Source organism: Pteronotus mesoamericanus, unplaced genomic scaffold (assembly GCF_021234165.1).
Source record: "Pteronotus mesoamericanus isolate MK-2021 breed Mesoamerican mustached bat unplaced genomic scaffold, CSHL_Meso_final scaffold_507, whole genome shotgun sequence".
NCBI classification, from domain to species: domain Eukaryota; kingdom Metazoa; phylum Chordata; class Mammalia; order Chiroptera; family Mormoopidae; genus Pteronotus; species Pteronotus mesoamericanus.
This window is the reverse complement of record NW_026555319.1, coordinates 10,725,627-10,843,553: the sequence shown is the minus strand read 5'-3', so window position 1 is coordinate 10,843,553 and position 117,927 is coordinate 10,725,627. Positions and strand designations below refer to the sequence as shown.

The 117,927-nt window shown below is 43.7% G+C and overlaps 8 protein-coding genes, 1 non-coding gene and 1 pseudogene across 11 annotated transcripts; 5 read left to right on the top strand and 5 right to left on the bottom strand.

Annotated features, from left to right (window-relative positions):
* The first annotated feature begins 10,413 nt into the window (after positions 1 to 10,413).
* POP5 (POP5 homolog, ribonuclease P/MRP subunit) lies at positions 10,414 to 12,756 on the top strand. The gene is made up of 5 exons (XM_054594207.1): positions 10,414 to 10,468; positions 10,548 to 10,690; positions 11,725 to 11,874; positions 12,051 to 12,134; positions 12,237 to 12,756. Exons 1-5 carry the CDS (start codon positions 10,449 to 10,451, stop codon positions 12,350 to 12,352), a joined length of 513 nt encoding a protein of 170 aa, XP_054450182.1. The 5' UTR covers positions 10,414 to 10,448; the 3' UTR covers positions 12,353 to 12,756.
* RNF10 (ring finger protein 10) lies at positions 12,750 to 40,100 on the bottom strand. Its single transcript, XM_054594206.1, has 17 exons — positions 39,849 to 40,100; positions 31,110 to 31,306; positions 26,071 to 26,270; positions 25,084 to 25,174; positions 23,889 to 24,073; positions 23,674 to 23,810; positions 21,187 to 21,347; positions 19,934 to 20,059; positions 19,421 to 19,694; positions 19,072 to 19,205; positions 17,982 to 18,099; positions 17,641 to 17,742; positions 16,822 to 16,977; positions 14,938 to 15,038; positions 14,596 to 14,653; positions 14,345 to 14,503; positions 12,750 to 13,735 (listed from the first exon to the last, which is right to left on the bottom strand). The coding sequence occupies exons 1-17, from the start codon at positions 40,003 to 40,005 to the stop codon at positions 13,659 to 13,661; spliced, it is 2,433 nt and encodes an 810-aa protein (XP_054450181.1). The 5' UTR covers positions 40,006 to 40,100; the 3' UTR covers positions 12,750 to 13,658.
* Positions 40,074 to 42,026, top strand: LOC129087202 (40S ribosomal protein S7-like; annotated as a pseudogene).
* A 1,828-nt stretch (positions 42,027 to 43,854) lies between these two features.
* COQ5 (coenzyme Q5, methyltransferase) lies at positions 43,855 to 60,544 on the top strand. The gene is made up of 7 exons (XM_054593906.1): positions 43,855 to 44,078; positions 47,924 to 48,073; positions 50,808 to 51,029; positions 57,230 to 57,336; positions 58,929 to 59,017; positions 59,610 to 59,721; positions 59,804 to 60,544. The coding sequence occupies exons 1-7, from the start codon at positions 43,877 to 43,879 to the stop codon at positions 59,903 to 59,905; spliced, it is 984 nt and encodes a 327-aa protein (XP_054449881.1). The 5' UTR covers positions 43,855 to 43,876; the 3' UTR covers positions 59,906 to 60,544.
* A 1,650-nt stretch (positions 60,545 to 62,194) lies between these two features.
* DYNLL1 (dynein light chain LC8-type 1) lies at positions 62,195 to 81,694 on the bottom strand. 3 transcript variants are annotated; one of them, XM_054593943.1, is made up of 3 exons: positions 81,373 to 81,694; positions 64,175 to 64,312; positions 62,195 to 62,639 (listed from the first exon to the last, which is right to left on the bottom strand). In XM_054593943.1, exons 2-3 carry the CDS (start codon positions 64,304 to 64,306, stop codon positions 62,502 to 62,504), a joined length of 270 nt encoding a protein of 89 aa, XP_054449918.1. In that variant the 5' UTR covers positions 64,307 to 64,312; positions 81,373 to 81,694; the 3' UTR covers positions 62,195 to 62,501. The 3 variants fall into 3 exon arrangements, with proteins under 3 accessions (XP_054449918.1, XP_054449917.1, XP_054449916.1); XM_054593942.1 differs by lacking the exon at positions 81,373 to 81,694 and adding an exon at positions 64,455 to 64,645 and having other exon boundaries at positions 62,196 to 62,639; XM_054593941.1 differs by lacking the exon at positions 81,373 to 81,694 and adding an exon at positions 64,527 to 64,645 and having other exon boundaries at positions 62,200 to 62,639.
* A 147-nt stretch (positions 81,695 to 81,841) lies between these two features.
* Positions 81,842 to 89,069, top strand: SRSF9 (serine and arginine rich splicing factor 9). Its single transcript, XM_054594321.1, has 4 exons — positions 81,842 to 82,137; positions 84,724 to 84,884; positions 86,401 to 86,573; positions 88,274 to 89,069. The coding sequence occupies exons 1-4, from the start codon at positions 81,950 to 81,952 to the stop codon at positions 88,415 to 88,417; spliced, it is 666 nt and encodes a 221-aa protein (XP_054450296.1). The 5' UTR covers positions 81,842 to 81,949; the 3' UTR covers positions 88,418 to 89,069.
* A 140-nt stretch (positions 89,070 to 89,209) lies between these two features.
* On the bottom strand, positions 89,210 to 97,895 carry GATC (glutamyl-tRNA amidotransferase subunit C). The gene is made up of 4 exons (XM_054594322.1): positions 97,799 to 97,895; positions 97,513 to 97,685; positions 92,116 to 92,219; positions 89,210 to 90,543 (listed from the first exon to the last, which is right to left on the bottom strand). The coding sequence occupies exons 1-4, from the start codon at positions 97,877 to 97,879 to the stop codon at positions 90,491 to 90,493; spliced, it is 411 nt and encodes a 136-aa protein (XP_054450297.1). The 5' UTR covers positions 97,880 to 97,895; the 3' UTR covers positions 89,210 to 90,490.
* Positions 97,896 to 97,945: 50 nt separating this feature from the next.
* TRIAP1 (TP53 regulated inhibitor of apoptosis 1) lies at positions 97,946 to 99,717 on the top strand. Its single transcript, XM_054594323.1, has 2 exons — positions 97,946 to 98,118; positions 98,725 to 99,717. The coding sequence occupies exons 1-2, from the start codon at positions 97,972 to 97,974 to the stop codon at positions 98,806 to 98,808; spliced, it is 231 nt and encodes a 76-aa protein (XP_054450298.1). The 5' UTR covers positions 97,946 to 97,971; the 3' UTR covers positions 98,809 to 99,717.
* A 1,262-nt stretch (positions 99,718 to 100,979) lies between these two features.
* Positions 100,980 to 102,928, bottom strand: LOC129087477 (cytochrome c oxidase subunit 6A1, mitochondrial). The gene is made up of 3 exons (XM_054594416.1): positions 102,777 to 102,928; positions 102,488 to 102,630; positions 100,980 to 101,255 (listed from the first exon to the last, which is right to left on the bottom strand). Exons 1-3 carry the CDS (start codon positions 102,877 to 102,879, stop codon positions 101,172 to 101,174), a joined length of 330 nt encoding a protein of 109 aa, XP_054450391.1. The 5' UTR covers positions 102,880 to 102,928; the 3' UTR covers positions 100,980 to 101,171.
* Positions 102,929 to 116,351: 13,423 nt separating this feature from the next.
* On the bottom strand, positions 116,352 to 116,455 carry LOC129087537 (small nucleolar RNA U13). Its single transcript, XR_008530916.1, has one exon. It is a non-coding gene; the product is annotated as a small nucleolar RNA U13 (small nucleolar RNA).
* Positions 116,456 to 117,927: the final 1,472 nt, after the last annotated feature.

Here is a 117,927-nt window from a genome sequence, read left to right as displayed (position 1 = left end):
TGCAGCAGAGAAAACGGGCACACAGGGGTTAAGGAACTTGCCCAGTGCTCCCCAGCTAGGAAGCAGCAACACTGAGATTCAGACCCAGCCTGTGTGGCTCCATTGTGCTGGCTGGTGGGGAGAGCATTAAACAGGGCAATTTGTTCAGGGAAGAACACTCTAAAGAGGTGACATTTGAACTGAGACACATAAGACGCCAGCCAGTCATGGGAAGTCGGAGAAGCAGAAGGTTCCAGATGAAGGGAACATTGAGTACAAAGGCCCTGAAGCAGGTAGGAGCTTGACAGGCTGGAAGAAAAGCGAGGCCAGTTTTGACCAGAGCAGAGTGGCAGAAGGGGTCAGAGGAATGGAGCGCAGACGCGTGGAGGCAGAAAGGAGGCCCAGGAAATGCCCCCCAGACCCTCCCAGTGACTCCCCAGGCCTGAGTCCAGTCCCAGTCCAGGGAGGGGCTGGGGTGTTCCCCAACTTGGTCTAATCTTATAGGCCGGAGCTAGAATCCAGATTCCACCCCTGGGTGCTCTTGGGCAAGTAGCTTCATCCCTCTAAGCCTCAGTTTTCTCATCCGAAAAATGAGGATAGTAGTAATTCCTGTCTCACAGGCACTATGACTGTTAAGTATAACATGTTTAAGAGGGAGATTTCTGGGAGCTGGAAGAGTTCTACATCTTTACCTGGAAGGTGGTATACATAAAATCTAATAAACTATACATTTTAGATGTGTTCATTTTATTCTATGTATATTATAGCTCAGTTTTTAAAAAGCACAGTGCTGGCCCATGGTTAACACCACAAAAATATCCCCTACTATTAGCATTAGGTATTCCGTAACTATTTGTTTAATGAATGAAAGACTTAGCACCCTTCATATTTTATTTATTACTTATTTTACTCCCGATATTCCTGGTTCCTGGATGCTAAAGGAGCTGAAACTCAACATGTTCAGGATTGAGTTCTTCTTCCCTTCACCTAAGACCTACTCCTCCCCCAGGGCCCCCTATCTGCCCCGTAATGCCATCCAGAAATATGGAGGTCGCCCTGGCTGCCCTCCTCACCCCTTCCTTCCCCAGCCCCTCACAGTCAACCCATCACCAAGACTGTCTCCAAAGACGGCCCCCAACAGTTCTTCCGCTCCCTGAAAGGGCATGCTGACCTCCAGTCAAGACGTAGAGCTTAACCATATACATATAAAAAAAATGAAGCTGGGCCCGTACCTCACTCTATATACAAAAATTAACTCAGTGGATCGATGACCTAAAAGTAAGACTTAAAACCACAAAACAATTACAAGGAAACATAAGGGTAAATCTTGTGACCTTAGATTTGGCAATGGATCCTTTGATTTGACACTAAAAGCACATGCAACAAAAGGAAAAATAGATAAATGCGATCTCATGAAAAGTAAAAATTTGTGCATCCGTGACATTACCAAGAAAGTGAAAAGACAACCTGTACAATGAGAGGAAGCATTTGTGAATCATGCGGAGTGGGGCAAAAGCGCATTTGCAGTGGTGAGTCTGTGAAGCCCAGAGTTCATTGTTGTATTATCATTTATTAATTTCTGTATTATTTTCCATATGAAAAATGGTAAACTTCCTTTGGCCAAACCCTGTATATCTGATCTAGTATCCAGAATACATAAAAGGACTCTTATAATTTAACAACAGAAAGACAAACACCTCAACTAAATAATGGGCAAAGAAGATGTACAAATGGCCAAAAGGCACATAAACATATTTTCAGCATCACTGGTAGTTAAGCAAATACAAGTCAAACAATGAGATAGCACCTCATATCTACTAGGATGGCTTTAATTTTAAAAACCTGGAAAATAGTTAAGTGTTGACAAGGATGTAGAGAAACAGGAATCCTCGTACAATGCTGGTTGGGAATGTAAAATGGCATAGCCACTGTGGGAAATAGTTTGGTGACTCCTGAAAAAGTTAAACATGGGATTACCACGTGACCCAGCAAGTCCATTCCTAGGTATATGTACTCAAAAGAATTGAAAACAGGGATTCAAACACATACTTATTTACCAATGTTCACAGCAGCACTATTTATAATAGCCAAAGGGGGGAAACAACTCAAATGTCTATCAACAAATAAATGAATAAATGAACTGTTGTCTATGCACACAATGGAATATTATGCAACAATAAGAGGAAATTAAGAACTGAACCATGCTACAACTTGGATGAACCTTGAAAACATCATGCTAAGTGAAAGAAGACAGGTACAAAAGGTCACATAGCATATGAGTCCTTTTATACGAAATGGCCAGAACAGACAAATCTATAGAGACAAGAAGCAGGTTACCAGAAGCTGGGGAGAGAGGGAATGGGGAGGAATGGCATAATGGGTATGAAGTGTTCTTTTTTTTTTAATTTTTATTTATTGATTTGAGAGAGAGAGAGAGGAACATCGATTAGCTGTTCCTCCCATTCATGCGTTCACTGGTTGACTCTTGTATGTGCCCTGACCAGGGATCAAACCTGCAACTTTGGCGTATCTGGACAACTCTCTAACCAACTGAGCTACCCCACCAGGGCTGATATGGAGCATTCTTACAAGCTGATAAAATAGTTGAAAATAGGCCCTGACTGGTATTGCTTGGTGGGCTGGACATCATCCCGAAAGGTCACTGGTTCCATTCCAATTTGATTTCTGGTTTGATTTCCTGTCAGGACACATGTGGGCCAGGTCCCCCGTTGGGGGTGTGAGAGAGGCAACCCATTGATGTTTCTCTCACACGCCGGTGCCTTGCTCCCTTTCTCCCTCCCTTACTCGCTGTAAAAATAAATAAATAAATAAGTACAGTCTTAAAAATTTTTTTTAAAAAGTTAAAAATAGGAAGAGGTGTTGGTCACACAACATTGTGAATGCACCAACGTACATAGGATAATAGGTTCATCATCATCAAAGAGATGGCACTCATTCCCCCTCCCCTTGAATCGGGCTGGTCTTGGGACTGACTGGCTTTGACCATTAGGACGCCACAGAAGGGATGTTCTGGGACTTCTGAGTCCAGGCCTTATCATAAAGCCCGTCAGCTGCTGCTTCTGGAAGGAAGCCAGCTGCTATGCTATGAGAAGCCCCAGGCCCAGGGAAAGGTCCCATGGCGGTGAACTGAGGTCCCCCCAGCCGACAGCCTCAGCTAAGCTTCCAGCCAGCACCAGCACCAACTGCCAGGCATGTGGGGGAGGCCATTTTGGAAGCCATTCCAGCGCCCCTAGCTGACACCACATGGAACAGAACTGCCTTGGCACTTGACAGAAACATGAAAAATAAATTATTTTAAGCCACCGTTTTGGAGTGCTTTATTACGCATCAATACATGCTCAATTCTACCTCTAAAAACTTCACAGAAATGCCCATTTCTCTCTAGGACCCCAATCCAAGTTGCCCTTCTCCCTCCAGGCAACAGCCTACGGGGGTTTATCCTGCCCTAAGCCTTCTAGCGCCTGATCTCATTCTCTCGGCCCTCCAGACATTATCCAAGCCCCTTAGTGTGGGCACCAAGTCCCCGAGTGATCTGTCCCTCTCTGTCTCTGCAGCCCTAGTGCCGCTCATCCACACTTCTAGCTCCTACTACTCACAGTTCCTGGAACTCAGCACTTCCCCTGGGCACAAGCTATGCCTCCATGTCTTTCCTTCCACCTCTCTCTTCTCCCAGCTAACTCTCCGTTAGGCCTCAGCTCAGACATCACCACCTCCAGGAAGTCTTCCCTCACCTTCCAAGCTAAGTTAGGTACTTCCTCCTGGCATCCTCTTGCCCCCATGCTTTCCCTCATCACAGCAGCTGCCCCTGGATTGCTCTTGCCACTTTAGAAACCTGTCTCTCTCACCACACTGTGAGCAATTCGGGCAGGGATGAAGTCCTCTCTGTGTTCTCAGAGCCTAGCACAGGCCTAGCACATAGTAGATACTCAAAGAAACCCAGAGGAATGGAGGTGGGAATTCAGTAGTGTCGGCTGGGGGCCACGTCATCTCTAACGTGGGACTGGTGAGGGGGGCTGGGGTAATAAATGCCAAGGCTGGGAATGCGGAGGCCCCCTCCGTGTGCCTAACACTTCCTACCAACCCCTGGACTGTACCAACTGAATGACTTGTCCATTCTCCAGACACATGACAGTGTCATGCAGTGGTTTCTTGCGTGAGCTATGCAGGCAGGTGGCCAGGGTCTCAAGTCCTGGCTCTGCTACCTCCTAGCTGGGGGACCCTCTTGAACGTCACTCCCCTCATCTGTCACGCTAATGGCTCCTCCTAGGCTGCCATAAGGATTAAATGATATATTCAGATAAAAATGCATAGTATAGTAGCTGGCACAGGGTTGGCTCCCTAAAATGTCAACTGGTCTCTTCTTGTCACTCTGTGAACTACACTAGTCCAGGCCTAGAGCTGTGCCTGGCACGTGGCAGGGGTTCAGCCAATGCCTTGGCAACGAACGAGTGAGAAATCTGGTAAGAAACAATAATATTCATAATAGCACTCAACTATTGTATTAACTCATTCAAGTCTTCACAACTGACTAAAGGAGGTGGGTGCTATTATTGTGCCCATTTTGCAGGTAATGAAATTGACCTGAGAGCATGCAGATCATAAGCAGTAGAGGCTGGATTCGAGCCCAGGCAATCTGAGTCCTTTCTTCACCGCCCTATACTGCCTCTCAAAGCCCCGCAGCTTGCCTCTCCTGTTAGCCTGGCTTCTAACCAGCGTCATGATCTCAAGCACGGGAACCTCTCTCTGGGCCTCAGTTTCCCCAGCTGCCAAAAAGAGGATTATAGGAGCCAGTGTTGAAAGGCACTTCCGGTTGGTCTAAGAACCCAAACCATGGCTGCTATCTGGCCAGTGCCAGTGACCTGCCGTCCAGCCAGCCACAGCTAAGGCAGCACTTTCCAAGGGCTAGGCCATCACGGGTAAGTCACTGCATATTGACAGCTGCACTATCCCCCATCCTGGGGGGAGTCTGGCCTCTAGCTATTCCCAGCCCCCTCCTCAGGGCTCCTGAAGGAGCTGAGACGGCCACCCCCAGATGTCTATTCCTGTCCCTGGCCTAGCGCCGTGCTGGGGAAGCAACAGCTATTTTGAGCCCCTTCTCCCTTCAAGCATGAGCGGTGGGAAGGCGCTGGGTACATCCCGAACTGGGAGGCCGCCCATCGTGGCCTCACTCTGGATCTGGGCCACACCAGCCCTGTGGCTCTGCCCATTTTTCTGGTTCTGGTGACATGATCGGTTCTGATCACAACCACCACACTGAGATGACCCAAGAGAACTGAGTGCAAAGGACTTCTGCAGGAAGCCAGAGCACAGGGTAGCTGGGCTTTGCCCTTGGGGGAGAAAACTGGAACAGCCACAGCTAGACCCATCAGCTGGGAGAAGGACTTGTGCTGAGCCTGAAATTGGGGAAGACAAAGTTCAGGACAATGCTATAAAACATCTACCATTTCTTGACCACTCAGAGTGAGACAGGCCCTGTTCTAAGCATTTGGCGTGGAGCTAAGTCATTTCATTCTCACAGAGAATGTCTCACGGCTGACTGAGGTTCACTTAGAGGAAGTGACTTGCCCTAGGTCACACACCTGTAAGTAGCTATATCAGAACTTGAACTCAGGCAAACTGGCTCCAAAGTCCCTGCTTTAACCACTTTCCTCTGAACCTTCCAAGCCCAGGCGACTGACATAAACCAGGGGCATGTACACAGGCTTGAGAACCAGTCCCCTTTGCCATTTCTAGCCATGTGGCCTGGCCAGACCGCCTGGGTGAGCTCAGCTTCCCGGGGATAATGTTAGTACCCAAATCCAGGATAAAGGCAAGGATTACTAATAACATAGTTTGGGATCTAGAGCTCAGTAAGTCCTCTAAATTATGAAACTAACATATGCACATGGCAAAATAAAATAGTTCAGAAGTGGACACAGTAAAAATGAGTTCCCCCTTCTATTTCACACCTTTAACTCCTCTCACCAGAGGTAACCACCATGAATATCTTTTGCGCCAAGTTTTGGAAATCTTCCATGCACATAACGACAGAGAAGCTGGATAGGACACTGGTGAAGGACATGGCCTGCCTGGTCCGAATCCTGGCTCCTCGGCTTGCTAGCTGTGTGAGGCTGCCTTTTGCTATCACAGACGATCCTGCAAGACACATCCTGTTCACCTGTCATTTGGCACGAGTGTGAGAATCTCTGCAGGATAAATTCCTGGCAGAGAAATTGCTGGGTCAAACAGTAGTACCCTTGTAATTTCAATTAATTTTTGGATGAGCAAATTCTCACAGCAGGCAAGGGGAAGGGAAAGAAGTCCACATAGCAGTGAGGATGAGGGAGGAGAGAGATGCGACATTCTGACTCTGAGGTCCAGGGAGGGCCATGTCTGCTACAGCAACCTGGAGGATGTAGCAGCTCCCCAGGCCCCTGGCCAGGAGATGGAGGGTTTAATTTTATCCAGATTGTCCCCATAAAGGCTTTACAGGGAATTGGCTGATTGGATTAGAAGAGCAGGAGCCCTAATGAGCAGCGGCTGCTTAACAAAATGCTAAAGCAGACACGATTTTCCTTTGCCACCGTCCGCCACGGCAGCATCTGGGCTCTGATACGGACCCCCTAGATGCCGAAGACACCTCAGAATGGCACCCCGATTGGTTTGCCTTTTTGGAACATCCTTCTCGGTCCCAGACATCCCAGAAAATGGAGAGCATGGAGTTAAGAGCACAGGTTTTGGGGTGAGACAAGAGGTCTTTTGCAGACTGAAATTATGGTGTGACCTTGGGCAAGTCATGTCCCTCCCTGAGACTGGTCCTCATGGGGTGGATGTAAGGAATGAAAAAAGTCAAACACGTAAAGTGCTTAGTTCACTGCCTGGCACATAGTAAGAGCCTAATGAATGGTAGCCCGTTAGATAAAGATAAAGAATAAAGGCAGCTACTCTGGATGCCCCCTCCCCCAGAAGGCCTGAAACAAGGTGAACAGTTTGTACCTTCCCACCCGCCTCTTACCAGAGCATGTCAGTAGTTACCTCCACCACCTCTTAGGGAATGTTCCAGATTTCCTAGTCTGTAAAATGGGCTGTGTGATTTATGTTTTCAAGTAAGTATTAAAGGCCTTGCCAGAATTAATATTCGGTTTTGTGTCTGATCCAAAAGCACAAATTGAGCGTGGGAACCCTCAGATGGGAAGAAGCGGAAGCGCTCAAAGGCGGTTCCCTAAGCCCCCTCCCTCATCCCCTATTAATCTGATTTGGGACCTTCCTCTGAGAGTCCCAGGAATAACCAAAGCGAGAAGTACCCCATGGATCCAGGCAGTACCTGATGCGGTTAAGCGCACAGGCTCGGGGTCAGAGAGATCACTGTTAGCCTCTTCCTGCGTGAGTCTGTGCCTGTGCGAGTTCTCCCAGTTTCAGTCCCCTTACTCACCTGTAAAGTGCGGGTAATAATGGCTCTGGGGCCCGTCTGGGAGAGAACCGAGGGGACTGACGGCCCGCGCCCGCCCGGCGTCCCGGGGACGCGCACGGCTGGGGCACACACCGGTCACCGCCGAGCGGATGCCGCCGCGCGGCAGGAGGCCGCCGCCCTCCACGCCTCCGCGGGCAGATTCCCCCGCGGCCTCCCGCGCCGCGCTGCGGGGACCGGGGTGATTGCAAACAGCCGCCGGCCTCATTAGGAGACGTGTAATTAGCGTCTGGCGGAACCGGAGCCGGCACTGGCTAATTACCGCAGGGAGCCGGCTGCGCTGACGGCGCCGCCGACGCCGCCCGCCCCGGCCGCCGGGCCCGCGGGGCTACAGCCCGCGTCCTCATCCTCTTGGGGCCGGCAGGAGGCCCGGCCTGGTCAGAGGAGGGGCTCCAGGACCTCCCCAGTGAGCTGTCCTCCAGGGGCTGTGCCTGGGAGGAGGAGGAGATCATTCGTTCAAAACAGTTTAAAAAGGACTCAGGGACAGGGACAGCAGTGTGGTGATTGCAGGGTAAGGGGGGTAGTGGGGTATGTATACTATAAGATGGACAAATGGTAATGGAGAAAATGCGATAAAAATAAATTTTTTAAAAACATATTTTTTGCAAGCCCTATGCCAGAAAAATAAAAATAACAAAACAGAGTTTACTCACTGTGCCAGGCGTTTTGCCCACAATAACTCGTTTAAAGCTTACATCCACCCAGGAGGGCGGACCCATTACTTCCCTAGAGCACAGATGAGGAAACTGAGATCTACAGACATGAATTAACCTCCCCAACAGTATGTGGCTGTGCAGTTGCAAGACGGGATTCGAACCTACGTCTGTCCATTTTACACGAAGTGGACAAGCGAAACCCTGCACAAGGTGTCCGCCTGTGGATAAGAGCAAGGACCCTGGAGGCAAATGGCTTTGGATTGGAATTCTGCTCCTGCTTCTTACTAGATGTGTGAATTTGATCTGAACCCCAACTGCATCCCATAAAATGTTGGGATTAAGAGAGTTGAAGGCTAGGAAGTATTAAGGGCGTTATTTTAGCGACGGGAAGAAGGAACTCTGGGGCCGCCTTTCTCTACGCACTACGGGCCTCTGACGCCCCCTGCTGGCGAAAGCGGGACTCTGGTGAGACCTCCCTCCCTCCCTCCCTCCCTCCCTTTTTTTAAAAGATAATGAGGTGGTTCTTGAATGAGAAGAAAAAGCAGGCACTGTTTCATCAGCAAGGCCACAGTTCTTTTGCCTCCCCTCAGCCTCCTCTTTCTTCCTCATTATCCCTCCTTTAAGGTGGTGAAAAGTAAGAGATGGGAAAATTGAGGACGCATTGCAGATCTTGCAAGTAATCAGTTGTGAAACCTGCCTCCCTTTATGGACCTCACAGGGCCAGCCAGGTTCTTGACAGTTCCAATAATAGTCAGGGATAGGCATAACGACCTAGTCGCAAGAATGTGCATCCAAGTGTTGGGTATAACAAGAAAATCTGGAACTAATTTAAACGTCCATCATGAAAATATTGACCAGTTTAACAGTGGTACATCCAAAGGATACAATACTGTGTAGCTGAAAGATAACGTTGCTAAACATTTGAGATGAAAATATAGTCTAACAAGGAGAATGAATTTTACAGACATTGGGTTGAGTGAAAGGAGACAGACACACACCCAAAAACATACTGTCAGGTAGTCATCTAAAGTTCAAGAACAGGCCAAACTAATCTTTCACAACAGAACTCAGAATGGAGGCTACTTCTGGAAAGGATTTTGACTGGGAAGAGGGCATGGGACCCTTCTTGGTTGCTGGAAATGTTCTCTTAATCTGGGCAGTGGTTATACAAGTCTATACATAGGTAAAAATTCATTGAGTTGTATACCTATGTGCACTTTATGTATGTTATATCTCAATAAGACAGTTTTTCAAGCAGCAAAAAGGAGTACTAAACAGTATGATTCTGTTCTTAAAAAGAAAATAAAAGAAAAATATAACAACATAGGGGAGCAGTTCTCATCTCAAACTTTTTTCATCGATTCAGGGCCCCTTTATATTCAATTTATTGAGGATTCCAAAGAGCATTTGTTTTTGTGGGATGTATAAGTACTTATCATGGATCTTAGAACAGAAATATTTAAAAACACAATACACAATTGCATTAGCTGTTAGAGTGATAATACCAGCACAAGTTATGTACCCTCTGGAAAACTTTACTGTCCGATGTGAGAGAGTAAAAAAGGCAAATAACATCTTACTGTTCTCATGAAAGTAATTTTGACCTTAGTCTTGGAAAACCCAGTGGTCCCTGCATCTCACTTTGAGAACCGCTGGCAAACGAAGGAAATAATGGGGAAAATACACCATATGATAAATTATTCTCTCTCAGTGATAGGGTTATAACTTATTTTTATTTGCTTCTTTGTGCTTCTCAGTTTAAAAACTGGAAAATATAACGACCACAGATTGTTTTCGCAAATTAAAATACGAGACAACACACCCGCCTCCGTAAGATTGCTAAAAAGCCCAAATGATAACAACATATTTGGCTGTACAGAAAGAGGAAACCGAGCCCTAATCTGAAAGTAAGGGTTCGATTTCCTGGGTCAGTCTCTGGCCTGTAAATGCAAGAGTTCCATCGCCCAGGTTTAGGGAGAGAATATAAGTGCATATACAACTGTATTGCAATGTAATAGAAAGTAAACGTCCCGAGGGCCCCACGTGCAGCAGTTGCATCCTACACAGTATTCCAGACTCTGGCGTGGAGCAGACGTACCCATCAAAGCCTCAAACCGCTCCAACGCTGAGTCTAACACTGAATCAGCCACATCAGCTTGGAACTCGGCAGTACGCTTGCGCTCTGCAGGCGCAAACGGACGCGGGGCTTGATGGAGACTGACACTGGGCTCAGCCTCTCAACTTTGTGGCTCCGCCTTCCTATCCTGCATTCCCTCTGTGAGTGGCTGCAAGACTACAGAGGCTACCACAGTTTGTGCGTAGGGACGCCCGGGGCGGAAGTCGCCATGGTGCGGTTCAAGCACAGGTCAGCATCCCCTCAACGCCTTTCCTGTCCCCTGCCCGCGGCCCTGGCACTGCGCTTACCACCCTCTCGCCCGCCGCAGGTACCTACTCTGCGAAGTGGTGTCGGACGATCCCCGCTGCCGCCTGAGTCTGGATGACCGAATACTGGGCGGCCTCGTGCGGGACACGATTGCCCGCGTGCACGGGACCTTTGGCGCAGCCACCTGCTCCCTCGGCTTTGCAGGTGCGAGGGTGCTGGGGAGCCGCGCCGACGGGGCGGGGGAAAGGGAGAGGGGTGCCTTGCAGAGATTGGGGTCCAGAAGAGGGAGAAAGACAGGGCACAAGCATCCCAGGGAGCTGCCAAGCCTGATGCACCATGTACAAAGTTAGGCAAAGAGCTAAAAGCATAAGGCAATGGAACTTGGGGCAAGAATCCCCTGTACCTATTTGACGTGTATATATTGAGGATTGAGATTGAATTTAATAGGATGGTCAGACTCAAATGAATGTAGATGTGTATAGTTCCTATTAGGTTAGGTGACTGGTTTACATTGGTATCTCATGGGGGGGGGGGGGGGGGGGGGATCCTGAAAAGCCCTTAATAGGACCTGTGAAGTACAGAACAGTTGTAAAGGGGAACAGGGCCCTCTTGACAGCCACGCAAATCTAAATTGGCTCCTTTTTACCATACGCTCCACATGGAATCCTGGATTACATGCACATAGGCACAATTCTACATGTTACAATAATCTACAGAACCTAGCTGCAGAACCACCTTTCAGCCAAGGGTTTTCTTCTGAGGAAAATAGGTCTCTGCCTCCCCACCCCGTTTAACAAGTCAGTGAATTAGAACATTTAAAATTCTGAGTTCAGCCCTGGCTGGTGTGGCTCAGTGGGTTGAGTGCCGGCCTGAGAACTGAAAGGTCGCTGGTTCAATCCCCAGTCAGGGCACATGCCTGGGTTGCAGAACAGGTCCCCAGTACGGGCTTTGTCAGAGGCATCTAATCGATGTTTCTCTCCCTTCTTCTAAATAAATGTATCTAGAAGTCTGAGTTCGTTCATCAGCTCTGAGTGGTGTGCAAGGCCCTATATATCCTCCTTTCCCCCTTTCCTAAATGGTCTGTCCCAAGATATTTCTCCTTCAGGAATGTTTTTACTCGATGTGTCCCAAGTGCCACTGCCTTGAAGAGTCTCTGGCACATAGTAGGCTGTTACCGCTAAGATTTTTAACCTGCTTCTGAGAATCCAGTTTCCCAAAATTTTTTTCCCCTGCTGTAGTGCGATACCTCAATGCCTACACTGGAATAGTGCTACTTCGATGCCGAAAGGAATTCTACCAACTTGTGTGGTCTGCTCTTCCCTTCATCACATACTTGGAGAACAAAGGACACCGTTACCCGTGTTTTCTCAACACCTTACATGTGGGAGGTAGGGGTGCATGTGGTATGGTTGATTTTCAATAGGTAACAGGTTCAGAGTTGAGTCATGACAGGTGGGTGGGTCATCCTGTCCTACCAAGAACAAGACGCTTCCCCTGGCTCTGAAAGTCTTTGAGGCAGACACCTTTTACAAGCTGTTGACCATAAAGCTCTTTCATGTGCCAGGTACAATTAGAACATGTCAGAAGTTCCTGATTCAGTACAACAGGAGACAGCTGTTGATCTTGTTGCAGAACTGCACTGATGAAGGTGAGCGACACCAACCCAGTGTCCACTGAGCAGCGGCTGGCCTTCAGCTAAGAGGTCCCACCGTCAAAAACACCTTTCATCCCCTGCTCTGCTTTCCTCCAGGAGAGCGGGAAGCCATCCAGAAGTCTGTCACAAGAAGCTGTTTACTGGAGGAAGAGTCGGGTGAGGAGGAGCTTTCAGACGACGGTGGCGATGAGGTGGCTGAAGGGATGCAGTAAACCTCTGTAGGCTGCACGGTGCCCAGGCCTCAGGGCCCACTTGCTGGAGCAGGACATTCTGGGAGCAGCAGGATCTCCTACATTTCTAGGAGCTGCTTTCTCCAGCATAAAATGGACATCATTCAAAGTTCTAACACATTCGATACATGTTTAACTTTTGCTTCAGTGTGCCTCTCCTTCAGGCTGGAACACCCTCATCCCCAGAGTTCCTGACCCAGGATTTCTAAACTGCTTCCTTTTAAGAATGACAGGTTAAAGCCGACCTCACGAACCCTTTTCATTCAGACTTGACACTAGCAAAGACATTACTGCACAGCAGCGGAACTGCTCAAGCTCATAGTAGTTACTGTAACCTATTTTATAAGTATGTCTAGCAGACCTGAACTGAACTTTAATAAAACAGAAAGCTCACATTGCTTGTGCAGGTAATTTATTTCAACTGGTTGCCTTCATCCTAGTACACCTAAAGGTTACTTTATTAAGCAGCAAAAGAATTCACATCACTCAAATTGAGCTCAAACCAAGGCGTAAGACTAGACAATAGGGAGGCAGTGGCAACCCCACTGCTTCCCAGCGTGCCCTGCTCTGCCTCCAGGTGCGCTGAGCTCCTCTGTTCCCGCAACTCAGGGCGCTGTCACTTGAAACAAGTTTGATTTAAAGGTTGGCATGTCCCACGGCTTCCTTAGTGACAGTTACACCTTCCCTTGCCAAACAGCAGCCACGTGCACTAGACAAAACCCTCAATCACACATGCAAGTGCAACCCAGGTCTGGCCCCACAGCCTGGCCATGTCAGACGAAAAGCTGCAATTCAAGCAGGGTAGCCGAAATCCATTTTATTCCCATCCCTCTGTTTCCTTAAAAGAACTGAACAGATAGAAAAGATTCAACTATTTTTAGAAGACACACTGATAGGTGTGTGGAAACCATGATGCCCTGACACCTGATGTCAGAGCAAAGCAGCGCTGCTTAACGCTCTGGCTTGGGATGTTAAGGGACTCAAACTCATTAGGGGTTGTGAAAAATAATTACGCGTGGGCCAAAAAGACTAACCTGGCAACAAACTAATAACCTTGGCAGGAAGAGATCTCTTGTGAGTGTCAATACTTTATTTTGGTGTAAAGACGGGAAGCTGGAAAATACACTGTATTTAAAATCATCTTGGTTCCCCCTCACGTTGTGGAAACCCCCTCCCCCCCAACCCCAGAGCTAATCTGTTCAAACTCAAATACTTAAAAATTACAGCAGCAAAACAGAAGCACGGAAAAAAGAAAACCAAATGGAGAAGGTAGCCTTGGCCAGTAGTGTCACTTGGTGTGGACGACTGAGGTGCTGAACAGAAGCTTCTGTTTCTGTTTTTTTCTTTTCTTTCCTCCTTTCTCTTCTAAATGGAAACAAAAAGAGAGCTTAGCTCAGAATGCCATTCCCTTGTTCCCTGGCCAGTCTCCATCCCTGAGAATGAGAATGGCAGCTAAGAATGCAGGCCCTGGAACCAATACCTGTATCCAAACACCAGTCCTTGTACACATTCGGTGTTTGTCTTAGGGCAAGTCACAGACTCCATCTCCCTAGATCTGTCTCCTCATGTGTAACATGAGTTATACCCATTTGATAGGGCTAATGGAAGAATAAAATCAGCCTGGGCCAGGCACACCACAAATGTGTTATTCTTCTCTGATCACAAATACCACAGACTGGGAGCGGGCTTTGAGCCTAATTTCTGCATGTTTTACTCTCCTTTTACCAACTCAGGATTCCAAATCTACTCTCCACTACTGCGTCTCAGACGGCGGGGTGAGGCAGTAAGAGTTCCTCGGATTTTCACATCCAATGCCTCAAGGATTAGTCTGAGGTGGCAGTAAGTTCCTACGTGACATACCAAATGGAATGTTAAGTTGACACTAAAAATGTGGGCCTTAAGGCTCAGGGAAAAGTGCCTGACTAGTGGTGCCTGCCGCCAGATGCAGGTGGCACCCCAGTTCTTTGCCTTTACCAGAGAGGGCATCCGAAGTAGCTGGCGTGTCCAGTTTCATGAAGGCTGCTTCAATAGCTTGGCTGAAAGAATTTTGGAAACTGGGCACGGGAACGCGGTCCGAGTTATCACTCTCCCCATCGCTGTCCACAGTGGCAGGAAGGACTAAGCTGTTTTCATCTAAAAAATACCAGTGTTACAACTCCAGAGACTTATACTTTCTGCAAGGGGCCAAACACCCCCTGCCCCTTTACCAGGAGGGCCAGGCTTACCTTTCGTTGGAGCAGTTTTGGGCCACACATCTGCTTTTGCTTTTCCAACTCTCAGCATCTGCCGGGGTGGGAAAGGGGGGAAAAAGAAATCTAATGATTTGTTAAATAACGAGAACTCTGGTTCTCCCTCAACTGCTCTTGGCCTTCCCCCTCCTCAGTACATCTATGGTAATGTGAGACTAAATCCGTAAGCTTCCCTCTTAAAAGCTTTCCACGATTATTAGAATCAGTGAAATATTAGCCTGTAAGTCTCCCCTTCTCCAATAGAGGGACTTCCAGAAAGAACAAGAAGCAGTGTTCATATTCAATACCCTTGGGCTGTTTCACAGGCAAAGGATTTACCTGGGCAAAAGAAGGGAAGGGAGAATCTTCTTCCAGACTCCCAATGCAGAATGAAGGGCTGCCCTGACTGGCAGTGGGTGACACAGGTGTCAGCAGAAAGTCTGAAAGGGAACCAGAGACCTGATTATGTAAGTCAAGTTCCAAAGAGGTGCGAACCCTGAATCAGGTGTGGATAATTACCAATCTCACCTCAGAAAGCAAACCTTGATCCAATTTCAACTCTGCCTATTCTCAAAAAGCCAAGAACGTGGCCTAGTCATACCTGTGATCACTATATAGAGAAAAGTGTAGTGTTTACAGTAACACTAAAAGGTATGGCAGAATCTATTCCCACAGTAAGAAAAGCGCTTTCCACATCAGCTGGCTCTCAGGACCTAGGTTTGGACTGTTCTGAACTGGTTTGATATAGATGAGAAAGCTCGAAATAAAAGATAAAAAATTTAATCATGTCAGCCTTTATGCTCCAGCCAGCAGATGTCCATGACTTAGGAATATTCAGTTAGAATCTCTCTCTCACTCACTCTCACCGCCCCCCCCACCCGCCGCCCTCCCTGCCAAAAATCCAGAGTGAAGATGCAAGCTTTTCCTAGGGAATAGTCTTCCCCATCCTTTCTGACCTTAGTTCCCCACAGATCAGGTCCACCCACTGTCTCGGTCACTACCGGGAAGGAGAAGCCTCTTCACTCCCCCCCTAGCAGGCCCTTCCACAGCCAGCCAGGGCTGTTCATAGGACCACCCAACCGCTCCAGTGCAAACACACTAAGGCCCATACCTTCAGAAAAACTAGTATGTGAAAAGACAGTTTATGTATTGCAAGTAACACAGTTGATATTCTGCCGTATTTCTTTGTACAGCAGCTCTCTTTTTAGTTAGATACGCTTTTCAGAGCATCATGGCCGTGGAGCCCTCAAGGTCCGGGTTCTAGTCCCAGCCCCTGACATGAACCAAATCCCTGCCTTAGCCTCAGCCTCCTAATCTGACAGGCATGTGATCACAAGGGTAACCAAGAGTTTTAAATATTCTGATTTTGGACCTTTTGTTTAAAATACCTGAGACATAAATTTTAAGTATCACAATATCTGCCAGGTAGATGAAGAGCAGAAATTATAGTAACTCTTTCTCAAGTGTTTAATTTCATAACACTGTAATACTTTCTCTCTATATGAGAGAGAAGTATTTTTAAAAGACTAGCGGCCTCTGTGAATGACCTCCAACCGTGGTCTCACGCACTAGAGTAGAACACCATTCCAGTTTGGAACATAATCATCCCAGTATTTTTCTACACATTTAAATATACAAACCCATAACGAAATGCTTTATTTTGTGGTTTTTCTTTAAACCCACAAGTGGTATCATGCTTTGCTTTGTTCCGCAACTTCATTTTATCTTAAAAGATGGACCCATTAGTTCATGAAGAGAGCTATTTCCTTCTTCAATAGGTGTAAAGTATTTCAAAGTACAAATGCTACAATTTAGCCATTTACCTACCAGTAGTCTTTGTAGAATATTCCTTTTTTTTTACCCCACCTATTAAATAATTCTACAACAAGGAGACGCGTACAAACATGCTTAAGCATACAGGGGGAGTATCTCAAAGGCAGAAACTAGAAATAAAACAGTAGGGTCACAGGAGAAAAATCTGTGTATGTAACTACCCTATCATATGAGCTGCTTCGAGGTTTTTAGAGGCTCAGGCACAAAGTACTCAGTACAATGAATGGTAAAAGTGAATCAAACACCAAGAATCTGATGTACTTTAGAAATACACTATCCAAAGTAAAACTGGTCATCTAAAGACCTCACCATGCCGACCATGTCAGTGTTGGAAATTCACACAGTAGGACTTTGCTTTAAGGTCATCCTTTACATCCCAACTTTATTTACCTGTTTGGGAACCCGGACTTCTGCTAAGAGGAGAAACGGAGGAAGCCCCATGGCCCTCAGTGCTGGTGGGACCCAAAGCAGAATCAGGGGAGCAAGTATAGGAATTGAAGGCAGGAAACTGCTGTAGATTCTCCAGGGGAATGTGAACTTCTGGGTCTGCAAAGGAAAGATGAGAATGGTAGGCCCAAATACAGATTTCCTCAAATATTTTTCAACAGTTGAGGACAGTCAATATAACTCCTCCAGGGGAGTAGGATGTAGACAAGAAGCTTTAAAACACAAATTTATAACTGTCACCTTAGAGAATTAAAGGTGAGGTTAATGATCCATCCAGAGCGCACGCGGGACAATGATTCCCAGCATTGTTTTTTGGTTTGTGCTTAGAGATCCCCAATTCCCTCCCCCACCAGGTTTTTGCACCCGCTATGCCAAGGATGAATTTAATCTTACTCCTTACTATGTGCCATGCACTTTGACCCCAATTAAGTCTTTAAAGGAGGTACTCTCATGATTCATACTTAATTGAAGAAGCCCTGGCTAGGTAGCTCAGTTGGTTAGAATCATCCCGATATACCAAGGTCACAGATTTGATCCCCAGTCATAGCACAGACACAAATCAACCAATGAATGCATAAATAAGTGGAACAACAAATCAATGTTTCTCTCTCTCACCCTAAAATCAATTAATCAATAACTGAAAAGAACAAGTGGCAGAGCTAGGATAGGAACCCGAGCAGTCTGGCTCCTGGGCTCGGACACTGAGACTCTGTACAATGATGCACAGCTGTACTAGTCCAAGATGAGAGTTCTTGAACTTACACTTGCCCTGTTTCTTGTTCTCTTCCATCTCAATTCTGCGCTCTCGACGGCGCTCCTCCCGAGCCTTCTTCTGGCGCTGACGCTTCCTCTTCTCAATGTCATCTGTAGGTTGGTCAGGTTATGAGGAGGCTGGCCCAGGACAACCTGGCCATTTCCTCCTCCCAGCTGACTAGTAGCTAAGGCCACACATGTGGCCCCAGCTGGACTGGATGAACAGAAAAGCTATATGAAGAGATTCTGAGACTCATGATACTGCTCCTTAACTCCTCCCACCCTGGGTGTCTAGTCGCAAGGACCCATGTACTCCACTATAAAGAGAAGCAAAGTTGGGGCATTCTTACCTGAGAATATCTCTAGGGTTTCCTTAGAGACCACAGGAGGCTGCAGAGCCAGTTCACAGATGCTGAACTCGCATGTGAGTGGCAAGTGAGAAAGATATCTATGACGCTGTCGAACATCCTACAGTGGAAAGGGGACCAACACTCAAATAAGTCCAGGCATTACTCTGTGGGTAAAGATTCTTACCCCCCACGGCCAACAGTCTACACACACTCACAGACAGCAGCACGAGGGCTCAAAGATCAGTGTTCAAGTTACCACCATTTTGAAAAGCCAAATAGAAAGTGTCAATTAAGCTACAGTAAGGTAGACTCAGCAACCAAAAGCAGTTTTTTGGTTTGTGCTGCAAATGAATGAATTGAGCCTGGCAATAAATGATCTAAAGCTGATCAACTGTTTCTGATTTTCTGGGGTCCATGACTGAGGGGAGAAAGTAAGAAAAATGAAGTTATTTCTTGGCAAAAATCTGACAACCACTGACAGAATTAATGATAACTGGGTAGATACATAAAGCATATTTGCCTATTGCATGAAGGTTGGCCTAAAACAGTAAAAAAATGAAGCCCACAAATTTGTTTACTTTTTTCTTTTTTAGCAAGTTTGATGGATAGTTTAGTACTGAAAAAGTCTAGGCTTATAACAAATTTCAGATCAATACACGGATAACTCTCAAAGGGCAAAATTTCACATATATAAATCATCAGGCAATTAATTTACAGGTATCAAAACTTTAAAAAACGTCCCCTGAGGACTTTTTGTTTTCTTGAACATTTCTCCCAAGCAGTAAGGAGAAACAGAAACAAACTCATCTTCAATGAAAGTAGGAGACATCTATATTCTCAAACCACAGTAAATAACCTATGAAACACAGAGCAGTGGTGGCTGATGTAACAGAACCCTGGCATTGAACGTTTAAATGGTAGCACCACTTAACTTTTAAAAAGTTCACAGCCACATCATTGACAAAAATAAGACCTAAAAATACAAAAACTAAAGGCCTTGTAGGTTTGTGAACTTGGGTGGACCAGGCCCACCTCAAAGACACACGTTAATGCTGCTCCTTGACCCTGCACCTCCACAGGAAGGCCTCACCTCAGACATGGAGTAGCCAGCGATCTCCACCACCGTCGCTGAGATCTTCTCAGGGCTCTGCTCCAGGCTGCCGTACTCCCGCACGAGGCAGCGCACGTTCACAGGGTGCAGGAACATGTACTGCCCATCTTCCGCTGAGGACAAGTGGCTCTGTCACACAACAGCCTTGGCCAGTCCTCCAGACAGGGCCCTCCTTATGGCTAGGCCTGCCTTTCCCTCCCAGGCTGAAGGGCTCGAGAGACCGACGTGCCCAGGACCTAACGGCGACACCCCCTTCTGCTCAAAGGATCAGGTCCTCTCTCTGAGACATCTCTATGGCAACCTAGCCCTCCCCCTCAGGGACCCTCACCCTGGTAAAAGTAGTAACAAGGAGAGCTGCTCAGGCGTGTGAAGTCTGAACTGGTGATGGGTTCCTGTTGGCTTGACTCGGTACAAGTGGTCCCCTCTCCAAGATTGTCATTTGCTAACTTCGAGTCATCACAGGGCTCAGAAAACCCCTCAGGCTCCGGCTCAGACAGTGCTTCCTCTTCCTCCACCAGAGGGAGACCAGGAGGACAAGAGGAGCCCAGAGAAGAGACTTCGGCGGTTTCTTCATCAAAAGCAGACAGGTACTCTAGCACTCCCTGTTGGGACAAATTCTAGGTCAACAGGAAGTACACGTGGCCAAGGTAGGTATAGGAATCAAGCTCTCTGGATATTTATCTTAGTTGTCAAATTCACTGATTTAACACCTCTGGGGGAAAAACTGACAAGCAGAGAGGAAATACTCACAAAAAAATTCAGATCTCTCACAGTGCCTACCAGCTCATTACCAGCATTTGAGGAACAGCAGCCATTCAGTCTGGAACAGGGACACACTAACCTTCCTGGGTTGGAAAACAGACTCCTTCGACAAGGGAGCCATCAGCACCAGTTGTTCCAGAGTAGCCACAACACCAGCGACTGCCCCTCTGCTTTCAGCCAATCCTGACAGAGCTTCTTCCCGAGTCTAGACCACCAGAGAGAAGACAAGAGAAAGCTCAGTTTCCAGAAAGACACTTAAATATGAAGGAAAAGGGCTTTTAATGACCTCCCTCAACAGAAACAAAAGTTATACAGCAACAAGACCCAATGGGAAGAGTCTTAAGTATTGAAAATCCTCAATCTTTAAGGGAAATGGGAAGCAAAAAGCATCTGGTACTCAAATAGAACGGAAATCTGTCTAGAGTCTCTGACAATGACAACCCTACACAAAAGCTTCCTGAACAGAAATCTAAGAACACAGAACTAGTTTTTAGAAACTATGCTGAGACAGCACCCCACAGCAGAAGCAGGTGGGGTTTGGCCAACCTCCACCTCAACCCAGACAGCTCTACTTCTATATAGTTTGTCTTCTACCTGAAATGTATTGAAACAAATGCTCTGTACTGTATAAAGAAAATAAAAATTAAATGCACAGGACCCATCCAAGGAGGACTTAAAAGTCAGAGAGAGAGGAATTCAAGTACCAGACTCATCTCTTATGAGTTAGGTGTCTTACAAGGAAATTACCTAACACATGATTCTATTTTCTCATCTGGGAAAGGGGATGGTTATATTTAGCATACCAAGATATGAAGCTTAAGTGAGGTCAAGTTAAGTACAGTATCTACTGAACCAACCTCTTAGGGTGGAGCCCAACAACCAGTGATTCCGGTGCTTGTTAAAGCTTAAGAATCCCTGTTGTAGGGGATACAAGACATAACAAATTATTTGGGTAATTCTTGCTGCTCCAAAGTGCTCAGCAGATACTGCTAGGGCCTGCTGGACAGGGCGTAGTACTTTCTCCACAAGGTCCCTCAAATAAAACATCTCTAAAAATACATCCAAGTGTTTTTCTAGAAACAAAAAGCATAACTAAGAACACACCTAAGAACACACCTAACCTAAGAAACTCTAGTGTGAGGTTATAAAGTCATTTTGTCACGTTCCTTTCAGATCCAGAGTGCTTAAAATCCACTAGGTCGGACCTTCTCTGCCATCTCCAAAGCCCAGAGCAAATCAGCCTTTGTAGTCATTCTCTGCTCATTATCTTAAATACGGGGTGGAAGTGACTTACTCCTTCCATCCCGTCCCGTTTCCAGCACATCATCTCACCTTGAGCTCCTGGATGGCTGCCTCAATAAAGCAGGACTCGGGACTGTGCTTCTCCTCTGCCAGCTGCTGCTCTAGTGCTATCTTCTCTTCCTGAACTACTCGGTGCAGCACCTGCTCCTTAGAGGCCAGCAGCAACTTGGAGTACTGGCTGTGCTGTTCATCTGCCAAAGAGCCAGCAAGATCACAAAAATGCAATACTCAAAGCTCACAACTTTGTGGTCAAACAGAAACTTTTACACACAGCTTTTTTCCTAAAGTGAAGATGAAGTAATTCAGCATAATTTCCTGAAAATAATTTAACAATGACCTTAATAAGTTACAAACCTTATATTAAGGTTTATAAAAAGCTTGTATTAAGGTTTATAAAAAGTTGTAAGTGACCAGTCCAGTAGCAAAGAAATGGTTAACGACATGATGGTGTGTGTAGTCATTGAAGAGGATTTTGCAAACAGTACATGGGGGAAAAAAGCAGCCGGCAGATTAGGGCAAAACTTTTGGGGTATCTCCAAGTAAAAGTATCATGAATGATCTATTACCGTCCCTTCTTTTCCCTATACTTTCAACACATTTAAAAAAGTTTAGCCCTGGCTGGTGTGGTTCAGTGGGCGGAGTGCCAAGGACACTGGTTTGATTCACAGTCAGAGCACATGCCTGGGTTGCAGGCTGGGTCCCCGGTTAGGGATGTGCAAGAAGCAACCGATTGATGTTTCCCTCTCACATTGATGTTTCTTTCCTTCCCCTTTTTTCTCCTTCCCTTCCCCCTTCTCTTGAAATTAATACAATCTTTTTTTAAAAAAGCTTTAAAAATGTTTAAAACAATGTTATTTTTTGAGAAATGCCATTTGTTTTCCCCTTTCCATCCTAGTACCTGCCCAGAGAAAACCATTTACAAATTTGAGTATGTATCCTTCAAATCTTTCTATACCTGTATATACCCATGTTCATAAAAAATAAAGGTTTTTCCAAAAATCAACTATAAAGTTTTATCTACATTTATTCTCATTTGATGTCTTAAAATCTATCAAAATATTAACACAGAGTTTTATCACTTTTACTTTCTATATAGTGTTCCACAGTATTATATACTCTAATATGTAAGTTCTTTAAGTAACATTTAGTTTATTGCCAGTTTCATGGTTTGAAAAAAATCCTTATACACTCTTCTTGATACAAACTATTTCTTTATATTTAAGTATAAATGCTAGATTAAAGGTTGTGCATATTTTCAATATTACTCAATTCTACTCCCAAGGCTATTAATTTATAATCCCACCAACAACAAGGATACTGATTTCCCCATTCCTGCGTATACCTGGGTGTTCCAATGTCTTTTTTTTTTAATCCATCTAATAGAGATTTTGATCTGCATAATTCTTAGCAAAGATAAATCTCTGTAGATATTTGGAGGTTATCCCGGCATCCTTTTCTGGGAAAAGTTCTGTCACATGCTTAGTCCATTCTTCTATTAGTTTGTTAATCTATTTTATAGAACACCTGTATGTTGTGGACGTTAATCTTTACTTTTAAATGTGTGAGTTTTTCCCCTAGCTTATTTATTTATCAACTGTTGTCTCTAAGGAATTTTGTCAGATTACAAACCTATCAATCTTTTTTTAATTAACTTTATTCAGGTAACATTGGTTAATAACATTATATAAATTTCAGGCATACGTTATTAATCCAAAATCTATATGCTCTATTGTGTGCTCAGCACCTGAAGTCTAGTCTTCTCTCACTGTATATTTGACTCCTTTTATCCACTTTGCTCTCCCCTCATCCCTCAATCTTTTCTTTTACAGCATCTATGGTTACAATCTGGTTCAAAAATCCATCTATATCTGAGCATTTATATAAAGGTACTGTCCTATATTTTCTTTTAAAGGTTTAAAAGTTTTGGAAGTCTTTAACATTTACTTCTTCAATCCATCAGAAATTGACTTTTATGAACAGTAAGAGATAGGAAAATATATTTTTTCTTTTTCCCATAAGAGGAGTCCATTGTTTCAATAACATTTATTGAGAAATCTCTTTTGCTCAGAAATTGAAATGCCACTTTAATGCAATGTTCATTTCTCCAGAAAATACAATCCCTTTAACTTTCACCACCATAAGCACTTATCACACTCTATACCCTAAACCCCAACTGCCTGGCTACCCATCTGTCTCTTTTATTAGACTACTGAGTTTCTTGATGACAGGCGCCAAGACTGGCTGACCAGAATCCCCCAAGTCTGGGCACAGTGCCAGATGCTATTCACTAACCCCTTGTAAAATGAAAAATTAAAATATATGTAAGTGAACAAAACCTAAAACCAAGAGTTAAGCCACTCTCTGCAAATTCCACCCTAACCTACTAGAATCCTACAACTAATTTGGAAATGCTAGAAATTCCATGCCCAAAGGCTTAATTTCCAACAGTAGAAAGACATTCACCAGCCTTAATGGGTGTACCCAGGATTATCTGCCTCCAAAATTAACGGAACTCACCTCCTAGATGAATAGGATGGTCTACATTCATCCATTTGGATTTGGGCAAGGCCACCAACACCCCTTTCTCCCTCTTCATCAGCTGCATTGTAATGGTATCACCAACAACATACTGACGAGACTCTGTGGCAACAACACTGTAAAACGGGTATTTAGTTGTAGCAGGACAAGGAGCTAGCGACTGATGTCTAATCTAGTCAGCATCTCCATCTCACCTCTTGAGATCCTTCTTATGCACAGAACTGTAACAGATGGGACATTTACTCCAGGTCTTCTCACTCAGTGAAAGATAGTGCAGAATGCATGCCCAGCAGAAGATGTGTCCACAACGGGTTATCTTGGCTGCAGTAGGTGGATATAGGCATATTGGGCAAGATGGCACTTCATGGCTACAAATACGCTGAAACAAAATGCCACAAGTTACATTACTTTCAGAATTGACTAGGGATTGCCAAAGTTAAAGCCTCTCTTCTCCTATCCCCATACCTCTCTGCTTAACACACCTTCAAAGAATTGTTCAACAATACAAGTTTTATGTACGACAGCACTTGAAGCAAATCATTAAGGAAACAATGGCTTCATATAATAAAACTACGTAACAGGTATTTTGAGGGTTCTACTGCAAAGGGAAAAAAATGACAGAAATCAATATATGATCTCATTTACAAAAAAAGGTTTATATGTAAACATACATACATAAAGGCATAAAAAGTGTCTAGAAGTAATATACCAGTGATTTCCAACAGAGGAGTCAATGAGACTCACTTTATCTGGCTCTCTATTCATTTAAACCAATACACATAAAATTAAGTTTCATAGGCTTTATGTCGCTCTCAGGTGATTTTATGAATTTGCACAGACATGGGAGTCCAGGCTTCAGGGTCTATTATTTTGAAAGGAACTTTATATCATATAACCTAGGAGTGGCGAGGGGATACCCAGACCTCATGACTTCAATAGGAAACAAATACAGTAGTGGCCTGGAAAGAAGTACAGTTATGTGGCTGGCTTATGAGCCACAAGGCTGAGGCCTGGTTTGATAATGATTACTACAAATGGTTACCAATGAAGCAATGTCCTGTAATGAGTCCACCCTGGGTCAGGAGGGTAACCAGAACCCGGCATGCGTTCCCCTGGTTACTCCTTCCCAGGAGGAAGAAGGTGGTAGACAGGACTGCTTTTATACCTTCAGCTCAGACCCTCCAACTCCGCAGTCCTGCAAGTCAGTGCCAATTAGCACAAAATGAACCCCAAAAGAAACCAGGACTGATCTCTGGGGAATGTCTACAGTAAGGACACGCAGAAAAGGGTGTCTGCAGGGAACCCAGCCACCAGCTGCCGTGTCACCACAGTCCCTTTCCGGAGTTCTCTCTTCCAATAATAGGTTAGAAGCTTAGCTGAGGCACTCACCACTTGTTCCACAAAGTCCCAACTGACTAAGGTATCAGGATCGGCGAAATGAACTGTGTAGTCTTGGTCTTCAGACACCACAAACTGACAGCTAGAAATAGAGAGGAAGACAAGGAAAAGGCCGACTGTCAGAATCAACCAACAGGCCCTCAGCAGAAATTCATCTCTTCACGTAGAAATCAAACGCAGGCCATCATCAGCCATGGTTTGTGAAGCATTGAGACCTGGTTCTGGAGGGAATCCAAAGACTCAGCAGGCAGGAGTCTAAATCCATGAATTCTGTTTAAGCCCAGCCAAGCTGCCTACAGGCCTCCCTTGAACTAAAATTAACCCAGACTGTGGTTCCATCAACCAGCAGGAAGCCGTATTTGCTCCCTCACCCCCAGAAATCCCAGAACATAGCTCATCAAGGCAGTAGAAAAGGCTGTCCTTACTCAATCATTTGAGTACCTGTTTATATAAAATACTAAATGGTTACTTCGGTCTATGTCCAAGGTTAAATCTTGCATTATAACTAACACCATGAAAAAAGAAAAAGGGAATCAGTATTTGAGTAAATGCATGCCAAGCACTCCAGCTTGTTATTCAATTTTTTCTTAAGTAATCTTTCCTCCTGTATAGAGAAGCTGAATCTCAACGTGGTTAGGTAAATTACCGAAGAACAAAGGTCAAAACAAGATTCAAATTTGGGTCCAATTCCAAAGTAAACACTTTTACCACCCCATCATGACACTAAGGCATTACTTAATTTTAGTACTTATTTATTTATTTAAGCATTATATTCTTTTAAGCTCCAAGAACATTCACTTGGAAAATGGGTTTTCAACACTAGCCAGAAGAAAAAGAAAAAAACAGGAGGAAAAAGGAAAAAGAACTCTGGATCAACTCCCTTTCTGCCCTTCCCACAGTAGTTTAAAAGAAGTTTCTTCTCAGCACAACTGCCCAGAGGCTCAATTTCACTTTCCTCCTAGGAGTAGCCATACTCACTTGGCCTGTAGAAAGAGTTCCTTGTTGAAAGGCTTATGTCCCCACTTGTTCCTTTTCCCCCAGCTGCCATGTCCACTGCCTTCAAAGTGACCCGCTTGGCCACGGGGTTCGAAAGTGAAATTCAGCAAGTGGTTCAGGTTGATCTTCTTTGGACCAGAGAACTGGGCAGGGCTAAACTCTGCCCGCTGAGCCTCTGCTACCTACAGAGAATGAAAATGAATCAAAGTATTTCGATTAGGATGAAACTTACTGATTTACATCAGAAACCAGCACAACCCCTCCTTCTGTAAGTCATAGAATGATTGAAATAAAACATAGGTTTGAAGTACACGATCTTTCTAGGAGGTGCCAATACAAAGGTCAACCCAAGGCCCTGGCTGGTGTGGCTCAGTGGACTGAGTGCCAGCCTGCAAACCAAAGGGTCACTGGTTCGATTCCCAGTCAGGGCATATGCCTGGGTTGCATGCTGGGTCCCCAGCAGGGGGCGCGCAAAATGCAACCACACACTGATATTTGTTTCTCTCCCTCCTTTCCCCTCTCTCTAAAAATAAATCTTTACACACATACACATACACACATGCGCGCGCGCAAGAAAAACACTACCCAAGATCTAAATGGAAGTGGAGCAGGGAAAAACATACAATTACTTAAGCTTGTTTAGTCTGCCCTGCTAAGTGGCAATTAACTGTTAAATGGCAAAATAAACCCCTCTAACTATCTTGAAACACAAAGATTTACTTACTGGATTTAACTTTCAACAGTCCCATAGGACTCTACACCTTCACTCTTGTTAGCTACTTGTTCTCTGGTTTGTTTCTGGCAAAAGCCAGTCTATGGAACTACACCCCAGAGGCAGCTTGCAGGCAGCTGCTACCTGCAGTAGGTCTCAGGATCCTGACAGAGAACTCCTCTCTAAGACACACTGCTCTTCATTGTTCATTAAAACTGACAGAATTAGAACGTGTAGGCAGACTAGCTCTGTGTCCAGAAAGAAATCCAATCAGCAGACTCAGAAATAGTTTAGAATGGGGCAAGACACAACATGAGAAAATTCTGCACACAAAGAAGAAATATTTGGGGGCTTTTTCGGTCCTCTTAATAATCCCAAATCAAAGTGGTACAGAATACAGGTACCTATACAAGTCAGCTAGTGCATTTTCTAATTCCACTTTCCTATTTGATGTCATAAGCACTTTACCATGTTACTAAATATTAGTATACAGTCACTTTAACTGGCTGTATGTTTACATTACATGGGAATACTAGAAGGCCATAGTGTTAAGACACAGATTGTGCATACCTTTTCTACCATGTAACACAGTAATGCTGCAATAAACACACTTTTGGATAGATCTTTGTGCACAAATATTTGGGCACTTACAGTTATTTCTTTTGAATGTCTAGTAGGAACTACTGGGTCAAAGAAAAAGCAAATTAAAGGCTTCTGCTGCTTAATCAAATTCAGAGATTAGTAGGCAGCATTTGTACACGTGATAAAGAATCTAAAGGGTATAAAAAAGGCAAAGATACCTACTATACCAGGGGCATTCTATGCATATATTCTATGTATATAGAGTCATAGTATATGACCTTTATGATTAAATACATACCACACAGTTAGGGAATTTCCTTTTATTTTAACAACAGATCTTAGGGGACAACACCCCTGCACTGTTTACACAACTCACCTAGGAAGCCCAAGACTTCCATCATCCCTTACCTCTCATCCCTTAAGATTCTCATTTCCATATGGTTCTGCTAACACCTCGCCACGTTTTCCACTCACAATGCCCAAACCTTATGTAACAGTTTTGTGCTCACTCAACAAAATTCTCCAGGTTCTCAACCTCCTATCTTCACCTTGTTATCGTAACGTAGCTGGCCCATCGCCACTCTCCCTGATTATCCTTCCAACATGCTACTTCTCTGTTCTTTGACCTCCCTTCCTCCGATCAGCTTGCCCTCAACCCTCCCATGGGCGTACCGCCTAGGGATGTGCTATTCAACAGCAGCCACTACCAGCCAGATGCAACTGCTGAGTACTTCAAATGTGACCAGTGCCACACTGAAACAGCATTTTAGTTATACTGGGTTAAACATATTAAAATTAGAAGTTTCTTTACGTTTGTAATGTGGCAACTAGAAAATTTTAAGTTATACATGTGACTTGCATTTCTATCAGACAGCACTGTTCTATAGTCTAAACCATGCTGGCAACAACTATGCCCTCTTCCACTGTCTTAGATTGGACACCCTACATCCAACTAGCAACTCATTCCTTTTTCAGCCTGTTCCCTTTAGTCCTGATTCCAACAATTCTTCACCGGGATCTTCAAGCCAGTGGTGCAATCCCCCAAACTTTCTTTCCTCATTTGTCTTAGACCCTATGATCCAGTGCTTCCTTCCCATCAGTTGCACTCACCCAGCAAAAACCTTCCCCCGATTAACCCAACTCTCCACCTATTCCACACTTGCACAGGAGCAGTTAAACACGGCTAATGAACACACTAGCCCTGGCCAGGTAGCTCAGTTGGTTGGAGCGCTGTCCCAATACACCAAGGATGTGGGTTCGAGCCCCAGTCAGGGCACATACAAGAATCAACCAATGAGCGCATAAATAAGTAGAACAAACAAATCGATGTTTCTCTCTGTCTCACTAAAATAAATAAATTTTAAAAATGTTAAAAGATTTTATTCTTTTATTCTTAGAGAGAGGGGAAGGAAGGGAGAGAAATGTCAATGTGAGACAGAAACATCGAGCAGCTGCCTCTCACACATGCCCCAACTGGGGACTGAGGCTGCACCCAGGCATGTGCCCTGATCAGGAATCAAACTGGTTACCTTTCGATTTGTGGGCCAATGCCCAACCAACTGAGCTACACCGGTCAGGGAACTAAATAAAAACTTTTATATCACATTCCCTCTTACCAGAACAATCCCATTAGCAGAGATATGCTATAATTTCTCCAACCTTAAAATCTGTCTTGACCTCACATTCCCCTCAAGCTACTGCCTCACCTCACTGCTCCCCTTTAAAGCAAAGCCATTAGAAAGTATTGTCTGAACTTGCCATTTCTTCTTCCCATCCTCCCATTCTCCCTAAATCAATGCCCATCAAGTTTTTATCTTCACCACACCACCAAAGCAGCTCAAGGCCAAAAACCTACCTTCACATTTTCAAATCTAATGGTTAGCATTCAGTCCTAATCTTACTCAGCCTATCAACATTCCAGAACAAAACTGATCACTTTCTCCAAATGGCTTTCAGTTCTCTTCCTCCCTTTTTGCTGGTTACTTACCATTCTGACTCAGGGATCAGTCCTAGAATCCACTTTTTTTTTCTTTTTGCAACATTCACTTCCATCATGACTTCCCTTAGTTCCAAAGCTGCAATCACCCACTGCACGTGGACAGCCCTCTAGCCTGGGCCTCCTCCCTCAACTCCAGGCTGTTAAGGACCTCTCTCTGCTTGGAGATCCAACAGGGATCTCAATGCAAACACATTTCCAAGATGAAGTGCTTTATCTCAACCCCTGCCTCCCAAAACCCTGTACTCCTCTTGAAATCTTCCCCATTTCAGCAAGAGTTACTTGAATTGGGGTCTTGCCCAATTAAAACATTAGCCATTCCTTTCCCTGTTCAGACCCCAAATCTAATATATTAAAAAATCTGATCACCTCTCACCACCATCGATCTGTTTCTAAGCTTCCACTGCTCTCACCGGGAATATCTTAATAGTTCCTAACTAGTGTCCCTGCTACCACTCTCCCCTTTAAAATGCCAAGTCATATGAAGGAAGAAACAAACAAACAAAGAAGAAGAACAAAAACTCCAAGTCAGATTACCTTACTTCTCATCTTAAACCCCACAAAAGCTTCCCATCTCTCTGAACAAAAGCCAAAGTCCTCAAGGGCCCATGTGATCTGACCTCTTTCCCGTTATTTGGCTTCATTTCCTTCTTCTCTTCTCTTCCATGGTAGCTTCTTCCTTTACCTCAAACACACACACACACACCCCCACCCCCACACCCCCACCTCTGTTCCCTGGCACTTGTTATTCCTTCTGGCTAAGACAGTCTTCCTCAGAATATGGCTTCATTTCCTTCTTTTCTCTTCCATGGTAGCTTCTTCCTTTAAAACACACACACACCCCACTCCCACCCCCCTCCCTGGCACTTGTTATTCCTTCTGGCTAAGACACTCTTCCTCAGAATATGCAGTGCTCCCCGGCTTCATTCAGCACTCTAATCAAAATTCACCTCCTCAGCGAAGCTCTCCTCAGCCACCTTCTAAAACTGTATTCTTTTTTACTCTCCATTCCTTTACCTCAGTCTTTTTTTTTTTTAAATTCAATAAGCACTTACAATCAGGTTTATTATACAATGGTTTACTTAATGTCGCCCCAAACTATTACAATACAAGCTCCTGACAATGTTGTACGTGGTGCACAGCAGGCAAAGAGTAAATTTCAGGTGAATGAATGAATTCTTCCCTGAGTGCATCCATTAACCATTAATCAGTCCTATTCTACAATGGTTACATAGTATGGAAGATTTAAACAGCAGGATAACTTATTTAACCAGTGCCTCAGTGATGGCATTGAGGCTGTTTACTAAATTTTACAACTGCAAACAATGCCCTTCAGAAGGTTATCTAAGAAATTCCTAAAATAAGAGAACCTATGATTAAAAATACGGCATTTTACACTTCGCTAGATGCTACAGGGCAAATGTCATTAATTGTCATTTTATTACCTAAATATTCCAAGCAGAACCTGTAATTCAAGAGCGATAATAAAAGGAGTATACAAATTAAGGTACCCCAAATTTGCTGTTATTCCTCACAATTCATGATTTTATCTTCTTCAAGGAAATTTTCAAACCTAGTTAATCTTCAACTACTCAAGGCTGCTTTGGTTATTTACAATTCCACCTTTTGCTCCCTGCCCCTGCCACCAACTACTCATAAACTGGGAGTGGGGGGGGGGGGTACCAGACCTCATGCTTATGCTCTAGAAAGAACGTTTCTGAAATCCCATACCTCATCTCGTCTTCCACCATTAAAAGAAGAGCTAAAGAGTTTGCTGCTGCCGCCGCCCCTTTGAGGAGGCATCTTATTAAAAGTTTTGCTTTTCTGTGAATTGGAGCGACGGGACTGGTTGCTAAAATTTTCATTTTTGGGGCAGGAAGGTTCACGTTTGCGATTATAACGCTTGGATCCACTTGAGTTCTTTCCATCTGAAAGCAAGAAACACAAAAGAATTAGTTGAGAAATTATATATATATATATACTCGGTCAATTGTTCTCCACCTGCCAACAAAATTGTGTAAAGAAAGGGTAGATGGCAGCTGCTCTGTTTATGGAGTAGCCACTCTGTTTCACTGCTTCACGAATAAACTCTTTTTTAACTTTACTACTTAAACTCTAAAAATAGGTGGGGGGGAGGTGGTAAATGGACCCTTCCACAACATCCAAGAATGCTGGGTTTGGGCCAGAACATTATTAGTGTTTTGTGCAAAACCTCGCATAGTAAGGTGGTATTTTTGTTTTGTTCTGTTTCTTAATGATGAAACCAAAACAGCCCCTCCCTCAGGATGAATGCTATATAGATCAAACCATAGAATCACAGCTCACATTTTTCTGTTTTACAGAGCTTAATCACTGCTCTTGTAAAAGTCCATTCAGACATTCTGATAGAAAAAGAAATATCTGATGTATATGAGGAAAAAGTACTTTATCTAGAGGCAAGAGAAAAGACTTTTTTTCCTTAAATGAGTACAACATTGCTAGATTCTGTACTGCAATAGCTTGGCCTCAGCCCTTCACCCTAGCAGATATATTCGAGAAGCATAAAAGCAAAACAATACATACGTTATGTTCTAGAAGTCAAACTGAGAAGTTGGAGGTCAAACTGAGAAGCTATTAAATTGACAAAAGAAGGTGAGCTGTAAGAGCATATTAGACAGCAGGAGTTACACCTTTTTAAAAAATATTTCTAGCTCTTCTCCAACTGCAAAAATGTATATTCAGCTTTGAAATACAGAATGATTTTCCTTTGCCAGTACTCACAGAATACCAACCTATAAACAGTGTTTAATTTCCTTTTACTCTCCATTTAATCCACATGCCACATATCTTCCACACAATTACAAGTATAGAAGACATACTGTCTTCTACCTATTACTCCATGAACATTTTCATGCATCCATAGTCTTCCAAAGTATGATTAATGGCTGCACTATTGTCTACCATCTACCATGTACTTATAGAATAATGCAATCAATCCTCTATTGCTGCATATTTACGTCCTTTAAATTTTTTGCTAGTTTAATATAGCATTGGGAGCCTCTTTATACAGAGGTCTATGTGTATGATTATGTCAAATTCTCAAAGTGGAACGAGCACATCAAGTATAATCATTAAAGGCTTTTACACATCCACAAGCTGCTTTTTAGAACCATTATACCAATTAACATGTTCCTTTTTTTAAGATTTTATTTATTTATTTTTAGAGAGGGAAAGGGAGGGAGAAAGAGGGGAGAAATATCAGTGTGTGGTTGACTCTTGCATGCCCCCTACTGGGGACCTGACCCACAACCCAGGCTTGTACCCAGGCCACCCTTTGGTTCACAGTCCAGCACTCAAGCCACTGAGCCACACCTGCCAGAGCGCAATTTACTTACATTCTAGTGACACTGTAAGAATGTCTAATTCAATACATTCTTGATAATACTGAGTTAAATAAATTTTAAGTTGAATCGTGAAAATAACTTGTTTTAAATTTGAATTTCTCTGATGACTAGCAACAAACACTTTTTCAGTCTGTTGACCATTTGTATTTTTTGTAAAGAATTTGTTTGTATTCTTTTCCCCATCTTTTTCTACTGGGGAACGGAAGTGCAGAGGTTATTTTGTCCCAAACTGATCAAAAGAACCCTCGCCAGACATATTTAACATGTGCCAAAGTTTACCAGCTTTAAAGAAGGCAAAATAAAACCTATCTGGAGAATCATTCACAAGTAAATAACTAACAGTGAATGAGGTCTCCAAATTAGTCTTTAGCCAAAAAAAGACTAATTTATTAACATTCTTGTCCTTTTGCTTACTCCATGTTGTCCTACTTCAAAATGAGAATCTGACCAAATCAAGTGTGCACACTAATTAATTTAATGGCTTTTAAGCAAAAACTTAGAGAAAGTGGAAGCTCAGGGACCAATGAAGAAATGAAGAAATCCATTATGCTTACCCTCAAACTTGAAGGGAATGGTGGTTTACAAAGTCAAGAGGATTCCGCGTGAGCCTCAGAAATATAAAAAATTCTCCCTCGAAATATACAGCTTAATTTTGTTTAATATTAAAAATATGTAATTAATAGAAACAAATCTGGAAAGGCAACAGAGCAGGCTGTTAATGACAATTACCTTTGGGAAATGGAACTACCCACTTTTACCAGTTCATATGAATCACTCAGATGAGCTTTTAAGGGATTCCTGTACTTAGGCCTTGCCCTCTAAGATTCTGACTTCAGTATACAGAGTTATTGCTCTGTATACTTATTATTTGGGTAATTAAAAACTGTTAAGGTCCTAGAAAAATTATTTCTAGACAAGTAGGATGACCAATTTACTTTACAGCAGACTAAGTAAATACAGGCTGAAACATATCTTCAAAGGAAAGGAAATGTGAGCTGATAAACCACACTCCAAATTTTGACAGCAATCACCTCACACTCAGTTTGTCAACAACACGGAATAAATGAAGAGTATGCCATCCTCTTCCAAACTAACCAAACTGCAACCTCAGAGACTAGAAGTCATGTGCGATGGCAGCAATGCAAACAGAAAACGGTGGTCACTGAAACACTGCCAGGCAAGGTTCACTCCTACCAGTGACCTTAAAATACCAGTTAGGGAAAGTGACCAGCATTTAATCTGAAGTTACAATTTATGAAACAGACTTTTACCAACTTGTTCAGTTAGCAACAGTTATGGCATCAGTGGTAACAATTAGAAAGTGATGCTTCAAATCTCATACAAATTTTGCCTTGCCCTCAATCCATAAATTTGTTTACTGTAAGATTTCAAGTACACAGAATATTCAGAGGGACACAGAGCCCCAGCTTGCTCTACCATGAGAACAAATAAGGTCTCATGAAGAGAAGAGGAATACACAGAAAACACGTATTCCCCAAGACTGTTTCACATGATCTGCATTTGACTCTGGTGCTTTTAAGACAAGCACCTAGTAGTTTGCACAGATTTATGTAAAGCCAGACTCTATACTTTGAGGGCTCAAGAATGTAAGCTGGAACTCTGCCGGAGGGTTGTTTTCATCTTAGTCACTTATTACCACACTGGCAAGGAAACAGTTTCATAATGCTTACAGGACTGCTCTCTGGTGAATAGAGAAGTGCTATTTCTAAATCAGATTGGACCACATATGGATTTATGATTTTAGTTACGAAAAACTCCCTAATCTTGTCTTCCACTTACCTAAAGGTATGAAGTCAGACATCTAAAGTTGAGAGGTTGGCCCTGGCTGGTGAGGCTAAGGGGACTGAGCGCTGGCCTGTGAACCAAAATGTCATCGGTTTGATTCCCAGTCAGGCCACATGCCTGGGTTGAAGAGCAGGTCCCCAGTTGGGGGTGTGCAAGAGGCAACTGATCAACATCTCTTGCAAAGATGTTTCTCTCCCTCTCTGTCTCCCTCCATTCCCTGCTCTCTAAAAATAAATACATAAAATATTTTTTTAAAAATGAAATAGGTTGGACCCTGGTCAGGGAGCTCAGCTTGTTAGAGCACCGTCCCAATATGCCAACATTGCAGGTTCAATCCCCAATCAGGGCACATAGAAGAATCAACTAATGAACGCATAAAAAAGTGGAACAAAGCAATGTTTCTCTCTCTCTCTGAAATCAACTAATTTTTAAAAATTTTTATTATTAAAAAATAAAGTGAGAAATTGGCTCTTATCTCTACACCCAGGCAACAGGCAACTAAAAACTGAAGATACAGTCAGGCCTGAGACCCAGAGATAAAATTCATAGTACTGTTTTTGAAGTGTTTTATAGACAACCTGCCAGGATACACATGTGAATAACTTAGGGGTAAAATCTGTTCTTCTTTCTCTTACAGGAGACAACAATGAGATGATTTAAATTTTGGAAAGTAAAAAAGTCAAGTTCCAGAGTGAAGCATATTCTCATTGAAAATTTTAAATTTCAAAGTGGTACTTTCTAAATCCTGGCTGTACAACAGAATCACCTGCAGAGACTTTTAAAGCTATGGACATCAGGGCCCAAGGGCCCAACACAGACCGAAAGAATCACTAGGGAAGGGCCCCATATACCCCCATTTTTGAAAAAGGTCTCAGTAAATTGTAATGCACGGCCAGAGCTGAGAACAACAAACTGCCAAGAACTACTATCGAGACATACTCTGAAAGGCACAAAACCACTAGTTAGTTAAATGGCTCAAATCCAAAACTCAGGATCCCAGAATCAACAAAAGACTTGAGAATTTAATCCAGTGTCTCAGTTATTCCACATTTTCCTAACAGGACAGTCTCTACCAAATAACAGTAAACATATCTCTGTCTCTTCCCTCCATTACCAAATTAAAGGCCATAAATTTTTCTGTTAAATAATTTGGCATCGTCAGTACTTCTAGCTCTAGTGCTGACAGGTGGCATAGCCTAAAGGTCAGAAGATCACAGCCCGGAAGTTTGTGCTGCTGATTCATGCTGTAATCACAAGCAAGTTGCTTACCCATCACCCAGAGTGGTTGACAAGCACATCCGGAGGGGCAATACATGGCCTTATTACAGAATGAACTGACAACAAATTGAATCCAGCTGAAATTAGTAATTCTGAATGAAAGGAAGAGAGAGGTGATAACAGGAATGATATATGTGCCAGTAAGTTACCTGCTTGCTAAGTGAATCTATACAAAGTACATTTATAAATATTGTCTAGAACTTAAGAATTCACTTTGACAAATCACTTTAACCCCTCTAGGCTTTGGTTTTCTTGCCTGTAAAAGAGGGCTAATCCCCTACCCTCCCTCCTAGCAAGGTCGTGAAGATTAAGAGAAAACTTCTGTGAAATGCCTACCACAGTACTTGGCACACAGTTGCCATTATTATTTGGAGGTCTATTATTAATAAATCTGAATAATTCCTGCCAAGAGCACCCACTAGATTTCCAACAAAGCCATATAAACCAAGGACTCCAGCCAACAGGCCAGGAAATTCTTATAACTTTAGCTAAGTGGTCTTTATTGACAGCTTCAGAACACCTCAATTTCAAAGCCATCAAAGCCTCTGGGTCCATGTACAGCTCAGAGGCACTGTTCAAGATCACCACTTGCCGCCTGGCTTCCGGTGCCGGAGTAAGAGGAGGACTGTCAGGACAGTGCTTCACATCACCAACCTCAAAATAACTACTTCATAATACCTGACCTTCCCCTAACCTCCATGGCAGTACCATTCTCACCCAGGGGGATGGAGCAAGAGCCTGGTTCCCGTCCAGGGTCCATTGTTTGCACGTAAACTGCCTAGCCTCTCGCGTCTTTTTACTTTCTTTGCTGTTTCTAAATGACTATTCCCAAACCTCTGGGATTCCTGGGATATTCAAAGTTAAACATTCTTAGAATTGCATCTTAACTTCATCAAAACCATGCTGTTGGAATATATCCAAGAAAATGAATGTTATGTAAAACGTCTGAAGCGATTAGACCTGGCTGGTGTGGCTCAGTGGACTGAGCACCATGTGAACCAAAAGGTCTCTGGTTCCCTAGTCGGGGCCATGCCTAGTTTTCACACCAGGTCCCCAGTTGGGGGCGTGTGAGAGGAGGCTGATGGATGTTGAAGTTTCTCTCCCTCTCCTTCTCCCTTCCTCCCCCTTTCTCTAAAAGTAAATAAAATCTTTAAAAAAAAATAAAAAAATAAAAACGTTTGAAGCAATTAGCCAACACAAAGAAACTGTGGCATGCCACTCTGACCAGAAAGACCAAATAAATCCCAGTAGCCAAATTTACCTATTTCCTGTGCGCATGAAAGGCAAACAAGCTGGCCACAGGAACAAAGGCTCAAGTATATTAATTATGTAACTAGGAAGCAAATGACCATTTATGACACACATGGTTTAAGGAATAGAAACCAAAGGTTCTTTCTTCACATGACATAGGGTAAGGAGAGAAGAAAAGAAAATTAAATATTAAAAAATTGAAAAACTCCCCCCCCAAAAAAAGCCCCCCCAAAACTCTTGTTCTTGTTACTTTGACAAAAGGCAAGTTATGTCCTTTCAACTTATCCTTCCTGTTCTTCACCACAGTACCCTGAAACTCAAGAGGTCCCTTCAACAATTTCCAGCAGAATCAAGTACATCAAAAGTTGAGCCGCCTTTGAGAAACCATTTTACGGAGTTACGCAGGATTTGAGTCCGCCCTTCTGTGGCAGTCACTGGAGAAGAGGTCCTGAACGCTCTCTGCTGCGGGACCATGGCCTAGCCTAGTGTTCTGAAGGCAGCATATGCTGCCTTTCAAGTCAACCGTAAAAAGCTAGCCAATATCCAGAGTTTCCTAAGCCATTTTTAATCTCTTCCTACTCTACCTTTGAATTTGTTCCCAAATGCAAGCAGTGGATCGTGACTGAAGAACTCCGTATTTAGCTACAAACCTTCCTTTCTGCTATGGGAAAATACACAGCAGTAGTCAGAAAAGTAGGCACTGGCAATGGCAGCTGTGGCCAAGCTTTCTAACAAATACATCAAACAAAAACTAAGGGTACCAGAGGGCAGGCCCACTTGTGTATTTCACATGACCGAGGAAAAAGTCCTCTCCTAAGGTTTTATTTTCTTCCTCAGAAGTTTTCAATCAAGGTGAGCAAGTATTTTAAGAATGCTTCAGAGTATTTAATTGTTAAAAAAAAAGAATTTTTTTTTACCAGAATTTTTTTTTACCAAAAACACAGAAATCCCTTTAGTCAAAACAAACCAAACAATTAGTATTTATTCTATAAAAGTCTGTTGGAAATGTTAACACTGACAAGTTTTTGCTTGGTCACATTACAACAGAATTCGACATCATCCTGTGGGGTAATCAAAGTTAGTTCCACTAATCACATATTCAAAGTCAGGAATAATGAGTAAAATGCCTTCAGTACCTTAGTTTTGATGTTGTTTTACTGTTTGGATTATTGCAAACTTTCACCTACTGCCTCACTAAAGAATAAACTTTAAAGCATTCATTGCAGCTAATTCATAAATTTATGTTAATAGCTTAAAGAAGACCCCCAGAAAAATTAGTTGAGAATTCAGATAGCCGGAGAATCACAATCTTTAACTTTATATCTGGGAATAGTGTGCAAAAGTGAAGTTACCTACACTGAGACATATTCAGACTACTCTAAACCAGTTCCAACACTGGCCAGGACTGGCTTCCTTCTGTCTCTACGGGAATCTGTGATAAAACTGTACAAGTGCACAAGTCTACGTAACACTCCCTGTGGCCCGAGAGTCCACTAATCCCCACCTACATATTTAAAGCATTCATTTATCGTCTTGACAACTGGTCTCCACTTGAGATCCATAAGCAGTCTCTGAAAGTCCTCAGCACCCTCGGTGAACAAGTTTGCTATTCAGCAGGTAAAATCTAAACTCAAGTCAGCCTTAACAGTTTTTTAATCTTAAAAAGTTTCAAATAACTGGCCTCCAAATGTTCCCCTCTCTGACACATTTTCCCATTCCCACTGAGAACATTTTCCTACCACTGCTAATACTAGAATCACAATACAAAAAGAGCAGAAATTACAACCCAGACCTGCCAACTCCCAAACTCCTGGCCTCTCAACTTTTTCCTTGTTTAGATGAAAATTCCACCTGTTGGACAAGTTACTGACTGGAGTATACATAACAGAGGTAAAAGCCTAGCCCACAACGGGGCACATGGTAAGCCCTCAATAAATGGTAACTATTATCACCATCATGGTCATAATTTAACATTGAGTGGCCTGACAACAGAAATGACAAAATCTTTCCTGTAAAAGGACACAACTGGAGCCTACCACAGGGAAACAGGCCAGAGCGTATTCGGTGCCTAACAGTTGTCAGTACTCTCCTAAGCCCTCAGTTCTTTTTTGTCTTCTAAGTTAATTTATTTATTTAATTCTCATTACCTCCATCTTTACAGGTAAGGAAATTCAGACACTTACTCAGGTCTGACAAACCTAAAAAGACTGAATCCAGAGCCTGTGCTCTTAAACACTACTCCACACTGAACAAAGCTTTTCAAGGGCGAGTCCTCTTCAACAGAGATGGCTCTGGGGCCAGATTATTAAATATAAGATTTGAGTTTGAAAAGTCTTTGGGCCCCACCCTCCCCTGTTTAAACCTGAACACCATCCAATGCTAATTCAACATTAGAGGGTAGAACAACTTTGTTTTTAGGCGCGTAGACGGATGAGTCAGACAACTAGGTATTAAGGCCTGTTGTGAGACACATACTAGCTGGGCGACCTTAGCTTTCTGAACCTCAGTTGCCTCACCTGCAAAATGGGAAGAATAACATCTACTTCACAAGCTGTTTTGAGTATTAGTGCAGTAATTCACGTAAACCACACAGTTCAAGGCTCACTGAGTTAATCATAAGTAATGGGAACCATGGAAAAGGGGGAAAAAATAGGAACCCTCCTAGAGAGCGGAGCTCGTCCCCGGGTGTGACCCAGCAGACAGGAGAGCGAGGATCCGCCCCGCGCCCACCGCCAGAGGAGTCCGCCCTTACCGCTCTTGGGTTTAGACTCGCCGGCCGGCCCCGCCGAGGCGGAGCGTGGCGGCTGTTGCCCTTTGCTGCTGCCCGAAGAGGCGGAGGAGCTGCTGGAGCCGCTGTTCTTGTCCATGTCGGAGGCGGTGGCGGCGGCGTTGGGGGAGCTCTGCGGCATCAACTGGGGCCTCGGCGGCGGCGGCGGCGGCGGTCGGAGCGGAGCGGGCGCGGCAGGGACCCAGGCTCATGGCGTTCGGGAGCGGCGGGGGTCGGCGGCGGCAGCGGTTCTCGGCCTTCATGGCGACATTTTTCCTTGTTTCCTTACTCGGCTTCTCAAATTGGGAAGAGAAGCGGCGGGCGGGGCGGTCGAGCCCGCTGGCGGCAGTGACCGAGACGGAGGAGGAGGCCGGGGCTCGGAGGTCCGGGCCGGGCCTGGCGGGGCGGAGGCTGCGGGGAACAGGGAGGCGAGGGTGGGTGCGCGAGCCCCGCCGGCCGGCCGGACGAACACGCTCTCCCGCCGCGGGGCAGGGGAGAGGGCTGGCTGTCTTGGTGCCGGGGACGGGTGCCTCCGACACAGCGACCGACACTCGCCTCTGGGCCGAGGCCGAGAAGCTCCTGGAATGGCGACGAGTCGCCAAACAGCATCTCTAAGAACCCGGATGGACTATATATATGGTGGAGATGTGGGAGTGACGCACTCTGGGAAGTGTGGTTTTCGGCCTTCATCCGGGTCTAGGAATTTTTTTTTTTTCCTCCCCTCGGTGTGTGAGAGCGTACAGCATGATGGGACTTGTAGTCCGGGTCTTAGTAATAGCATGCTAATAATGTATGTATAACGGTAAATACTACTCCTAATTACCTATCAAAACATTGGAATACCTGTGGAATTCCTTTATTGATTCGTTGTTTAATGTATAATTCTTATATTAGAATTAATCATTTATTCATGGCTCTTATTCTATCACCTAATAACTTTAATAGCAACAATGGCAAAATCTTACATTTAATATCACTTCACAGCACTTCCTCATACAATACTTCATTTCATTGTTAGTAAGTCATTTATTAGTATAAATCACTTAATATTTCAGTTCATTAACAGTAGTCATCATTCAGTGCTTATTATTAGCAGGCACTATGCTGTGCAGTTTATAAGTTTATAACACACTTAATCCTCACAATAACTCAAATTTAAAGGCGAGTAAATGGTCTTTAAAAGCCTAGATCATTTACCCACAGTCACACAGCTAATAAGTGATGTTCTCAACTACCTACGAGATAAGCAACTCCCCATTTTACAAATACGGACACAAAGAAAATCACGTACATATTTTTGAAATTGCATTACATCCATCCTTACTTTGTAAAATTATAAATGACGCCCTTCAACAATAGCAGTTTGAGATTCAAAGAATCACATACACACAGTGGTAAAGAGACCAACGAATAATTCTTCTCAGACTAACCTTACTTGGACACCTGTTATATATATACAGGTCCTGTATTGAGCACAAGGAATACCAAACTACGTTAAAATCGAGGCTTTTAATACACTCCTAGTTTCCTTAGCTAAGCAAATTACAGCGGCTAGGCTGGCACTCACCAAGGAGAAAGCTAAAAATTGTGAAGCCCAATGGGGAGAAGCCAGACAAGTTGCAATCTAGCATCTCTCAGGCTCTTCTTGGGCTGGAAGTGAACTCGGAACTCAAGGCCCAGTTAAGGGAGCTGAATATAACAGCTGCCAAGGAAACTGAAGTTGGTGGTGGTCGGAAAACTTTTATAATCTTTGTTTCCATTACTCAATTAAAATCTTTCCAGAACATCCAAGTCCATGGGGGGAAAAATACAACAAAGATTAAATCAAAAACAAAATAAAATGAGATAAATTGCAAAAGAAAAAGAAAAAAAATCCAAGTCCGGCTAGTACATGAATTAGGAAAAAAAAGTTAAGTGGAAAGCATGTCTTTATTGCTCAAGAGTTACCTAAGTCAACTCTAAAAAGCCTACAAAAATAAGCAAAAACATCCCAGGAGCTGCAAGAGAATCGTGGTGAAACTGGATGGTGGCCAGCTCATAAAAGTTCGTTTGGCTAAAGCGCTGCAGAACACTAGAGAACAAAAGGTTGAAACGTTTTCTGGAGTCTATAAGAAGCATAGGAATAAGGATATTAATTATGAATTCCCAGAGTTCCAGTTGTAAACAAAAATGACTAAATACTGTATCATTCACAAGAAGAAAAGGAAAAAAAAAAACCACAATGAAAGATTGTGATAAAGGCTATAATAAAGTTAAGACAAAATGCTAACCAGAGCAGAAACTCCAAGAAGGACAAACAGTTGGGAGGGGTAAAAGAGGACTTCCCAGAGGTGGTGTCATTTGAGCTGAGCATAGAAGGATGAGTGGAATTTCAGCAAGTATGAACAATTAAATAGACAAAATCTTAGAATTCCCATAATTGGGCCCTTTTTGGCTCTTTATTAATCATCACATGTTATACAAAACATTAATATGTATATATAAACCAATCAGTTTCTTAAAATTAACAGTTTTAACTGAGACGAAGGAAATTAGATACTAATCTTAAATTTTTAAATTTCTTTAAAATGCCCTCCACCAGTCCTTACCTTGATTCACCATTTCCAGTTTTTCCCCCCAACAGATCATACTGAAATGAGAGAATAGCCACTGGAAATTTAATTTTATATTTAGAAGGAACAGCCTCCAATCCTGAGGTCCATTCTCATGTTTGACTAGATTTGGAAGATATACTAAGATTCCTTGATGAATTTTTTTTTAAGATTTATTTATTTTTAGAGATGGGAAAGGAGAGAGAAAGAGAGGGAGAGAAACATCAATGTGTGGTTACCTCTCCCAGGCATGCCCCCTATTGGGGACCTGGCCTGCAACCCAAGCATGTGGCCTAGACTGGAAGTGGAAAGGAGAGCCGTCACACCCCAGCCAGGTCCTTGATGAATTTTTATTTCCTTTAACAAAGATGTGAGAACTCTGATTACATGAATGAATCATTGGTTCTATCACTCGTAAAAATAAAAGACAGTAAAGGAGAAATCCCAGTGCAGTTTTTCCAAAAGAAAGTGGTAGGTGTCCGTCCATCTGCCAGGCTACATTAAACCAGAAAGAAAATTTTCATTTTCAAAATAGTTTCTAAGGGTCCTTGGCGCTTTCTCCTTGTGAAATATTTACAGAAAACATACATTTAAAAAAAGAATCAAAGAAGAAACACACAGAAATCCAAGCAAAACTCACCACCTCCATCCTCTTTTGCTCAAGATGGTCTACAATACATTACCCTTTCCATAAAAAAAATTAAAAAAGTGAAAATCTGGGTTTGAAGTAAAACACCCATGCTATGCTACTTGGAACTAGAAATGCAGCTGAGTGACAGCAGGAGAGGAAATGTGAGTGGCAATGTATTCTGACTTTCTAAGATGCCAGAGCTTGCTTTCTCATTTCTTTCCGATGTTTACTATGCAGAGCCGTCTAGCATGATTTTTAAGAACGGTCTGCGAATTCCTCACATCAAAATCACCCGAAAAGTTTGGTCAAATAAAGATTCCCAGAACCCCTATCAGATTTACTGATTCAAAAACTCTAGTATTTGGAGCCTGGTAATCTGCATTTTAAAGATCAAACCACGTTATTCTTATGCACACCCAAGTTTGCAAGAATTAACCTGTAATCTTAGCCTCTTACCACACTTTACCCCAGTCCCCCGACCTTCACCAGAAAACAAGTTATTTGGTTATCTTTCAAGTTGGTACTGGTACTGGTACTGGTACTGGTACTACTACTGTTTAGCAAGGTTTAGAGACATGGCTGCGGAGAGGTGACTGGAGGCTCTCTCTAAGGTCCACTCACTGCTGGTGAATTCTATGTTCAATTTCGGAAGACTCCGGATTCCAGAGATCAAGCACAGATCCCTATCAGGTTTCAGGACGCGTTCGGCTACTGTCTCCGGCCGGCCGCCGTCGGCCGTCTAGTGATGCAACCGTGACGTACTGTCTGGCTCCTGTTTCTCGACTGTCAAGATGGCGGCCCCCAGGAGTTGCGCTCTATGGGGCAACTGCAGCCGTGGGTGGTCGCGGATGATGCGGGGCTGCCGGCTCCCTGGGCTTCGTAGCTCCTGGCCCGGGGGCACGCTGGGTGCGCGGCTCTTGTCCCACGAGAAGCAGGCAACGGAAACTCACTTCGGGTTTGAGACTGTGTCGGAGGAGGAGAAGGGGGGCAAAGGTGAAAGGGGCGAGAGGGCGGATAGTGGGATCTGACCGTCTGCTATCTAGTTTCTTCTGTCCAGCTAAGGGTTCACTTAACGTCCTGTTAGGTCAGCTCCGGTGCTGTAGCTTGTGCATTCCTGACATCCAAGGAGTACCCTCCAGCCTGACCCTGTGAGTGTAGAGCTCAGATGCCTTCTCTATTAAGCAAAGCAATTATCACTAAATCCCATCAATTTAGCGTTTATAATGTGCCAGGCGCCGGGCAGACATTTCCAATTTTCGTTTCAACTTCTTGATGATGGGTATTGTTTTCCCCAAGTTCCAAATTGAAACTTGAAGGTTAAGCAAGAACTTGTCCAATTTAACATAGTAAGTGGTGGAATCAGTAAACTAATATTCGAATCCAGTTTGGTCTGAATTATAGAGACCACGTTCTTGACCTCTTGCTAGAGGGATAGGTCTTCTTTATTTTATTATTTTTTTTAATTGAGTTGGGAGAGAAAGAAACATCAATTTGTTGTTCCACTTGTGGATTCATTGGTTGATTCTTTTATATGCCCTGACCTGGGGTGAATGCAAACCTGGTATCTGGCAAGGATGTTCAAATCAACTGAGCTACAAGACCAGGGCAGGAGAGGTCATTTTTTTCATAGAAAGGAAAAAGGCCAGTATCTTCTCTGTACCTCGGTTTCCAAATTTGCCAAGTAGGATTAATAGTAACCTTTTTCTTTGAGTTCTTGTGAGGATTAGATTTACTTCATACATTAAAATTAAAATATTTTTTAAAAATAAATAAAGTATTTTGAACCATGCCTGACACTTCATAATTGTTCAAGAAATATTAGATATTATCAAGCAGTTTCTTTGAGTCCAGCATTGTGCAGGCATGGGAAGGAAAAAGAACAGTTTTAAAACTCCAAATGTACCATTTATAATGAGGAAAGTATTATTTCCATTTTACAGATAACGGCTCTGAGATGTTCCTTCACTTAGCCTATGGTCACCCAGGAAATAAGAAAAAGAGTCTACAATGGAATTTCCCACCCTCTTAAAGATTACTACAGTGTATTACCTCTCATCTCAACCTTACTAATTGTGTAACTCTACTGTAACTCTTTGAATATTGAATTAAATTAACATTGATTTCACTGTGCATCCCTAGAAAGCTAGAACAGTGGCTCATTCATGTCTATATTTCAGCACCTGATGCACGTTAGGAGTTTTATAATTGCCTGTAGAGTCACATAAGTGGAGCCAAGTAAAACAATGGTAAATATTTACTGAGAGCCTAAAACCTTTTAAAATACTTTACAATGATTCTTATAAATACAACCCAATGAAATAGGAACTATTAGCCTGGTTTTATAGATGAATAAACTGTGGAAACAGAGATATTAAGTCACTTTCCCAGGATTCGCTAGGAAGCTATAAAGCTGGCATTTGAATCAGGTGGTTTGCTTCCAAAATATCAATAATGCCCAACCTCTATATTTTGCTTTACAGTATATAAACTTCGCACACCATGACAAGCAGGGGGATGAGTTACCCACTGAGCTAAATACAGCTTCCAGATTTAAGACCCAAGATTGAAGTGCAGGCAAAATCTTTCCTTTACACAGTGATGCAGGATGGTAAAAGTAAGCATGCAGGCTGAAATCCTGCACAATGATCTTAATAACATGAAAAATGTTAATAATTCCATGACCTTTAAAAGTATGGAACATCAAAAACTCTGAATGTCAGTTATAAATGTACAGGGAAATAAAAAAATAGTAAAGGTAATACTTCTTTAGCACACTAATTATAAATTAGGCTTAATTTTATATATTTTTTAAGATTTTAATTTGATTAATTAGAATTTTTAAATTCAAGTTTAAATTTTTAAATTAAAGTTCTAATTAAAAATTAGAAGCATTGAGAATTAAGTTGTTTCATTCCCCTGTAAAAAATTTACTAAGAGTAGTTTGAACAGTGTTTGCAACTTTCTCATCATATAATTTAAAATAGGGAGTGAGCATCTTCTCTATGCCTTGGCAAATTGCCATACTCTTTTCTACGTTTTCATTTTCTAACATTTTATGCTTTCATATTCATTGTCTTGCTATATCTCCAAGTATTCCTTCAATGTGAAATTTTTGCTGGCATGTTTTCATCTGGGACATCTTCAACACTTTCATCACAACCACATCCTCATTTACGTCCATAAGTTCACGTTACAAAGTTCTGGCTGCGTATCTAGTCCCTCAGGTGGCGGCAGTATCAGCATTCCCACAGTCAGCAGTTTCTCCTATAACTCCATTGACATTCTATTTAAATTTCACTTCCACATTATCACTCTTCATTTCTTTGCTGCACTCTCATTTTTATTGGCCAGTTTCCTCTTAATTATCCAGTTTTGTAAAATGCCACATGTTTACAAAAGAAGTAAGGAGGTTACACAACTATGCTTTGCTGTCTGTGAGTGAACTGAATAACTCGCGTATAGTGACCTACCATTTACAAACTGAAAGCTGTGACATGACTGGTTATTGATCAGGATGCATGTCTGTAATGTGTCGACCGAAGAACCACTAGTGAAGTTTGTACTTTATGCAATTATTATATGATGGAATATAATATACAATGGGATATAACATCCTATTGTATTTGAATGATGTTTTGGGGGGGACTAGTGTTAACTAAGCCACAGTATCTGAAATTCATGCATATTGGAACCATGCAAAGCTAAGGTCAGTGGGTTGACCTTAAGGTCAGTGCTTATACTCAGTGGGTTGAGCCTTAGTGCCCCTCAATTCCCCAAAAGATGTTCAAAAGAAAAAAGCAACCTGGAGATACCAGGATTGAGAATAGGCATTCAAGATCAAGTTAAAGGGGAGATAACCAGGATTGAGAATAGGCATTCAAGATCAAGTTAAAGGGGAGCAGAGGGCAGTACTGTTTTGGGTCTATCCAGCACATTTCGTCTGAGCAACTCAAAGCATCTCCCCTTCACTACACATTTCAGCCTTAATGGCAGGGAGGTAGGGGTCTGGCACTGATTTCTCATGGGCAGAGAAGCTGAGGTGCAAAGAACTTAGATATAGGCTTTGCCTTAAAGTTTCTTGGACAGTAAATTCACTCTCTTGCTAGCCCAGATGCCACATTCTGCCTTGATCCTATGATGACTCATGAGGACCCTCTACAATGTAACTTGACCCTGATTCACATCCAGCCAGCCATCTGCCCACCAAATTGTACCTGAGGTTTCTCTCAGTGATACAGGCAGAGATGAGCTGAGGCCTCCCCATCCATTGGTCAGCTATCTTTCTAAAGGATTTTACTGTCTTGTATTATAATAACCATTGGAAAAAATTCCACCACCACCACCCCATCCTCTAAGAAACAAACCTATTTAATACCAGGTTTGTTCATGGCACGATTACAAAGTGATGACTCTAAGCCCTAGCCTGGTAGCAATGTTGGTTAGAGCGTCATCCCAATACGGGGAGGTTGTGGGTTTGATCCCAGTTGAGGGCACATAGAAGAAGCAATCGATGAATGCATAAATAAGTGGAACAACAAATCAATGTTTCTTTTTCTTTCTCACCCCCTTACTTTTCCTCTAAAATCTATCTTTTAAAAAAAGAAATGGTCGTAAAGATAACTAAGTAGAAAAGAGGTTCATTTCTTATATGAAGTAATATAAACGTTTTTTAAAAGAGGCAATATGAAGGTATAGATCTGGGCATTAAGTATTATGGCTTGAGTTTACCATAGAGTGACAGGCAACTTCATGGGTGGGGGGAAGCTTCCTTCCCTTTCACTTAGGAATTTTCCAAGTTAATCTTGTCAGTAACACAATTGTGTCCTGTTTCATGTCAGTCTATCAGGTGTTTGAAAGTGTGGCCAAGAAGTACGATGTGATGAATGATATGATGAGTCTTGGTATTCACCGTATTTGGAAGGATTTGCTGCTCTGGAGAATGCACCCATTTCCTGGGACCCAGCTACTCGATGTTGCTGGAGGCACAGGTAATGACCGTGTTAGTCTCCAGGTACCACTGAGCACCTTTTACAGAAGCTAGTTAGTGTCCCTTGTTGCAATGAGCTACCTCACCTACCATTAGTTTGAAGATGGTAGTTGAAAATCAGTACACTTCTAAGAAAGGTTTACTCTTCTCTTTTAACTGAATGTTAATCAAAAGCATAGAATATCAGCTTTGTGCCTGTCACTTTTCTAAAATGCACAGGATTACAAAGTAAAAAGACCAGTGTTTACTCCAGTGACACTTCATCATCTAAATGGTTTTTACCTTTTGTTTAACCTTTGGCCCATTTTCTTTCTGTGGGGGATGCCTCCTTTGTTACTTGGCTCACACTAGACATTTGGGGGAAAAAATATCATGCACTTCTAAAATGCATCTTGGGGGTATTATTACGTGGTTAATATACATGTTAAATTACATTAGAATAATGTATAAGTACTGCAATAATGTGATTATCTATACCACCAAAATAATGTATAATAAATTACAATAGAATAATCTCCATGTTTGGAATGAATGTGTGGTTTTGTTGGTATGGTCCTCTCCCCAAATGCATTGTTAGAAGGCAGTGGAAAATCCTGCTCAGTGGAGGGCAGTTCAACAGAATCTTATCAAAATCTAAAATGCTTATAGTCTAAAAAAAAGAACCCAAGAGAATTGTCCTGCCTGGTGGGGCTCAGTTGGTTGGGCATCATCCCATAAAGCAGAAGGTCACCGGTTCGATTCACGGTCAGGGCACCTGTCTGGGTTGCAGGGTCACGCTCTCGTCAGGGCACGTACAAGAGGCAATCTGTCAATGTAGTTTCTCTTTCACGTTGATGTTTTTCTCTGTCTCTTTCTCCCTCCCCCCGTCTCTAAAAAATTAAAATTAAAATCGAAAAAAAACAACTTGCACAAAGATAAAGCTACTGAAGGGGTTCAGTCACAGCTGCCTGTATCTCCAGTGTACCATAACCAGCAGTATTACTTCATGCTGATAACTACCCACTTAGAAAATGTAATTAAGAGATAATCTCATATATTTAAAAAGACATTTTAAAAATATATAACTATAAATATGCTCACTGCATATTTATAACCAATTTATCCCTCAATAAAAAAATGGCTTTAAATTAAGACATATCCATTCTATGAAATATTATGTAGCTATTTAAGAGAATGAGCAGGAGGAAAACCTATAAATACTGAGGGAAAATCTCAAAGACATTAAATGGGGAAAAAAGAAAGCAGTCATATAGCAATGTAAAACATGATCCCCATTTATATTTTTAAGTTGTTTCATGTGAGTACATATAAGTGTACTGAAATACATAAAAAGGTGGCTGGGGGGATACCAAAGTGGGTAGAGAGACTGGAAAAACTTAAGGATGCATTTGTTTTTGTTTTCAAGATTTTATTCATTTATTTTTAGAGAGACAGGAAGGGAGGGAGAAAGAGAGGGAGAGAAACATTGATGTGTGAGAGATACATCAACCAGTTGCCTCTCACGCCTCCCCCAAACCGGGAACTTGGCCTATAACCCAGGCCTGTGCCCTGACTGGGAATCATATCAGTGACTGCCGGGTTCACAGGCGGGCACTGAATCCAATGAACCGCACCAGCCAGGGCAAGGATGCATTTCTTGCAGACAGTGTAAGAAAAACAAAGACAAGGAAACGGCATTATAAAAAAGGAAATGTGATCCTGGAAAGTACTGACTTGGTGTGAACAGTATTTACCTGGTCACAATAATGTAAACACTTTCATTTTCACCTCTTAGACTCAAACTATCAACAAAGTGCAGAAAACATCCTTAGCTATAAAACAAATAAAATGTTATCAGTCTTGACAGAGTAAAAGTACGTAAGATGGAAGGTTTTAGGGAGTCAAGAGATACCATCTGTAGTTGAGGGGATAAGAAATAAAATATTAGCTAGTTTATTACTCTGGGTTACAAAGGTATCTATGAAAAGTGATATAACTATATTGAGAAGATAGAGGCAAGAAGAGATGGGGGCAGGATGTCATTTTAAATTTGGTAAGTAAAGAAATAGCTGCAACCTGTAGAAGAATGAGCCAAAAGAGTTGGGCAAGATGGTCTCTGGGGAACTGAACTGGGAGAGAGAAATGATGGGACAGAGAATTATTGCTTTTAACTATACCCGTATGTTACTTTCATAAAAATTTTTAGAAAAAGAGTAGAAGGCTACACACTAAGCCCTTTTTTTTTTTTGAGGTTTTTATTTATTGTTTAGAGAGAGGAAGGGAGGGAGACAGAGAGGGAGAGAAATATCAGTGCGTGGTTGCCTCTCGTGCACCCCCTCCTGGGGATGTGGCCCACAACCCAGGCATGTGTCCTTGACTGGGAATTGAACCAGCAACCCTTTGGTTCTCAGGTTGGCACTCAATCCACTGAGCCACACCAGCCAGGGCTACACACTAAGCTCTTAATACTTATTATGTATGGAAAAGGTGTGGACAGAGAATGCGACTTTCATGTTTTATTCTATATATTGAGATATTGAGTCTTTTATAGTAAGAATATGTCCATGCATTGTTTTTACAATTTTTTAAAAAGTTTTTTAAAGAATCCTAGAAGTTAAAAAATAGCAGTTACCATGGAGATAAGTGCAAATTTCATTTTCGTACACTCGTCAACTTCTATTCCTTTGTCGCCCCTTTTGGACTTAGGAAATGCTGAGGTTTTGTTTATGTTTCCATCTGTCCTTCTCTTGGCACAGGTGACATTGCATTCCGGTTCCTTAATTATATTCAGGCACAGCATCAGGGAAAGCAGAAGAGGCAGTTAAAGGCCCAGCAAAATTTATCCTGGGAAGAAATCGCCCAACAGTACCAGAATGAAGAGGATTCCTTGGGCGGCTCCCGCGTTGTGGTCTGTGACATCAACAAGGAGATGCTGAAGGTTGGAAAGCAGAAAGCCCGTGCTCAAGGATACAAAACTGGCAAGTCCTACAGAAAGTAGACACAGAGAAATGTTTGTATGTTTACCAAATAAGAGGGAATATGGAGAATGTTGAAGTGCTTTATTGTCCCTCTTTTAAAAACTTAGATAGGAGTTAAAGGTAATTCGTGAGGATGAATCTGCTTTGTATGGTAGTATACATCATTTCAGCCACCCAAGAAATTAGATTATCAGCCCTATCTGAAGGTGATATGACCAAAGCCCCAAAGAGATTACATATCTTACTAAAGTAACATGATTTAAATGGCAGATCTCAAATTGGAGCTGAATCTTCAGATCTCAGCTCCTGGATCCTAAGACAGAAGTTCGTTCTGCTTTCATTTTCCAGCAACTCCCCAGTGACCCCAGATGACCTATTCTTGAGCACCTCCATTCTCCTGTCAGTACTAGGATGGTTTGACTGATGCGGAAGCTGAGCGGCTGTGCTCCCTTAAGGAAGGGATGTGCCCGTCAGCCACACGAGTGTAGTTAGCTGACAGCCTCCAGCTCTTACTTAGCACTGGCAGGTTCTGCCTCGGCTTTCCAGCCACGCTCCTGTGGCAGCGCCCCGCTGACGGCTGAGCACCAGCGAGCTGCCAGGGCCTGGGCAGTTCCCAAGAGGGATTCTGGGGCAGTCTTCGTTCCAGAGCCCCCTGCCCGGTAGGCCGAAGCTTTCTCAGATCTGCTCCAAGGTGACGTGTGTCCCCACTCAGTCTTGCTTCCTCCTCGTTTTATCTTTCCCAGGTGCCCCCCAACCCCAAAACAAAACAACCCTTTGCGTTCCATCTCAGCATCAGTTTCTTAGAAGGGCCAACTGATACGGTTGAAGAAACATCCGTAAACAGAACAGCAGGTCCTGGAATGATGTTTTTTGTTAACGTCATTTTGTTAAAGTGTTGATAAGGAAAAAAAGTTTTCTGATCCCTGGCCAGGACCACTGTCTGTGTGGAATTGGCATGTTTGGCCCCCGTCTGCGTGGGTTTTCTTCGGTTACTTCAGTTTCCTCCCACAGCCCAAAGCTGTGCATGTGAGGTGGATTGGCCTGTATAAATTGTCCCAGTGTGAGTGAGGGAGGGTGGGTGTGAGTGTGTCCTCTGATGGAACGGTGTCCCGTTCAGGACCTGTCTCACTTTTCAACCTGAGCTGTCAGGAGAGGCTCCGCCCACCTGCAACCCTGAACTGGAATAATCAGGTCGGAAAGTCATTATCTGATTTGTTTCTATCAATCTTTCTTAACTGTATCAATAGCTCCCATTTATTTCAATGCTTAATATTAGAAGGGTTTTGAGTCTTACTTTAGAACTTGGGTGATGTTTCTGTGACCAGAAAAATGCTGTAGGAACTTAACTCTTATTTATGGCAATGAGCCTGTGGTCAAATTGGTGTGTTACCCGTCGTTTCACTTAAAGTTGTAGTTTCCAAGAACCTAGCAACGATGTTAAGTGAGCAGTTACTGGACTCCCAAAGCGCAGTATGCTCGACAGCAGGCAGGAGAGCGACTGCGTATCTCCCAGGAAACCACTGCAACCACAAAGTGGACAATTTGTGGCCTGTCTTGAAGATGCACATTTTGGAAGGATTTATCTCAGTTGGTTCAGAAAAGAAAAAATAAGACATACATTTTACATTTGGCTGTTTGTTTTAATATTTAAAAAAAAAAATTTTTATTGACTGATCTGAGAGAGAGGGAGGAAGGAAGAGAGAAACATCAATTTGCTGTTCCACTTATTGATGCCTTCACTAGTTGCTTATACGTGTCCTGACCAGAGACTGAGCCTTGGTGTATCGGGATGATGCTCTAACCAGTTGAGCTACCCAGCCAGGGCTTGATATTTACTTATTCATTTATTTATTTTTATGTATTGAGTCTGGGGAGAGAGAGGAAGAGGGAGATAGACATTGATCTGTTGCCCCACTTATTTAGGCATTCCTTAGTTGATTCTTGAATGTGCCCTACCTGGGGATGGAACCTGAAGCCTTGGCATATGCTCAGACCAACTTAGCTACCTCGCCAGGACCTGTTTGTTTTAATATTTTGAAGCACTACCTCCCCTGCCCCCTTCTTTTTCAAGTAGAGGCAATGATCCCGGCAGCCGCACCATGTTTCCCCAGCTTCTCAGAGCCGCTCTCCGCGCGCTCCCATGCTGCCCAGGCACTGCAGGCAGCCATTATGAGAGGCAGTGGCGTGCAACAAAGGAAACAAAGTCCCACGGGTCAGCATCAGCGCTTCTCGCCTTCCCTCCCCCACCAGGAGTGCCTATGGCTATTCCTGCTCAACTCTTTCTCTTCCTCCTCCTGCTTGGAGAACAGCTGCTTACACCAAGGGCAGCCCACTTGGCCCCCAAGATGAAGGGCTCTTTTGTTAACCATCAACACTGACCAGAAGGCAGACAGTCACTAGTGTTTTTAGACAAAGGCACTATGTTTCCTTACTCCTACTGAAAAACGTGTTTCCTTCTCTCTGGTACTCAGACATTAAGAATGGCAACAAAGACAGAAATGATAAGTAATGTTTCATTTCTGGAATCATCTCTTCCACAGCATAGCTTGCGCCCCAGGCTCTCCTAACTGCAAAGACAAATCCACCTGCAGAGGAATCATTAAATGTCAGATAGTACAGTTGTCTCTATCTTTCCTACTTGCTTTATCAATCTTCAATAATAATGCCTTTGCCAAAAAAAAAATACCATGCAAAAATTGTTGAAGCTATATAGTAGGATCCTAGAAATTATTTAATAAATGTAAAGTTAATGAGTAAAGACATTTTTATGTGTAGCACTGTTATATGTGTGTGTGTTTTACATTTAGGTATAGCACTTTCTTCCCAAATGTAAGCTGTGAAGTCAGCAGCCTTAGATTATTTGATGGGTTCTAAAAGTGATATGTTTGAGGGAAATTTTAGATTTCTAAATATAAAGTTTTGGAAAAATTACTAATAAAGTAAATGTTACCCATAATTCTAACATCTAGAGATACTTTTCAATATTTTAACAGACTTCTCTCCTTTTTTCTAATCATTTCCTTTTTGTAAAATTGAGAACACCATGTATATACAATTTAGTATTCTGCCTTAATTCATCATTATAATATGAGATTTTTCCATATCATTAAAATTCCCTTAAAATCATTATTTTTACGAAATTTTCCCAGATGGATGTTTCATGAATCATATGACCAGTTTACATAACCAATAACCAATTGATCTTTCATATCTTTCATTTTTTTCTAATGTTTTTGAGTATAGCACAGCATTGCGACATCCTTATTTGTACATTTTTGCATGCATTCATTAGTATTTTGGTTTTGGAGTGTTTTTTTTTTTACTGACTATATAACCTTGGACAAGGGTTTAAACTCTCTACATCTCAATCTTTGAAATGGAGAAAATAATAATCACCTCATAGTAGACAGTACTATAGAATAGCTCTTAGAAACATAGGCTCTGACCTGGCTGGTGTGGCTCAGTGGATTAAGTGCTGGCCTGCAAAACAAAGGGTTTCAGGTTCAAGTCCCAGTCAGGGCACGTGCCTGGGTTGCAGGCCAGGTCCCCAGTCGGGGGTGCTTGAGAGGCAATCACACAATGATGTTTCTCTCCCTCTCTCCCTCACTTCTCCTCTCTCTAAAAATAAATAAATAAAATCTTTAAAAAAAAAAAAGAAACATAGGCTCTGAGATAAAACTACCTGAATTCTTAACCATCTGTGTGACAGACAAGCTACTTTAACCTTTTTGATACTAAACTTTGCTCGCCTGGAACATCAGGATGATAGTAACAGCTATCTCATGGAGTTGGTATGAGGATATGAGAAAATAACATATGTACACTAGTCCCCTCTTATCCATGGAGGACATGTACCAAGACCCTTAGTGAATGTCTGAAATCTCATGTAGTACCGAACTCTATACATACGTACTATGTGTTTTCCTATATATACATGCCTATGATAAAGTTTAATTGACAAAGTAGGCACAATAAGAGATTAACAACAATAACTAATAATAAAATAGAACAATTATAATAATATACTATAATAAAAGTTTTGTGAAGGTGGTCTCTCAAATTTTCTTACTGTTCTACACTCACCCTTCTTGTGATGTGAGATGATACAAGGCAAACCGATTCCTGAATGTGTGTAACCACCTCTCGCTTGCAGTAAATGGTTCAGTGTCATTCATTTCAAGAGATCCCTTGCTAGGCGCAGTGTTTTCTGGTGCAACAGGTTGCCATCAGTCAGAATATGTTTTCTATTCATATCATCCACCCTACAAACGTAATGCCTTTTCCATCTTAACTAAGAACGTATCATACATGGGGACTGTAATGTTTGCAGTTTGAGGTGCAACAATGAAACTAGAATTTCTTTTTGAAAAAAAAAAGATTTTACTTATTTATTTTTATTATTTTTTTAATTTAAAATTAACTTATTTTTTCAACTTATTTATTTTTAGAGGGGGGGGAGAGAGAGAGAAAGAGAAACATCAACTTGTTGCCTCTTGCACGCCCCCAAGTGGCAACCTGCTCCACAACCCAGGCATGTGTCCTCACTGGGAATCGAACCTGTGACCTTTTTGGTTCTTAGGTCAACACTCAATCCACTGAGCCACACCAGCCAGGGCAAGTTTCTTTTCCTCCTTCACAATCTCACCAATAGAAGGTTCATTTTTACCATAGATCGTAGCCACGTCAGCAGAAAACTTTTTTTCCTTTCCTTATTAAGTGGACAACTTTTACCGTCTCACTTAAAAGAAGCACTTTACAGCTTCTCTTTAGCATGTCCAAATTGCAGTCTTCTCCACTCTAGCACTCTGAGATCATTATTAAGTAAAACAAGGCTTACTTGAACACGAGTGTGACAGTCATCCCAGTAACTGAGTGACTAATGGGGGAGTAGCATGCACAGCGTGGAGATCCTGGACAAAGGGGTGATTCACACCGCGGGCAGGACAGAGCAGGACAGCGGGGGACACAGCAAGATTTCCTCACGTTCCTCAGAACAAGCAATTTAAAATGTGTGAATTGTTTATTTCTGGAATTTTTCATTTAATGTTGTTGGACTACAGTTGACTATGTGCAACTGAAACCACAGAAAGTGGAACCTCGGACAAGGGGACACTACTGTAAAGTGATAACAGAGACCCTGCCATCAGGGGTCCAGTAAGCAGTAGCTATGACGTCATCAGTGTCCTCCTCCTAAAAATCAAAACAGCTGGGTCTAAGGGTATGCTTATTTTTAAAGGTCTTGTTAAATACTGCTGGTTTGCTTTCCAGAAAGGTTATTTTCATTTGCCTTCCTCTACAGAGCTTTCCTTCTATGTCATATATTATGTATCATGCACTGCAAATTGAATAATGTTAAAGCTGAGTCAGGATCCTTAGAGGATATAGCCACTCCAATAAGGGGTTCTCTTAGGTTTTTTCTGAATATGTGATCAGACTTGCGGTCTAGACACTTTGATTCTTTATGACTCCATTAGAACCAATATAACAGTGCTAAATTCTGTACTTAGAATACTTCTGATGACCGTCTGAAGTAGGTACTATTGTTAACTGCATTTTACAAATGAGGAAACTGAGGCAGAGTAGTGTTTTCAAGACTATACAGCTAATAAATGGTAAAGCTGGAATTAGAACCCAGGCAGCCTAACCCCAGGATCTGGGCACCTAACCACAGAACAATACAAAACACTTAGTTGAGTAGAAACTGCTTGAAGGTAGGCATAAGTAGGTAAGCATCAGGTAAGCATCTCAGAGTTGTGGGAAAAAGGACTTCCCCCAAACTTCAAGGACACTAGCCTCAAGTTCTCAGGACTGGGGGCCACCCATGAAGACAGTGGCCAGGAATCCGAGGGAGAAAGCGGGTAGATGTTTTCTGACACGACTTCTGATACCAAGTGTGTAACGTTTGCCTGTCACCAAACAATTCTCCAATTCTCCCACACCAACTACGTGTCTGGGAGTTCAGTTCAATTCTGTCAGGTAACTACCCAAAGTTAGCATCAGCTTCCACAGGTTTTAGGGCTCAGCTCTCCAAGACTGCCCCCAATTTAGGAGCCAGCTGCAAATGGGTGCCGAGGCTGTCCAGCTTCTGCCTGGCTAACTACAAATTTGGGAGTTCTCACGCCCCCCTCAGGTTTGGCAATTCGCTGGGTGCAGAAGAGACAGCTACCCAGGCTGAGATGAAAACTGCTATTCTCTTCTAGGACTTTCTTGGGTATTGGGAGATGCTGAAGAACTACCCTTTGATGATGACAAGTTTGATGTTTACACCATTGCCTTTGGGATCCGGAACGTCACACACATCGATCGGGTACGAATGGCTGCATCTCAGGATATTAGTTCTCCCGGAGTGGCTCCACAGTGAATGAAGATGGAGAGATTTTTTTCTGGGTTCGGCTCTTGAGTGGAGTGACTGTTTCAGAGTCAGGGGCCTCAATCCTTTAAGTTGCCAGTATTCCTAGACACAAAATTGGTAAGAACCAAAACCATAGAACAGATTCCTATAGAGGCCTTAGTTGCCTGGGTTGGTATTTAAATCTTTGAGACTGTCAGTCTTGCTCTGATATTCCATCAGTTTCCCCTCATCTGACCCTGTGAGTTTGCAGAAGCTCAGAGGAATTTCTGAGGCTGACACAGAAAAAGGCACTCAAACATTATTTTGGCAAAAGGTAGCTGGTAGATTTATGGTTCCTCTACAGAGAGAAGGGAATGTTTGGTTCTTAATCTGTTGCAACTCTTCTTTATTACTACTTTAACATTCCATCCATAGCTTTTGAAGACAATGTGCAAGGTACCAGTTTCATTTTTGTGATATGGGATCCAGTTACCTGATTCTTCTGCTCTGGTTGGCACATCCTTTACAATGGCCTTTAGCCTGGTTTCTGTGATCTGTCCTGTGACTGTAGCCACAGTTTATTATTTCTTTACTTTTTTAAAGGTTTTATTTTTCTTTATTCTTAGAAAGAGGGGAAGGGAGGGGAAAAGAAAGGAGAGAAACATTGATCTGTTGCCTCTCGTATGCCCCCAGCAGGCGACCTGGCCCACAACTGACGCTTGTGCCCTGACCAGGAATTGAACCGGTGACCTTTTGGTTTACAGGATGATGCCCAACCTACTGAGCCCACCAGTCAGGGATTTTATATAATTAAAAAGAAGTAGAATAGATTCAAAGTTCAGAAGGTACAAATGGGTATATAAGTGAAAGTCTTCCTCCCACCCTTGCATCCCAACTATTCAGTACTTCCTCTCCCTTCAATCACCAATTTCTTGTGTATCTTTGCAAAGATGTTTTGTGCATATTAAATGTATTTATTTTTTCCCTCTTTTTAATACAAATATTAACATGTGAAATGTTTTTCCTATTGCTTTTTCTCCTCAAAAATATATCTTGGAGATTTTCCCATGTCAGTACATAAATAACACTGACTCTTCCTTTTTTCAATAGCTGCATAGATTCCCTTTGTACAGCTGTTCCATAATTTAACCAGTCTCTCATTAATGGCTAAGATGCTTCTAATCTTGTGCTGTTCAAATAGCGCCGCATGTCATTTCCATAGCCGAAGCATTTCTGTAAGATATATTCCTTAATGTAAAATTACTTGATCAAAGAGGATATCCATTGTGATTTTGATAATTCAAAATTTGCCCTCATGGGGGTTGTACCAACCGGAGTACGTTTAGATTACTCCAAGTAACCTTCTCTTCATGAGCAGCAGAAGGCCTATAAAATTAAGGATGTCGTAGGGTTATTTCTGCTGTTACAGCTTCCCAACTGAGAATAAATAAGGGGCGTGTGGGAAATGGTAACATTTATAATGCCCACAGAAGCTAAAGCTGCCTTCGCCTCATGGACTTGAATGAGGCTGCTGAGGAACGTGTTCTTTTGTCCCCTTTCTCGCTCAGGCACTCCAGGAAGCCCACCGGGTCCTGCAACCAGGAGGACGGTTTCTCTGTCTGGAGTTTAGCCAAGTCAACAATCCCCTTGTGTCCAGGTCTGCATTGTTTACAGGGATTGATTCTCATCGTTCAGCCAAGGATTCCCATTCCAAAATGGATAGAAAGTAGCCAGTAAGCAATAAGCATACACCTCATAGTTCATGCCCAGACTCCCTGAGGGATAGTGCCACCTCGGAGGTCCACCACTCCTGAAGAACGACGTCTAGGCCAGGAGAGCCTCAAGCCAGCAACCAGAGGCTTGAGTCTGTCCACAGATTTTGTTTGACTCCTGGCATTTTAAGAAGTTGACTTAGATGTCCATATTTAAAAATCAGAAGTCTACATAAAAATCTAGATTTCCGGCTTCACTTGAGAAATCAGATACTAGGGCAACCCCGGGTAAGCCGAATTCCTACATGGCCATAGTCAGAGCGGAGTGACTGCCCCTTCTCCGCTGTTACAGTGCTTCCCAACTGTGCCTGTCACCACATCCTCACCACTCCCTACTGATCTTGCACCTGGCTCACCTCACTTATTTTAGGTTCTTGCTTGACCCCTACAGGCATTAGAGTTTATGACCCCCAGGCTTAGACCTTCCTTCTTATCAAGGGGCATGTTCTAACCTTAATCTTTGACCTTTTTGTTTAGGCTTTACGATCTCTATAGCTTCCAGGTCATTCCAGTCCTGGGAGAGGTTATTGCAGGAGACTGGAAGTCCTACCAATACCTCGTGGAGAGTATTCGACGGTTCCCATGTCAGGTACAAAACTTCTGTAGCTTACAACAAAGGCCCTAAAGGTGAAATCCTGGGGATCCTTGCTGTATCTCCCTTTGTGTTTTAGGAGGAGTTCAAGGAGATGATAGAAGATGCAGGTTTTCAGAAGGTGACTTACGAAAGTCTAACATCAGGCATTGTGGCCATTCATTCTGGCTTCAAACTATAACTCCTTTGGCATCCTGGAGTGTGAATCACTCACATCCTGCCAGACGCCTGCAACTGAAAGATAGTCAGGCGGGTGAGACCAGCAGCAGAATGTCTCCTCCTAATATGTGCCTTGGACTCTTTTCTGATATGACCAAGCTCAAAGTGGAAGAAACAAATTCCTGTCACTTTATTTCAGCTTTCATTAGGAACTGCTTCAGGTCTTCTCCCTGAGGTATTGGGTATTTTTTGCTCAATTCCTGTGATTTTTTTTCTCAGCTCTGCAGTGTGTGGTTTGGGTAAAACCAGCACTAAAGCGGTTTTGAAGCATGTTTGTAGTTTCTCTGCTGGTGCTGACTTCCAGAGGGAAAATGAATTATTTCAATCTAATGATTTGAACCAGAAAACGTCCTAACTGTACCTGAGTCAACCTCTCATTCTAGGACTGGTTGGAGGCCAAAAGCCAAGGCTGAACAGAGGGCTAACGATCCTTAGAATTATGTACTGAACCACTAAATGAGTTTACAATTTGTATGGTCTTTGTGGGGTTTTTTTGAGGGAAATATACTTGTCATTCATTCAGAGCCAGTGTTGTGCCCTCCATGCCTGTCATGAAAAAAACAATTCAACAACTCCTCGAAAGAATAAATGTACCAGCAAACTCCTGCGTTAATGTTTTATACAGAGAGCTTGTCATAATACATCTGAAGACAGACTTTTACAGCAAAAAAGTTTGAAAACTATTTAGTCTAACCCCCCCTCCCGTCTTCAAGGTTCTTACATCCTTAATACAGTAATTGGTGTTAAAATCAGGCATGTTTCGAATGTGGATAGAGCTTAGAGTTTTTGTGGGGCTTGCTAAGTAAGAAATTGCAGAAACCAACCTGTGAGTTGGTTGGCAGTTTAATTGGTTAGCTCAGCACAGGGCTATTTGAAAAGGCTTCCGATACGCGGCCTCTAGTCCCAGCACAGTAGGGGTCATTTATGTACCTTCACTCTTAACATCTTGCTCTGTTGCCAGAAAGCGTTCAGATACAGCAAGCTATATGCAACTATCATAAAGACAGCAACTAGCATTTAATAAGATGCTAAACGTTAGAAAAATTGTAGCTTACCTTTTTTTCCCCAGGTAGCTGGAACCTATGGGCCTTTGACATTAACAAGGAGCAGGCACTAGACGGAACTTCATAAACCTTCAACCCAGTTCTATCTCCACAGCAATGTGGTTTCCTCATATTTGACTCAAAAAATAAGTTAAAAGCTACTTCCTAGCAGTAGATATGGGCTTAATCTAAGTCAGAACCCCCAACGTCCAGCTGCTTGTATTTATATGAACAGATTGAAAATGTTCCCAGTCCTAAAATAGCTCAACTTCACTAGGACTTCACCATGTTCCACTAAAGAAAAACAATCTCCCAATGCTGCTGTTAGGATGGAGTCATCACCTATCAATTCAAACCTATCATCCCTTCCTATGTAACAATGATCTGGCTGCTCAGGAATCCTAATTTTATCTCACAGGTCCAACAGCTAAAACAAAAATCCTTACTTCACATGAATACTGAGCATAGGGAAACTAGAAAGCCGGGCCCTTGCTTCCCAAGATGGTTGTGGATTGTTTCAGCCTCTGGAGTATTTCCTTTCTACCTAGAAGAAAAGTCTGCCATATTTGCTTTTCTTAAAAGATGTGTATCTTCCTAAAATTGATAGCAGGAAACCTTTAATGAAGACTACTTATCCAGCTTTAATATTTGTTAATTGGGTTTCTGGCTACAGCTAAAGCACAGCACAGCAGGCTTACACATTTTAAATTCCTGCATAGACTTTGTAAGAATCACATGGAGGGCTGCTGCTCATTCTTCCTTTTAAAACCACCTTTAATCTTTGCAGTATCCTTTTAGGGCCTGGCAAGGGAATGGGGATAGCCCAGAGACCAAATTTCTCATTAGCCCAACTTAGCATATTTCCATTTTACAGCAAAAGAAAGCTTACCTAAAGGAGTTCTGCGACACATTCATCACCACAACCACTTGATCTAAGGCCCAGAACATTCTATAGCAACATCTTTTAATGACCACTTAATTAAGGACAGTATCAGGTTAGGTGTAAGACTTAATCCAAGTTTCTCTGACACGCACTTCTCAGTATTCTTCTACAAGACATGACAGTTGCAGATGAGTTGACAATGATGAGTTAAAGTACTGAATAGGTTGGTGTACCATATTCCCACAGAAACTTACTTCAAGGACTCACCCCCCACTAACCTAAATGGCTATGGGCCACCTTCAACAACCTTAGATTAGTTGAACAAATTGTAACACAAAGTTCTCCAACAGATTTATTTTGGGGGGAAAAGGAATGGATTTTGAGGAGGAAAAACATGGAGCAGAGAGGTATGGAATAGAAAATAAATACAAATGTAAGCTGTTTTGCTAATTGTTTTATAACCACAACAAATGAGTACAGAGAATGCCCTGTACAAACACAATAATGGTTCAAGATTTCAAGATCAAGGTGTTCCTTTAGGCAAGGCTGAAGATTTCAGTCTCTGGTATTTGGAATTTAGGCTGCAATCCTTATTTTTGGATGGATCACTGGGGATGTGGTACAGTCCACTTCTAACCAGATTTGAACAGAAGAATGGCCACTTGGCCCAGGTAGAAGTAGATGAAGTGTTTGGTTTCATGTGTCACGTAACTACCGAAATTCCTCCCCACGATGCAGTGCCAGGTGGGGTTGTACTTCTTGTCAAACTCCTAAGGGGGGGAGGGGAGAGAAAAAGCACAGTAGAATTTTAGTGGTAAACCAGAGGTCAGAGTTTGCCTCCTGGATAGGCAGAGCCTGCAGGGGCAAAAAAGAGGAACGTTAGCATCTGCAAATTCTTAGAACGAAAGAATGCTCCCCAGCTCCAAGTCGCCTACATAGTGCATTAATGCAAACATACTTGCAGTCTGAGCTAAGCTGGGAACGGGCTGGGATGTAGAAGGCACAAAGGGCAGCCTCAAAGACAGGGCACTTTTGTTATCGTGGTAATACCACCTTCATAACTTCTGTAATATTCACTGATAGCCGGAGACATCAACAGATCCAGTTTATCATGTAATCTCGTGTGTAAACAGAACTAAACAATCCTACTGCATGCCATGCACCCCCAAATCCTAGAAAAGGGTAAATATTTAGCCCACAATACCCCATTATAACTCATTCCTTAACTGCACGCCAGTATCCCTTATAACAAAAGACTTCCAAAAGAACGAAGTCTCAGTTAGCATCTAAACCACTGTGGATCAAAATTTTAATTTAAGGAGACAAGACACTTGGCACTCCACTGCTCCTATAAAAAGAATGCTGGGAGTAGAATCTGACAACCACCTGGTCACATTTTGTCCTTAATTATAATTTCAATAGCCCTCCTTTTGACATGTATCTTGAGGCCGATATACTGCAGGAACACTTTTCCTCTGTTTTCCCCACTCCAAGAGATTGAGGACTAACTAGAATGCCCGTGCTCATTTTCTCACTAGGTTACCATAGACAGGGGCCACAGCTAATCCCTATCTATAAAATTATTAGAATGTGGCTTGGCTCCTCATATTGTATGCAGCATGAACATCTTTCAGATCAAAGAGAACATTCTTACAAGCTATAGGAATGCACTGCTGCGTTTGTCAAAAAAAAAAAAAGATTTATTTCATCTCAAGTCTTTCATCTTCCCATTCTCGACTGCAACCCTCTCACGACTGAGGCTGCCAGCTTCCTTCCCTTCCAGAAAGCACAGCAGGAGCAGGTGGCAGTTCTGACAGCTGTCTACATACTGTCATTTACCAAGCCCTCACCCTAGTCCCCCAACTACCACTACCACCTACTTTCTCTCAACTGGCGGCTAAACTCCCCACTGGAAGGCTGGCAAGATCCCCCTCCGGCCTGGCTGGAAACACCCACGCGCTCCTCCCTCCCGAACACCCAGATGGATCTTCGGCGCAGGAATCGTGCAGAAGGGGGAACCGCTGCTCCCCGATCGTGGAAACCGTTGCTAGGTGGCGCTTTCCCTGTCAGAACTGGGTAATAAATAAAAAAAACTTGGGGCGCCGAGATTCTGGTCTTCCCAAGAGGAGCGGAAAATTCACTTGCGTTCTTTCTGGAAACCTCTACGCCCGAGCTGCCCCGCGTGCCCTCAAGGATCTCTGCCAGGCGCTCCAGGGATGCACAATCCCGGGAAAGAAACTAAGTTGTGACTCGCCACCGGCTGAGCGCCATCAGCCCCAGCCCCCGACTAGCGCCCCGTCCTCACCTTCTTAATATGGGCCGCAATATCCTTCTCTATGTTATATTTCTCCAACGCCTGAGTAGCACATTCCACGGAGTCCTGTTGCATCTCCTCCGACATATCGGCATTTTTGATCACTGCCTTTCGGTCGCACATGGTTACCTGCGGAACGAGGGCAAGACAAGGGGTGAGGAGTTAGGGTGCAGAATGCGCCTGCAAAACGGCAGCTACCCCCCGCCCGTTCCACGCCATCCCGGGATGACGCCCCCCACACCACTTCTCAGGGAGCGCGGTCCACACGCACCCAACCGCGGGAGAAGTCCGGAGGGGGACAAAATAAGGTAGCGAAGCCTCCCCGGAGCCCCAAGACTCTCACAGTGGAGCAGGTGCTGGCCAACTGCAACGGTCTCCTGGGGGAGGGGCTGACGAAGCTCACACCCAGCGGGAGAAGCCGTCGCTACCGAAACCGTGGCGCAACTAAGGAGCACCACAGCAGACACCGCCGCCTAGTGCCTAGGCTCCGCCCTGCTCCCGAAGGCCCCGCCCCCACTCGACATTCCTATTGGCTTGATGCAACCCCTATGGCTCTCCTATTGGTCTATGGTCTCAATGGTTCCCGCAGGATCTTTCTCCTGCATTTTGTTGCAGACCACAATGCACTGCTAGTGGCGTCGGTTGCCCCGGCAATGGGCCGCACGCGGTGAGGCCCACACACCCCGAAGGTGGAGCTGAGGCGCGCTATTGAGAACAACCGAGCGTCTAGAGGGGTGCGAGGGAAGCTTCTGCGCAATCCAGAAGTGATTCCAAATTTACGGACCTTGTCCCAAGGTTTGTTCTCGAACGCTGGTTAGTCAGGTCCACCCAGGTCGGAAGGATTTACGGATTCTGACTGAGGTGGCCAGTCCCTTCAGTGAAACGGTAGCTCTGAAGTAGGGTCAGCTACCTGGGTAAATAGACGAGTGCAGTCGAGGAAGATGGAACCTGAGGGTTTGATTTAATGCTTGAATTTTTTTTCTTTTCTTTTTTTTTTTTAGCAAGGGACCTCACATTTACTTTTCGGTTTGTGTCCCGCAAATTATGGAGCCTGTCCTCCTTAGAAATATTGGGGAGAGACTCCTTAGGAAGAGGAGAGGGTTTCCTTATGAATTAAGGAATTTATTCCACCCACACTCCGCCCCTCCCCCCGCCCCGCCGCATGAATGGGGTCTTCCTGTTGGGCAATGCAGGCCTCGTTTAAGGGTGGGGGAGCACTCTGGGTGGATTTGGGTGTGTGCGCCCTGGGTGGGGCATCTTGCCCTGATGAGGCAGTCTTTCCTGTGTGGGAGTTTCTTGATTGAGGATTTATCTTTAAGGCTGAGGTGCTCTAATGATTATAAAGGCATCCGCCAGAGATATTTCCTCTGGCTTAGAGAGGCTAACCTAACCACTAAGTGGTTAAAAAAGCAAGGTCTTGGGAGGTTAGGGAGCAGGGTCAGTTCTGGATTTAAATCCCTGCACTCTCATTTACTAGCTGTTTAAATTTCAGTTTCCTTCATCTGTAAAGGGGGACAAATATAAAGAGAAAACACTTCATAGGCATGTTGGGAGTATAAAATAAAGTAATGCCTTTGAAGTTCTCAGCACAACGTGTGGTAAATAGTAAGTGCTCAGCGAATCGTATCAGAAACTATCAGTTTATGGAACTGTCCCAAGAGTCACAGCAAGGCTTTGAACCAACCCTTAAATGTCTATGTGTTTTTGAACTTCCATAGACAAGCCATCAGGTTAATTATGTAACCAGAGCTTTCTGTTTACACTTCCGCATTTTTCTTCTTGACCATCTGCTCTCATGAACCCAGAGCCCCTTTACCGTTTGACCAGACAGAGGTGCACAACTCCAAAGAGAAAGAAGTGGGAATAATGAGCACCTCAGGTACAACATATATATATATATCAATTAAATTATTAAGAGGCTTTCCCCAGCTCCGTGTTTCCAATACTCAGATTATTGGTTTGAAGAGTTAAAATAGTTCTATACAGAATCACTCCTGAGGAAGAAGTTGGGAGTGAAGCTGGGTTAGTGCTTCTACATTACTTGGGCATGTGACTCTGAGCTATGGAATCTAATGACACCAGAACCCGGAATCCCTCTTGGGGGCCTTTACTTTCCATACACATACACGCACACACGCATATCATAGGCAGAGTAAAGTGGATGAGGTAATAAGAACAGCAGCTGCTTATTGAGTGGTTGCTTACCACCAAGTGTTTGCACTCTGTTATTCCTCGCAACAGCTGTGCCTTGGACCCCTTTCCTCCTCTCTCCCTCCTGGCATAGCTGTCTGCTTGCCATGAGGTGCTGTGAGGGTGGCGCACCTGCACCCAGATTGGGTACCATCCCCACCTTCAATATCTTGCCTTACACATCTCTTCCATTTGGCTGTTAGTGAGTTGTATCCTTTGTAATAAATCTGTGATAGTAAGTAGAATACTGTCCTGTGAGTCATTCTAGAGAACTATCGAACCTGAGGAAGCAGTTATGGGAACCCCCAAATTTGTAGTCAGCTGGATGAAGTGAGGGTAGCTGAGGACCCCATTTGCATCAGAAGTGTGGACAGTCTTGCGGGACTGAACCCTTAGCCTGTGGGGTCTGCGCTAACTCTGGGAGTCAGTATCAGAACTGAGTTGAATTGTTGGACACCGAGCTGATGTTGGAGAATTGGTTGAAAGATATGTGCTTGGTGGTAGGGAAAAAAAACAACACAGTATCAGAAGAGGTGTCAGAAAAAACCCACATAGGTGAAGGGACCTGCCCTTGATTACTCAGTGAGTTATGGAGCCAGCTCTATGAGATCCTGGTCTGACTCCAAACTTGTGCTCTTCCCATCACACCGGACAGGTTGGCTTATCTTTTGGTGCTGGGGATTTCATGCTTTCTGGGAGGGAATGGAGCATGGCCTGTTTGCCACTTGGCATATGTTGTTTGCTGAATGAATGCTAAATAAATGAATTGTTAGAGCACCAAAATGCCTGCACTTAGAGCTGCATGAAAGCTATCTCTGGTGTAGTTTTGATAGGCAGTAGGGAGGATTCAGCTCATCACAGGCACTAGAGGGATTCCAGAGGAAGGGGAGGAAGTGGAGACTCAACAGAATTCTTGGTTGATCAGAACCATTCCATCAGATTTAGAGAGCCTCTGAATAGGTCATTTCCAGAGTCCTTTGGAGGTTCACATGAGATCCAGGATGAGTCCACCAAGTAGAAACCACCAGAGAATTTTCTAAATCATTCTCATGACTTTTGCCATACCTGCACCCTACCTCTACTATTATTTATTCAATGTTTTTCTTTAATTAAAGTCACTTTACTTTTAAAAATAAGTGTAGTTTTAAACGCAAATTTCTATCATCACCATAAATGGAAAACCAGTCTCATTTGTCATAAACAGAAGGTAACTATAAAATATAAATATTAGAATATGAAACATTTTGTTCTCATGTTGCTAAATTGATCTTGGACACCACTAGTGACATGTGTCCCACATTTGGGAAATGCTGCCCTATAGGAGGGTTCTTAAAGGGGGTCCACAGATGGATTTCAGAAGTTTCACAACCCCCTGGAATTATGTGCAAAGTGTATCTACAGGCATTTTCCCAGGGTGAGGATCTATAGCTTCCACCAGATGCACTAAGGGATTCAAAACCCAAGAAGGATAAAGACTAATTGACCTAGAATAAACCAAACTCCTGGAATGAATGTAAGATTCCCTCACCAGGTCCAACTGAATTGGCCCAACTGGGATTCCATAGCATCACATATCTGGGCAACTCACTCTGTTCCACTCCTAGCTACTAAATTTTCTAGAAAACCCTTCTGAGCCTGAAAACATGCATCTTCTATTCAAAGTTAGAGGGAGGCAAAATTTCTGAGAGCATGGGCTTTGGAATGAGACAGATCTTGGAAAAGCCTAAGTTATTAACTCTCAGAGGGGCAGGTTCCTGATTTTTCAATGGAGATAATGCTTTCATTATGGGCTGGTAGCCAGGATTATATTAAATAGGGTATCTAAAGACCCAGCAAATGTCCAAAAAAAAAAAAAAATGGTAGTTCTTGCTACTATGTATTGCACTTTACTATGTGCCAGGCTTTGGGGGACACATTATCTCATTGATGTCTCACAACTCCATGAGGAAAATGAGGCTCAGAGATGTGAAGTTCCTTGCCTAAAGTCACACTGCTAGGAAATAATAGAGCTGGGATTTTAACTCTGGTCAGACTCTACAGTCCCACGCTGTAGATGGAAACCAAGCTGTCCTTCCTCCCAAAGAGAGCCATTTTGTGTGTCCCTGGGAACTCTAAATATCCTGGCCCCTGGCAGGGGCTCCCTAAATATATGTTGGGTAGATGGATGGATGGATGGTTAGGAAGAAACTGGGTATTTCAAAATAATTCAGCACTGTTTCCTCCCAAACTTGACCCTGAGTTGGTCCTTGACTGTGTTGAGCTTCCCTGGACAAATTACCATTGTACTTTAGCCAACATATTTTCCCAAGGCCTTAAGAAAGCCCTTTGGGGCTGTCAATAAGCAGGGTGAGGCATTCCTTGCAGGACTTGGGTCTGTACCCTCCCGCAAACAGGCTAGGAAGCATCACAGCCTGCTCCACCTCAACCCCGCCACCAGCTCAGGATCGCACTGTTCCCAGCCCTGGCCAGTGATCACTTTTCAAGATTTTCTGGGACCTCAAGTCCTTTCTTGGACCAGGAGTCTGTCACCAACCCAGGAGCTCCAACCCTCCCTCACCTGGAAGGAAGTGAGATGGGACCTGGCAGCCCCCAGAGTTGACTCAAAGGCCCCTGCACGGAAAGGAGGGGCTCCATGGGAGAGTGCTCCTAGGTCTGAACAGAGGCATCCTCCCTAGGGAGAAGGACTGGCACGAGCCTGGGGCTGGCAGGAGAACTGAGCTTACGAGCCAAGTACTGTGCTGCAGTGCAGGGGCAGTGAGGTCAGGCAGGCAGGGACAATTCGGGGAAGAAAATCTCCCTTCTGGCCAATAGCCAAGCCTCATCTTCATACACAGATACCTTTGGAGGCTCAGTGCTCAGCCTCCTATCCATGGAGGTAATAAATCCAGGCACATCCAGAGAGGCCTAGTAGATTCCCCTCAGTGGGCAGACCAATCCAGAGCAGAGGCTAAAAGTACAGACTTTCAGGCCAGGCAGACCAGGGTCTACATCTTGACTGTACCCTACTAAGGCATGTGACCCTTTGGTAAGCGAGCCCAACTCCCTGAGCCTTGGCTTCCTCATTTGTACAATGGATATTGTTAATAGTCCTTGTTTCTCAGGAGCAATTTGGTGATTGAGCTGGTGCATGCAAAGTATGTGGTGCAGAACTTAGAACATGGCAAAATTCAATGATGCTAGAATGTTACCCTAAACCAGGATTTTTCAACCTTGGCACTAACATTTTGAACCTGAAAGTTTACTGTTGTGGGGGTTGTCCCGTGCATTGGAGGACGTTTAACAACATCCCTGGCCTCTATCCACCAGATGCCAATTGTACCTCATGCCCAGTTGTCAACTAAAAACATCTTCAGACAATGCCAAGTGTCCCCTAGAGGGTGAAATCACCCCTAGTTGAGAACCACTGCCCCAGCTAACCTGGACTGAGTCCAAATGTCATAGTTCCCAAACTCACAGCCCCATGTAAAGAGCACAAGGCAGGAAGGTCTACTTACAAAGGAAGGGATGGGAGATCCAACAATTACAGAACATGCTCCTTGCCCACCCTCTCCCCCTGCATCCCCATCCCTCCCAGCTTGGACCAAGAGGCAGGACCTGAGTCAGCTCTAGGAGCCAATGAGCCTCTTCTGACTCACTAGGTTACCTCTGTGTCACCCTTTAATTATAATGAAAAGTGGCCCCAAGTTAAATCTCAATTATTCTAGGGCCCTAGACAAAGAGACGGGTAGTTAGTATCTGACTTCTGGCATCTCCATTCCTATTCACTGACTAGGAAAAACCTGACTCTCTTGAAATTAAGGTTTTGTTCATGATTGCTGAGAGATTTTTCTGAGAGAACTGTTCTGGGTGCTGAGGATTGTGATATTGTGATTTATAATAATAAATATATATTTGGGCTTCACTCTACTTCTTGGATCATAGCTCCCCAAATCCTTGGAATTTCCTGGGCAACAAGAGCAATGGGAGCATCTTTTATCATAATATTTGGTCTCTTGTCCTCAGTTCCTGGAATCCCTTCCAAGTTAAAGGTGAAACGGGTGTCTTGCTATTTATAACAAGCTCCTTCCCACCATGACGGGGTCTGTGTTAATAAGGCGATTTTGGAAAGCATCTAAGGATGGGAGCTAGTCTCCAGGAAGGGGAGAGGGGCTGGAGACTGAGTTCAGTCACCAACGACCAACATTTTAATCAATTGTGCCTATGTAGTGAAGCCTCCGCAAAAACCCAAAGGACGGGTTCAGAGAGCTTCTGAGTTAGCGAACACGTACAGGGGCTGGGAAAATGGCATGCGTGGTGCGGCATGGGAGCTCTGCACCCTGTCCCCACCCCTTGTCCTGTGCGTCTCTTCCCTCTGGCTGTTCCTGAGTTATAGCCTTTTATAATAAACCAGTAATCTAGTAAGTAACATGTTTTGCTAAGTTCTGTGAGCTGCTCTAGCAAATTAGTCAAGCCCGAGGAAGGGGTCATGGGAACCTCTGCATTTGGAGCCAGTCAGTCAGAAGTCCAGGTAACAACATGGGCTTGTGACTGGAGTCTGAAGCAGGGTGGGAGGGTAGTCTTATAGGGCTGGACCCTTAACTTAAGTAATCTGATGCTATCTCTGGGTGTCAGAATTGAGCCGAAATTGCAGGACACCCAACTAGTGTCTGGAGAACGGTTTGTTGGTGTGAGAGAAACCCTGCCCCTCTTCACACATAGTAACTGGTGACTGGAACTCTAGTAGGGATGCACAAGAAGAACATAGTAGGCAAAGTCCCTTCTTCATGGGACGTATATTTTATTGGGAGAATAAAGATAACAAGCAAAAATGTCAAACCCTGATAATTACAATGGGTAAAAATAGAGTAAGAGACCAAGGGTGACAGGCAAGGGGTCTTATTTCAAATAGAGTTTTCTGGGAAGACCTCTCTGAAAAGGTGCCATTTGAGTCCAGATCTGATGTCCTGGCTAATGAGTAGAGGACAGAGTATAGGGAAGCAGGGGAGCAGAGAGGCCAGGTAGAGTCTATTGCAACCATCCAGACAAAAGGTGATGGAGGCTTGAACCAGGCAGAGGTAGGATGAGAGAGGTGGTTGGATTCTGGATAAATTCTGAAGGTGAAGCTGACAGATTTGCTGAATAATTTAACACAAGGTAGGCCCTGGCCAGGTAGCTCAGTTTGTTAGAGCATTGTCCCAAAACGCCAAGCTTGTGGGTTCAATCCCCTGTCAGGGCACATACAAGAGTCAACTAATGAATGCATAAATAAATGGAACAACAAATCAATGTTTCTCTCCCTCTCTCCTTTCCTCTCTCTCTCTCTCTCTCTCTCTCTCTCTCTCTCTCAAATAAATAAGTAAAAATTTAAAAATTTTAATACAAGGTATGAGGGAAAAGAGGAGTCAAACATGACTCCAAGATTTGCAGCCGGAACAATGAGAAGAATAGACTGGGTTAGAGAATGCTGACCAAAACAGAAACATAAAGTTGTTTTGGCCATGTTAAGTTTGAGATGCCTCTTAGGCATTTCAAGTGGAGGTGTCATATATGCAGTTGGAAATACGAGTTCTGAGACAAGGTCTAGGCTAGAGCTATAACCTGGGGAGTCATCAGCTTATAAATGACATTTAAAGCCATGGAACGGGATGAGATCACTACCAAGGGAGGAGTATGTACAGATGGAAGAGGTAATGCTTATTCAGCTGCAACATTCTCTGAATTTTTACCATGGGCCAGTGTCTCAGCTAGGCACTATGTCCAGAGATGTATTTACATCCTTTGGCACCTATTCAAGAGACACTCCATTACTTATTTAATTTTTCCTGCCTAAGTGCCTTGGCCACTTAGAGAATAAACATTGGGAGTTCCTGCCCCGCTTCTCACTCATTTATTCATTTTTCAACAGATATTGAACACCTACTTGGTAGGAGGCTCAATGTAGGCACTAGGAACAGGAAGGGAATAAGTCAGATATGGCTCCTGTCCTAATGGAGTTTACATTTTGCTTGTGGAAGAGATGGGCATTGAACAAGATGCACATGATGGAGTGATTACAGTTGTGACAAATACTATGACAGAGAAGGTAGGCTGGTATGAGAGCTGTTAATGGGGCTCTGCCCTAGCCTGGAAGGCAGGGAGGCTTTTCTGGGAAGTCACATTTAAGCAGCAATCTAATGGAACAGGAACCTACACCAAGAAGAACTGTATGGAGCTTCTTAGATGAAAGGAATACCGTGCTCAAAGGCATGAAGGCTAGAACAAGGTTGATAACTGAAGAAAGGCCAACTTGGCCGCAGAGAAGTGATGCGGGGAACTGGGAGAGATGAGCCTGGAGGTGTGGGCAGCAACCAGACCCTTGGGGACTTGTGAACAGGTTAAGACACATGGATTCCATCCTGAGGCCACCACTGGCCCTGAAAGACTATAGGTGGGGACTCACAGGATCAAAAGGTCACTGAGGAGAGTGGACCAGAGGGGCCAGTGCGGCAACTGGGACAACATATGAATTTTAGGAAATACATAAACATGCAGTCTATCTGAACCCCCAAATTTGTAGTGAGCCAAAGTGTGGGTAGACTAAGAACCTCATTTGCAGCCAGTGTCTGAAGTGATGGTAAGTCCTTTGGGCCTAAGCGCTTAACCTGCGGGGGTATGCACAAACTCTGGGCAGTGTCAGAATCAAATCGTTGGACACTGAGTTGGTTTTGGAAAACTGATGTAGAAAAACAACACATTTGCTGTCAGAGGTGATGTCAAAAAAGACACCACAGGAAGTCACTGAATATTAAGCACACTGCTAGATATATAGACTTCAATAAATATAAAAATTATAAGCCACAAATAGAAAAAAAATATGTGAATAAATGGAAAGTGATGCCAAGCTTCTGAATGGGAAGACCAAATATAGCAAGAATTAAAAAAATTTTTCCCATGTAAATTTATAAATTTAACACCATTTCAGTTACAATACCAACAAGATGCCATTATAGAACTTAATGAAAAGGTTCTAGAATGTGCTCAGACAAATCAACCAGCAAAAATACAGAGGGGATGAAAGGCGCACTAGGGGGTAACTGGGTCCTACAGAGTTACCAACTAAGAGGAAAGTTCTATACTTGTGTCACACAGGTCTTGGTACCAGTGCACACCAGCTCCTCACTGAATCAGGGGTCTGAAGGCCAAGGAGGGTGTGGCCAGGCAAGACTGGAGAGGCAGAGGGGAGAAAGCAACTTTCCAAGGAGAGGTAGCCCCTGCAAGGAGCTAGTACAGGCTTCAGACAAAGCACATCCCAGCGAAGCTGGCAGAGGAATAATAGGTAAGGAGAGGCTGGTCAAGGCAAATTATGAAGGGCCGATAAAGGGGTGGAGATGGGGTTCTTTCCAGGGGGCCAGCAACTTTGTCTCCTCCACTGCTTTGTCCCTAGCACCAAGCACAATGTACACAGTAGGCGTTCCAGAGATAGCCTGGAGATCTTTCCATGCCTGCAAATGCATGGACTTGGCCTTTTTAACATCTGCATGGTATTCAGAACTGCACGTTTTCCCATGTAACAAGCTCCCTCCAGATAGACCTTGAGGCCCTTTCCAGGTTTTGGGGGAATCGTAGTTATTATTAATAAACAACCTAGCATTTTGAACTCGGCGTCCCCTGCGGCCCATCTTCCTCAGGCCTGGGAGGGATTGTTGGATTTTTGCTTAGTCCTCTTCTGCTTTCCTTCTGGCTTCCAAACAAGCACCCTTTTGCTATTCACAGCTCCCCTAGGAAACTGTGAGACTGTACTCCCCTCAGGCTTTCCCCTCCCCCCAGCCTGAGCATCTCACCTCCTTCACAATCATACTATTCAGGGATGTACAATAAATATTTGTATGGTAAAGGAAGCTCACAGATTTCCATTGAGCAGCTGAAATACTTAGCACTTACATATATAATCTAACACAGCCAGGCTCTGATTGACACGAGGGCACCTCACCCTAAGTCACTTGGGGCTGCAGAGTGAGAAGGAACACCCTCACTCCTATCCCATGTCCTACCTGTGCTGAGCTATTGAGCTTCCCTAAAGCATAAGCTTTTTTTCTGTCCTCCCAGCGTTTTTGGACATGCTTTTCCTTCTATCTGGAATGCTTTTCTTTTCCTCTCATCATTTACCTAGCTAACACCAGCTGATTTTTCAGATCTCGGCTTAGAAGCCACTCCTTCTGGGAATTCTTCCATGAACACTCCACCCCAGTCTTGGTTAAGAGATTCAGGAGCACCCTGTATTTCTCACAGCACATATCTCACTTTGTTGTAATTGTCTTTTGAGCTGTCTGGGAAAGGCGTGAGGGCAGAATTTGGGTCTTGTTCACTGCTGTATCTCTGGCACTGAGCCAGACATTCTGTAGCTCAGTAAAAGTTGAATGAATGAACAAATGTTGAGTGGACAAGGAGGCAGGATGCCACCAAAGTCCCAGATGTCAGGTAAGAAACTCTGGGCTCTCAGGGCTGGGGTCGAAGCATTCAGTGAGGGAGAATAAACCTAGGCTCCTGCAGGCCCCATCAAGGAGTGTGCCATAGCTATAGACAGATTGGCAGCCGACGAGAAGGACATATTAACAAAAGAAACTGGTCGCCAGCTGCCTAGCTGCAGGAAATGTTTGTCAATGTGACATTCACTGAAGCCCTGCCCATGTGCTGTCCAAAGGGGAGAAGCAGCCTCAGCCAGACAGAAGGAACTTCAGTTGCTGAGCATGTGTTAGCACTGGGGGATGTGTGGCTTACAAGCTTCCTGGCCCTCGGTTCGTTTCTTATTTAACTTTTTAAAAATCTCCAGATATTTCCCATATTTGGGTGTGTGTGTGTTTTTTGGGTTTTTTTTTTTTTTTCAGTTTAAGGAATGTTTACTTTTAAAGTGCCATTGCCAAATTATATTAACACGGTTCATTAAAAATCTGCTTAGTAAAAAATTGGTTTGAGTCCAGAAACATTAGGATTCTATTAAATCAAGGCATCCTCTTTCATAAAACATTATTAGCGCTGTCATTAATCTTTCTGCATCCCTTCAAGCCTTTGCTTGTGTTTCTGGTTTACCCTGCTGTAAAGTTTCCAAGGTATGTGATCGAGTGGAAAATGTTTAGGGAAAAGATCTGGGTTGAGGGTAAGGCATTTGGAGCTTAGAATATAAAACTTGGTGGACCTTAAGGAGCCCACTTTGTCCTTTTCTATCTCAGTTCTCCTTTTCTGGAGCTAGAGTAACTCTTTAAGTACTAGTCAATAAAATCAATAGTGTTTTTTAAGTACCTACTATGTGCCAACACAAAAGGACTCTAAAGAGAAGTGACTGGCCCCAGTGGGGAGTGCAGGGGTGTGGTTCACGCACCTTTGAGAATGATGAACTGCACTGTCCAAATGGGAGCCATTAGCCATATTTGTATATTTACATTAAAATTAAGTGATTACAAATAGTTCCATTTCTCAGTTGCAGAAGCCACATTTTGAGTGTTTTAATAGCTACATGCAGCAAAGGACCCTCATAGAACCCAGATATAGAATGTTTCCGTCATTATCCAAAGTTCTGTTGGTAACGCTGCATGGATATTCTCCCAGAATAAAGACTTTCCTGCTCACATGCACATTTTGGATCTAACTTCACAACTTGTACAACTTTGCAGGGTTGAGGTGGGGGCTGGCTGTTGAGGCAGTGGTTCACTAACCCTTGAAACCCATGAATCCAAGAAAAGGAAGCCCTGATATGACAAGCTATATTCCATCAGAATATAGCAAGTTGGCAAAAATCAAGCAACAGAGCTGCTACAAACTCAGGATGCTAACTGCTTTACATGAATAAAAGTAGGCCCTTGGGTTACTACTTGTCTAGCCACATTAAAAACAAAACAAAACATAGTTCAATATCCAAAAATAATTTATAAAATAGTGTTGAAGATTTTCTGCAGTCTCTTAAGAAAACACCAAAGGGGAATAATATTCACAACACACTGCAACTCTTCTTGCATTATCTTTTCCATCTTCTCATCTTCCCACACATGGCATTTGCCTCCTTAAAGTCTCCACACCCCCATTCCAAAGTCTCCCCAAATCCTCTAGCTCTGCTCTGCTCCCCATCCTCCCCTGCACAACAAATTCTTTATTATGTAGCTCTCCAGAAGATGTTTTATTTTTGCCCATCACACAGATATAGTGGCAAAGGACAGAGAGAAAGCTCCCAAGGTGCTGTGCCCAGGAACACATTCCACAGCGACCCAGCCCACGGCTCTCCCTGCCAGCCTGGACTAGTTTCTCCGAGATGACTCATTTTCCCACTGATGGTCCACTCCCATCACTTCCTCTTCTGCCCACTGCTCCCAATGGCCAGGGTCACGACTGAGACTGGCAGAGAAGAAATCCTTTTGCTGGAATGCCAGAGGGGACTCGATGTCATAGGGAAAGGGAGAAAACCAGATGGGCAGGTTCAGAGAATGTTTTATCTCCACTGTTAATTGTTCTATTTTTTTTCTTGGGCACCGCCCAACTCCCTTCCAGGGAGTAAATAGCTTGCTGTGGGAAATACATTAACTCTTAACAGTTTGCCAAGGTCAAAGGCTTCTTTTCATTCTGAAGATGAGCCCATTGATGCCACTCTTATCATCTTATTAGGAATGATTAATTTTACTGAACTCTCTTAAATTTTAAATGAAAGCTTATCTCTGCAGGAAGGAGAGTCCCATCCCATTTCTCTGACTCCAATGCCCATCCACCATCATTAGGTCATGCACCTGGAATTCTGTCTCCAGCACATAAAGCCTAGAGTCATCGCATTTCTTATCCTTCCTTCTCATGTCCTCCACACATACCTGAACTTATCATCATCCATCCCCTGCAGATCATTTCCATCTGCGTTGTTCCTAATCTCAGAATGCTATCACGGCCTAACCAGGCCCCGATGCCAGGAACCCAGGAACCAACCTGGATTTTTGCTCCTTCCTCTGCTTCCACGTCCAATGTATGTCCAAGTCCTATGACTGCATCTTCTTGGGATATCTAATCTCATTAGTATCTCTATCTCTTATCACCTTGCATCAGGTCACTGGCACCTCTTGCTTGGGTGATTGCAGTGGTCTCCTAGCTAGAGTATCCCAGCACCCACTCCCATGCTATTTTCTTGTGTAACCTGCTAGTCCATGGGCCATCTGGGGCTATTCCTGTTCTTACCTATACTCACCTTTGGGCTAATCTGAACACACTGTCTATCTTCTGAGAACAATACTTCAACTCCAAAATCATTCATGGATAATGTAGTTAAAAAAAAAAGATTTTATTTATTTATTTTTAGAGAGAGACAGAGAGGGAGAGAAACATGGATATGCAAGGGAAACATCAGTTGGCGGCCTCTCGCACACTGCCAACTGGGGACCTGGCCCACAACTCAGGCATGTGCCCTGACTGGGACTCAAACTGGCAACCTTTAGGTTCGCAGGCTAGCACTCAACCCACTGAGCCACACCAGCCAGGGCTATTAGTGGGCAATGTGGTTTTAACAAAGCAATCTATGAAGTCACAGGAGGGGCTTTACACTGCAATTAAACAGAAATACTTCCTACACTGACCTCTTAATCATCTCTCCTCTTTCCCTAAGTTCCCTCCTAATGGCAGCTACTGCCACATGTCTCACCTCACTTCTCCTTTCTTCTACTGTCCTATAGGCTGCCCTCTAGTAAAATTAGCTCTCAGTCTCCTCCCCAACTCCCATATCGCCTCTATGGAGTTCTCATCCCAACACAATTCCTTAAAATTCTTCAGTGGTTACTCACTGCCCTCAGTAGGAGCCTAAACTCCATAAAATGGCCTACTAGGCCTTGAAGCCCCAGCCTCAGTTCCTTCTCCCCGCTTAAACTTGCCCTAGCCATATTGTAGGGCAGTGGGAATTGTCCCTGGTCTGCTGTGCTCTCTTCTATCTGGTCAATCATCACGCAGTTCTTTTTGCCTGAAAAGCCCTTCCCTTCTTCCCTATGGTTAATTCCACTGGCCTTTCAGGGCTCAACCTGAACATGTACTTCTGGAGGCCTTTCTTATAACCTCTAAGACTGCATTACAGGGTCTCACAGCAGCGGACCCAACTGTGCTCCGAATGACTGAATAGCAACTTGAATACATGTACACCATTGGCCTCATATAGGGCCTGAATTATAACATGCACTTGATGATGCTGAATAACTAGATGAGCAAAAGCTCAAAAGGGCATCCCTGCCTAGGGTCTGTGGCCTTAGCAGAGAATGCGCTCCTTGGGCATGAAGCAATAATTTTGGCCTCACTTGTGTTCTAACCTGCAAAAGTTAGTACCCGAGCTCATAGAAACAAAATCCACCTTTGTGGTTCCATGGATGATTATAAATGCCTCCTAGCAATTGAGCTGTGTTCCTTCTAATCAGGAAGGCTATACTTGCCACATCCCCATATCTGGGCACATGTTCTAGATTAGGTATGCAAGACTGTGTACAATACAAGCTAAATCATTACTATTCACAGGCAGTCTTCCACCTAGAGTCCTATTAGGTCACTTAGCCAATTCCATTTATCTCTCTCCCTGGGAAGAGTACCCAATTGTCTCCAATAGGTTTTTTTTTTTTTCCTTTTTTTCTTTCCTGGCAACAATCATGTAGGAGTGGTAGAACTCAGAAGGTACTGTTAATACACGACCAAATAAGGAGGCCTGTCGACATTAGGATTCCTTTAAGCTCCTATAAGGCTGTGTACTTAGAATCAAGATCACATTTGCCCTGGGCTCTTTCCTGCTTGTCTTCTAAAGGCCAGCGAATAACAACTAGGAGCTTTAGAAGCTTTATACAATCCAGAATACAACAGATAGTCCTGATTGTTTTATTTTAGAAATAATTTATTGTTTTATTTCAATTAAAAAAGTAGTACCTGCCAATTACAGACAATTTGATAAATGCAGAAAAGCATAAATAACAATATAAATATTTCCATCAAGAGATATCTCTACAAACATTTGGAATATTATCTTCCATGTTTTGTTATAAGCAATGACTACAGAGAGAGCGAGAGATAGTATTGTATAAAGTGGATAATTCATACATTTTATTCCTTTTGTTTTTTCAAAATACAAAAATGAAACATAGTCAAAACAACAATCTTCAACTTTACAGAAATGTATGACATCTAAAGTGAAATTTCCCACAATTGCATTCTTTAGGGACAACTGGTGTCAACCAGTTTACTAGATTCCTTCTGAACATATACTTCTGTGCATGTGTGTGCATAAAACACTTCTAATTCACTTTAACTAAATTAGCGTGACCTTAATATCTTTCAAAACACCATTTAATAATTGTGTAACATTCATTATCATTGCATTGAACCACTCCCTCATTATCAGGAGTTTTACTTTTTTTTAATTTCACAGAATGCAATTGTAGGGGCCCAGGGCAGGCTGCCCCAAAATATCTCAAAATGTTAACTATTTTAAAATAAAGTTACTTGATAAGCAGCCAGTGTATGGAGGGTACATTGACCCTTCCTTGTTGCCTTGAATACAGGAATAAATCTCCCCTGTAAAGGTATCCTCCTTGCTGTAGGGGCGGCTAAGACAAATACTATATCTCTAGAGTTTAGGAATCCACGGCCCAAAATTGCATAAACAAACCTTGTTATTCCTTTACTAATTTACTACCCAAGCCCAAATTTTGTTTAGATTCCTCAGTAATAAGCATAAAACCTAAGTGTCCTTGTCCTGTCATTTCTTCACAAATTTACTGTTTCATTGTGTAGAAAGTACAAAAGCTGGCTGGTTCATCGTTCCGGATGCATCATTATTTATGACCTCCCACGTGCACATATTAAACTGGTTTTTCTCCTGTTAATCTGGTCTTATGTCAATTTTATTACTGGTCTGGTCATTAGAACTCAAGAAGCGGTAGAGGAAGTCTCCCTCTTCTGGACACAATGAACATAAATAATTTATTGTGAGGATTTCTTATTTCCTTATGATAAAATCCTGCAAGTGGAATTACTGGATTAAGAGGTATATGTATATTATCAGGGCCTGATGTATGCCATTCAACTTACCTTCCAAAAAGGTTACACACTCAGTAGTTATGTGTGGGTATCTAATTTTTTGTTTGTTTTGATTTAAAAAGACTAAAAGGTGGTATACTAAAGTCAACTACCTTCAGAATATTTGGTTTTATTCCCTTCCTATTGCTAGCATTAACAGAGTTTCTTTTAATCATTTAAACTTTTTTTATTTATTGATTTTAGAGAGTGGGAGAGAGACATTGATTTGTTGTCCCACTTATTTATGTTATTCATTGGATGAGTGGTGTATGTGCCCTGACCGGGAATCAAACCTGCAACCTTGGTGTATCTGGAGACTGCTTTAATCAATTTAACTAGCTACCTGGCCAAGCTAACAGAGTTTATTTTTAACAAGTTTTATACCTCCCCACAAAATTTTATTATGAAAATTTTCAAACACACAAAGAATGGTTCTGTGAACACACTGATTACTCCTACTGGTCTAGATTGTATAGTTAACATTCTGCTTTATTTCCTTTCTTGTATCTACCCTAGAGATTTCATTTTTAATATGACAAATCTTTTTAGATCAAGATTCTTCTGATGCAAGGCTTCACTTCTGTAACGTCCCCAGATTCAATGCCCTGTACTATGGGATGTAAATGCAAAAAGTGCCGAGGTAGGAGTCTACCTGAGCCCCTGAAGGACTCAGCAGAGAGGCTGTGAGCCAGGCTCTGCGTTCTAATCCTGACCCCCCACTGTAAGACCTCAGTTTCTCATGAACTGAGACTAATTCCCCCAATTCTCGGTAAGGACTAAAAGCACAAGACGTAAGAAGCACTCTGTAATGAGAGTCGCCAAAGTTATGATTCTTTCATTCCCTATCTCCAATGAGCTTCAAGTCCAAGCTACAGAGTCCTTCTCAGCCCTCTTACATCCATCTTTGTCCATCTTACACCCTCAGTTCTAAGCAATTGTAAAATGGGGACAGGATGGTGCAGAGGGCTACTGACCTGAGGCTGAGGGCCGCTGTGACCCCGCCGAGCCCAGCCGTCCGCGACGTTTTCTGCTGCAGCCAGTTGAGCCAGCGGCCTGACTCCCTCCTTCCGAGGCCCCGCACGCTGAGTGACAGCTCGCGAGGCGCACTCTGGGCGCTTACCCGCATCACCTGAGTGAGTGCTCACAAACGTCTGTGAGGTAGGCGGCGCGACAGAGTCAGAAAACTGACGCCTAGGGAGCTTGAGTCACTTGCCCAACTCCACGCAACTGGTGACCGAATTGCCTTCGGAAATCAAACCCAATGAGCTGGACTCCACGACCTCCCTTTTGGTGACCAGGGATCCGCTAGAACCTAAACGGACCGAAGGCCCGCGCGCATGCGCAATCCTCGCGGCCGCGTCCCCTTTAAGAGAATTCCTTCTGCCTCCTCCGACCCTTTCGCTTCCGCTCCGCGTTCCCAGAATGCTGTGCGGCTGAGCGCCTGCGAGCCCGCGGGGACGCTGCGGGGGAACCCCGGCTGAGGAGGCGGCGGCAGCGGCGGCAGCGGCGGCGACGTGGGCTGCGGCGGGCCCGCGGCGTCGGGCGGTGCGGATGTCGGGCTGGGCGGACGAGCGCGGCGGCGAGGGCGACGGGCGCATCTACGTGGGGAACCTTCCTACAGACGTGCGCGAGAAGGACTTGGAGGACCTGTTCTACAAGTACGGCCGTATCCGCGAGATCGAGCTCAAGAACCGGCACGGCCTCGTGCCCTTTGCCTTCGTGCGTTTCGAGGACCCCCGGTGAGGCCCCGCTCCACCCACCCTCCCGCCAGCCCTGAGCCGCCGCCTTCCCTCCTCCCGCTACCCCTCCCCCTCCGGGCGCTCCCCTCCCCTCCCCCTCCGCGCAGACCCCTCACGGCGCCCCCGGGTGGAGGCTGTGGCCTCCTCTCACTGTAGGCTCCGGGCCGTCCCTTGCGCCGTCGTCACTTCCTCTATTATTATTATTGTTGTTATTTTTGGTTTACTTAAAAAAACAAAAGCTCGGCCTTCGGAGGGCCCAAACCCGCCTCAGCCGACCTCAGGGATGGTACAAGGGATCATTCTCTTCCTCACGGCTGGAGAGGCACCCTGAGGGGGAAGCGGCCCAGGGCTCGGAGACCTTGGCCCTTGAACCAGCCGGAGAGGACTCGGTGAAGAGCGGGAGTCTCCAGTCGCGTCCCCTCCCGCTCACCCTCCGCCGCCCTCCCCCCGCCCCGCTGGAACTCAACATCTAGGGGGACACAGACTGCGGGGCTGTAATGCCTTTGGACGTTGTAAAAGGGGTCTCTGTGGTGGAACACATCTCGGTCTGCGCGCGCCCCGCCCCACAGGGCCAGGGCCTCTTTCTTCTAAAAGCGTCGGGGATTTGGAAAAACTCCTGAAACAGGCTGGGGGGGAGTCCTCTGAGTTCACTCCTCTCCTATAATGAGGGAGGCACTGCTAAATGCTAAGCGACACAAGGACTTGGAAGTTCTCTGCCCCTAAACCGGCCCAAAGGGGTCTTTGTAATTTTGCAAACATTGTCGGACCGGCCCGGAAAAGACTTAGGAACTTTCAAAACTGCGGTTGGTGGTTCTTAGAAGCCACCCCGCTGTGCGGGTTCCCCAGCCTCGGGGTGAGTTGGAGCCCATTCTCTGTTTTCCGGCAGGGCCTCGGGACGCTGACCCAGCCAGTGCCCTGCGGGCTTCGCTGTCTTTTCTCCCTGGTGTGGTGCTGCGGGGCCGAGGGAGCGTTGGAGGCTGGGGAGGCCGGCAGTACCCTGAGGCGTTGGTTGCCATTTGCCTCAAAAAAATGGAACTGGGCATTTTCTCATCTACACTGGAGAAGGTTGCGCCTCTGTTGTAGTAACACTTCCGGTGTGGCTTTTGAGCAGTCCCTGTGTGTCTCTTACATAAATATATAAATAAGACGTACCGTGCTACGTCTTATTTAGCATTGTCAGCCTTTGAGGGTAGGTATTGTTAGTCACGGTTTACAGATGAGGAAACTGAGGACTTAGAGTTGGTAAAAGGGATCAGGAGTGAAAGTAGGATTTGAACCCCTTATTCTGCCTTTTTAACAGACAACCTTATTTACATTGTTATCTCCTACCTCATTTTTCTTTTTTTTTTAAGATTTTATTTATATATTTTTATAAACGGGGGAAGGGAGGGAGAAAGAGAGGGAGAGAAACACTGATACGTGAGAGAAACCGATTGGTTGCTTTTTTTAGGCTCCTAACTGGGGACCTGGCCTCCAACCCGCGGTGCCCTGACTGGGAATTGAAAGGGCCACCCTTCGGTTCACAGGTGCTCAGTCCACTGAGTCACACCAGCCAGGGCCCTCATTTTTTTTAATAATAGAAAAGCTATCATTTGATATCACTAGATTCCAAGTTTCAAGCGAAGCACTGCACACACAGTATGTTATTTAATCCTAATAGTAACCCTGTGAGAATGACATTAGTTACACTGAGAGAGAGGAAAACTTGACTGACTTATCCAGAGACAGCTGCCAGTGAAGAGCAGAAGAATGATTTGAACTGAAGTCAATTTTTATTCAAAGTTTGCTTTAAAGCTCTGCCTCTCTCACTGCCTTATAAATATAGCCAGGGTTCCACTGGATGTGGTCCTCCTTGCTTTCAATCCTGTGACTAAAATCTTGATAAATGAATGTGCCTATGACAACTGAATGATGCTTTCATTAAAATATCTTCAGCTCTGCTTGTCCATCCAACTCATTCTTTCTCCCATCCAGTACTGGAGAATCAACTGGCATTTTTATGTCTCCTAGAGCCCTAGGAAAGACTAAAAGAAATTTTATCTTTTTTTGGTGAAATTTTACCCAGATAGTGGTTTTGACAACTTCTCCAAATCATGCTGAAAACATTCTTGAGAGAGTTTTATAGTCCCACAAAATAAGTTGCATTTGTGTTTTGAGCCTCCTTACATGAGTTTTTCTTTCTAGAGACATGATGGTACTTAGGCCTTCTCGAAGAATATTAAAGGACTGATGTGTGGTATGCATTTTGAGAAACTGTCCACCAAAGTTAGAGAAGCACTGTTTGTTTGTTTGTTTGTTTTTTGTAAAACCAGTCATCTGTTAATTTATTCCTTTTTGTTTCTGAATTAGCCCTCCTATAAGTAATCTGTTAACTCATTATCATTTCATACCTAGAAAACTCTGTATGTGACAGCTGTAAAGTTTAATTACAATATCATGTAAGGTCTTCAGACCAGAGCAGTATTGCATCAAGGTTCTGTTTATTTTTCTCAGTCTAGGTTTTCCTTTGATACTGGTTACTCATGCCCTTCACTGGGAAGTCATTCAGCCTCCTGAGCAGACCTGATGCCATACTTTTCTTTGCAGAGATGCTGAGGATGCCATTTATGGAAGGAATGGTTACGATTATGGCCAGTGTCGACTTCGTGTGGAGTTCCCCAGGACTTATGGGGGTCGTGGTGGGTGGCCCCGTGGTGGAAGGAATGGGCCTCCTACAAGAAGATCTGATTTCCGAGTTCTTGTTTCAGGTATGTTCCTTTGAAAAACCGAATGAGATGATGAATGTAAAATACTTAGTACAGTCTGGCCTTCAAGAAATATTAGCTGTTATTCTTCAAAGCATAGCTTACATGGGGCTTTCTTTTCCATAGCCTGTGCACACTGACAGTCTAAAGCTCTGCCCTGTCTTGCCAATGAGGCAGGCATCTTGCAAATGAAATTGCACTGGTAGGTAGTGCAACCTTGTTGTAACAAACTTGTTTCTTATAAAGGAGTTTTCTAGTGTTGAAAATGAAAACAATGGCAAAATCCCTGAGCTGGAATTCTAAAGATGTTTTCTTTTGGAATGTTCCATGGTATTGGACTTGACAGAAAAGACATTCTAGGAGCTAGATTTAAACAACTTAACCAACCTTGGATCCTGAAAAAGGCCAGCTTTTGTGCTTTTGGGCATGTAAAAAAAGGAAAAAAAAAACAAGTTGGCAGCCTAGGGATGGTATTACAAAGTATAGAACCAAATGTCTAGTGTTGATCAGTGATGAAATGATAAGCCCTGAGGTTTATGCATCTTCTGAAATATTAACATACTGGTAAAGCCCCAGGGGCTTTTGTACGTCCAGGGGTGTTTTAGGGTCCTGGTAGAGAGAAATGTCTTAAGGAGCCTGGCACCTACTTAGATATATCACAGTCACAGCGGACTCCCATTGATGCTTCAGAGTGATACTGCCAAGATCTGCTTATCTTTGTGTCCTTTTGTAATTTTTTTAACTCCAGAACTCTAGTCACTCCTTCAGGGTGTCATATATATTTTTTCCTCTCTCCATGCTGCTCTGAAATCCTGCTTAGAAAACTATTAGGAAATGGCTGCAGTCCTGAGCTGTGAACGGTAAACACAGCCTTTGAGAGCAGGAGCACATTTCCCTTTCATGACATCAGGTAGAATTGTATTACTCCTGATTAGTTTTAGCATCTGAGTCTTACCTTTTCGCCCACTGTATTGGAAAATAATGGTGATCTTTCAAGAGGTACATTGTCTAGTTTGTCAGTTAATCAAGCCTACAAAAAAGCTAACAAACTTTAGATTTTTATTGTGTTGTTACCTTCTGCTACACTTTGGTTATTTCATTGGATGGCTTCAAATTCCCATGTTTTGGGAATCTAGGCAAGAAATCAGTGGTACTGATAAATTTCATGTGGTAAAAAGAACCCAAAGTCTGGAGAGTTAGGTATGTATTATGAAGGACAAAGAAAGAGAGGCTGTGAATTCTTAAGAGATGCTAAACATGTAATGAGATGGACTTGCTGTGTTGGAAAGGCTTGTTCTGGAAGATTGGCTTAGGACCAGTTTTCTTAAGGTGGTTTACTACACATACTTCAGTGCTCTTCTCTAGTTTCGTGTTCCTTGTCAAGATTCGTGATTTGGGGGCCCTCAGGATTTTAAAGTAGTGATTGATGGAGAAGGGACCCCAGGTATTGCTGGCTCTAAACAGGGCAGTTAACATGGCTGAAGGATGTGGCCTCTTCTCTTATGTTCCCCATGCCCAGGACTTCCTCCCTCAGGAAGCTGGCAGGACCTGAAGGATCACATGCGAGAAGCTGGGGACGTCTGTTATGCAGATGTACAGAAGGATGGAATGGGGATGGTTGAGTATCTCAGAAAAGAAGACATGGAATATGCCCTGCGTAAACTGGATGACACCAAATTCCGTTCTCATGAGGTGGGTCCCCACCTTCTGTGGGGGAGCTTGTACCAGTCCACTGCACCTGAAGCTGACCTAGCAGAAGTAGCAACAGGCCATGCCTTTGCCATTTGATGACCTTATAATACCATTGAAGATTTATCTTAAGTGGACACAACCAAGGAATTCAACATGATTAAGACCTGCAGGGTCCTAGTAGAGAGAAGTCTGCAGCCATAGTATTTTTAACCTGGAGAGAATACTGGTGCAGTCTGTCATATTGTGGTGAGCTATTGTGATAGCATCCCTTTTGTAACTGGCAGTGTCTCTCAGTGAACCTAAATATTATGGCTGTCCCTCCTCTTGGTCTAGCATGGGCTCTGCAAGCCAACCTCATCACCTCAGCCTCTAGGTACTGCTGTTGGGGCTGAGTTGTCCCTTCACCAGTAGTGCAGGATCCTTTTTGCAACCTGTGCCACCTTGTTATTTTCTTGAGGTTAATCACCTCGTCCCTGGGACTTAGTTATCAGTGCCCTTCCTTTCAAGAAGGCAGCTGCTCCTTTGGATATCTCAGTCTGATTCTGACTGTCCCTTTGATACCACTAGATACTAGGCTACCAGCTGGACATTGTTGTTTTCCTGGTTGTCTTGTCCTGACTTTGTATGTGGTTTAGGGGCGTCTTGGGACACAAATATTTAGGCCCATTTCTTTTTCTAAGGATTCATATATTCCCTATTTTATGGCTTGGAGGCTGTATGGCTTAACAAGGCTTTTGCCCAGAGTAACCCCTGGGACTTGAATTTGGAGCAGAAACAAAACAGCACCTGGTCAGATGCACTGCAAAGTAGAGCTTCAGAGTAGATCCAATTACTGACATCACCTGGGGGGAAAGCATCTGGCTTATTTCATTTTAGCATCTTTAGATCTGAAAATGCTGGCTGAAGGCAAAGGGCCTGGATAAAGGCCAGCCTAAACATGACTCCTGCTGCTTAGCTGAACTGTCAACCTTGGTTCTTCCACGTGCAAAATAGTCACCATAAGAGCACTGTCTTATAAGACTTGCCAGGAAAATAAATCATGAAAATAACCAGAGCATTTAGCCCAGGTTCTGACACCTGGGAGATGCTGAGTATAGGTTAACTCCTTCCATAGGTGCCCATTGAAAGATGCGTAAGAGGAGGCAGGGGGGTAAACTATAAAGGGTGGGGCAAACATAGGTTTAGAGTTGTATGTAAAACACAGATGTATTCTTGTGTTACCGTATTTTCCATACGAACAACTGTAAACCTGCTTTTGCCTGTGTGTGTGTGTGTGTGTGTGTGTGAGAGAGAGAGAGAGAGAGAGAGAGATCGATCTCAGAGATCCTTTCCAGTCCTTAGATTCTAGGGGTTAGTGGCAATAATTCAGATATGGTAAAACATCGGTTGCCTTTTGCACATGCCCTGACCAGAGGCTGAACCCACAGCCTAGGCATGTGCCCTGATTGAATTTAACTGGCAGCCTTTCGCTTTGTGGAATGGTGCCCAACCGAGCCACACCATTCAGAGCTGATAGCATTCTTGCAATGGACTAGTAAGAATACCTACCTCTTAGAATTGTGAGGGCTTGACGAGATAACATCGTGCCAGGCAAATAGTTAGTGCTCAGTACGTAACTATTATTGTTAAACAGCTATCCTACGTGTTGGTGTGCTTTATTCTTCTGGGTCTTAATTTTCCCCTTTTTGTTTGAATTTCAGGGTGAAACTTCCTACATCCGAGTTTATCCAGAGAGAAGCACCAGCTATGGCTATTCACGGTCTCGGTCTGGGTCAAGAGGCCGTGACTCTCCATACCAAAGCAGGGGTTCCCCACACTACTTCTCTCCTTTCAGGCCCTACTGAAACAGGTGATGGGAACTTTTTCTTTATTTTTTAGGCAAACTGAGCTGCTTTATGCTCAGAATTTACATTCCAGATTGATGATTTAGCGTCTTAGGAAATTTTTTTAATTTTTTTTTAAGGAAAAAAAACTACATAATTTCTACCAGGGCCATATTAGCAGTGAAACATTTTCAGCTGCAGAAATTGTGGTTTTGGTTCAGAAACAACTTGTATATTTTTCACCCCTGATTATGGGGAGAAAAAAATCAATGCTGTGTCTTTGTGGGTTGCTCTGCTATGAGATCAGCAGTTACTGTGACTGAGTGGGCCCATTCTGTTTAGAAATATATTTTAAACGTTTAGTAATTGACATGTGTGGTTGTCCTTGATTAAGTTCATAGATTCACCAAACAGGCACACTGATTAAAAAAATACACATCACTGAATTGTAGTGACACCTTACACCCAGTCGGTAAGGAGCAAGAGTGGATAACTTTATTTGCAGATAAAGTTCGTTACTCTTAGGGTCGTTCGAGAACTCAGGTTCAGGACTCTTTTACAGCTCAAGACCAAGCTTGTAAATTAAGCTGCTTTTAAAAAAAAAAAAAAAGTGAGCATTGCCAATAGGGCAGGGAATGGGAAGAATAAAAACAGACTTTTATAAATGGGCAGTAGCATAAAGATCATTGGGAAATTCTTAGCCTAAGTCAACTTCGGCAGTTTGGTTAGGAAAGAAAAGATTTGTAAGGTTTGGTTTTATCACTTTTCTAAATCTGTCTCATTTATCCTTGCTACATGGGTTTTCTTTCTTTCTTTCTTTTTTTTTCCCCAATTAGAGTTTACTTCCAGTATTATTTTGTATTGGTTTTGGGTGTAGAGCATAGTGGTTAAATAATCATATACTTTCTACAAAGTGTTCCCCTGATATTTCCAGTATGCACCTGGCACCATACATAGTTATTATATTATTGACTAGATTCCCTATCCTGTACTTTTACATCCCCTATTTTGTAACTACCAATTAATACTTCTTAATGCCATCACCTTTTTACCCAGTCCCCAAACTGCCGCCTCTCCCCGCAACCACCAGTTCATTCTCTGTGAGCTATGTGAGCTTAAAAACAAATCAAAACAAAAACAAACACCTGAAATACAGCCTCCCTCCTGGCCCGCATCATCTTGGGTTCTGTTCAATTCAGTGATCATGGGGGTCGGGGTCTACTTTGTCCCAGGCTTAGGGCTATATTTAAAAAACTAAACAAACCAAAAAAACACTTTATTGGACTATGATCAACATGTAAACTGTGTTTAATATATACAACTTAATGAGTTTGGGATTAAGTGTACATCCATGAAACTACCACCATCAAGGCCATAAACATACCTATCCCATATGTGGTAAGAACATTTAACATAAGATCTACACTCTTAGCATGTTTTTAATATACAATAAGTATTGTTAGCTATTCCAGAAGTATTTTTATAAATTCTCTTCAGAAAGAAACTGTAGGTGTGGCTACACCTTTTGCCTATAATCACTTTGTGGGGTGGTAGATGGTTCTAGGTCCAGGAGTACCAAAGTTATAGTCTACTTTGAACACTCTTCAGACCTTAGCAAAAAGTTAGCCCTCTGTTCGAAACAAAGTGGGTACCCAGGAACAAATTCAGGTATGTTAAGTAAAGAAAAAATATTGCTCAGGTCTATGGAAATAGCAACTAAAAAGGACAGCTCAGGTTGTCACATGGTGTGATCAGATGCAATGTCTAAAAGTTACATAAATAGAAAAATTCATTTAAGTGAAGTTGGGTAGACAGTCTTTGTGGGAGGACATAAAGGCAAGTGATATCTTCCAAACTGAATATTTCCTTGGAAATTGACAGTACCTTTTACTTCCAATAGTGTCAGGAACTCATTGCCTTGTTTTGGCTAAATCTTTCCCAGGTCTGTTTTCAGAAGAGTTGGTTACTTAAAAAAAAATACTTAACCATCAATTTTTTTCAGGTTACTGAAGGAAGTGGGAACTTTAGTGTTCATAATAACAATACTATGATGCTTCCATGTGTTCACAGGATACCCCTTCCTGGAATAGCTACTCAGCTCTGTGAGAAGGGCTCTTGTTCATCCAGCTTTGGCAAAGGGATGTTACCTGTTTGAAAATAATAACGAAAAAGAATGTTATAGCTGAGTGTGGTGCCCTGCTGGCTCTACTGAGCTAACTTATCACTTGGTTTGTCATGGAAAATAAGCAAAGGAAATAAGTGTAGCTACCATCCTGTTTTTCTCACTATGAGTATCTGAAAGAATCACAGTTGTAAGTGAAACCTAATTAATGTGCTTTTCAGAAAGGAGTGGAAGTGGGTTAATTAGCTATTTATATGCATACAGGAGTAGAAGGAAGACTATGATTGTGAACTCACTTTGTCCTAAGCAGCAAAACTTGACACAAGGTTCCATTTAGAAATAGCATCTGATCAATGGATATATCTGTTGAAACAGTGACAACCATCTGGCTCTGAGATAGATTATAAAATCATTTCTCTGCACAGTTAGGTGACGTGGTTTAGTGAATCAGAGGCATGGTTAAGAGTAGAGTTCACAAGTTTTTTTAGCTTTCCTTCCCATCCTTGCTTCAACTAGAGCTTTCCTTTATCTGGTTGGCCTTGATCAAAGAGGTAACCCCTGAGCTGGAGGGCTGACATCTGTCTCTGGAGGTTGTTCAAAAAGGTCCTCTGAGTGGATCTCCTGAACTTGAAGTTGGCACTTGGAAAGCCATCTACCTGAGTGCTTAGGCTAGTCCCATCCCCAAATATCTAGAGGTTGGCAGAAGCTCCAAGGACCCACTTACCTATAGAGGAGATAAGAGCAATTTAACCCACCCAAGGTTCTGGATTTTATTTTTGGCTTAGAATTGTTTTAGAGCATTCATTTAAAATAGTTGCAGTGAGGTTTAAAGTTGCAAACTGATGGCCCACAGGATGCATCTGGCTTGCAGGTATGTTTTATTTGCATGGTCTTATTTTTTTAAATTTTGAATTAGTTGCCAGTACTTAAAATTTGGGAAGTGCCACACAATATGCCAAATGTCCACGTTCTCGGGAAAAATGGGCTCACATTCCTGCCTGGCACACACTGAGTGAGAAGTGGCGAATGCCAATTGTCCCTAAGAGACTGACCTCCAGATTTGCTGCTGTACACACCTCTCTGCCCCAGTTCTGTTTGCTCTTTCTTGTTACCCACTGGCCCCTAGAGATAAGCATGACCCTTAGACTCTACTGCCCCACCAATATGCACTTTATACTTTTTAAAATTGTTAATAAATGTGTATTTTCAGATTTGCTGAAATACAGCCGACATATAACATTGTATAAATTTAAAGTGTACAACATAATGATCTCATATATGTATATATTGCCAATTACCACAATAAGATTTTTTAATACCCATTACCTCACAGAACATTTTTTTTCTTATGAGAACTTTTAAGATCTCTCAGCAGCTTTCAAATATACAATACAGTATTGTTAACTCTAGTCATGTACATTACATCCCCAGGACACACCTTGTAACTTGAAATTTGCACCTTTTGACTACCTTCATCTAATTCCCAATTTACACTTTTCAGAGTGCTTTCACATAACACATTTGGGCCCCACAATCCCTGCTATGTTCTTAGTTTACTGTGGAAAAATTTTGTTAAACCACTTTAGGAAAAACGTACCTGGGGGGGCCACAAAATACTCCTCCATGACTCGACGGGAGTTTTGTAGTAGTTCTTCAGCACAGTTGCCTTCTACCACATTGTCGTATCTCAAGTAAAGACACCTACAAAACCAGAAGCTTAAGGTTACCTTATTGGAGGACAGGACTTCTAAGGCATGGGTGGAGAGGGTCAAGAGTGGGAGAGCAAGGGAGCAGCATATTCTTGAGTTCTGGTTAGTGCTCAAAGGTGGAGGAGGATCTGTGGTCAACATTAGATCAAATTATAGTCTGTAAGTCTCCCAATAACCCTGTGCGGTAAGTGGCTATTATTCCTCAGGATTGATATGTTTAAGAATTTTTGGATAATTACTAAGGGTAAGTTGCTTTTGGTGGAAATAGGTGATTGAAGGCAATTTAAAAACAATGTGTTAAATCTAAAAGGTAAGCACAGCTTGCCAAGGGAGTAGAGGGACAACTGACAACCTTGGTAAAGAAAAGTACCCAGAATAAGCAATGTCACTGCTAAAGAATGGGCAAAAAGTAGCTAGGTTGGGAGGATGGGAAATGGACTTGCTGGCAGGTAACTTGCTCAAGAGTGGCTATACGTGACTTAAGGGTACTGGCCCCTCGGCAATAAAACTGATCTACACCAAGTTCTCGTACTCTTAAGTGCTTTTTTCACTGCAGCCATCTTTGTGGAGATAAAAGTCCCTTCCTTGCAAAATATACCACAAACAGTTCAGGAATCTCCCACTCTTCTGGCCTAATGGCTTCATTAAAGTATCCAGATGGCAAACTAGTGAAACCAAACAGGAGCTGAACACACCTGTGAGGCTTCACTACTGTCTCAAGGGTTAAGAGTGCATGACAGGAGGCCTGAGCCTGCTTGCAGACAATTTGGGCTGAAAAGTAAGCAGCCTGTTCAGTCACTGAGAGGGGAGCAGCCAAACTATTTCTGCTTTGAGCCAACACAGACCTAGGGCTAAACCTAATGGGACAAAGACGGGGAGGCTGTGACATGAACACCTGGGCAGAGGCTGCGAAGACAGCTAAGTTGTAAGAAAGGAACAGGGTGGGGGGTTTTTGTGTGGCACCCCACCTAAAGCTAAACACAGTTAAATATGAAGAGGGGACAGCTGGAGTCCATTCCAAGATCTGGCACTGTCTTAACTGGTCTTGAACAACCGTGTGCTTTCCAGACCTTAGGTTTCTTGACAAAAAAGTGAAGGTTGCACTAGCGTTTTGGTTTTTTTCTTTCTTTTATTGTTAGTCATACAAGGCTTATGTGTTTGTTTAAAAAAAACTTGGAGAACAAAAATAAATATCATCCATAAAGGTAACCATTGGACTTTCTGGAGTTTGTATTTCTGTTGGGCAGTGTAACAAAATGGATAAGAGCTTGGGCTCCTGAACCACAGCCAAATTCAAACCCCAGTGATGAGTATTTTTGCCACAGCCACCTTCAGGGGACATGTGTGCAAATTACTTTAAAAAATTTTTTTAAATTGACTTTAGAGGGAGGGAGGGAGATAGAAACAGAGGAACACTGATTCTTGTACGTGCCCTGACTGGGGAATCAAACCTGCAACCTTGGCGTATCAAGACAAGTGAGCTACCTGGCCAGGGCTGTGTGCAGATTACTTTCCCTCTCCTTGCGTCAGTTTCCTTATTTGTAGAGTGCTTCATAGAGTTGCTGGGAAGATTTAAATAATGTTAAAGAAAAAGACGATCGCGTCAGTAAGAGGTGGGCGCTGCATAGCACCTGCTCCATTTTAGAGTCAGCACAACCCAAGTTCCAACTACTCATTCAGAGTGTAACTGGCACTTAACTGCCATAATCATGCTTAACCTGCCTAGTCCCTACAGACTGGAAGGATGCTAGTTTTTCTTGGCTGTGGAGATTTCAATGAAGACGACTACCACCAACAGGTTAAAAGATAACTGCTTCCCAACAGCTGATGTAATAGCACCTGATTTATTTACTCATTTGGTAATCAGGATTCCTGTGTGACATTTCCAGAAAAACAAAATTCACCCCTTGAAATAATCACACATTTCCACCTAATTTTTATTTATGATGAAGCCGTTTCTAGAATAAACGCACACATCCCTGTTTTCTTCATCACAGGCTACTGAACCCAGGGTCTCTGTGAGAGTGGCACACCACGCAGACCCCTCACTTGGCAAGTCGCTTAACTGTGCTTGACCTCGGAGTCCTGCATAAAACACCAAACAGGAACTGATAAACTCTTTTAGGTGTCTGTGAATCACTGATGGACTAAATGCCTACCTCACCTTGCCTTTCTCAGTCCAAGTTCTACAAGAGAATTTAGCCCAGGGGTAAGACACCCATTTTTACAGTCAACTATAAATCTGGTCTATTATTACTTAGGAACTATCCCTGAGAGAATTGAGAGGAGTCACTTGGACCTTTCTGTGTTCTGGTTCAGATGAGTCCTGACAGAGGTTTCACCTGTGAACTAGAAATCCCTGCCCTCAAAAGCTCATAGATATTTAAACTAGTAACTGTGGGGAATGCAAATACAATAAAAAGCATTTAATTTAATATAAATCAGTACAGCAGCATGAGGGGAAGAAAGGTGGCATGCTGGCCCTTGGACTGACAGTAGGACAACTGTGCTGTTGTAGTTTCTGCCCTTCCCTGGTATCGGGCTGCCAGGAGTCATCTCTCTGGACACCACCTTATTTCCATCACCTACAAGCTGCCTCTCTTCCTGCCTAACCTTTTCTAGTCTCATGCTAATCATTTTGACTTAAAAGTTTTTGGTTCAAGTAAGGTTGTGAGGGACACCCTAGCATTAAAATATTTGACTGCAATCAGAGACATCACCTGAGTCAGTCTCTGGATTTGAGATGAGAGGATGAGGTTTCCAGGGGTTGACTTTAGATGTCATATTTAAAGTGGTAAGGCTCTGGGTTCCAAACCTTGAAATCTCTTACTCCCTGTGAAACTTTGAGACATGTTACATAACCTTTGTGACCCTCAGCTTCTTCATCTGTAAAAGAGATACTAGTATTTCCCTTCCAGGGTTGTATGTGATAACTGAGTTGATGCATATAATATTAGTGCCTGATACATAAACAGGCTAATGCTTTTTAGTTCAAACCAAATGATAGCCAGCATGTTCAAAACATGAAAGTCCTACCAATGTCAAAGCTCTAAAATGGAAACATTAAGCCAAACTGGTTTCTAAATTTATGGCAAGACTGCAGATCACTGAATACCAAGTCACTATTCCAGCTATCAGATCCAAATCCTCTTAATCTTTTCCACAAACTCTCTTCCGAGTAATAATAGTTCCATTTCTTTAGTTACCCTCTAGATGACTTGGGAAATTCTAACTCTCCATTCCCTACTTTGCCAAAGATGTTAGTAAGGAAGAGTCAACAAACATTTACTGAGTGTTTCTGCTCAGCGCTAGGTACTGAGAGCATGATGAATAATAACAAATGTGGTCCCTGGAAGGTGGATGAATGAGAGTGGAAAGGCAGAGAATGCAGTATCACTCAAATAGATATACGAAATACGCGTAAAATTCCAGCATTATTGAAAATCATGAGAGAGCCACAGGTGCTGAGGAGGTGGCAGTTTGAGATCTGAAGAAAGAAGGCAAAAAAGAGGAGTTGGGGGGACGAGTAAAGACAAGGACCTTAAAGAAGAAGAAAAGAATGAGGAGGTAGAGAAATTGAAAGCGACAGCACTGTCTAGAAGAGGTGGCCAGGACCTAGGTTAAATGAAGCCCTGCCTGCTGAGGTGAAGCTTTTGTTTTTAAGCTAAGCCCACCTGAGAAGTATTTGGGTAGGAGAATGACACCAGATTTCTGTTCTGCAATGCTGTGTAACTTCGGGCAGATTAGTTAAACTCTAGACCTGAGCATCAAAATACAAAATAGAGAAAAGCTTTGAAGGAATTGAAGATGAGTTCAGAACAGGAAGCTAGCAAACAGTTCACATAAAAGTTATGGTTACAGATAGGTCTAGCTTTCCATATTGGTGCTGATTAATGGCACTGAGCAATTTGTCCCCACCTGTACTCGTTTATTTTTTTTTAATTCCATCAGGCAAAGTCTAGGACAGTTGCAGATTACCCCTATTTTTATGAGCAACATATCTATTCTAACTAAAAATCTACAGTGCCAGATAGCAAACAAGTCTGCTTTTCAGAAAAGAGCATTTTATTTAAAAGGAAAATGTATTAATATTAGGCAACAATTAATTGGTAGAGGTGGGTAGAGGCTGTGCCCTTTAGTAGTCAAGCTAGTTTGTCAAAGAGCCCCCTGCTCCATATTGCATTACACTACATTTCACTACTTGCGTTATTCTTCTGCCCCCTTGGGCATGTGTGTTTTGGCCCTTGGTATAAAATGAAAAGTTAAAACTTCCCTCTGCATTCCCACTTTCTTTGAAACTAATCGCTGTTAACCGTTTCTTGCATGCCTTTTCAGGAAACAAAAGAAAACTTAATGCATACACCAGAATATGTACAACAGATTACACATAAAGCGCCAATAATACTGTACACAATGTTCTGAACTTTGCCTTTTTTATTGAATATATCTTAATGACCTCTCCATATCAGCAAATATAGGTATTTGTTTCATTATTTTTAACAACTGCTGAATAGTCTATTGTATTATATGATAGTGTATTTAGCCACGAAGGACACTTAAATTGTTTCTGGGTTTTCGGTTTTTTACTATGAACAGATTTACATATTCTGGACACTTTGTACACACATCTTGATACACTTTCACAGATATTTCCATAAGGAACCACTAGATCAGAAAATATGTACATTTAAAATTTTGAAAAATAAAAAGTTGAGACAGGAATCCAACAGCAAGCGAATCATACCTGAACTCATCCTAATAAAAAGAGACATACAAATCAGCAAAAATAAGCCAAGAAAAATATCTGGAAAAAACCCAACAGGCTAAGGAAGGGGAATTGGGGATTTGCAGTGGTCAGAAAAGGCCCTTCAGAGGACACAGGTGTTTGTCCAAGAAAAAAGGAATAGCATGTGCAAGGATCCTAGAGAAGGAACTAACATGGGATGTTGGAGAGACAGTTATGAAGCCGATGTGGCCAGACTGATAAAAGCAGTTTGTTCGAGTCGGAGGCAGGGGTTCTGGGAAGCAGAGCCTCGAGGATGATAAGCAGTTAGGATTTTGTTCCTCGTTGCACTGGGAGGCCTTGAGGAATTTAAACGAGAGCTATAGAACACATAATGAACAGGGACGAGAGTGAAACCACTTACCCAGGGGGTGATCGTGGGCAAGTTCCTGCACCTCGCCTAAAGCTCTTTCTCCTTCTGTGAAATGAGACACTAATCGCCACCTTAAGTGGCCGCCAAGGCGCCACGGGCAAGGCTCTGGGGCCGCAGCCACGACCTTACCTGTCCTCCAGAACTGATTCCATGGGCTCCACCCCGTCCGTGTTCACGGCGCGGAGCCGGTCGGCAAAGGAGATGGCTGTCTCCAGCCGTGCCACGGCCTCTTGGCTGCCGAAGTCCACGAGCGCTAGACGCTCCAGGTGCTCGATCACCTCGGCGGTGATTCGCCCACTTCCCTGGGGAAGGAGGCGGATGAAAGAGGGTGTGAGTCACGAGTGGGTTGGGGCCTGCTCGACCTCCCTAGCCGCTTCACCACCCGCGCAGACACCCCCTACCTCCTGGCCTTTACCTGAGGATCTGCCTTGGAAGTGAAACCCCGGCGTCCGCTCACCCGGGACCGAAGGACCAGCCGCGCAGCCCGCGCCCACATTTCTGCCCTACTCGGCCTCCGTACCGTGATCTACGTCAGCCGAGCGACAGGCCTAAGAATGATGACATCAGTGCGCCGCCACTGTCGCCGCCATGAACAGCGTAGGGGAGGGATGCACTGACATGAAGCGCGAGTATGATCAGTGCTTTAATCGCTGGTTTGCCGAGAAGTTCCTCAAGGGGGACACCTCCGCGGACCCGTGCACCGAGCTCTTCAAGCGCTACCAACAGTGTGTTCAGGTGAGCCACGGCCCTCGTCCCTGCCCCCGAGCCGGCGTTCTCTGCCGTGTCACCGGCCTCACGCCTCGTAACTTGCGGGGGTTGGGACCGGGAGGGTGGAGAATAGCCTAGCCGGCGAGGCCAGTGGAACAGCGAGTTCTCTCTCCTGCTGTCACCACCAAGGCTGCTTGGTATCTCTCCCGATGGCAAAGTTAATTTTTTTCTTTTTGGTAGCGCTTTACTTTTTACGGAGCACGAGAGCATTCGTTGGCTCACTTGTTCATCTTAAACTTGCAGAGGCATAGTCCTTCGTGTCTGAGAAATGGAACACTCACACCCAGAAATAGGAAGTAATTACGCCAAGTTCGCTAGAAACGGGTTGCCTTGATTTTTGCGGTGGTGCACTTTCCCACTGTTGTTCGGAAGCGAGGCTGGGTCTTAGCCTCTCTCTGGCCTATTAGACATTATGGTTTTACTTTTTGTTATTCCTTCATTGGCCTGTTTTGTCTTTTACCGTCGTCCCTTCGGTTGTTGCTGTTTTTATCCTATTTGCACACAGGAAGTGAAGCTTGCTCAAAGCCAGTAAGTTTCATATTGACCCTTATAATATTTTTCTCCTCCCATCAGAAAGCAATAAAGGAGAAGGAGATCCCCATTGAAGGACTGGAGTTCATGGGCCATGGTAGAGAAAAGCCTGAAAGCTCTTCTTGACCTTGACAGTCACCTTGAAAATGGACTCCTCAAATCAGGCAACTGAGCACTACGGATTGTGTTAAGGCTGTGAAGATAGCCCTCAATTTAATGAGGAGTTTAGGGAGATTATATTTTTCCTCCTTCTAGCTGGTTTCCTTCCGCTTGTAACTGATGAACCATCACTTTTTACTTTGGAAAGATTTCTCACTTGCTGCTGGCATCTTGCCGGAAGGAACTCGCTGTGCTAAAACTGAATGACTTTGGGAGATTATGGTTGCAGTACTTCATCTGGGATCAGCTTTAAATATACCTTGTATGTAAATACTGATAAACTTGTCAGGATGATCATGGTTGCCTGACCTCTTGAGTTACACTTCAAAGGACACTACGTATACTGTACTGGGGTCATTGTTCGTGGAAGTAGTTGGTTAGGACCTCTATTCTCTCCGGGAGCTAATTCTCTGAAAAGGGGTCCCAGCTCAACAGTTTCAATCAATGCTTGGGAGCAGTTTTATTTTTCTATAGTAATTTAACAACGGTTAAGATTGCTGGTGGACTGAGTTAACAAAGAGAAGCCTTTAACAGATCCCTGCCTTAACAAGAGGTGTCAAGATCTCAGATCAAGGCATGAAAGCTTCAAGAATGTCAGAGTGAATACCATTTCAGAACTCAGAGTATAGTTCAGTCATTGAAATCACTGGAATATGCTATGGAGGAAGATCCTAAATTGCAGAGATTTGCTGTTGCCAGCTTTCAGCCTAAGCAAATGAATTACTTAAGTCAACCTGTACATTGTGAAGATGCCAAAATGTTGTATGTGGTTAAATAGGAGGAAAAAGGAGATGTTTTATTTGCCTTGTTTACCCACCCTGCCCTGTAATGTCTAATCATGAAGATGGAATAAATTATAACATTTAGTTTCTATTATTATTTGCCCCTTGGAACTTGATGTACTTTATGGAACTATTACCCCATTACCCTGCATATCCCATAGATACACTGGAGTTTAGTTTTATAATTTAAAGGTGAAAAAGTTATGATTTATCTAAGCTAGGTAGTATGGTATAACAATTAGAAACCTCACTGACTTCTAAAATTTATTTCTGCAGTAGGCTACACAAATATCTCAAAATGTTTGTAAAATGACAAAAAAGTCAGGATTCGGTGAGCACTTACACATTTTAGAATGTCATATAGTTCCCGCAACTGCTTATCTTGATTAATTTGGTCCAACAGTATGAAACTTGATTTAAAGAAAGCCTCAATTCTATTATTCTTCACCAGTTGCTGTTTCATGATAAATATAACCAGTCCCTAATGTCATTTCAAAACATTCTGCATTTATATTTTGACTGTTCAAGGTCCATTCTACAAGGATTATCAGAGATTACTTGGAACCCAGCTGAGGGAGGCAAGACGGCAAGCCACAGGACGATGAGGACACCTGTCCTGAATTCAGACTGGCCCCAGGCCCAACAGCTCTATGGGGAGCACAGGCTGTGGTTAGGTCATGAAATGGCAAAGAGAACAGGCATTCTTTTTTCTTCACTGTAAATGGTTTTCACACCCTATGTCTCTGTGTGTCTCACTTCTGCGCAGTACCAGTTTTCTGTATGTGCTAGTAACACCAAAACCTTGTAGCTTCTTGAATCTTATCAAAGAACTGTCTGGCTGAGCCTTGAGAATTCAAAATCAGCTCCAAGCCAACCAAGTTCTTTTATTGTAATTGCTACTGAGAATAATTTTGGTTTATTCTTCCTCATGTTTATTTTGACTTCATCCTCCAATTATCTGAGCTACTTCAAAGATAATGCCTTTATTTCGCCAAAGGTTTTTGACCTTTCCAACCTCCAAGGTGAGAAAATGATCTGACTACAGGGAATGTTCTGCAGCAAATGCTGACAGAATGGGATAGGAGAAAGCTGAGATACAGAGGAAGCACTTCTCGAGAATTGCAGATACCTCTTTTAGATGAAATTGCTGGCCACTCGGTGTCTGTCAGGACCCAATCTTGATAATTAGCACCCCAGGCACAAGAAACCAAGGACAGGTCCTGTTATTCAGAGGCCTGAATTGGATTTGAAAACTGTGAATGCAGCCACACACCCTCACTGCACAAACAGAAATAACATTAATGCTAATTTCTAAGGGAAAAAAATACCACCAAAGAATGCAACTCTCAGCTCATGGCCAATCTTAAATTATTTATTTAAGCCATCTCCTGCTATTAGCAAAGAGACGGAAGATTAGTACACTTCAATCATCATTTAATATTAGGAAAGAAGGTCAGCTTAAGGTCCCATACACGTTTCTGGTCCATGTGCAGAGTAATGGTCCAAACCAGTGCTGTGGTCCCCAGTAGGTAGTGGTCCGGGTTCTCTTTATTCATCTTCATAGCCGGTTGGAAGTGGATTCACATGAGGGTTATGGAATAGAGTATGGTTGCCATCTCCCCAGGGAAAGGGCTGTGGAGTGAAGATGTCAGTTAGGACATTCCAGAATATAGTTCAGAGATAACACTGCCATGAACTGCCATGAAAATAGGGTAAGCATCAGATAATTCATAAAATGGAAATTAAGTATTTTAACTACTGGCATATTTCAGCCTTACCTTAATTTAAGGGTGCTCTTACAACTTCCAAGGGAGCCCTTAAAGTAGATAATAGGAAAAGCAAGCTCAAGTTTGTTTTCATAAGCCCCTCCCTGATAACTGGTTAATCAGTGCTATGTTTATGAAAGTGTAATCCTCATTCACCTGTATCAGAATGACAGAGGCTGGTTGCTGGGGAGAAGATACTTACATGCTCCCTTTGGAAAGCATTGCCCTTGGGCTGTGGTTTCTAACCCAGGATGGCTTTGCCGTTCCAGGGACACTGGGGAGTATCTGGAGACATCTGGGGCAGGGTGGGGTACTACTGGCATCTAGTGGGTAGAGGTCAAGGATGCCACTAAACATGCTACAACTGGCAGAATAAAACAGCCTGTCCCCACAAGAATTACCCAGCTCCAAATGTCAATAGTACTGAGGTTAAGAAACCTTGTTTTATGACTTCTAATGCTGCTGTACATGGGTGGAAGTGGGGCTCAAAGACTCTAATTCTTTTTGAATCTAAGAATCTAGCCTAAGTTTCTATGAGGCCAGTACTACCTGGACTAAGTAATGTAATAGTTTTTAAAGAACCAGAAGGGGCTCTTGTTAAAAATACAGCAAACAATGGAAAACATAATATAACTATGTCAACAGCCAAAGGATAAAATAGTTGAGAAGATATATAGGCTAAAGGAGAATAGAACAGTGTCGGTCTCTCCATGACGCAGCTCGTACCTGCCAGGTACCCAGATCCTAAGGTGAACCACGTTCGACTTTGCCACTCTAAGGAAGTTTCCCAAACCTCCAAGTTTTATACAACTGACAGTTATTTCAGAACAGTATCAGAAGGCAGAAGGTGGCATGAATCAGAAAAAACAACTCAAATGCACTAATTTTATGACTTTTAAAGAAGAAACCGAGAAGCGACAAACATTCCCCGCCCCGTCCTCAGGTTCTGTTAGGTAAAACCGGAGAAAATAAAGATTTGTGATTATTAAGTGAGAACTGTACAAGCCCGGAATCCATACTTTTAGAGAATTAAGAACCTGGGCGAGGGCATTTGGAATGAAAGGAGAAGGAACACTCCAAGAGAATGCAAGGGCGTACCTTGGACCTGATGCGGAGATGGGGGTAGGCGACGAACTCGGGTCTCTCGTGCTCTCCGTGGTGCGACCTCAGAAAGACGTTCAGCATGCTTACTCCCACCCCGGGGAGCGCAACGAAGTAGGTGAGGGCCTTCCACATGCGAGCTGCGGAGCGGCAAGACGGTCGGGCGTGCAGTGGGGCCAGCCTGGGTCTCATTCCCCTCCCCCTAAGCCTCAAGCCAAGGTCACAGCCCCGCACCGCCTCGCTGCAATTGGACTGAGGCCCGCCCCACCGACCACAGCCCCAGTACCTGAGCCCTCCTCGCCGTGGGCACCACTCGCTATAGACCGAGCCAGCTGTGGCCGGAAACGACCTAGCAGCCCAGATACCTTGGACCCAGTCGCCGCCGCCATTTTTGATCAAGACTTCCTCAACGCCGGAAGCGGAAGCAGAAGGAGAAGCTGTGGAGGCGGGACTCCAACCTCAAGGAAGTTTTTATTGGGCGATACCTTTTAACCCGAGAAACCTGCGCACTCTCCTCCCTGCCGATCAGGGGCTTGTCAAAAAACTCCGAGCTCGGGAGTGGAAGGGAGCATATGTTCTGCGCCTTCGTGTGAACTACTCCCTCCCTACCGTCCCCACCCTGGTGAAGCTAAGCGCAAAAAGGTTACAGATGGTACCCTGGCATCCGGAATCGTGCCCTTTGTGGGAGTCTGTGGACAGCACATATCTAAAATGCCAGTCCCCCTCTTCCCCATCCTCTGACCCCGTTTTTTTTCATGGCACCTGACAAAATCGTTATCAGCATTATTATTTTGTCTGTCTCCCTTAATAGCATATAAACTCTGATACCAAGAGTTTGCCCCACTGCAGCATTCCCAGATTCTGGAATGATGCCCGGAACGTAGCAGGTGCTCAACAAAGATTTGCTGAGTCAGTGAGTGAGTGAATGAATGAATAGGAACGAGAAACAAAAATTGGCATCTGCACCCCACACATTTCTTCCTTCCTTTTTCTCCCTTCTACTCATCTAAAGACAGTTTTAAAAATAAAAGTTTAAAAAATAGATATATATGATAAAAGTAACTTTTTTTTTTTTTTAAATCATAGGCACCTTTAAGAATATAATGAAAGGACCTGGTTGGTGTGGCTCAGCGGACTGAGCACCGGCCTAAAAGGTAACTGGTTTAATTCCTGGTCAGGGCACATGCCTGGGTTGCAGGCCGGGTCCTGGGGGCACGAGAGGCAGCCAATGGATGTTTCTCTTTTTCTCTCTTCCTTCCTCTCTCTCTAAGAAAAAACAAAATATTTAAAAAATAATATAATGAAAGCTATGAACACTTTCCCCACAAAATGCACCTGCTCCTAAGGACATACTACTTAGCAGATAATGTTGGGGGAAGAAGGTACCGTAAAGTACATCTAGAGATCTCCTAAAGAGTCCTTGTGCCCCAGATCAAGAACCCCTGAGCAGGGAAACAAAAGGGGCAATGGTGTGGGAAGACTGGGTTCGCATCTTGTTTTCTTCTCTTACAGTCTGTGTGACCTTGGGTAAGTTAGATGAAATGAATACTTTGAGGTCATGCATTTTATGAAGACAAAAATTTAGAATCATGTTATTAGAGCTTCACAATCTGATCGAGAATTAGATCTTTCTCAGAGTAGCCTGGGTTTTTGCATGTTATGGTGTAATCAGGGTCATCAAATCCTTATGAGGCTTCAAACACAGTCAGATGGTATATGAGGTGAGGCCCCACATTGTGGCTGTGGAAAGGGTCCAAGCCCAGGCATCAGGGAATCCTGAGCCAGATCTCTCCTCTGCCACCTGCTGTTCCTCTTCTCTAAAATGGGAATGTAACACTCCTTTTTTTTCCAACAAATATTTATTATCCAACAAATATTTGTTAAAACTTAGCTCTACCTTGGGAAGTTATTCAACCTCCATCTAGAATAATGTTTCATTTGATAAATATTAACTAATGTTCCCACTATATTCCAGGCATGTGCAGTGGTACACAAGAGCTATAAGTTCTCTCTCATACAGCTTACATTCTAGTGGTGGAGACAAAATTAAATGAAAAATGCTTAATGCCTGGAATATGTTAAATATACAACAAATGCTCATTTTCTCATAGGGTTTTTTTTACGCCATGCAGGGTGATGCTGATAAGGTTCTGTTTATCATGCTTGGTACAGAGTACATGCTTAGGCATAATGCCTATGGTGTTCTTGCCAGATATGCTCAGCATTTGCAAAGCCTTCGGTCACTGAGTTTAGACAACCCAGGAAACCAAAATCATCAATACAAAGAATAACTAATATTTATTGAGCACTTATTTTGTGCCCAAATTGTCTTCCCCACTTCAGTAAACAGGCACTCTGTTCCTCTAGTTAAACACTATGGATCCACCTTTGATATTCATTCTCATTCATATCCTCTCTCTCTCTCTCTCTCTCTCTCTCTCTCTCTCTCTCTCTCTCTCTCTCTCTCTCCAATCTGCCTACAAATCCTGACAGCTCTCCCTTCACACATCCAGAATCTGACCATTTCTTACTACCTACTGCTACCAATTTAGTCAAAGATGCTAATCTTTCACCTGGAGAATTACAACTTCCTCACTGGCCTTCCTGCTACTTGGTCCCTCTACAGTCTATTCTCTACATGGCAGCCAGAGGGATCCTTTGAAACCTGTCAGATCATCTTCCTCCTCTGCTCAAAATCTTCCAGGGGATCCTATCTCCCTCAAAGTAAATGTCAAAGTCACTACACAGGGCTACCAGGTCATGCACACCCTGCCCCCAGCTACCTCTCTGACACCACCCCTTCTACCCATCCCCTTGCCCACTTCACTCCAGCTACCTTGGCCTTCTTGCCTTTCCTTGAACATTTCAGGCACTTCCCAGCCTCAGGACATTGACACATGCTCATTTCTCTGTCTGGAAGAGTTTTCCCCCCAGATATCCCCATGAACTGCTTACTTATTTCAACCAGGGCTCTGCTCAGGAGTCATATTACCAGAAAGGCCTTCCTAGACTACCTTGAGGTGAAATAATTCCTCTAACCCTGACACTTTATCCTCCTTACTGGGCCTTATTTATCTTTATAGCACTTAGCACCATCTGACATATTAAACATTTATTGGTTTATTGTATGCCTTCCTTCATGGACTACGCTTTGTTCACTGGTGTGACCCCAGCACTTGCCACATGGTAGATACTCACTAAAAATACATTAATCTCAGCCATGGTCTTATGAGGTAGATACTATTCTCCTCATTTTTTCATATGAGGAAATGGAGACTCTGAGACGTGCCGGAAGTTGCCTAAGATCACAAAGCTTTAGGCGAGTGGTGGGCCCAGGCATTCTGGGACTCAAGTCAGTTCTTTTAACCTCAAAGCCACACAGACTTTGCCTTAGGTAGAGCAATGCCAACTCCAAGAGGTCACCCTGTCAGGTTCATGCTGATCGGATGCTCTGAACAGGAATTAGCAAAAAAAAGGAACAACTATTTCATTTCTGATTTCAGTGGATTTAGAAAGAAAAATATTCCAAGTCATGGGGTCCTTGAAAATGGACAGAACCATCAAATGTGTCCTCATGGCACTGAGCTGGCAGTTCCCAGCTTGTGCTGCACCCCACCCCCATCCCCGCCGCCACTGTGACTCCCAGGACGTCAGGCCTTTCTGTGCAGGGAGCTGCCCCAAGGCCACAGCCAGCCAGCCCTGGATTTGACGTCATCCTCTCTGGCAGCTGGTGATGTTTACATTCGTACCGTACCGCACCCACTAAGGCTCTCTCTGATGCTCAATTTCCTTGAAACAGGGAGCTGGTGGGTGGGCACCTCCATACTGGGGTCAGCTGCTGATCGGGGAGGCATTGGAGCAAGGCTGGGAGAGGTTGCCTAGCCAAGGACAGGGCTTGCTTAAGGGAAAGCTTATCTGGGGCATCCGGCCTGTTACTTCTGCTGTGGTTTCTCCCAGCTAAGAGCACCTCTAGTTCCTGGACCAGTGAATGCTTGTCCACCAAGAGAAGGCAGTGAGGCCTTTTCCCGTGCAGGCTGCAAGGGAAGCCAGGGTGCTGGGACCACTGTCTCAATCCTCTGAGTAACTTATCCGAGCTGCACAGTATAATTAACTCATTCAATTAGAGTCTCAAATATGTCATTGGGCTGGGGTGACAAGACAGCAGTGACCCTCATGGAACACCCAGCCTGGAGGGAGAGACTTATGAGTAAACAGCTATTATAACCAGTGTGATAGGTTCGACAGTGGGAGGCAGTACAGCACGGGCCTTGGCGTCAAGTTCAGGTCCCAGGTCTTCTACTTAGCTAAGTAATCATGGGCAAGTCAAGTTATCTCTTAGAGCCTCACCTGTGAATTGAAATTATTATAAGGATTTAACAGGCTAATAGATATTAGCTAACATTTATTAAGCACTTACTATGTACTGGGCCCTTCTCATGTATTAATTTGGTCATTACAACAATCCCATGAGATAGAAGCTATTCCTTGCTCCATTTTACAGATGAGGGAACTGAGGCACAAGGAGAGGTTATATCATTTGCCTGAGTTTCACAGCCCTTTAAGTGATCAAGCCAAGATTCAAACCCAGAAGTGTGGTCTCAAAGCTTGTACATTGAACCACTATGCGATACTGCTTCAGTGATTCAAGGGACCTTAGCACAGTTCCTGGAACAAAGTGAGTAGAGGGGATAGAGGGAGTAGAAGGTCGATGGAAACAGCAGAGGGCAGTCAGGGAAGGCTTCTTGTTGGAGGTGATATCAAAAGTCATGGGCTTCTCTCTCCATATAAATATGAATGAGTCAGGGACAAGTTTTGGTTGGGAGGGAGACGAGTTTTCCAGACAGACCTCACCACAGAGAAAAGATATGGGTGCTGTATCCGGAATCCCAAACAGTGCCTTAAAGCTGGAGGTATGAGGGAAGAGAGGGAGTAAGAACTTAAAGGGCCCCACAGGCCATGCTGAGTCAGGATTTTATCCTCAGGGGCTGAGGAGTTTTGGTCTTAAACAAGGAGAGAGGTGATCAGCTTTGTATTTTGAAAGATCCCTGGCTGCAGCACACCTAGAAGCTTGCGTAGGGGGCCTGGGTGTGACAGTCTATTTCTCTGGGGTGGGACGGGGGCATTCCGAGCAGGCAAATAGTGTAGTCATGCAGGTTAGAGCCCTAGGCCTGGATGCTGAGCCTCTAGGGTTGCGTCTCCTAGCCCTCGCCCTCCTTACCCAGAGGACCTGGGCCAAGCCACCTTCTGAGACATCTTCTTCATCTATAAATGGAACTCATAACTGCCAATCTTCCAGGACTATTGTGAGCAAAAAGGTGATAGCAGTGTAGTATAGGCAGAGAACCTGGAATGTGAAGGGTGCACAGTATAGGGTAACTATCATTTATTTCCATGGTTCCCCCACAACCTTTCTCCTAGCTGATTGTCAGTTTTTGGTGTACAGGCCCCAGGCATCATCCATCTATCTAACATCATAGAACTTGATGATCAATTACTTTTCCTTTCTAGTTCCTGTTTATGCTCATGTACTTGTCTAGACTCAAGGCTTTGCTCCGGCTGGCCTCTCTGGGCTGGAAATCCCCCTCCCACTCTGTTGCCCATCTCAGTCTGCACATACCTCACCCAGTCCTCACCTCCTACAGGCAGCCTTTCCTGGTTACACCGTGCCCCCTTGCCTCTGGGTCCCTGATGATGTTTAAGCTCACTATACCCTGTATGAGGACTATTCCTTTTTTTTTTTTTTTTCAGTTTCCACTCTGAGCTCCAGGAGATGCCCCTCCACACACACACAATTTTTTTTTTCTTGATTCCTCTGAATTCCCAAGCAGCCTGGCACAAAGCAGTCATAACAAATGGTTAACAACTCAGGTTCTCAGACAAAGCTGGATTAAAATGCTGGCTCTGCTACTTTTGCTGGACAAATCACTTACCTTTCTGTGCCTCAGTCTCTTCATCTGAGAATGGGTGTGAAAATGTAGATGTGAACAAAGGTAACTCCATCTTTGTTTTCCCAGATTTCTTCCATCTTTAAGTTTTCATGCTGTGACCTTTGACCAACCTCACTGTGGTTAGCAAATGTATGAAAGCCTTCTAGTTGATGATTATCTGTGTTCCATAAAATGTAGCCATAAATATTTTTGTTAGTAATGGGGACTGGCATGACAACTGATATAAATATCAAATTAGTGATAACATTGGTTATGATCATCCAAGACCACCAGGAGGTATGACACCTGGCATGTGCTGCATTCTTTGTCCCTTTCTCTTGTCAATCATTAGTATCTAAGTTATTCTATTTGTTTAAAAAATGTCCTGGCCAAGTAGCTCAGTTGGTTAGGGTGTCATCCTGATTTACTAAGGTTGTGGGTTCCATCAGGACACATACAAGAATTAATCAATAAATGCATAAATAAGTGGAATAACAAATCGATGTTTCTCTCTCTCAAATACATTTTTTAAAAAGTACTGTAACAGGCATCTGGTAATGGAGAATATTTTGTGCAGAATTGCTAGGTCATCTGTCCACTCCAACCCTATATTCCTGTAAGTAAATTATGCTATTATAAATTTTTATATCCCATGGAGTTGCCTGCATTGTTTTTGGTATGAAGAGATCTTTACCTCATCATTGGACAATGGGGAAAATCATAGCACTTACCTAATAAGGTTGTTGGAAGGACTGAATGTGCTGATGTGTGTAAAAACACTTAGCACCTGGCTCAATAAATAGCAGCAATTCATATCATATTATTATCCATCATCTACTGTTACATTAAGTTAAAAACAAGGCAAGTGTTTATTATAAGAAATGTATCTCAATAAAGCTGTTAAACACAACAAAGCATGCTACAAAATATTATGACGTGTATATTTTTGCTTTCTTTTAAAGGTTTATTTATTTATTTATTTTTAGAGAGAGGGGAAGGAAGGAAGAAAGAGAAGGAGAGAAGCAACACTGTGTAAGAGAATCATAGATTGGTTGCTTTCACACAGCCCCCAGCTGTGAGCTTGGCCTGCAACCCACACATATGCTCTGACTGGGAATTGAACCAGAGACCCTTCGGTTCACAGGCTGGCGCACAATACACTTAGCCACACCAGCCAGGGCTATTTTCGTGTTTGTAAAATGTATAACAAAATACTGTAAGAGTTATACTCTCATGTTAACAAAAACTATGTCTGGGTTTTAATTTTCTTTTTAAGTTTTCTACAATAAATATATAGTCCTTGTGTTATAAGGACAAAGGCATTCACCAAAAGGCAGATTATGAAGCTGCTACCACCACTTCCATTGCTGGTATTCGTCCCATTAGACTGTAAGCTCCATCAGGGCAGGGACCTCTTCAGCCTGGCGGCCTGGCGCAGAAAAGGCACTGAGTCAACATTGACCGAAAGGCGCCTGGACTGCATGGGGGCCCTTCTGGCGCCGGCGCCTGCAGTACCGCTCTATCCCTGTGGGTGGCAGGCTCCACATGTGCGGGCACCGCCCATAAGTCTGGCCAGAAATGAGTTGTGCCTGCGACCTTCAACGTGGCTGTCTGGTCTCAGGATCCTTGAAGGAAGGAGGGCAAGAGGAATAGAAGGAGTCAGGCTGGACCTCAGGGACTCCTTGTTAATGTCTTGCCTCTGAGACTTCTTCTGAATCTTCTCTGGATTAGAACAAGATGAGAAAACTTCTCTTCCTAGAGAATGTACCCCCCTCTTCGCAACTCTACCTTACCTTCTCTCCCCCAGTGGGGAGCAGAGAGGAGTGACTGAAAGGCCACCTGGGCCTGGGAGACAAAGAGAGAAAGTCCGTCCTGAAAATATCTAGCTTCATAACATAACTCACAGGGCAATGCACTTGGCTGTTGACTAATTGCCCCCACCCGATTTTGGGAGGGAGGTGTGATAGGATCCCACTAGCACAGGAGGGCCATTGTGGCTTAGCGAGGCAGTGCCCGCCAAGAGAGACAGACCTCAGCTGTGTCTGATTCCAAATCCTTTCCCTTGACCCACCCTTGTGTGTAAAGCTGAGACCTCCTTGGAGAATGTGCCCATCTAACTAACCACTATTCATTATCAATACTAATAGCATCTATTTAGCCTATCCTTATTGCAGTGCTGACACTTGGTATGTATTATCTCATTTAAACCTTCCTGCCCTGGCCAAGCCTGGCTTAGGTGGGTGTCGTCCAGTAAAGCAAAAGGTTGCCAGTTCAATCCCTGGTCAGGACACCTACAAGAAGGCAACAGATGTTTCTCACTTGGATGTTCCCTTCCCTCTGTTTCTCCCTTTATCCCTCCCTTCCCTCTCTCTCTCAGAACAAAAACAAACTAATAAATAAAATACTTTCAACAACCCACAAAGCTGTCCCATTTTACTGATGCAGAAACCGAGCCTCGGAAAGGCAATAATTGACACAGCTAGAGACAAGCCCGACAGAGCCAAGCTTCAAATGCATGTTGAATGACCCCAGAGTCTTTGCTTTCAACCAGTACATTTTTTTCATAATAATTATTTAAGTCTTAAAGTATTGACTAGGTCATACAACTATACGGTTTACATTGCACACACACAAAAAGTTAAAGAAGGAAGAGCCTCCCAAGCCCTATCCTCCACCACACACTTTCACCCCCAAGATTAACATACTAGTTTTCTGCTGAACCTTTTAGAGATATTTCTTGCAGAGATAAACACCTATTTTACTGCTTCTCACACACTCACCACTGACTTTCTAAAACAGAGAAATGGCCACGTTCTCTTCTCTTACAGCCGAAGTCATTTCTCTTCACTGACTCCTTGCATTGGCATGTAGGGCCTCCCAGGGGCACCTCCGCCCACTTTATGTGTCAGCCACATAGGTCTTCTCCAAACTCTGCATCACGTTGTCATCTTCCCAGTCTCCTTGTCTCTAGGTTCTCTTCAGCTCCTCCATCTATTGTGATCGCTTTGCCTTTTGAGGTTCCCCAGCCAGAATCTACCCCTCCCCCATCGCTGCCCCAAGAGGTCCTGCCAGTGTCTCTGTTTTAGCACATTTCATTGTACCATGTGAGATGGATGGTTGTCTCCTTGCCCGACTCTCCTAAGTACATTATTAATTTCAGGCGTCTCTTATCATTAGGTAGGTGGCCTTATAACGGCGCTACCCAGTCCCCAAGCTAACAAACTAGGAGTCAGTTTTTCTCATTGTCTCCTCTTTCATTCTCACATTCAATCAACCATCAAGTGGATTTTACCTTGAAATGTCTGTGTAATCTTCTCCATCCCTGCTCAGGCGTAGTCACTACTCTCTCTCCCCGGACAACTGCAGTGGCCTCGGGCTGGTCCCTCTCCTTACAGCTTCGCCATCTCCAGTCTATTCTCACAGCAGCCAGGGTGGCCCTTCTACAGGGCAAACCTGCCATCCCACCACGCCTTTTTGCAAACATTCAATGGCTGCCTGTTCCCTTAGGATAACATCCAAACGCCATACTCTGACCTCCTAAAGGATACAATCCTTGACTGTCTCCACCATTTTTACTAAGGAACCCTCATTCATTCTGAAACAGGTCAAGCCCCTTCCAACCTCAGGGCCCTCGCTTATGCTGTTCCCTCCTTAGTGCTCTTCCCCTTGTCATTTCACTAACTTCTATGTAGGCTGGGAGCTCCACGTGAGCAGGCACTTTGTCTTGTTTACTCTTACATCCCAAAGTCCAACACAGTGGCTGACACAAACCAGATGATTAATCAATCATTTTTAATTTATTTATTTATAGAGAGAGGAACAGAGGGAGAAAGAGAGGGAGAGAAACATCAGTGTGTGGTTGCCTCTCACGCACCCCCCACTGGGGACCTGGCCCACAACCCACATGTATGCCCTGACTGGGAATCAAACCGGAGACCCTTTGGTTTGCAGGTAGGTTGGCACTCAATCCACTGAGCCAGACCAGCCAGGGCCAGTTTTTAAGTGAGGTGATTCTGCTTTTTTAAATTATGATACATGCAATGTAACGTCATGTCTTCTGTTTTTAATCTAACAATTCTATGCGCTTCACGGTTATATCCTAAACTCTACCCAGGCAATCACTATACTCCTATGTCTGCATTTCCTCTGACAGGCTGCACAGTAATAAATGCTAATTGCTCTAAAAAGTTTTTTACATTAAACATTTTTATTATTTTGCTGCTGTTGTTCTTCTTCTGATGCCAAAAGAAAATAGGCTTGTGGTAAAAACTTCAGATACAAATACATTAGAAGGTCTAAGTGCTCCATGGGCCCACCCTTTAGAGCTACTGCAGATTTAAATGGCACCTGTGACCTTGTTTTCATTTGTAGACTTTGCAGGAGGGGAAGAAAGGGGAGGCTGGCCTGCCTGTGAGCCTGACCTTGGACCGTCAGTTTCTCTTCTTACTTTCTAATCTCCACCCCTCTGCCAGGTACGCATGTAGCATTGATCCCAACATTATACATGATTCGTGTTGACATTGGCAGATGTCGGCACAAATGACCCAGGTGGAGAGGAGGCCTATTAAAACCTTGCCAGTGATAAAGGCTGTTCTCAGGCTTAAATCAGACTTAGGGTCTCCGTTCACGTTCATGAACATTGAATGAACTTGAACCCTGGTGCAAAATGGTGAAATTAAAACATTTGATAAAATTCCTGGTCAGACTAAATCCGGGTTCAGACGTTGCTGCCAATGCTCCCTGCATGCCGCTGGCAAGTCATTTGCTTTCTCAGAGGCTCCTCTCTTCATCTGGAAAGTGGAGACGGGAAGGATGGGATCACACTCCAGCCACACTGGCCTCCTGTTAGTTTCTGGGGCAAGCCAGCCTCGTTCCCACCCCAGGGCCTTTGCAACTGTTCTGCCCTCTGCCTGGAACCCTCTTCTGCCTGCTTGTCATGCACTGCGGCTCCCCTTAAACCTCAGCCTTCTCCAAAAGGCTTCCCCTGGGCACTCTCTCTAACGGAGCCCTCCCTTCTTTATAGCAGGTACCATCTTTTTTAATAGCACCAGCACAAATATACTCTGTGTTGTTGTTTCTCTTTACTTCATTATTTATCTCTCTCATTAAAGTATAAGTTCCATTAGAACATTTAATTTCTCTTTTGTTATTGTATCTTCAACACTTTGCATTCTTTCTGAGGCCTGAATAATACCCAACATTTTTGTTTCTTGTCTTTTTCCTTTCCTTTCCTTTCCTGCAAAAAGCTTTATTGTTACCATTGGGTCCAATACATGGGAGAGGGCTCCAGGGTGATTAAAAAGATGCTAGTTGTTTGGGGGAGGGGCTCTGGCAGAAGCCAGACACCAGGGGGATGCACAGGGGCCCCTCAAAGGCCTCTGTGCTCCAAAGGCTCCTAGTCCTGCTTGAGGGTGAGCCTTTCAAAGAGACACTCGCCCCGCCCAGCCTGGGGCCCGGCCAGCCTGTGGAAGTGAGTCAGGTGGTTCTACCCAATATTTCCTGCAGTCCTACTGTGTGCCAGGCATTTAAGCATTTCATAGGAAAATTCATCCCTTTCTCCAAACAGCTCTTTGGATGGAGTAGTTACTTATTATTAGCCTTTTTGGTCACAGGAGGATGTTGAGGTATTGGAAGGGGACAGAAAAGGGCTGGGAGGGGATTTGAATCCAGGCTGACCAGAGTCCTACTACCACCCAAGGATGCACCACCATTGGTAGCCATGAGGGTCATACCAAGAAGGAAGAGCTCTTGTGATTCCTCCATCAGGGCAGATCTAAGAAGCAGGTGTCCTCCGGGTGCCATTACAAAGCAATTCCCCTCCACTTATTCAAATGTCACCATTTACTGCAGGCACTAAGGACTCTAGATATTAGGACTTTGTTCAAACAAACAAAGGCTTAACATTGACAATGAAGGTGGAAACAGCATCCAGATTAGAGGAGGAAAGATTGGGCTTCCGCCCACCATTAGTCGGCTGATAAGAGGCTTCTAACAGGCTTCTAAAGTCCTGGGAGACCACACCTCCTCCCAGCCAGCCCGGATTCCCTTCCACACCCATTGTCTTCACCCAGGATGGGAGGAAGCTGAAAAGCTTGTATCTGAGGAAGCACTGGAAAACTCAGAGCCTCCCCTGGTTCCCCAGGCTGCATCAGGGGCCTCTTTCCGACTGGGCGCACCATTCTGTTTGTTGCTCTCCCCTGCCGGCCCTCTGCCCTTGCTCCGGCTTCACCTGGGCTGTCTCTTCCTCTTATCCTTGGCCTGTTCACTTCTACTCACCATTCAGGGCTCATCTTAAAGGTCACCTCCTCCAAGAAGCCTTCTCTGGCAACCCTATAACCTGTATAGAACACTTTTTTATTTTTCTGTGTAAAAATTGCTTTTTTGTTTGTCTAGACCACCTCTCCCTCCACTCAGGGGTTCCCACACCTCAATGCCTGTAAGTCACTTGTAAAAAACAGGTTCCCAGGCTTCAGCCTCAGAGCGTCTGATTCTGGGTCTGCAGCAGAGCCTGGGAATCTGCATTGTAACAGCTCACACCATGAATCTGGTAAGGGAGGTGTCAGGGGAACAATGTAATAACCAGGGCTGCTCAAAGGCAAGGACTATGATCCCATGAACCCCCCACTAGCCGTGCCTGGCACCCAGGAAGTGTTCAAACATGATGGTTCAACGAGCATTTGAGTGAATGAGTGGTTGCCAGCATTATAATACAGTCTCCAAATATAGCAACTGGAGTTTGGCCTTGAAAGAGCCACATGGATTGTGATTCTACTTCCCTAGAATGAAGGTGGGAGAGCGTCCGAACTCTGGTGTCCACAGGGCTCAATTGGAAAACGAGGACCCTACTTCCTGGTTGTGCAACTTGAGCAAGTTTAGTCCCTCTAAGCCTCAATTTCTTCATCTGCAAAACAGAGGTGATAATAATAACAATAATAAAGGCTGCATCACAAGGCCGTGACAGGATTAAATGAGATACAGCTGTTAGCACAGTGCCTGGTCCAGAGTCTGTGTCCAAAAACTTCTGGATACTGTTGTTGTTGTTGTTGTTGTCATTACACCTATTAACGTCAGCTGGAAGAAACCTCAGATCCTTGCATTCAAAGAATCCCCACTCAGGGCTCCGTGGAAGTGGACATCCAAAAGGATCGTCTATGAACATTAGGAAATACAGTGTAAAATTATGTCTGTCTGTCCATTTTCCTAAGGAGGAGAGTTTTAACTTTCAACTACTGAAAGACGAGGAAACTGAGTCCAGAGAGAGAAGGGGCCTGGCTCCAAGTTTCTCACTTGGTTCATTTATATGTTCATTCACTCCTCATTTTGTCCACCAAGCACCAACTCTGTCCTGCGGGCCCACTGTGTGCCAGGATCCAGACACAATGACACCTTAGCCTCTACTCCTCACCTCCCAGTGCCTGCCCCAAGGCCCCTCCTCCTCCGCTGGGCAGGACTTGTGCTTTTATTCCCATTCTTTTGCTGCCGCAGGGCCCTGGAGGCACTTCGGCACTTCGGCACTTCCCCCAGTCAGTCAAGGTTCCCGCCCGGCTGAAAGCCGTCCCAGCAGCTGTACCTGAACCTTTCTTGCCCTTCTCTGAGCCTCCGTTTCCCGCCTTCGAGAACCAGGGTAATAAGACCTGCTGCCCAGAGTTATGAGAACGAAAGGGAAAAAAAGAAAGTGTTTTATAACCTGAGAAGTGCTGCACTAATATTAGTTAGATACAATTGGCTGGAGAGAGAGATGAAACAAATCAATAAATAATTAAGAACAGCACCATGCCCTCCCTGTTTTCAGTTTTTAAAAAACTTACAGTAGGGGCTTCTTTATCCAATCCAATCAGATGAGTAGTTGGTAAGTTTAACGAAAAAGTCCATTGAAGCAGGAAGTGATAAAAAAAATACAACCTTTAAATACTTTTTTTTTCTTTCTTTTTTCACGTCAGATGGGTAATGTGCTGACGTCCTAACAAGGTTTGGGGGAGGCACATCTCACATAAGAGTGTGAACACTCAGTCATCACCCTTGTGAACTACAAAAGAATCTAAATATTCCATTTTAACTTAAAATCCTATTGCTATATATTAATTCACCAATCTTTTGATGTGGGGCCAAAGCCTTTTCTTTGAGCCTGATCTGAGTCAGCTGGTTGGCATTCCCCCACGTCTTGCTTGCATGAACCGCTCCCCTGAGCTCTAGCTTGGACTTCTTAAAAGTTGATGTAGATCTGAAGGCTCTAGTTGTCCAGATTATTAGAATTTCACCTTCATCCCGACTCAACAGTCTTTAGTTGTCTAGGCCACTAACTCCTCCCACTCCCAGTGGCTTATGACAAAAGTTTATTTCTGGCTCATAGGATATGGCTTTGCTCCACCTCCCTTCTTTCCTCCCTCCCTCCCTTCCTCCCTTCCGTCCTTCCTCCCTTCCTTCCTTCTTTTCCTTCCCTTCTCTTCCCTTCCCTTCCCTTCCTTCCTTCTTTTCCTTCCCTTCTCTTCCCTTCCCTTCCCTTCCTTTTCTCTTTCTTTTTAGACTTGACTTTACTTTTTAGAGCATTTGTAGATTCACAACATAAGAGGTACAGAGATTTCTCATATACCTGGCACTCTCACACACATACAGCCTCTCCATTCTCAACATCCCCCACCACAGTGGGACATTTATTACAATGAATGAATTACGCTGACACATCATTATCACCTCAAGTCCATAGTTCACATGAGGGTTCACTCTTGGTGTTGCCCATTCTACGGGTTTGGACAAATTTATGACAACATGCACCAACTTACTTTTTAAGTGTCTTTCCAAAGCATTCAGCTGGGTTTATAGACACATCGGTTTTCTTTTCCCACTCCTATGTCATCTGTTTGTCGGGTACAATTATATGATTTCATAACAAGAGTAACCGATTGGAGAACCAATGCAGCTGACTCTTGGTAAACACACAGCCACACCATTGAGTCAGCAGGAGTTAGTGGCTGGCCACGCTGCAGAGGTGAGTCCACCAGCTGCTGCGGGCATCACTTCTTTCTGGGTTTTTGCAGTAGACAAGGCGAGTGTTGGTTAATCCAGCAAGCCAGCCCCAGTGACTTCTTAATCCAGTGAGTTACAGTAATTCATTTAGAAAGCTTCTACTATACAATGGTGTGTAACAAAAAGCCACCTCTCTGAGTAATTGGTGAGACCAGAGCTAATTCTGTCCTTCTTCCTGCTCATTTATAGTTTCTAGTTATTTTTTGCACCTTTAAAATGGATGAAAGTGTATGTGCCAAGTGCTAAATGAACTATACTAGACTTCAAATTCTTTGAATCGAGTCTATTGTAATAGTCTGGACGTGACATTACATGCCTAATTGGGATAATGACAGTGGAGAAATCTTGGTATTAGGACACGGTTCCCAAAGTGTGCTCCAGGACCAGCAACAGCAACATCACCTGGGAACTTGTTAGAGATGCAAATTCTCAGGCTCCACCTCAGACTTGCTGCATCAGACACTTCGGGATGGGGCCAGCAATCTG

Excerpts from the sequence above, each read along its gene's own strand:
- DYNLL1 (XM_054593943.1), bottom strand. The coding sequence starts at position 64,306 with ATGTGCGACCGAAAGGCAGTGATCAAAAATGCCGATATGTCGGAGGAG. Across the intron at positions 62,640-64,174 it reads TTGCGGCCCATATTAAGAAG|GAGTTTGACAAGAAGTACAA; the intron begins GTGAGGACGGGG and ends TCCCCCCCTTAG.
- SRSF9 (XM_054594321.1), top strand. The coding sequence starts at position 81,950 with ATGTCGGGCTGGGCGGACGAGCGCGGCGGCGAGGGCGACGGGCGCATC. Across the intron at positions 82,138-84,723 it reads GTGCGTTTCGAGGACCCCCG|AGATGCTGAGGATGCCATTT; the intron begins GTGAGGCCCCGC and ends TTTTCTTTGCAG. Across the intron at positions 84,885-86,400 it reads TTTCCGAGTTCTTGTTTCAG|GACTTCCTCCCTCAGGAAGC; the intron begins GTATGTTCCTTT and ends CCCCATGCCCAG.
- COQ5 (XM_054593906.1), top strand. The coding sequence starts at position 43,877 with ATGGCGGCCCCCAGGAGTTGCGCTCTATGGGGCAACTGCAGCCGTGGG. Across the intron at positions 57,337-58,928 it reads ACGTCACACACATCGATCGG|GCACTCCAGGAAGCCCACCG; the intron begins GTACGAATGGCT and ends TTTCTCGCTCAG. Across the intron at positions 59,018-59,609 it reads AACAATCCCCTTGTGTCCAG|GCTTTACGATCTCTATAGCT; the intron begins GTCTGCATTGTT and ends CTTTTTGTTTAG.
- LOC129087477 (XM_054594416.1), bottom strand. The coding sequence starts at position 102,879 with ATGGCGGCGGCGACTGGGTCCAAGGTATCTGGGCTGCTAGGTCGTTTC. Across the intron at positions 102,631-102,776 it reads CCACGGCGAGGAGGGCTCAG|CTCGCATGTGGAAGGCCCTC; the intron begins GTACTGGGGCTG and ends GCCGCTCCGCAG. Across the intron at positions 101,256-102,487 it reads ATCTCCGCATCAGGTCCAAG|CCCTTTCCCTGGGGAGATGG; the intron begins GTACGCCCTTGC and ends TTCACTCCACAG.
- RNF10 (XM_054594206.1), bottom strand. The coding sequence starts at position 40,005 with ATGCCGCAGAGCTCCCCCAACGCCGCCGCCACCGCCTCCGACATGGAC. Across the intron at positions 21,348-23,673 it reads CCATCCTATTCATCTAGGAG|ATGAACAGCACAGCCAGTAC; the intron begins GTGAGTTCCGTT and ends GCTCTTTGGCAG. Across the intron at positions 19,206-19,420 it reads TTGTTACTACTTTTACCAGG|CGGAAGATGGGCAGTACATG; the intron begins GTGAGGGTCCCT and ends ACTTGTCCTCAG.
- POP5 (XM_054594207.1), top strand. The coding sequence starts at position 10,449 with ATGGTGCGGTTCAAGCACAG. Across the intron at positions 10,691-11,724 it reads CTGCTCCCTCGGCTTTGCAG|TGCGATACCTCAATGCCTAC; the intron begins GTGCGAGGGTGC and ends CCCCTGCTGTAG. Across the intron at positions 11,875-12,050 it reads CAACACCTTACATGTGGGAG|GTACAATTAGAACATGTCAG; the intron begins GTAGGGGTGCAT and ends TTCATGTGCCAG.
- TRIAP1 (XM_054594323.1), top strand. The coding sequence starts at position 97,972 with ATGAACAGCGTAGGGGAGGGATGCACTGACATGAAGCGCGAGTATGAT. Across the intron at positions 98,119-98,724 it reads GCTACCAACAGTGTGTTCAG|AAAGCAATAAAGGAGAAGGA; the intron begins GTGAGCCACGGC and ends TCCTCCCATCAG.
- GATC (XM_054594322.1), bottom strand. The coding sequence starts at position 97,879 with ATGTGGGCGCGGGCTGCGCGGCTGGTCCTTCGGTCCCGGGTGAGCGGA. Across the intron at positions 97,686-97,798 it reads CTTCCAAGGCAGATCCTCAG|GGAAGTGGGCGAATCACCGC; the intron begins GTAAAGGCCAGG and ends CTCCTTCCCCAG. Across the intron at positions 92,220-97,512 it reads GAATCAGTTCTGGAGGACAG|GTGTCTTTACTTGAGATACG; the intron begins GTAAGGTCGTGG and ends CTGGTTTTGTAG.